At 54.7% G+C, this 107,941-nt stretch overlaps 29 protein-coding genes and 1 non-coding gene across 30 annotated transcripts in view; 12 read left to right on the top strand and 18 right to left on the bottom strand.

Annotated features, from left to right (window-relative positions):
* C8A04DRAFT_24812 (uncharacterized protein) overlaps positions 1 to 2,201 on the bottom strand; it is a gene marked incomplete at both ends in the record, with an annotated part of 2,527 nt that extends 326 nt beyond the window's left edge. Inside the window, 2 exons of the mRNA XM_062779312.1 lie at positions 1 to 1,915; positions 1,977 to 2,201. The exon at positions 1 to 1,915 is cut by the window's left edge and continues 326 nt beyond it. Of these exons, the coding sequence (XP_062640925.1) occupies positions 1 to 1,915; positions 1,977 to 2,201 (2,140 nt within the window). The remainder of the gene's footprint in view (positions 1,916 to 1,976) is intronic.
* Positions 2,202 to 4,064: 1,863 nt separating this feature from the next.
* C8A04DRAFT_8953 (uncharacterized protein) lies at positions 4,065 to 8,167 on the bottom strand (the record flags this gene model as incomplete). Its single annotated transcript, XM_062785299.1, has 6 exons — positions 4,065 to 5,336; positions 5,402 to 6,252; positions 6,358 to 6,437; positions 6,519 to 6,669; positions 7,181 to 8,068; positions 8,146 to 8,167. 6 exons carry the CDS (start codon positions 8,165 to 8,167, stop codon positions 4,065 to 4,067), a joined length of 3,264 nt encoding a protein of 1,087 aa, XP_062640924.1.
* A 2,793-nt stretch (positions 8,168 to 10,960) lies between these two features.
* Positions 10,961 to 13,517, bottom strand: C8A04DRAFT_8901 (uncharacterized protein; the record flags this gene model as incomplete). The annotated part of the gene is made up of 2 exons (XM_062785286.1): positions 10,961 to 11,061; positions 11,120 to 13,517. The coding sequence occupies 2 exons, from the start codon at positions 13,515 to 13,517 to the stop codon at positions 10,961 to 10,963; spliced, it is 2,499 nt and encodes an 832-aa protein (XP_062640923.1).
* A 4,362-nt stretch (positions 13,518 to 17,879) lies between these two features.
* On the top strand, positions 17,880 to 20,117 carry C8A04DRAFT_9109 (terpenoid cyclases/protein prenyltransferase alpha-alpha toroid; the record flags this gene model as incomplete). The annotated part of the gene is made up of 5 exons (XM_062785359.1): positions 17,880 to 18,589; positions 18,667 to 18,797; positions 18,859 to 18,976; positions 19,145 to 19,573; positions 19,784 to 20,117. The coding sequence occupies 5 exons, from the start codon at positions 17,880 to 17,882 to the stop codon at positions 20,115 to 20,117; spliced, it is 1,722 nt and encodes a 573-aa protein (XP_062640922.1).
* A 4,549-nt stretch (positions 20,118 to 24,666) lies between these two features.
* On the top strand, positions 24,667 to 24,870 carry C8A04DRAFT_9132 (uncharacterized protein; the record flags this gene model as incomplete). The annotated part of the gene is made up of 1 exon (XM_062785365.1): positions 24,667 to 24,870. A coding segment is annotated over one exon (204 nt), but the record flags the coding sequence as incomplete, so codon positions are not given.
* Positions 24,871 to 25,320: 450 nt separating this feature from the next.
* On the top strand, positions 25,321 to 26,109 carry C8A04DRAFT_34248 (uncharacterized protein; the record flags this gene model as incomplete). Its single annotated transcript, XM_062782765.1, has 2 exons — positions 25,321 to 25,351; positions 25,754 to 26,109. 2 exons carry the CDS (start codon positions 25,321 to 25,323, stop codon positions 26,107 to 26,109), a joined length of 387 nt encoding a protein of 128 aa, XP_062640920.1.
* A 3,379-nt stretch (positions 26,110 to 29,488) lies between these two features.
* Positions 29,489 to 30,891, top strand: C8A04DRAFT_24806 (nucleotide-diphospho-sugar transferase; the record flags this gene model as incomplete). The annotated part of the gene is made up of 4 exons (XM_062779311.1): positions 29,489 to 29,495; positions 29,581 to 29,624; positions 29,754 to 29,900; positions 29,995 to 30,891. 4 exons carry the CDS (start codon positions 29,489 to 29,491, stop codon positions 30,889 to 30,891), a joined length of 1,095 nt encoding a protein of 364 aa, XP_062640919.1.
* Positions 30,892 to 34,196: 3,305 nt separating this feature from the next.
* C8A04DRAFT_34246 (glycerol kinase) lies at positions 34,197 to 36,080 on the bottom strand (the record flags this gene model as incomplete). The annotated part of the gene is made up of 3 exons (XM_062782764.1): positions 34,197 to 34,609; positions 34,668 to 35,668; positions 35,761 to 36,080. The coding sequence occupies 3 exons, from the start codon at positions 36,078 to 36,080 to the stop codon at positions 34,197 to 34,199; spliced, it is 1,734 nt and encodes a 577-aa protein (XP_062640918.1).
* A 1,862-nt stretch (positions 36,081 to 37,942) lies between these two features.
* Positions 37,943 to 38,035, bottom strand: C8A04DRAFT_t13. Its single transcript has one exon. It is a non-coding gene; the product is annotated as a tRNA-Lys (tRNA).
* Positions 38,036 to 38,935: 900 nt separating this feature from the next.
* C8A04DRAFT_34245 (kinase-like domain-containing protein) lies at positions 38,936 to 40,531 on the bottom strand (the record flags this gene model as incomplete). The annotated part of the gene is made up of 2 exons (XM_062782763.1): positions 38,936 to 39,282; positions 39,397 to 40,531. 2 exons carry the CDS (start codon positions 40,529 to 40,531, stop codon positions 38,936 to 38,938), a joined length of 1,482 nt encoding a protein of 493 aa, XP_062640917.1.
* A 1,655-nt stretch (positions 40,532 to 42,186) lies between these two features.
* Positions 42,187 to 49,376, bottom strand: C8A04DRAFT_9099 (glycosyl hydrolase family 81-domain-containing protein; the record flags this gene model as incomplete). Its single annotated transcript, XM_062785353.1, has 7 exons — positions 42,187 to 42,778; positions 42,868 to 43,255; positions 43,336 to 43,480; positions 43,555 to 45,092; positions 46,861 to 47,634; positions 47,730 to 47,881; positions 48,484 to 49,376. 7 exons carry the CDS (start codon positions 49,374 to 49,376, stop codon positions 42,187 to 42,189), a joined length of 4,482 nt encoding a protein of 1,493 aa, XP_062640916.1.
* A 242-nt stretch (positions 49,377 to 49,618) lies between these two features.
* On the top strand, positions 49,619 to 50,128 carry C8A04DRAFT_34238 (bifunctional protein RIB2; the record flags this gene model as incomplete). Its single annotated transcript, XM_062782760.1, has 1 exon — positions 49,619 to 50,128. The coding sequence occupies one exon, from the start codon at positions 49,619 to 49,621 to the stop codon at positions 50,126 to 50,128; it is 510 nt and encodes a 169-aa protein (XP_062640915.1).
* A 150-nt stretch (positions 50,129 to 50,278) lies between these two features.
* On the bottom strand, positions 50,279 to 51,704 carry C8A04DRAFT_9118 (mandelate racemase; the record flags this gene model as incomplete). The annotated part of the gene is made up of 2 exons (XM_062785362.1): positions 50,279 to 51,472; positions 51,549 to 51,704. The coding sequence occupies 2 exons, from the start codon at positions 51,702 to 51,704 to the stop codon at positions 50,279 to 50,281; spliced, it is 1,350 nt and encodes a 449-aa protein (XP_062640914.1).
* Positions 51,705 to 53,959: 2,255 nt separating this feature from the next.
* Positions 53,960 to 55,357, top strand: C8A04DRAFT_9047 (uncharacterized protein; the record flags this gene model as incomplete). The annotated part of the gene is made up of 4 exons (XM_062785333.1): positions 53,960 to 54,388; positions 54,455 to 54,645; positions 54,895 to 55,003; positions 55,037 to 55,357. The coding sequence occupies 4 exons, from the start codon at positions 53,960 to 53,962 to the stop codon at positions 55,355 to 55,357; spliced, it is 1,050 nt and encodes a 349-aa protein (XP_062640913.1).
* A 746-nt stretch (positions 55,358 to 56,103) lies between these two features.
* Positions 56,104 to 57,561, top strand: C8A04DRAFT_34236 (uncharacterized protein; the record flags this gene model as incomplete). The annotated part of the gene is made up of 5 exons (XM_062782759.1): positions 56,104 to 56,383; positions 56,554 to 56,645; positions 56,697 to 57,014; positions 57,090 to 57,365; positions 57,484 to 57,561. 5 exons carry the CDS (start codon positions 56,104 to 56,106, stop codon positions 57,559 to 57,561), a joined length of 1,044 nt encoding a protein of 347 aa, XP_062640912.1.
* Positions 57,562 to 58,006: 445 nt separating this feature from the next.
* Positions 58,007 to 59,673, bottom strand: C8A04DRAFT_24795 (uncharacterized protein; the record flags this gene model as incomplete). The annotated part of the gene is made up of 2 exons (XM_062779310.1): positions 58,007 to 58,852; positions 58,915 to 59,673. The coding sequence occupies 2 exons, from the start codon at positions 59,671 to 59,673 to the stop codon at positions 58,007 to 58,009; spliced, it is 1,605 nt and encodes a 534-aa protein (XP_062640911.1).
* Positions 59,674 to 60,255: 582 nt separating this feature from the next.
* On the bottom strand, positions 60,256 to 61,288 carry C8A04DRAFT_24794 (kinetochore Sim4 complex subunit FTA2-domain-containing protein; the record flags this gene model as incomplete). Its single annotated transcript, XM_062779309.1, has 2 exons — positions 60,256 to 61,017; positions 61,085 to 61,288. 2 exons carry the CDS (start codon positions 61,286 to 61,288, stop codon positions 60,256 to 60,258), a joined length of 966 nt encoding a protein of 321 aa, XP_062640910.1.
* An 829-nt stretch (positions 61,289 to 62,117) lies between these two features.
* On the top strand, positions 62,118 to 63,377 carry C8A04DRAFT_34233 (restriction endonuclease type II-like protein; the record flags this gene model as incomplete). The annotated part of the gene is made up of 2 exons (XM_062782758.1): positions 62,118 to 62,515; positions 62,585 to 63,377. The coding sequence occupies 2 exons, from the start codon at positions 62,118 to 62,120 to the stop codon at positions 63,375 to 63,377; spliced, it is 1,191 nt and encodes a 396-aa protein (XP_062640909.1).
* Positions 63,378 to 66,053: 2,676 nt separating this feature from the next.
* On the top strand, positions 66,054 to 67,875 carry C8A04DRAFT_34232 (glycoside hydrolase; the record flags this gene model as incomplete). The annotated part of the gene is made up of 4 exons (XM_062782757.1): positions 66,054 to 66,286; positions 66,348 to 66,520; positions 66,602 to 67,689; positions 67,771 to 67,875. The coding sequence occupies 4 exons, from the start codon at positions 66,054 to 66,056 to the stop codon at positions 67,873 to 67,875; spliced, it is 1,599 nt and encodes a 532-aa protein (XP_062640908.1).
* A 454-nt stretch (positions 67,876 to 68,329) lies between these two features.
* C8A04DRAFT_24791 (uncharacterized protein) lies at positions 68,330 to 68,548 on the bottom strand (the record flags this gene model as incomplete). The annotated part of the gene is made up of 1 exon (XM_062779308.1): positions 68,330 to 68,548. One exon carries the CDS (start codon positions 68,546 to 68,548, stop codon positions 68,330 to 68,332), a length of 219 nt encoding a protein of 72 aa, XP_062640907.1.
* A 1,532-nt stretch (positions 68,549 to 70,080) lies between these two features.
* Positions 70,081 to 73,584, bottom strand: C8A04DRAFT_34231 (P-loop containing nucleoside triphosphate hydrolase protein; the record flags this gene model as incomplete). Its single annotated transcript, XM_062782756.1, has 9 exons — positions 70,081 to 70,366; positions 70,429 to 70,516; positions 70,573 to 71,050; positions 71,104 to 71,196; positions 71,256 to 71,861; positions 71,943 to 72,255; positions 72,617 to 73,051; positions 73,141 to 73,462; positions 73,530 to 73,584. The coding sequence occupies 9 exons, from the start codon at positions 73,582 to 73,584 to the stop codon at positions 70,081 to 70,083; spliced, it is 2,676 nt and encodes an 891-aa protein (XP_062640906.1).
* Positions 73,585 to 74,786: 1,202 nt separating this feature from the next.
* On the bottom strand, positions 74,787 to 76,643 carry C8A04DRAFT_8970 (uncharacterized protein; the record flags this gene model as incomplete). The annotated part of the gene is made up of 6 exons (XM_062785307.1): positions 74,787 to 75,215; positions 75,272 to 75,368; positions 75,425 to 75,501; positions 75,993 to 76,183; positions 76,352 to 76,480; positions 76,592 to 76,643. 6 exons carry the CDS (start codon positions 76,641 to 76,643, stop codon positions 74,787 to 74,789), a joined length of 975 nt encoding a protein of 324 aa, XP_062640905.1.
* A 1,281-nt stretch (positions 76,644 to 77,924) lies between these two features.
* Positions 77,925 to 81,967, bottom strand: C8A04DRAFT_24787 (PXA domain-containing protein; the record flags this gene model as incomplete). The annotated part of the gene is made up of 2 exons (XM_062779307.1): positions 77,925 to 77,985; positions 78,051 to 81,967. The coding sequence occupies 2 exons, from the start codon at positions 81,965 to 81,967 to the stop codon at positions 77,925 to 77,927; spliced, it is 3,978 nt and encodes a 1,325-aa protein (XP_062640904.1).
* Positions 81,968 to 82,547: 580 nt separating this feature from the next.
* On the top strand, positions 82,548 to 83,397 carry C8A04DRAFT_34229 (ESCRT-II complex subunit-domain-containing protein; the record flags this gene model as incomplete). Its single annotated transcript, XM_062782755.1, has 2 exons — positions 82,548 to 83,169; positions 83,285 to 83,397. 2 exons carry the CDS (start codon positions 82,548 to 82,550, stop codon positions 83,395 to 83,397), a joined length of 735 nt encoding a protein of 244 aa, XP_062640903.1.
* Positions 83,398 to 83,630: 233 nt separating this feature from the next.
* On the bottom strand, positions 83,631 to 86,361 carry C8A04DRAFT_34228 (uncharacterized protein; the record flags this gene model as incomplete). Its single annotated transcript, XM_062782754.1, has 4 exons — positions 83,631 to 84,248; positions 84,307 to 85,699; positions 85,773 to 86,206; positions 86,269 to 86,361. The coding sequence occupies 4 exons, from the start codon at positions 86,359 to 86,361 to the stop codon at positions 83,631 to 83,633; spliced, it is 2,538 nt and encodes an 845-aa protein (XP_062640902.1).
* Positions 86,362 to 88,029: 1,668 nt separating this feature from the next.
* Positions 88,030 to 89,868, bottom strand: C8A04DRAFT_34227 (hmg-CoA synthase; the record flags this gene model as incomplete). Its single annotated transcript, XM_062782753.1, has 4 exons — positions 88,030 to 88,167; positions 88,238 to 89,325; positions 89,553 to 89,655; positions 89,809 to 89,868. 4 exons carry the CDS (start codon positions 89,866 to 89,868, stop codon positions 88,030 to 88,032), a joined length of 1,389 nt encoding a protein of 462 aa, XP_062640901.1.
* A 2,132-nt stretch (positions 89,869 to 92,000) lies between these two features.
* On the bottom strand, positions 92,001 to 94,643 carry C8A04DRAFT_24783 (putative mitochondrial chaperone BCS1-B; the record flags this gene model as incomplete). Its single annotated transcript, XM_062779306.1, has 5 exons — positions 92,001 to 93,951; positions 94,035 to 94,048; positions 94,124 to 94,238; positions 94,311 to 94,452; positions 94,556 to 94,643. The coding sequence occupies 5 exons, from the start codon at positions 94,641 to 94,643 to the stop codon at positions 92,001 to 92,003; spliced, it is 2,310 nt and encodes a 769-aa protein (XP_062640900.1).
* Positions 94,644 to 98,699: 4,056 nt separating this feature from the next.
* C8A04DRAFT_24782 (uncharacterized protein) lies at positions 98,700 to 99,440 on the bottom strand (the record flags this gene model as incomplete). Its single annotated transcript, XM_062779305.1, has 1 exon — positions 98,700 to 99,440. The coding sequence occupies one exon, from the start codon at positions 99,438 to 99,440 to the stop codon at positions 98,700 to 98,702; it is 741 nt and encodes a 246-aa protein (XP_062640899.1).
* A 3,391-nt stretch (positions 99,441 to 102,831) lies between these two features.
* C8A04DRAFT_9058 (uncharacterized protein) lies at positions 102,832 to 105,478 on the top strand (the record flags this gene model as incomplete). The annotated part of the gene is made up of 3 exons (XM_062785339.1): positions 102,832 to 104,006; positions 104,062 to 105,068; positions 105,141 to 105,478. 3 exons carry the CDS (start codon positions 102,832 to 102,834, stop codon positions 105,476 to 105,478), a joined length of 2,520 nt encoding a protein of 839 aa, XP_062640898.1.
* Positions 105,479 to 106,095: 617 nt separating this feature from the next.
* C8A04DRAFT_34223 (uncharacterized protein) overlaps positions 106,096 to 107,941 on the top strand; it is a gene marked incomplete at both ends in the record, with an annotated part of 2,433 nt that continues 587 nt past the window's right edge. Inside the window, 3 exons of the mRNA XM_062782752.1 lie at positions 106,096 to 106,116; positions 106,406 to 107,033; positions 107,139 to 107,855. Of these exons, the coding sequence (XP_062640897.1) occupies positions 106,096 to 106,116; positions 106,406 to 107,033; positions 107,139 to 107,855 (1,366 nt within the window). The remainder of the gene's footprint in view (positions 106,117 to 106,405; positions 107,034 to 107,138; positions 107,856 to 107,941) is intronic.

Here is a 107,941-nt window from a genome sequence, read left to right as displayed (position 1 = left end):
TGCTGCTCCGGCTACGGTTGCGGCTAGGCGGGCGTGTGGCAAAGATGGGCACTTGGCCGATATTGTTGAACGACTCGTTGCGCGGGATCGCGCGGCTCGACTGTGTGGTGCTGCGTCGCGAGATGGATGGGCTGTGGGGTCCCGGAGATGACGCGCCGCTCTGGCTGCGCGAGTGGGCTGGCGAGCTGGGTCCCGAGCCGCTGCCGCCGTGGCCGCTGCCGCCTGTGTTGTGTAGGAAGGCGTTGGAGATGTCCGTGGAAGCACCGCGGGCGAACGAATCAAAGACGAGCCGGGTGTGTTCGAAATCGGGGAACATCTCCGGGCCAATCTCATTGATGATATTGGTGACCTGGGCGCTGAGCTCCACGCGTCGCTCCCGGAGCTGGCTGATGCTATAGCTGGAAGACGGGTTGATGCACAACGCTAAGGGCCGCAGCGACTTGAGTATGTCCATGCCGACTTCGCCGAATCGTAACGCGGCGAACGTAATCGCTGGGAAGACAATCCAGCCCGCCCAGAACACCGACCACAGGGACACCCACTCCGGCACGCGACCGCCAAGCCGATCCTTGTAAACCAGGTACATGGTGAGGAAGGTGTAGGTGCCGTAGAGGATCGGTGCGAGAGCGAGAGACACCAGCAGTTTCCACGTCGCCATGACATCCTTGCCCTGGATTTTGACCGAAGACCCGGCCAGTGCTGTCTTAGCCTTTTGGTGGCTGATGTACTTGGTGGCGATGAAAATAGGCGCGAAGAGGATGAGGCCAGGTAGAACGCCCGCGGAGAGGACGATAAGCTTGAGGATCCGGTAGATGAAGGTAAACACGACAATGGGCCACGACATCTTGCCATACTCGACCTGGTGATCACGGATATTGAGATACCTCAACGTCCTGTTGTACTCGGTGACCGATTTCCTAAGGCTGACAATGCGTGGGTCTTCCTTGTACTTCTCGTACCCCATCGCCAGCCGACGGTTCAACTCGACAACCACAGGCAAAGGAAGCTTCTTTCCAGTAGGGTTGTACAACCTCCGCGCGGCTTGAATCACCATTAGCGTGTCGTAGTCGGGCGTCGAAACAGTTACGGCGCTCAGAGACGAATGAACCATGTCCAGAAGCTGGCCGATCGCGTCTCGCCTCCTATTGCTCTTGTACATCTCAACTAGCTTCGCAGGAACCTCAAACGGAGGCCCAAATTCGACGACGGCCCGTGAGCGGAACTTGTGGGCGTGGAAGTAGTTCATGCCCACGGGAACAATTCGAAGACCGCAGTCGGGAGACTCGGCAAGGGTTCCTAGCGCCATAATAGCCACACCGGCCTTCAGAGGCAGGAGTTCAGTGCGGTCATGGCTGCCACCCTCTGGGAAGATGCCGACACAGCCGCCCGACTTGAGACGGTCAAACACCGCTTGGTAGACCTTTGACTGGTCAATGTGCGGAGCTACCTTGTATTTGGTCCCTTGGTATCCCGGCTTTGGCCCATCCTGGTCCACGTTTCTGAGGTTTCCGTTCTCATCAATATCGTCTCGAGCGGTAAGCTGGCTGACTCCGAGCTTGCCCTTGACGGCACGCTTGATACGGATCTCTTCGGGCCCGAGGATATCCGCAATATCAACACTCGCACCGCTCTGGCCCTTGGCAGACGGCAAAAAGAGCATGCCGCCCACCTCGGCCTGTTTCTCAAAGTCTGTGCCAATTCCACGGATAAGGGTCGGGTCGTTAATAGGGTCGGGGAGGTAAATGGTTCCTTTTCCGGGCTTGGCCGAGTCTTGTGCGCGGCCGACAGGAACGGAACCGACCTGGCGAGAGGCCCACCCGATAAAACCATGCACCGACTTTTGTGCGATCAGGAGCGAGACGCGGCGTTTGGCTTCCATCTTGAGTGTTCGTTGAAGGATCAAGGCGTCGACGAACTGCAGAATTACAACGCCGTTAGTTAGGAGCTGTAGAAAGAGTAGGGTGACATTGACGTACCTGGTTTGCGTGAGGGGCAGCAACAAAGAGGACAGGTCCATGCCTGGGCACTTTCCATGCTCCACGAGGGTGAACTTCCCGAAAGAAAAAGTCCACCAGCACAGACATGGTCCACAAGAAGCCGTCATATTTCCAGTTGCTCATTGGGTAGAGCTCTTTCGTCTTGTTGGGGGGGGTTGAGGAGGTTGCGCCCTGTTGGGCGGTCCTCGGCGCCTCTGAAGACATGGCGATGATGCGACCGGAAAGCACAGACGCCCTGGGTGTGTGAAAAAGGCGGAGGCCGCTGATATCCCTTCTATCGGGAGCTTAGTCCGGCCCAAGAAATTGTATTAGAAGGGCAACACGCCGGAGAGCTCGGGCTCGTGTGCTACCGGGTTGTCTCGTGATGCTCGTCTAATGCGTCGGTCGTATTAGGTCATCCGGGGGGGGGGGCTCCAGAGAATGTCCCACAAGCGAGTCCTGTTTGTGGTTCTGGTCGAAGGAGAGGCAGGCTCTCTCAATTTTCTCGTCCTCGTCCGTCGAGCTGTTGGCGTGGCTAATCGATCAGTGGCTCGCGCAGCCGAAGTCTCAATTTTGCGGTCGGATGGTTCGTGTCAAGGCAAGTTCGCGCAAGAGCCACAGGTGAAACCTTTCGCGGGGCAGGGGATGGTCGCAATGGCCCGAAAAACAAGTTTGAGTGGTAGTTGAAAGGGACGGCGTGCGATAATGATAAATTAGATCAAAATGGCTGGACCGTCTGGGGTATCAAGCAAAGACATGAGGAAGAAAAACCAAGCGGTTGAAGGCGTTGATGACGGGGTAAGAAAGAGGAAGAGGGAAAAAACGAGCTGAAGTCTCGACAACAATGCGACATTGGAAGACCAGAAACCCGGACCCATCCATTACCGAATGGAGTGTTACAAAAAAAGCAGATGTGGGCCACAACGATGTCATCCCCACCACATGGGGCCCAAGCTCCCCCTAGTTTCTGATAGAGCCGTTGGTCCGGGCTTCCATGAATCTCTCACAGTTGCACAGAAACGGCCGGCACGTTGCGAACCCCAGGAAGCCACAGTGGGCATTTGACACTCGGGAGCCCGCCCAGCGAGTTTCCATTGGCGGATGCCCCCACAGCAGCGCCTGGCTGCGAACCTTTTTTCTCAAAATCCATGGGGTCCAATCCGCTGCTGAGCTGCCCGCCTGCTGCTGCATTGCATTCGATCATTCGCATGCCCTGAGGCAAGGAACGCAGGAAACGTCAGAGGGACAATGAAGAGGCGAATGGTAACCTGACCGTGGTGGCTGCGCCTGGCCAGGAGCGGAAAGGCGCATCTGCAGGTTTTCCCAACAATTCGCCATCGCCCCCAAGACGTTTGAAAAGGAGATCGATTTTTGACACTCGAGAACATCGAAAATTTCGGACACCGAGTTCCCTTGCTTCGAAAGTTCCATGGACCGTTGGCCGCCAACCTCGGAGGCCCCTCTTTGTCAAACTCGGTTGGCCCTCTTGGCCTGCTTTGGTCGGGCCGGAGATGCCCAGTAAATTTAACGGCAGCACCCATCCCCAATTTTTCAACGGCGTGCTCCTATGTATGCACGAATATAGATGGATGTCACACAAGATACCGCCTCCCCAACACTTTCTACACGTGTACTTACCGGAACTCCCATGATACATCTCGCGGCTGTGAAATATCGGAACCAGGCTTTCTTTCCACTAGTATGTGCGCTCTCTGCAACATCGAATCCGTTCTTCCGGACATACCGCCTCTCAACCGCCTCCAAGTCCTCGGTCGGTCGGTCTCGCCGTGAACCACGGCTTCCCGTTGCTGGCCCTGGATGTAGTTGAGCTTTGTCTGGTCGCGTTCATTCCATCGTGGGTCGTGTCACCCTATCATCCCCACCAAGCCTCCAGGGTCTATACCCTGTTTAGCGAGATTGGTAGCGAAACCCCCTGTCTTTTAGCATGTGATAGAGCATCATCCGCTTGTCGAAACCCACGATGTTCTTGTGTTGTCTGTCAACAAACAAAACTCGGCACACAAATTCTGAGTTGTTTGGCCAAGTTGGATATCTCCCTCGGTCTTCCCACCAAATATAACCGGAACCTCACTTCTTTCTTCCCTTTCCCTTCCTCTTTCCCCCACCACTCCCGCTCCCCTCCGGAACAGCCACGGTCCCGTCCTCTAATTCCCCCTGTTGCACCATCCCTTCCTTTTCCATCTCCTTCAACTTCTCCTGCCCACTAATGAACATAGTCAGATCTCGATTCATCTCTTTGAGCTCCTCGTTCTCTGCCCGCAACTGCTCTACCGCACGTCCCGCTCCGGCCGACTCGCCCTGGATATGCTCGATGCGTTTCATGAGACCAGCGCTGACTTCTTTTTCCTCCCGCAACGCTTTGCCCATGTTCCGCGCCAGCTCGCTTGACTTGGTGGCGCGGGCCTTTTCCTTGGCGAGCTCACGCTCTAACGAGGGTATTGTTTGATCACGCAGGATGTGATGCTCTTCGCGGAGCGTTGCAAGCTGTTGTAATGCTTCGCTTGCTTGTACGGAGGCTGACTCGGCGGCTGCGGAGGCCTTAGCCGCCTTGTCTGCAGCCTTGTTGACCATTTCTTCGAAATACACCCGCTGGCTCTCAAGCTGGCTGGTGAGGAGATGTGTGTACTCGAGACCAATGGTGTCAAGTTTGGCCCGGGGTACCACATCTTCCTGAAGAGGGTTACCGCCATTCCCTCTACCGCCGGACCCGGGGGGTTGTCGGTCATTGATATCATTTCGCGGCAGCTCAACCACTTTTCCGTCGCCCTTGTCGCGGATCAACCGGTGCACCCACATATCGCCTGCATAATCCCACACATGCTGCGTCTGGAGCTCCAGGCTGAAGCTATGTGCTGTCCGCTTCCAGTGCTCCTTCGCGTGTCCGCCGTTGTAGCGCCCGCAGCCGACGTTCCCGCAGATGAGGCAGATCCACAAATCGTCGGTGCAGTTGCAGTTGGCGCAGATGTTAGACACACCCGATCCAAAGGGCTGCGAGTATGGGTTGTCACGGTCGTATTCCTCCGCTGGTTTGGGGTTCGTCGCCCGGCAGACGGGACACCCCGAGCCTTTCCATGTTTGGAGACAAGTGCAGTGGAAGACATGTTGGCATATATTCGTCATTAGGCCGGCAGTGTCATCCATGCGTTCGAGGCAAACAGCGCAGGTAGGGAGTTCGGTGAGGTCTGGTGTTGGTGGTGGGAATGGCTTTAGGTGAGTGGCCAGGGGCGATGCTGGCGAGAAGTATTCGTTGTTCGCTTCCGAATGCTTTCTTTGGCCGCCGCTATGGTTCGGGGTGTCAACGATAATCGACTTGATGAAGGTGACATGGCAGATCTCGGTCTATTCGCATAGCTAGTTAGATCCCCGATGCTTCTTGAGAAAATCACAGATTCCGTAAAGCTCACCTCGATACTGTCAAACGGCTTCCCGTCAAACTCTTTCCGCCACACTTTCGCGTTCCTACTATCTCGAAACTTCATCAGAACCATATACCGGCTCATTCGGCTAGTCATCACCATCCGGTAATGGCTGACATATCCCCGCCACCTCTCCCCGACAAACCCCAAGAAGTCACTCGGGGACATGTAGCTAGGTACAGCCGGGATACACAGGATAGTCCCATCTTCGTCGCCCCCAACGCCTGTGTCCACCTCTTTACCGTGTCCCTCGTCAGTTACCCCTTCATGTAACCCTTGCTGATCCGCCTTCATATCAGCCGACTCCTCGCCTTCCCGGTAGAGGTGCACCACCCCCCACCCGGCCTCGGTATTCTTCGTTTCGAGAGGGGCATACCGCGCTTTTGTCGCGAGACCCATACCGCCCAAATTTGGCCCCAAACTCGCGGCTGGTGTGGCCATGGCCGCCCCATGAACATTATTTTCCCCAACCATGTTCGCCGGATTATTATTATTATCGTTCCTATTTTTATTCCCCTCCTCTAGGTCGTAACTTTCCAACCTCACTCTCCCAAACCTCCAATCACGGACCGCCTGATCCGGTCCAATCCCGTCCGTCTCAGAGCCTGGCGGAGGTGATGACGATGATCGACGAAGAGATCGTGGTTGCCCGTTATTCGGCCGAATTGCATATGCTTGCCGGTCCTCCTCCTCCTCCTCCTCGGCAACTACCCTCGTATCTTTGTGCCTCCTGCCGCGTCGAGAACCGCAGTCGATAACCCTCGAGTTCGCGGCCGCAGCAGCGGCAGCTGTGGCAGCGTACGTCTTCGGTCGACCGTCCGTGTCGTGGTATTCGTTGTCTCCGTATTTGTTGTGTGCGCCGTCCCGGTCTGGGCCGTGTTGTCGGCCCTGAGTCTGATCCGCAGACGAAGATCCGTCGAGGTTCTTCCACTGCTTCCACCCACGCGGAATCGGTCGGGCCGCGGCGTGCGGCTTATGCGGGTGGGATGGTAACTCGTCAAAGATGCTCGCGCCGGGGGTAGGCCTCCAAATCTCGCGGTCGTGGTCGCGGTCGCGGTCGGCGTCGGAGTCGAGAGTAGAAGTGGGGGGGGGGTTGAAGCGGGACAAAATGCTCTCTCCCGCGTTCGTTTTCTCGGTTCCGTTCGCAGCCGCCGGGTTGGGCGTTGGGTACAGTTCGAATTTGATGTGGTAGTAGTATGGCGGCATAGCAGCGAGATGGGCTGTTACCGCGTAAGAGTAAGCCGGGCGCGGGTAATCTGGGGTAGATGTCGGACGTGGATGGTTTCAGTCAAGATACTGTAGGGGTTGGGCGGGGGGTCAAAGTTCGCACCGTAGAATATTAGTTAGGAATGGGAAATCAGGGTGGCAATACACGTGTTAATGCTAGAATCTTCCAGGACCTCATCATCAGCCGTATTGTGGACGAAATACTGCGTCGTGCACCTCCCCCAACGTTTCGAAGAATCCCGCGGCTTCAGGTGTTGAAGCTGCTGCAGTGCATTTCTGCAGATGCGGCACGCGCCTGCTTCCGCACGTGGAGCCGAGTGGAACCGCACCATGCATGACGCAGGCAAGCAAGTACGTACTAGAATCACAACACACGCAGGGACAAAACTGAAATTTGACTCCAATCAAGTCAATTCATCATCGGTATCTCAATGGTACCGTGCGATTATGCTATTATAAAACCAGAACCCATATGGCACCCTTTGGTTGGCCATCCCGAAGCTGCTAAAACAGCGCTATTCCCAGCCCCCGCTTACTGACCGCCACGAAGGCGGAGCACCAAGTGGAGGGTGCTCTCCTTCTGGATGTTGTAGTCGGACAAAGTCCGACCATCCTCCAATTGCTTGCCCGCAAAGATCAAACGCTGCTGGTCTGGGGGAATGCCCTCCTTGTCTTGAATCTTCGACTTGACGTTGTCGATCGTATCCGAAGACTCCACCTCCAGAGTAATCGTCTTTCCCGTAAGGGTCTTGACGAAGATCTGCATACCACCGCGAAGACGAAGCACCAAGTGCAAGGTGCTCTCCTTCTGAATGTTGTAATCGGACAAAGTCCGACCATCCTCCAACTGCTTGCCCGCGAAGATCAACCGCTGCTGGTCAGGTGGGATACCTTCCTTGTCTTGAATTTTCGACTTCACGTTGTCGATTGTGTCCGACGATTCGACCTCCAACGTGATGGTTTTGCCCGTGAGAGTCTTGACGAAGATTTGCATACCTCCACGGAGGCGGAGAACCAAGTGCAGAGTGGACTCTTTTTGGATGTTGTAATCCGAAAGAGTACGACCATCCTCGAGCTGCTTGCCAGCGAAAATCAGGCGCTGCTGGTCAGGAGGAATACCCTCCTTGTCTTGGATCTTCGACTTTACGTTGTCGATGGTATCCGACGACTCCACCTCGAGGGTGATCGTCTTGCCAGTCAGGGTCTTGACGAAGATCTGCATACCGCCACGGAGGCGAAGGACAAGGTGGAGCGTCGACTCCTTCTGGATGTTGTAGTCGCTAAGGGTGCGACCATCCTCAAGTTGTTTGCCGGCGAAGATCAAGCGTTGCTGGTCGGGCGGGATGCCTTCCTTGTCCTGAATCTTCGACTTTACATTGTCGATGGTATCGGAGGACTCCACCTCGAGGGTGATGGTCTTGCCAGTCACTAGTAACTCTAGTTAGTATCGCGTTCCTTTGCAGCGAATCCTGCAGCGACTGAATCGGGCGAGCGAGGCTACTCACGAGTCTTGACGAAGATCTGCATCTTGTCGTTGGTATCAAGTGTTGATTTGTGCTGGAAGGGTTCTTGCTTGAATGATGCCTCGGTGATGGCAGTGTTTCAGGAAAACAGTAGGTGTTGGGGAGAAGAAAGTTGGAGGCGGGAGGAGGCAGTTGGGAAAGGTTAAATAGGTGTTGGGCAAGCAAGGAGGCAAGGCGGCGAGCCACAGGCTGCCGCTGCGGGCGGGGCTGTGAGTGAGCCAGGAAGGTGCGACAACCGCTGGGTGGTCAATGCGCGGGCAACAGAAGTGGAGCGAACCGCCCAGAACAAGCCAGTCATGGCGGGGCAAAGGGAACAGCCTCGCTGGGACCTTTCTTGCCACAGCGTGGAAAGTGATGTGAATCAGCAGTGGCGGCTTTTTCGACTACCTCTCAATGGCCAAAAGTCGCTTTTCTCTTTCAGTCTATTCTTTTTGATATCTAATGAGTTCCCTCACATCCTTTGTGCTTCGAAACGCTCACTTTCCATCCCCGAAACCCAACACCACTGGAACCGCGTTGGCCCTTGCGCAAACAACACTCAGCTCCGCCCCCGCATTTTCTTGATAAGCCAGCCCGGCGAGGCCGGTGACGTGGTCAGCAAGCGAAGGTTGCAAATCCGGCCAGGCCATCGTGGAAGGTGCCACCCTTCGGGTGCGGTCGGACGGCCAGAGGGGTGGCCTCGAGGAGTCTCGAGGAAATCCGACTTCTTTTTCATGCGTACGCAGGAGGTACTTGTAGTTGGCATTAAGAGGGCGATTTCGCCGCGTCTCAACCAACCATTTTGGTAGCCACGTCCCAGTCACATGAAATGAAACAAAGCCCAGACGATACACATATGTTTGCCCCTAGTGCCCCTCTTCCCCTCTGTACACAGGGACACTGAGTTCAGCATTGGCGCTTCTCGTCCGTCTTGTTCGCTCATTTCCTCTTATCGCGGCCCCAAGACCGCGACTCTCCTACTCCCACCCCTGACCGCCTCTATCAATTGCCAGCCCCCTTCTTCCGCCCACGACGACCATGCCGAAACTTCCGTTACGACCATGACATTGGAGAAATGCCTTGGAAAAGGCCCCCGTAAGTTTTCTCCGGCCTGATGCATCGAATCCGGAGCGAAGTCGCAGTTTCGTGACAAATCGCGCCGTCTCGCGAAGGGAGGGCGCCAAACAGGAACGGGTCATCTGATCGACGTCATCGTCCGCAGCCCGTTGCATAGCTCCACAGCCATCCGTCCGCCCCTGTCCATCTCAACCGGTCTTGGTTCCTGAACACCCCGTTGGGTCTCGCCAGGACGTTAACCGAGGAGGGAGGATTTCATGGCCTTCGACGCAAATAAATAACATCTAGTTGGCGAAAGGCTTTGGTCTAATTATTTGGCCGGAGGCAAACCCCTTGACTCATGTTGTTTTGAGGACTAGAAAATACCCATACGTTAGTTAACCTTTGTCTTCACCATGCACTGTAAACTGCGCCTTCCAACGTAGCCACATGAAGTTGCCCAAGTACGCGACGTGTTGTCCTGCTATCCAGCCACAATCGACTGAGCCCCGTTGCGTTGAATAATCTCCCATGACACATCTCACACTACCCAAGAATATTTTTCAGCAAATAAATGAATTTGTTAAACACTTGATAAGCATCAAGTTCGTAAATTTACCAAGCTAAATAAATATCTTCACCGCCAGCTCATTTGGGAAAGTGAGAAGTCAGATTATACGAACAGGTGGTGCGGTTGAATTGCCGCAACCCCTGCCACTCACGCATGAGATCTCGGGAAAAGAATCATGCTTCAACCCCAACATTTTGAGATCTGATTTTTATGAGGGTTAGTTAGTTAGCACATTGTCTATCCAGCCAACCTCAAGTCGCTCTCGTCAAAAAGGCATAAGGCGGGATGTCAAGGCCTAAACAACAGGTCATTACATGTCTTGGGCGAGTATCGGACTCTAAAGACGGGAGTACTCAGGCCTTTTACCTAAATATCAACACAATTCAAAACATATACAACAAAACAGGACAAACCGACCTGAACATGAAGTCGGGATGGTCAGCAGATTTGTCCCCCACCATCTGGACTTTTGATTGAAGTTGGTATCGCATTGGAGTCGCATCACGAAGTGAGCAGCAACATGCAAGAGGCCCAGAATCAAGTCAACAACAGTGTAATGTAAGATTCGCTCTGCCATGCCCTAAATAGTCTCATGTTCCTCGACCTTACTTTCACCACCAATGCCTCTCTCCCAAAACCCACAAAAAAACCGATAATTCTCCCCTAAATCCCCTTGATCGCCGCCAAAACTGATGGGGCGTAAACCCTTTAGGTTCTTTCTGTGTCTGCAATGCCAAGTACGGCTGTGCATGTAACTATGTAGTGTGTGCGCGTGTGTGTCTGTCTAACCAAAATCATTCCGGCAGTAAAAATAATCTTGTGCGTGTGCTTTTTTAGTAGTAGTCATAACTCAATGCCCTTTCCGTCATCATCGACGTTCAGTCATTTTCGTAGCAGCGTGGATCCCGTCGTGTGGGTGAGCCAGCCCAAAGTGAGAGTAGCGAAGAACAAAGATAACGAGAGTCGTGTCAAGGGAAAAAAAATAAAAGAATAAGAGGAAATAAGAACGAGAAATAAAAGTAAAAGCAAACAACGCCGTCGCTTAGCAGCAGTTCAAACTGGACATATGAAAGAGGGAAAAAAAGTTAACGGAAAATCATTGCCTCATGGGGTTTCAACAAAATGTTTACACCATCAACGACAACGGGGTATCGTAACGGAGTAGCATGTCGTTAGAAACAGAGGCGGTACCTAGTTGGACCGGATGACGAGCTTTGACAGCAGCTTGTTTGATAATGAGTCAAAGTCGTAGCGGTCGAACTTGGATTCGGAGCGGGTCTTGAGATATGCCTCTGGATATGGAGTCAGTAAGCTAGTACATTAATGGCTTCGACGGACATCACAACTTACCGTGCTTGATAACATGCTGCCGGACCTCCGTCATGGCCTCGCAGACCGCAGGGTTGTTGTTGAGCAGCTGGCCGTGCCTCCGGGTGTCCCATTCGGTGAAGGCGGGCAGCTTCTGCGAGATGGCGTGGAACAGGCCGACGATAACGCCGACTGGCACCGTCTCCATGTCACTGCAGAACTTATCGACAGCAACCGGGTCGGGGACCCGGTAGTGGCAGTCAAACTGGATCTCCTCCCAGACAGCAAGCAGGATGGAAGCCAACATGAAAATGGTGGGCCAGTTCTTCAACCGCTCACCGCTGTACACGCTCGAGTAGAGAGCCGACAGCTCCTCGAGAATGTCCTTCTGCAGCTCGCGCCACATGTCGGCCATGGCGCACTTGATCTGGAAGTTGATCATGACTGGTGCGACAACCTTGCCGTAGTACTTGGAGTCTTCGTCGTCGATCTGTCCTTCCATAGGCTCTTCCGTTTGCGGCTGCTCAACCATGGTAATGTGCAGGGTCAAGTTGTAGGCAACAACGAGCTTCAGGGCCTTGCGAATGACGGGGAGCCTCTCCTTGGTGTAGAACCGGTAGGCGGTCTTGAAAATCTCAGTGATGAAAGGCGTGCCCTCGAAGTGATCATCGATGAACTGCTCGAAGCCCTCGTCGATGTGCTTGTCGAGGTACTCGTGGAGGGTCTCCATCGAGATACCGTCCTGGCCAACATCCAGGCGCTCGGTGCGGATCTCAAAGTCAATGGGGCCCTGGTCCTCCAGCGTCGACTCGACCCAATCAAGCTGGAAGCAGCTCTCGTCCGCCACGTACACCTCACGAACCATGACGGGGAGGCAGAAGCCGTAGCCGTGGGTGATCCACATGAGGGTTTCCTTTTGAGCAAAACCCTTGACGTTGAACACGGACATGCCGCGGCCCAGGTGGCGCTCGTAGTCGGCCTTCCAGTCCTTCATGAAATATCCAATGTCCTTAATATCAATGCGAGTGCAGGGGACTTGCCACAACCGAGCGTGAGAAGGCTGGCAACCAGCACACGGCTCGCCCTTGTCGCACGTCTTCTTGAGGAACTTGCAGCGGAGGCACGCCCTGAGCTTCCGAATCTCACTTGCTTGCTTCCGCTGCTCCGGCAGCAACGGACCGCGTCTCCTGCCGACCTTCTTCTCACCTGTGCCATCCTTCTTCCCGGTAGACGTTCTCCGAATGACCGGCTTCGTGGCTTTTGCAATAGGGCTCTTCCGGGTCCCCGAATTCCGCCTGGCGGGAGGCGAAGTCGACACAGAGCCGGAACCGCTGGAACCCGAGGCAACCACAGGCCGGTTAGCCACAACCGTCTTGACGGGGAGCGGCGCAACAGCGGTGGTGGGGCTGATGAGTTCGGGAGAAGTCGATCCGTGGTGGTGGTGCTCTCCGTGCAAGCAATTGCGGTGGTTGTTGGTGAGGTCAACGAATCCATCGGAGGCGGGAGAGAACGGGGAGTAGGGGAACGGAACCTCCTCGTAGCCAAGCGAATTAGCATCCGAGGAGTCGGAGTGAGTCCGCAAATGCAGGGTCTGGCCGGGGTTGAAGATGGCCGGACTTTGCGAGGGCTGCGGCTGGCTAAAGGTGTCGACGTTGCCATACATGTCCACCGAAGTCCAGCCGTTGTCGCTGCCCGAGCCCAATGACAGCACCTCGAGGTAGGTACCCGTTGGCGAGTGGCTTCCCAGACTCCTTACCCGCGGCAACCCATCGTGCTGCTGAAAGCCGAGCGACTGGTCGAAATCCTGCCAGTTGGGGCCCCAAGACACCACCCGACTCGTCGTGTCAATTGGAGAAATCGTAGTGAAGCCGGGCTCCAGCTGAAGGCCAGCATCAAGGGTGGCCTGGGTGGTTGCCGGCAGGTATTCGATCGGGGGCTGCTGGAAATTTGAAGCATACGCATTGAACCCAATCAATGCTGGATCTTGGATGAACTGAGAGAGATCCGCAGTCGGCTGCTGCTGAGAGTGAAGCGGCATCGACCAGTCCGAAATCAGGCCCGTGGTCTGCGGGAGGGTGGTGGTTTGATACGGGGACGGCTGCTGTTGGAGTGGGCTCGACATAGTGCTGCTCTGGTGGCCGGGCGAGCGGGCGCTCTGATCTTCGGGGGATGACGGCGTCCCGCTGGCGGAGTTGGGCGAGTGAATCGACATGGGCGCGCTGACGGTGCCGGCCAGTTCAAGCGGCAGCCAGCTCGACACCGGGCTCAAGCTTTGGCGGTTGACCTGAGGCATGGTGGTCAAGGCGGTCGAGGTGGTGAGATCCTGAGACGTGGGCGCGGCGGAGGATACGATGGGATATGAGTAGCGATCGCGGTGGTCAAACACAAACTGTTCCAACAGTGCGGCTTCCCCCCCAGCGGCGTTGAAGTCGAAAGTCATGTTGCCAAAAGTCGGAGGGAAAATCAACAAAAGAAGTCGGTCAAAAGGGGATTAGAAAGTGCCCGGGAGGCTTGAAGCGCCGGGTCTGGGATGGCGAGCGGACAGCGGGGGGTTGACGAGGGGGTTCGATGGACACCGCTCTTTGCTCTTCAGCGGGCGCGAGTCGGTCTGGAGGAGAAGGGGGGGTTTCGTTCGATTCGTGATATCGTCGTCGTTTCGTGCTCGTCTTTCCCACAGCAGGGCGCCACAGACGAAGAAAAAGAGTTAAAAAATGGACTCCGGCTCAGACGGGGTCCTGCGCCTTCGTCCGCGTTGCTTGCGGGAGAGGGGAAAAGGAGTCGCGATGTCTGGGGAAAGGTGTGGGAGGAACCCCTTCGGGCGTTGGCGAAAGCGTGGGACACCAATCCTGGGCTGGGTGCAAGCAGAAGATCACTGGACTGCTGGACTGGTGGAGCGCAGATGCCATCTTGCTCTCTCCCCGCCCAAATGGCCGCGCCCTGCAGCTTGCTGGTGCTGGTTGAAGAGGCGGTGAGAGTGCATCTTGACCCTGGTCCGGAGCCCTGCGTTGATTGGCCTCTGAGCAAGAGCGGGTGGGTGCAGGGCTGCCCCGGCCAATCATTGGACGCCAGCATGGTTGCAACCCCAGCGCGGGATCGTCGTGCCGCACTGTGCTCAAAACCTCCCCTTCGCCTGGCGCACCCCACGAGGATGGCGGGGCTGGGAGCAACGGACACTTGATACCATCGTGAAGTCGAGGCGCACAAAGACGGGCATGTCAAAATTGCTGGATGAAGCATCCAACAGGACGCGCTTGGCAAAGGCAGCTTGGCCGATTCAGCGACAAGCCCAAAATAGTGCTGTGTATTCGTATCCGTACGATCTTCGCGATCAAATCTTTTTTGAGGGCCGTCAATGTCGAGGCTACACTACAATCATCCACTGTCCCTCTTCCGCATTCCGAGGTTGCGAGCGATTTCCGAGTTGCTGACTCCAGTCTTGCATTGACGACAACCATTTCAAAACTACAACCAGGTTCAAAATGTGGGGCGTCTCTCGCCGTCAGCTCAACCTCCTGTGTAGATGTTGTGCAGATCCGCCTCCCTCGTGCCGAGTCCCCCACGAAAGTTCCCCCTGATAAACAACACGCTGTGAGCAAACGATCTATCGAACGATGGCTCACCACGCTCGTTCCTGTGTCCGCCATCCGAGCTCATCGGGGCCCAAGAATTGGCTGACAACAAGTACGACGTCTTCTATAACATGGCAGAGCCGTTCCGTTTAACAGCACACTGTCATGGATACGTAGTGGAGAATGACACATCGGCTTCTACCGAATCACCTCGCTCGTACTTGGTCTTGCGCAATGCCTCATTGGCAGTTGTATGCGCTGTCACCGTTGACCATATTTCGGCCATGCGGGCCTCCGCTTCGTTCCACTTTCCAGGGGGGTTCCAATTGGTGTTAGCCCATCAGCTGGAACAACTCCTGTGGTGGTGAAGCATCCAAACAGCACAACTTCACAATTGCAGGGCAGCGGCTCTCGTATCATATCAAGTACTGTAGTAGTATGTATTGGAGAATCACCGTCACCTACTTGGTTTCCTGTTGAGCTATAGTGAGGAGAACCTCCACAATGGCTCTCTGCTTGTCTGGGCAGAGTTTTGAGCGAATCATGACGACAAAGCTGTGACACAAACTACCTCACCGTCAGCTCGAAAATCGCCCCTATGCAGAAAAAATTGTTTGCAACGTTAAAGAAGAAACTTCCTGGACGAGCTGGGTTGCACTCGGCTGGCTGGCTGAGAACAGGCTCTGAGCTCTCGGAGGATTTACAGGGCGCTCGGCCCCTATTCCCACTGTGCGCGCCAGCTTCGATCTGCGTCAGTCTCCACGGGTCCCCACACTTCCCAGATCCCACCCGAAACGGACTTGCTCTTGTCTCTCTTGAACGCGCGAGACACGCTTGTTGAACCTCAAGAAAAAAAGGGAGCTGCGTAACGAACGTGAGTTATTGGCTTGCCCCGTTTGATTTTGCGAGCCCCAGAATGTCGAGCATCAACGCACGTGGATTGACCAATCGATTGGGCTTTTGCTCAACCTCTCGTCATCCTCGCGCAGATACAATTGGCGATGAAGAGAGATCCATCACAACCGTTCCATCGATCATCCGTTTGGTTTTTGCCTCCTTAACGAGCCTCGGCGGACAAGGCAAATAAGCCCCTTGTCCGAGATCCGCCAACCGAGAAGGTACTGAAGGGGAATGGGAAAAAATCCAACCCCGGGGACAATTGCCCCTTTCAAGAAGACAAAAGCCAAATGCCCCCTTTTGCATGGGGGTCTCGAACGACATGCGGAAACTGGCGAGGACTCCACCTTACAACCTGGTACATATCACCGCCACCGTCGTCTGGCGCGCAGGCGGCGAATGCGGGCCTACTTGTTGTGGTTGACCTAGGCAAGCTAGGCCAGCGAGGCCGATGAAAACGTCAAACTGATCGAGTTCGGAAGAGTCCCACCAGCAACACCCTCGCAACTTTCCAGCGCTTCAGCAGCCAGCGACAGGTCAGGAAAAGCTTCAAACAACTCATTGGGCTCGAGTTCTTCCCGCGTAGAAGCCCCGTTCTGCCGCGCAACCACGCGTCTCCCCGTAGGCTACCCGAGTGAGCTGGTCTGGGCATGTGGGTTAGTTATTGTTTCCTTTGGTTAAATACCAAGCAGGCTTGTCGTTGTCCCACGCACGCCATGACCCATGTAGCAGTTCGTGGCCTTGGCTTGACCTACCAGAGGACTTCATAGGATTCCAAGAATCCATGGTATTCTGGGCCGCGGAGAGTCAACCGGAGGGGGGAATCCCGGCGCCCGCGGTTGCCTACTCGGAGCTGGCCCCCAGCCCCGGGCGTCAACCGATCCCGGCCCCTCCGCTTTCCTAGACCTCCTAGTGTACATTTCCGACAGTCTAGAAACATGTCTCCTGCACCTCGGCCCCAACCCGGTACCATCGGACCATACAAATACAAGATCGTCAGAGTTCTCCAGCTGCCAGATGCCAGATGGCACCCGGTCGTAAACCGCAATGCACGCCGCAGAGTCTGGAGACGGACTCGCCACGTTCGTGGGTTTCACGAAAGACGTTTGTTTTGGTGGATTCACTGCCCAAATCCGTCCAGGGACTTGGTTAGCGCCAAAAAAGGTGTCTCAAGTAGTCCCCGCAGCCCAGCCGCCGAGCACAGTCTCCAGATAACAAGCTCGACCGTGCTCGACCCAAGGTTTTCTGTTCGGGTCCGCCGATCTGTCTGATCTGCCGGGAGTATCGGCGGGCGGGCGGGCGGGCGGAGATCGCCTTTTGAGAAAAATCGCCGCACCGCACGGGCGGCTGAGACGCGCCAGACCACGCGGATGCCTCGTCGGCGATAACTCATCGGTTAGCGTGAGGCTTTGGAGCTGGCCAAGCTAGCCAAGAGGACGGCGCAACACGATCGCCTCGTCCGGTGTGTCTCGGAGGCCCGTTTGTCGAGCCTAGGTCCCAGTCAGATCGGACGAGCTTCACGGGAATCAGCTCCCCGAGGACGGGTGGCCGACTGACTGATTCAGCTATCAGAGGGACGAGGCCCCTAACGACACAGTGTGTGGTGAAAAAGGATCATCCGTCGGGGTGGTTGGTCCGCCGGCCCGAGTACATCGCTGTTGCCGAGGGTGGCCCGGGCCGATGCACCTGACGGCCGGCGGTACAGCCGGGGCTCAAAGCACGGTCTCCGGGTCGGAGCGGCTCCGGCCGCCGGGTCGCCTCGACGCCTCGACGGGGCGGGATCGGGGGAAGGGGGAAATCCCAGGGTTTAATCCCTTGGGGGCCGCCCGGCTTCTTTCGGGATTTTGCAGGGATGCCATCGGTATTGAAGAAGAGGGGTCTCGCCTAAGACAAAAGCAAAGGGATAGCGGCGAGAATCCAAAGATCATATCTTCCACTTTTAAACACGTGAATTTTCCAAGGCGAGTGCATGAATGTAAGGGATGAACTTGGAAGGGATGCATGTTGACGAAGGGATGATGTTGAATTGAGAATTGGAGAACTCGGGTTTTTCTCCACTTGTCTAAGCACCCGAAGTCTTGGCACCTGCCCCTCCAATACTCAGAAAGCTACCCCGCGGGGGTCCATCATCCAAAAACTTGCCGTTTGCGGCATGCTTGATAGAATAATGTTAACGCGCAAAGTCATCACAACTATTGTTCTCTACTCGGGAACACTCTCCTTCTCCGGCGTTTGGTGACGGGCAACCCCTCACAAAACACAGAGGGCGCAAAATTATTGGCAAGAACAGAGGCGGGGCAAGTATGCGTCAAAAAGGCGTCGCCTTCCCGTGGAAAATGGCGGCTGCCGGTCCTCGTACTAGTACCCCACAACGGCGTCGTCCAGCCCCGGCCATCTCATCACCGTCCTCAAAAATAAGAGAAATCGAAGAAGACGAAGGCGAAGAAGAAACAGACAAAGTGGTAGACTTCTCCCACGCTAGAACAATGGCCGAACCCGTGATTCCCGACCTCTTCACGCAACTCCCGCCTGTCCGGGAAGGTTACTTGACGGACACTTTGGACGTCCAGCTCGAAACCGCCAGAGAGTGTATGAAGTTTTTAGACGGACTCAACACCCGCGAACCTCTCGTCACTCGAAATGAACACGGCGTGCCCAAGCTCGCCCGCGACCGCCACGTCCGCTTTTTGCACATGGCCCTCGGCAACCTACCTGGCGGTTTCCTCGTTGCCGACGCCAGCCGGCCGTGGTTTTTGTACTGGTCCCTATCTGCACTGGTGATGCTGGGCCAGGACGTGACATCCTACCGCGACGGCCTAATCGTGACGGCGCGCTCGATGCAGAATGATACCGGCGGATTTGGTGGCGGCGGCAGGCAGCTCTCGCACTTGGCTACGACGTATGCCGTGGTGCTGTCGCTTGCGCTGGTTGGGGGTGGAGAGGCATACGATGTGATCGATAGGAAGGCCATGTGGAAGTGGCTCAACAGCCTGAAGCAGCCTGATGGCGGGTTCCAGGTGTGCCTTGGTGGTGAAGAGGACATCAGGTTAGTTTTGGCTGTGTTTTGAAGGGCCAGAAAGGAAAGAGAAACAGCGAACTTTCACAGATCTGACTGCAATCCAGGGGGGCATACTGCGCGTCAGTCATCATCACACTGCTCCGCCTGCCTCTTGATCTTTCGCCCGAGTCTCCGGCATACACGGGAGACAGCAACGCGAATCTCTTCACCGGTGTGGCCGACTACGTGAGCCGATGTAAGTCAGCAGCTCGGAGGCTTGTCGATCGACCTTGTAACCATTACGCTAATGCACCCAGGCCAAACATTCGAGGGCGGCATATCAGGTCAGCCAAATGTCGAGGCCCACGGGGCGTACGCCTTCTGCGCTCTCGGTTGCCTGGCAATTCTTGATCACCCGAGCCGCAGCATCCCAAGGTACGTACATACCTCCTCACCATTGACATTCAAGTATGCAGTGTCCTCGGTGCTTGGTGCTTGGTAACGCTGTATACACCCACCCAATCTTTGCCCACCCACGCGTGGCAAAGCTCGCACGACAGACAAGCTGCTGACGATCAAATTCTGCAAATCCAACCTTCCCAGATATCTGGACGTTCCACGACTGGTCTCTTGGCTGTCGTCACGCCAGTACGCTCCCGAGGGCGGCTTCTCCGGCCGCACCAACAAGCTCGTCGACGGCTGCTACAGCCACTGGGTTGGCGGATGTTTCCCACTCATTGAGGCATGCCTCAACGGCAACCCTCCGAGCGACCGGCATCGGCCCGGCGATGGCGATGGTGGTGTTGGTCGTGTCGGGGGTGGTGGGGCCTTGGCCGCAGATGGCCCGGCCGCCACCGCCACGACCACAACAACGGCCACCGCGACGGCCACGACGGCCAGCAGTAGCGGCAGAGGCGGCCGCCTGCCGCCCGCAGAGGATGGTCTCTTCCATCGGGAGGGCCTAATCCGGTATATCCTCTGCTGCTGCCAAGACACGACTAAAAGGGGCGGACTGCGCGATAAACCAGGAAAGTAAGTCCACGTCGTCGACTTGCCCCCTCTTTCCCCTCCAATCTTCACCGTTTCCCCTCTCCATTCCCGCTCTGCCCGATGGCCACTGTTCCGGCCTCGTTTCCGCCTCCTGTACATCCACATCCCCTAACGTGCCGATCCCCGTGACAAATCATGTGCGCCTCTCTTACTCACATGCTTCTCTCTCCTTCCTCTCCTTTCTTTCTATAGGGGATCAGATGCGTACCACTCTTGTTACGTTCTCTCGGGTCTCAGTTCAGCCCAACACCAGTGGGAGCTTGACGACGAACCGCGGCCTCCTCTGGCGGAGTCTCCGGCAGAGACCAAGGACGCCGAAACAAGCAAGATCCCTAGTGATCAGGACATCGACCCAGAAGCGCACCTCGAAGCGGTGTGGGCAGTCCTCCCTTACTTAGATGGTCCGCGGGTCTTCGACAATGACGACTGCGTCCGCCCAATCCACCCGATCTACGCCATCCCACAGGGTAGTGTGCGGGCTATTAGGGCATATTTTGGGGAGAAGGGACAGGGTGTCGTGTTGTGAGATAAGGAACGGGGCTCTGGGAGCGAGTAAATGGGGTGTGGGTGGTTGACACTGAATACTAAGCCGAATAGTCGAGGCTGCGGGGATGAGATAGCTCCCGTTGACTAACTGGCTGGATATTTCTCTATTTAACTATCCATCTCCTTGGTAAGACGGTTGGGTTTAAGAAATGGATGGCTCAGTATCAGGGGAGTAAACAGTCCAATAAACAAGTTAAGCTATCACGTATATCGTTACTGTTGCTGTTTAGGTTGACATTGATGTGATGGCTCCCCCCAGATCACTTCCGCTTCATTACTCCGAGAGACGCCAAGGCGCAAGGTTACCGCTCCCCTAGGATGAGTTGCAAGAGATACGTTACTCACGTGTTCCCGGATCGTTGCTTAGGGATAGCCTTAAACCGATCATAGAAACACCGAGAGAGGGACCCTTCTCCTGGTATCGGGGGCGCCGATGGTCCCTGATGTTGGATATGAGATGATGGAATGTGAGATCAGGCTCAAATACCCGGGGCCATATACCTCCTTACAGGCTCGACCATTGGGACAGGAACCAGACGTTGAATCAGTCTAGACCTTATCAGTGACCGAGGCATGCCCGGAGAATCTTTCACGAGCTGCATGCTTCGACTTCTCGTTTACTCCAGGGCATGGGAGTACGGCCCTTGTTCGGGCGGTGGCGTCCACCATGTATGGTCTGCACCTTGGGGAGAGAGTGGCTCGAGGGGAGATGGGGGAGAGAAAAAAACACTTCGATGGTAGCCCTGCTGCATTTTTGCCCCTTTGATTCCTCTCAACCTCGGCCTCCTCCGTATGACAAGCGACGCTAATGTGCCGTCAGTGGGACTCACCCACACGGATGATCCACGACCAGAGAAAGGGAGAAGCAGTCTAGTCCCGAGACTAGCAAAACTGGCCCCCTGAGCTGCCCCGAGGCGCGGTCCGCATTTCTGGATCTCGGGCGTGCAATTAAGCCCGAAAGGAGGTCATCTCAGTCCCACGGCTTCACGGAATCACCACTGCGTCCTGGCCTCCTCGCTTGCTGTTTTGCCGATCACTAGTATGTGGAAGAGATCTGGCCTGATGCATGCAGATATTGGCGGCCTGGTACGACGGCATCCAGCAGGAGGACAAGTGCGCCGACATGCAGTTCTGTTGCCCCCAGACCATTCATGCGGCGCACCGGGCAAATCCCAGTCCCAAGATAGTCGATTCCTGCGCTTCTGACGAGGTAATTCCCCGAGATGCGAGGGAAACCCCTTCTTCACCAGCTCTGGCTATAACGCCACGCCCGGGACAAATGAGAACTCTCCTTCAAACTAGAAGAAGAGGGGGTAGGTAGGTAGTGACGGATTCGTTGCAGACAAGAAAGTACCAAAGTACCAGTTGGACTTCATTTACGGGGCATAAGGTCTTGAGTCACAGTTGAGCAAAGACGACCCCAGCCGCCGAACATGGTTTCGTTAGCTAAAAAGAGCCATGTACCGCGGTTGCTTGCCATACGCTTGTTAGCCGATGTAATTGTCAGACCCTATGGCAAGGATTGAGCCCTTCCTCTCTTTTTCTCTGTCTCACCGTTGGACCTCAGCTGGTGCCATGGTTCTGCACACCAGGCCGCGAGAATGGGCCTTGGGATGGACCCCGGTCTTGTCTCCGGAAGACGACCGCTATTATCCTCGAGATCTTCAGTGGGCAAGGATGCAGATTGAGCGGCCGCTTGCATGAGCTTGTGCAGTACGAAGGTAGCACCGCAGCATAGCTTGTTCGAGGAGGGACATTTCAAGGGCAGGAAAACAAATTTGCCGCTAGTTAGTTATCAGGGGAATAAAGAACCGCAGCTTGCGGAAAAGGGCAGGAGGCTACCAAATTGTGGAAGCCCCTATCACCGACACCATTTCCTGTCTCCCGTTCTGCCCGTCTCCGCGGCCATCGCCACCAGTACTTCCAGCGAGGTGTCAGAAAGTTTTGAGGCAAGCCGTACAAGTCCCGTTTAGAGCCCAGGCGGCCGTTCCCAAGAATGACGTTGTGGGGGCGGGAAGCTCTCGGCAATCATGAGGGGTTCAATTTTGCCCCTCATCATTGACATCCCCTGTCGAGCTTTCGAATTGGGGAACCCCTCTCTGCCCTGCCATCCCCACAATACGCAGCCGTTCGTCTTGAGTTTGACACAAACGGCGTACGCGGGCATGGATGGAACATGCGCGTCCCGGAGACCTGTTTCGGACCTCCTCGGTGTTGTATCCTCGATGGCTGCGCGACCACGAATGAGCGATTGCCGCTCGGGGTTGCTGACGGGCATTTGGTGGTGTCATTTTGATGTTCTCGGAGAGACGGGCACGAATAGTAAACCGAGTTCAACGACATCTTCTGTGGGATCTCCGCGTGGCCCCATGTCAGTGGTTGACCAGGACCCCGCTGCTTGCAAGGAGCGCTCCGATCCAACCACCAGGCGTTGCTACCATTGTTTGACGTTTTGTTTGGGAGTTTGAGGTTGAGCGGCCCATCGGATTGGACTATTGAAGATTCCAGAAGTCTTCCTCGTGCTGCTTTGGTGGACCGGCTCCCACCACTCAGGTGGCAGACAGACACCGGAAATTCGCATTGATGGTCAAGGGAAAAAAAGGTTTTGTGCATCCAGATCGCGCTTTCCCTAGCTCTGTGGCTCTCTCACACAGGTCCCCAAAACTTGTTTCGCGTCGTTCAGTTAGACCTTCCGCCCCGGCATTTTCTTCCTCGTGTGCCTTCCTTATCGAGCCCGGGACGTCGTTCAAAGCGAGGTGTTGTGGAGGAGTGCCTTCCGTTCTGATGGTTCAAGTGGGGTTAACCCATGTCGAGGCAATTTCCTGCCCGCACCACACATTCCCCATGAAATCGAACTCACGCACCGCCTGGCAGAACTCAACCTTCCGCCTCATTGCCCTTCATCGCTGAGAGTCTTCGCGCCCTCTACCGGCGGCTCTATTAGCTGTGGCTCCTTCAGCGCAAGTTGATCTTCAGGCGTTCTATTCCTCTTCCCATCCGTCTCTTCCCTTTCCTCGCGTCCTCCTCCCCCGACCTCGCTTCGCCGGATGAGTGTCGTGGGGCACTAGGCCGGTCGTGGGCCACGCTTTCGGTGCAACCATTCGTCGAAGTCGATTCGCCATGTTTTTGCCCCCCTCGGCCCCGATCCAGACCTGGAGTTTTGATTTTAATATCAGGAAGCATTGCCAACTCATCATTGCATGAGCGTTAAGGTTGGCCTGTGCCTAGTTGCCTTGCGAGCGCGTCCGCCATTCACAGCTGCCGCTCGTGGTGAGGGCCAGATGCAGGACATGCAAGGGTTCCCGGCCCCCAGCCACTGTTCATGCATCTCATTCCTCTTCACCGACTTCGTGGTGTGGCCTCAAGCCAGTCATTCTCGCTGCTCCGAACTCACCCCGCGGGCTGTTTGGTGCGCTAGAGAGGGGAACAGAATTCGCCATCCAGACGATCACAGTAGCTAGCACGTCGTACAGGGCCTTCCGTATGTGGGTCTTGAAACGTCTCCTCAAGCGCCGGTCGCTGTTCCCAGCGCGAGAGCTTTTGTCCCAGAAAACCGAATTGCCCGCTTCTGATTCGCCAACTGCACAAGCCCGGTGCCGTTTGGGTGTCGGTGGGAATGTTTCCAGAACCGCTTTCCGGATCCCGGTGCTGTTTTGAGCGTCGCCTGCCGACCGTGACGGAGATGCGAGGGTCTGGCGAATCGCCCAAGGCCCGGTTCTGCATGGTCCGGACCCATGCGTCGCGTTGTAGCTAACTTTCCTCAGCATCGAAGCCTTCTTACCGTTCCGCACTGGTCATTCTGGACGCTGATACTGTACTCGTAGGCCGTAAACCTGCCGCACATATCCTCTTGCAGTCTGCCCGCAGCGGAGGAGACCGCTTGGCAGGGAGGCGAGCATGGCCCGGATGTTCAAAGGATGTACGGAATTTGTACGTTGATGTCCTTGCGACGCTGCGGGCGGCACGGCGGCTGGGCCGGGCTGTACATCAGACGGAGCCCACAAAAGACGATTCGCTGCAGCTGCGTCTTCCTTTGAAGTTGGTCGCTGGGGGAACCCAGGATCCTCGGAGTCCCGTCTGCTCGGCCACACTCTGCCCCGAACCACACGGCGTTACGAACAAGGCCATCCCTTCTTTCGCGCCCACCGGACCTTGAACCAAGAAAGAGGTGGGGAGTCGACGGCTGACCAAGGCCCAGCGCGAATGGCAGAACAACAACCAAGAGCTTTCGAGTTTTTACCCCCTCCCGTCTTTGCTCTTCCGGCCAATCTCCTGTTTGAGAGCTTGTGTCCGAGTCGACGTCAAACGGGGTTCTCGGTAGTCCCGGTTGCCACTGTTGAAAGTACAAAGCCAGCCCCCAAACAAGCCGAAGCTTTATACACCGGCCCAGGTACCGGACCAAAACAAACACGAGAAGTGCATGTGGAGAGAGGTTTGAGGGTCGAGTGGACGTTGCAGCACCTTGCCCAGGCCCTTGTCTTTCCCCAATCCAGACTGGCCCGACTTATCAAACTACGAGATCTTGTTGCCCGGCGGGTGCATCCCTTCCCCCCATGTTGATGGTGTGGAGTTGGCCCGGCCTCTGCGGTTGTATCACTGGCAGCGACAGACGCCAGCACATCAAGATGGGTCACACTTTGAGCCGCATCTCCTTCTTCAGTGGACATGCGTCTGACGACCCCTTTCTCCTCTCCGTTCGAGCTTTCCGTCATTTCCTTGTTGCATTTTTCTGATCTGGGCTTTTTTTTTGCCATCCCCATGCCCCGCACCGGCTCCTCGTCGCCGCAATAAAGCGCACTTCTTCCGCCGGTGGTGACCCATCCATGGCTTCCGTCCCTTCCTGCGTCGGCCTTGGATACGTAGCATATCAGCCTTCACATCTTCCCGGTCTCTCCCAGCTCACACCATCCACCTGACCGTGAGACAAGTTTTCACTTACGACATCGCCCGGTCCTTTACCACTCACCTTGGGTTTATCTGCCGCACACCCCAGAGGTTAGGCTCGACTGCAGCACATCCTCACCATCACACCAATTTCCGGATCCTGGTCGACATTCTTTGTTGACACTTCCGCCCACTTTTCCTTTTTTTTCACCTCGCATTTTCTCAGGCTGCTGGGCATCAGCCGTTGATTGACACGGTCACATCAACTTCAGTTTCATCTACTGCAATCAATTGGCATCATGGGCGGCTTCTACATACAATACCTCGAGAGTAAGTAGTTACCCAAAATTCAATAGGTGTTAGACCGCTCTTATGTTGTCAACACCACCTGGCACGACCACACATCCATCACGGTGTGGTGGGGTGTTTTGTAGAAGGAGGGAATCCCCACGTGGTCAAGCCCCCACACACATCTTGACGATGTCCCTGAACTGAGCCCCTCCCCCCGGGCCTTCACATCAGATCTCAGCCCTGTTTGCCGTCTCTCAAACTTCTGCCCCTGCTAGTCGACCACGTTTATCAGGGCCGAGAGGGGTCAGTGTCGGGCTGGCATGCACGTTGCTTCGTGTCATACACGTTTCGTTTCCCGTGTCCCCTATTTATATCCAGGGGCAGGAAATGCCCAATAGCGGAAGACGAATTGAGTGCCCGGCTAACCAAAGTGACTTGTAGGTCTCTGCCGTCGTCGTGGTTGGCACGATCCCACATACGAGTGTTATCGCGATACCAATGGCTACACCTGCCTCGTCCTGGTCAACGGGCGGGAGTACCAAACGGATTTAGCTTACGAGTCCGGGACCCTAGCCCAGGAGAACGCTGCCATGCGTGCCTTTATGGTCTGCCGGAACTTCTCCGTGAATGGAGGCATGCTTGCCCGCAACGGAATTGTCCAAGGCCTTCCCGCGGATGAGACTGGCCGCAAGACGAGAAAGAGCAGCCGGCACACATCCTCTTCCTCCTCTAGCCACGGGCACAGGAGCCGGTCTGGACACCATTCCAGCAGCAGCTCGACCACCTCACTGGAGTGAAGTTGAAGCAGCCGCACTTTTTCTGGGTATGTCCGTGTGACAAGTACCGACCCCTCGCCAGCATTTAGATTCGCTCGGAAGGGCGAGCAAGATTGGATCCGCCAACCAAACCACCTAACCGGTATTCCTGGAGCAGCCCCAATCGACAAAAGGGAACTCAATGATAGGAGCAGGAGCTTCAAACCACTCAATCCATTTGGAACAGGATCATTTGATTTGATATAAATTTCGGACAAGGCTTCGCAGCGACACGGAAAGAAAGGCGAGTGCAGGAGGCGCCAGGAAGAGCCGTGGATTTATACCCTCCCTTATTGGTGTGGCAACGGCCAATCCTTTCCCGTTTCCTGGGACTGGGAGATTACGCTGGTTCGGTCTAGCATGGGGATATGGCTATGTTGTTTTTGTGTTTTCCGTTTCCCTTGTTGAATTTCTTTTTCCTTTTCCCTTTTTACCCTCAGACAGCGTTCCAATTTCCTGCATTATGACGACGATTTACGACCTGTTACGACACGACGCCACTTAGACAACGGCCGTTTTGGCAGCTTTACGACCCATGACTTTCTTCATTGGAACCTCCCAAACCAACACATTGCCTCTGCCGGGCTTTGGGTGTGTGGCCGGTTCCAAAACTCGTTCAGTTTTCCGGATTTCCTGTTTACGATTTTCTCTGCATACAAAGGGACCCATTCCCGGCCACTTGGGCTTTTTTTCTTTTCTTCACTTCTCTCTCAAAACCAGCTGGGTTTCACAGAACCAGACAGACACGGAGGGCAATCCATATCTGCCAGAGGCAACTCCGGGCGTTGGGACCGCTGGCGAAATAAATCGGACCATGAGCGGACCGGGTTGGGCTGAACGAGCTGGGACTTGAGGAGAAAAGGGAAAAGGCGAGCTGGTGGTTCGAGTTGCGAGGCAACCAACCGTAGAGAGCTGCATTTGCCCACCGGGCTTACTGCTTGTTCTTGAAGCGGACAGAGGGGTAGATATGCACTATCTGCTCGTGGCCTGCTCGTTCCTTGGCCTGCGCTAAACTGTGGAGAGAAAACTCGGGGTTTCTTTATTTTACTTTGCCCGTTGGGGCTTTTACTCATAGCGGGGTGGGTGATTTCGTGGAAAGACGTATGAAAAGATTGGAGTGGGTGCTTTTGTTACTGGGAGGAAAGGTCATCGACAAACCACGGGGTTGTGTTGTTCTTTGACCGGTACATGACGATTATGACCAACGAAGATTATGGATGATGAGATACATTTCAAAAAAGGGTTGCTAGCCGAGGTTTTCAAAATTATACTCATTGTCAACGGGGCTTATCAGCCCCGACCAGTCTTGAAATATTCACGCCTGAATTCGTGTCTAGTAAGTATGAATAACACGCAACGTTGTGGTTTTCAACCTGTAGTGTATGTGCCTAAATGCCTAGCAACAGGATCGCCAGTCCTGATGACGTTGTCCCATCACATGATCGCAGGCCCCATACATATGCTAGGGAGTGAATGAGTGAGCAAGATGGTGTGTAGTCAGTGTAACACACATGTTACCCTGCTCGCCGTCCACACACACACATATTTAACCCAAATCCCTCCCTGGCCATCCACCATTCAAGTCGGTTAGACCGGATCCAGATCGTCGGGTCAGCCCAGACTCTTATTAACCCCCCCTCTTGGTCCTTGGTCCGGGCTGGCTTGGTGGGTCCGGTCAGTGTGTTGAAACGACTGGGGAAGGAGACGTCGTCGGCTAGCTTGATTCTATGACTGTAATGGAGCTGACGGTCTTGCTACTGGGTGACTCTCTACGGCATGTATTGTACTTGCTCTTCCGTTCATTGTGGAGTACCTTTCCACCTTTCCGGCCCCGCCCGGGGCGAGCGCCGGTTTTCCCGCGCCGAAAGCCAAAATGCGGCCTCGTCCGGCAATTGCCGCCTCGAGGGGGCGTTGTTGCCCAGATCCTACGATCAGCAGGTCTTTTGCATTTCCACCACGTCCCTTCCATGGATAAGTCACAAGCGATGCATCTTCAAACGAAACCTCCAAGCCTGGTTTGGGAATATATTTCCCAGTGTCACCGGTATAAAATGAAATTTTGAACGGCTTTACCAAAAATAGCCGTTGTGATTTGATCCTTTCTAAGACTTTTAAAGTTGAGAGCCTACTTGGCTTTGCAGTTTTTAGGTATGTACTTTCATGGGGGTTGAAGCCCCTTGGCCAAAATCAGCCTTTTGGCAATGAATATATGTCGGGGTGACCTGGATAACAACGACCAGTTCAGGTTGCTAGAGTAAAAATTGAAACATGGCGTGGTTCTAGCAATAGTGTATGATAACTTGAACGCTTGTCTCGGCCCTGGGACGGCACTTTTTGTTCATTTCTTGAATGCTCGTTCGTCGACGCCCCCTGGTCAGTCCCTGCAAAGTAGACATTGTTTGAAGCTGGGACTAGAATCGTAGTCTGCCATGCCCTGCACGCCTGGACCGTGAGCTGGTTTGGTAAGATGGTTCTGCGTTATTGAGCGATGGGGTTCACCACCCTGGTGACATAAAAAGTCGCGGTTTGAAACATGCCCTTTGCCGTCTCAGTATCCAAATCGTACCCGAAGTGCTTGAGATGATCACCTTCAGCTCCTCTCGAGTTGGGGCTGGGAGCCAAAAGTGGAAAGCAGCATCGAAACCTTACTGTAGCAGCCCGCATGTGTTTCAACTGCAAGAACGTGCAGAAAGTGAAAGCGAAGATAGGCCAGTTGGTCACAATGGAGGTCCTCGTTCGTCAATAATGCAGTGTCCTTGATCCTCACAAGCTTTTTCCGTCAACCGGTCTCAGCGATGGCAGCGCGCGCCGTTGGCTGTGAAAGTATTCTCGGGGTCAAGCCCCTGACTTTTTTGTTCCTGCCCCCTGTTTTCGGCAGAAAGTAAAGTTAGGGACCCACCGGGGGAGCTGGTTCTCGGTGCGCTGTGGTGCGATCCAATCTCGCAATGAAAGATGACGCCCTCTGATTGGCTGTTCCTCCGGACATGTGGCCCAGGGAAGGGGCTCTCCTCCTTCTGCCCAAGCAGCCCTGTGAAGCCCAAAGGGCATCCACTAACGGCCACTTGCCAGCCGCGATGCGAGGGGTGTTAAGGTTGGGCCCCCAAAGAAAAAGGTGGCCTTCTGCTGCTGTGTTGAAGCTGATTCTATGCACTTCTTGCCACCTCCCTTAACTTCAATATCTCGTGATCGTGCGTGTTTTTCTAATTCCTCAACACACCCGCCATCTGTGACCTCAAAAGCCCACCTGCGGCAGTCACTGCTTTAAAAGCCCCGCCAACCCATCCCCTCGACATCTTTCGTTCTTCATCCACTCGTTGATCCCCGATTGCCCAATTCGCTCGTTCCTCCCCAACAACTAAACATGAAGGGTAAGTGTAATATGTGCACTGCTTGCACTGCTCCCCCCCTGTTTTGCACTGGGGCAGTAGGCTGACACAAGTTTACACTATGCAGCTTTAATTCTTGTCGGCGGCTTCGGCACACGCCTTCGCCCTCTTGTACGTTCGTCAATGGCTTCCGACCCCAAGTTGCGCAACATCCCACCTCGCCCCTATTAGCGCCGCTGTCCCTTGCGAATGCGAACGAGAACACAACAATGGGCTATATGGCTAATCTAAGCACCACAGACCCTCACCCTCCCCAAGCCCCTAGTCGAGTTTGGCAACAAGCGCATGATCCTTCACCAGATTGAGGCACTCGCTGCTGCCGGTGTTACGGACATCGTGCTGGCTGTGAACTACCGACCTGAGATCATGGAGAAATACCTTGCCGAGGTTGGTTCCAATCCACACCCTGGGATGCTAGTTTGGCGCGAGCGAGATTGCCGACGTCTTATAAACACTAACACGCCTACCCCCTGACGAACAGTACGAGAAGCAGTTTGGTATCAACATCACGATCTCCATCGAGAGCGAACCCCTGGGCACCGCTGGCCCTTTGAAGCTTGCGGAGGCCGTATTAAGCAAGGATGACACACCGTTCTTCGTCCTCAACTCGGATATTACCTGCGAATACCCCTTCAAGGACCTCGCCGCTTTCCACAAATCGCACGGTGACGAAGGCACCATTGTTGTCACGAAGGTTGAGGAGCCGTCAAAGTACGGTGTCATCGTGCACAAACCCAGTCACCCATCCCGCATTGACCGGTTCGTCGAGAAGCCAGTCGAGTTCGTCGGCAATCGCATCAATGCCGGTATCTACATCTTCAACACCTCGGTCCTGAACCGCATTGAACTGCGTCCGACCTCGATTGAGCAGGAGACCTTCCCGTCCATGGCTGCCGATGGCCAGCTCCACTCTTTCGACCTCGAGGGCTTTTGGATGGATGTTGGCCAGCCCAAGGATTTCCTAACTGGCACCTGCCTCTACCTCTCTTCCCTCGCGAAGAAGGGCTCCAAGCTGCTCGTACCATCCTCGGAACCGTACGTGCACGGCGGCAACGTCATGGTCGACCCCACCGCCAAGATTGGCCAGAACTGCAGGATAGGGCCGAACGTGACCATCGGCCCCGGCGTCGTGGTTGGGGATGGCGTTCGGCTGCAGCGTTGTGTACTGATGGCCGGATCCAAGGTCAAGGACCATGCTTGGGTCAAGAGCACCATTGTTGGCTGGAACAGCACTGTGGGCAGGTGGGCACGTCTCGAGAACGTGACGGTCTTGGGCGACGATGTTACCATCGGCGACGAGATTTACGTTAACGGCGGCAGCGTCTTGCCACACAAGACTATCAAGGCCAATGTCGACGTCCCTGCCATTATCATGTAAACCGGGCTGGCGTCATTTTTAAGATATCCGGTGTCGGCTTTCTCTCCCAAGGGCGCTGCCTTTTTTTTGACTTTCTTCATAATCCGAGATAACTTACGCCTTTTAAATCACCTTTTGAAAACGCTACTTAATACCGACTCGAAGACGGCGCGGCACTTCAAAACAAACAACTCCCCTCTCCCCCCCACCGAGACAGAGAAAAGAGAAAAATCCATCTTTTTTGCTATTTGCGAGCCAAGTTCTCCAACACAGCGCCGCATCCGCCCGCCCTACGATCGATCTATAAGCATCCTTTTTGATTTCCTGCTTTTTCTCACCTGTTTCCATCATATCACCTTCGAAGCTTCAGAACCATACCGTGGCCAGACTAGGGAAAGGAATACCGATCAAACTGGTGTTCAGAAAGGCAGGCATGGGTGGGTATATCTATACGCATTGTTGGGGTGCATTAAAGGTAGAGCGGGTCATGGGTTATGGGTCAACATTCACGCTACTATGCCATGAGCATGGCCATCATCACGACCATCATTGGGAAGAGGCGAGGTCGGCGACGAAATGTTAGTATGTATGGGCAAAGTGGGAATGCGATGATTTTCTGGGCGGTATTCCGGATTTTTCTCCATCTGCCCTCTTTTCTTGCTCTATGTTCGTCGGTTTAGGCATTTTGTTGGCTGGCGTCGAGTCCGATGGCACGACCATGGAATACCTATGTCTCTCTGGGGCCTTGGTGCGAATGCAAACGTCATTGATGGAACCACGTGCCTCTATTTCCTTCTCGCGTGACTTACGTGACTGTCACATCAAGGGCGGAACACGCGTTATCGTGAAGTAACCGCCCAACCGGGCCATCGTAAGCGAGTTTCGAGAGGAACAGGGGACTGGCAAGTAATAAGTGTGGCAGTGTTTGGGCATGCTCGAGTCAGGAGCACACCCACCTTATGAACCCCCCCCTCCCCTTGGGGAAACTTGGGGAGCTGATCAAGTTTTCGTCGGGGTCTTGAGGTTATGGCTATGCATGTGAGCCACAGAAGCAGCATACTTATGGGTTCAATGCATGGGTTGTTGTTTTTCTCTTTCATGTTGTTTCTCGTGATCATTGAGCAGCAATTTCCTGGCTGAGCTTCTATTGTAAAAAGGAAGGGAAGGCATCATTAATTCGGTAACATTCACGAGGGATTTAGATGATGCACAAAGCTTAACCATATTCTTGGCTATGACATGTTTGTGGTATGTTAGGACACACTGAATACTCACCTCAACAGACCTTGGGGTGAATCTTTCTTCACACCCCTTTGCGAACCTCCGAACCGCGCCAAGGAATTTACGGCCCCTAGGGGAAGCCGACAAGCTCACTCAAGCCCGAAGGGAAGAGCAAGGTGATGGTGAAGTTACGTGAGTGTATACGGGTACGTATTGATACGCACTGACATGTGGCCGGTTTATGATTGACGAGTGCTGGAGGTGTAAACCTCTTGGTAATTACATAGGGAAAAACATATCCTGTATTACCTATGTATCTTCATGCATTCCTAGGCTGAGCTTCAAGGTAGCCTGCCTCTGATGGGCCTTGGGAGATTGCGTGCCGAGGTCACTGATGTCACACTGAACGTACAAACGAAACACAGGGGTCCACACAAGCTGCACCCGATATACCAAAGAAGTGCGGGCAGACTGAGTTCATACCACACTATGAATCTCGAGAAGTGGGATACGGCGTCTTGGGAACCTAGGATTGGAGGGAGGAGGGGGTTCACAGCCGTGTAGTTGAGCTAATTTGTCTGCTCTATTCTACCTATCTTCGTGCTCTTGGGCCGTTTGTCGCATCTCGACCGAGTACAATCAACCCGTGCTACAGGTCGGGGCCGGCTTCGCACTACTAACCGTTTGTGTGTTCCTTCGTGATGCACAACTTGTAGGTCGAACGAAGGCAAAGTTGGAACTGTGCATTGAAGGATTTGGCCAGTGTCTAGTGCTCCGCTCCCATAGATGGAGAGTCTCTATACCACCGAATCCGTGAAAAAAGGCCTCCTCTGTACCACATGGGCTCAACCGCCCACCTAAGATACCACTAGATGGTTGCAGTTGCGGGACACAAAATGGATATTCGAGAAGAAATAAACTGGGCCTCCTAACGCCGCCATGCGTACCGACGTTCAGCCTCCACGAATTGAGGCACTATACAAAAAGGAAGACAACACTACGCAGTAAGTAAAACGGCAAGAAGGATGACGACTTTAAGATGATCGTCAACAAATCTTTCTATATTGATCCGTGGAGATGTGGACTTGCCTGTGGATCCCCAAAGACTCATGTGAATACGTAGACACCCCCCTTTGCCCCCCTCTCCTCACCCATTGCCCTCAACTCATCGGTGACCAGCTTTACTACAGTAGATAAAAATCAGAAACAGAAAAGCCATCATAGGGTGGCGGGCTACAGGGTTGTGGTTTCTCCCTAAGTCGAAAGTTGTTTGCACGAATTCGGGGCGTTGTAAGTCAGTTCAACCTGGTTGTTAGGGATAATCATTCTCGGCATGTCATGCTTGTTAACCTACGTAAACTATGTTAACCAATTCCCCCTTTTAACCTCTGACGGTGTTGGTGTTCAACAGCAAATTGATATCTAGATTGGTGGCGAAAGAGTGTTCGCACCGATAAGGACACTGCATTCTGTAAGCACTGAATTCTTCTAGGTGTCGTTGCAGATTCATTAGTCTACAGATGACGTAGAGTAACAGCCATACAAATTAAAGAGGATTGGAAACTCCCTTGTGATAGGGGTGGAGCAAGGGTCGCTGAAGTTTCGCCCCCGGGTTAAGCCGACAGTTGAAGAGGCAAACGATAAGGAAAACCTAGAGACTTGGAGAATCTTAAGGAACTGATCAATATTCGCCATTATTTATACCTACATGAGTAGTTGAGGACGTTGAAGGTAGGTAGCCAGGTTTGATAGCTTACAAACATGGGCGTTGACAGTCAGACAGTCAAATAGAACACTAATATGTAGAGTAGATTCCCATTATCGTATTAAATCTCAGTCAGGAATGAACTAAACGGCAGCTGCACTGCCCCGCTAGTTCATCCAAATATGCCCGTTGTGTTGTTGGCCTTGACTGAAGAAGTATCGTACCGGCCAATGAACCCCAATAACGCCAGATAATCGTTAAGTTCCCAAGACATCCATTCCAAGCCTCAAATCGCTGAATGCCCTCCCCCCCCCCCACCATGGATCATGCAAAACGCCGCTCAAGACAAAACCACTCGCTTGCCGTCATCAAAAAGCACACATATACTCAGGCATCTTGCCTAATCCTCATGCATCCAACCCCTACTCATCTCAACAGCCTTTTCCCACCTCTTGAACATTTTCTCGGCAATCTCCTTGTCCATCTGGGGCTCGAAGACGGTCCGACCAACTTGGTTGACCTCGTTGAGCTCATCCAGTTTCCGCCACACGCCGGTAGCAAGACCAGCGGCAATGGCGGCTCCTAGAGCAGTGGTCTCCCGCATACCGGGGCGGTTGACCGGGATACCAGTGATGTCTGCCTGGGTTTGCATGGTGAGATCCGAGGCGGACAAGCCACCATCGACGGCGAGAGATTCGAGTTTCTGTCCTGAGTCCTTCTCCATAGCTTGGAGGATGGCGCGAGTTTGGAAGCAGGTGGCTTCGAGGGTGGCGCGAGCAATGTGGCCCTTGTTAGTGTGTTGGGTGACGCCGACTGCACAGGGAATTAGTCGTGTTCCAAAGTAAAAAAAACGCATCAAAATTCAACTCACAGAGTGTGCCCTTGGCGTCGTCAATCCAGTAAGGAGCAAAGAGACCGCTGAAAGCCGTGACGAACACAACACCACCGCTGTCAGAAACTGTTTCAGCGAGCGTGGAAACTTCGCTAGAATCCTTGATGAAGCCAAGGTTATTCTGGAGGAACTTGACTCCCGAGCCAGCGACGGCGATGCTGCCCTCTAGGGCGTACACCGGTTTCTGGCCGCGGCCAAAGTCGTAAGCCACCGTCGAGAGAAGGCCGTGCTTGGAGATGACGGGTTCCTCCCCAACGTTGTATAAGAGGAAACATCCAGTTCCATACGTGTTCTTAGCCTGACCGGGTTTGAAGCCGCATTGGCCGACCAGGGCGCTAGACTGGTCACCCAAACATCCGGTAATGGGCACATCAGCCAACGGCCCGTTAGCGAGCTTGCCGAAAGCCTCCGAGTCCGACGACGGGACAATCTTGGGTAGCTGCACTTTGAACTTGTCGATGCCAAAGAACCCCAAAAGTTTGTCGTCGTATTGCAGGTCGTGTAGGTTCACAAACATAGTCCTACTGGCGTTGGTGCTGTCGGTGACGTGAACGGGCTTCTCGGCTTTAGCACCGCCGTTGAGCTGGTAGATAAGCCACGAATCGACCGTGCCGAACGCGAGGCGGTTCTCCTGGTACGCTTGCTTGACCGACTCGACGTTCTCGAGGAGCCACATAAGTTTGACGCTACTGGGGTAGGTAGAGAGGGGAAGTCCACAAAGATCCGTAATGCTCTCAGCTCCGTCGCGCCCCTTGAGCTCGCGCACAATCGAGTTTGTCCGAGTATCGGGCCATACAATGGCATTGTAGAGTGGCTCGCCGGTTTTGCTGTCCCACACAACTGTGGTTTCGCGCTGGTTGGTGAGGCCAATGCAACGAACATCTGATTTAGAGTGACCCTTTTCGACAAACTGCTTCATCGCCCCCTCGATACATTTCTCGACGGAGTCAACAAGCTCATGGGGATCGTGCTCGTGCCATCTATAATTCGTCGTTGTTAGCACCATTTTACGTGTTCTGACCCTGTCGGGGAAGGGGCGATAATGCGGGGCCCGTTGGAGCGGCAAACATACCCTGACTTGGGGTACAGGTTCTTGAACTCTATTTGATGGCTCGCCACGGGTTCACCATCGCCGTTGAAGATGAGGAAGCGAGACGAAGTGGTGCCCTGGTCAATGCTGCCAACATACCACTGCTCCTTCTGCGAGTCTTCTGTCACGAGTATCCCTTGTGGGAGGCGGGTCTCCTCTAGGAGGGTGGGTGTGCCGTCGGGGAGTGTCCGAGGCGTGTCCACGGCGGGCTTCATTAGAAGGCTCTCGAGGTTTAGGGTAGGGGGCCCGTTAAATGGCGTGTCATCGAAACGAGTTGGGTTACGTTCTGGCACATGTACCATGGTGTGTGTATCAGTTGTAGGTGTGACTTGGACAGGTTGTTGTCCCTGGATTGGTGTCTTCGGCGTGCGATTGAAAAGGGAAGTACAGTGTTGGAAAAACCGGCGGAGTGTTCTTGGTTGGGTTTGAACTTGGGTCTGGATTCTGGCTGGTTTCGATTGCGGACGGCGTAGCATTGATAAAGGGGGCCGGCGTGGGGCGTGGAGCAGGTCGAATCTGGGGATGCTGGGGGGGAGGATGACAGAGGAGGGGGGTACGTCATCCAAGGCGTGGCCCTAGCTATTTGTCGAGAGGAGGTGCGATCCGTCGCAGTTGCTCCAAGAGCGACTCCGCTGTGATGCGTGTTGTGGCGTGGCCCGTTTCCACGGATTGAAATTTCCGGCTTCGACTGCTCGAGGAACCAGTAGCCGCCAAATCGGTCGCGCGCACATTGGGGGCAGCGGTCTCCTTAAAAAGCGTGGGCAGGTGGTTGTTTGGTGCGGTGCTTTACCTGCGCAGCCTGCCTCCGGGCTTAATTTTCTGCGCTGGCTGAGAAGGCGGCGCACCACGGCTGCTTCTTCCTTCCAGGGCAGCTTGAGCCTCGGCCCTAACCATTGGTGGGTTTTCTTTGCGGGGGGCGGCTGTCTTACAGGCAATTGGCCATCGTTACGGGAAGTGAAAGCCACGGGACCCCACCTCTATCTAACCCCGCAGCCAACCCCGCCAACTACTCCGCACCCAAGTCTCGAATTCGTTGACAATCGAGCAATCGAAAAATTGGATACCCTCTTGCTATGGATCGTCGATCACCGGACCGTTTCACGCCACGACAGGAAAGAGAGCTCCGGCGTTGGAATCTCTACATAGTGTAGTAGGTTGACGTCTTACCTCCAACCCTCATTGTGAAGCCCCTAAGTTGTTTCCCCTCAACCCCCCGCCATTCCTCGGTTGCTTGTGGATGTGATTGCCCCGAGACTGTACTACGAGAAGGTTACGTGATAGAGCACGTTCAACTTTCAACTGCCTAGACTCTGCCGATCTTGGGATTGCACCGCCCTCAAACACACATTTAGATGGTCACCAGACCAGAGGAAACTGCAAACAACACTCCTTCCTGACAAACCTCCGGTGCAGAGAAGGCTGTCTAGAACGTTGTATTGTCCAGGTTGACCCACGACAGCGGGGTTCTGGCATCGGCAAAGAGCCGCCCGAGCGGGCTGCACTCAGGGGTAAACCCCTGAGGCGAATGCCAAAAACGGAATGAGTCAGGTCGCAGCTGGTAGTTGCCCCGATTTCTCTCGACCTCGGCCCTGCAGCGCGTTGAATGGTCTCATATCCGCGATTCAGGAGTGGCGGTCTAGATGATTGTTGCAATTCTAGATGCTCTGTCTGATCTGGAGTTGATACGGGCAAGGTTACAGAAACAAACAGACTGACTCCTATGCAAAGAATTGTCAAATAGCAAAAGGGCCGCCGGGAATACGGTAGAAAACAAGCCCTCTCGGAAACATGTCGGAGAAACACATGTGGACGAAGGGTACTACTACGTGAGCTTTCAGATCGAGGACCGCGGTGAGGATCGAACGGGACTCCAAGGGGTGGATTAGAACAACACGACAATAAACACGCACGACAAGCGAAAAGGCGAGCGCGACGGTCAACGGGGAACTGACTCGTCTTCGAGCGAATATCGGAAGAGGACGACCCTCCTAAAAGGAACACCGACGAAGAGAGGAGAAAAGGGCGCCGCTGGGAATTGGAATTGGAGAGCAAAAGAGTTTGTTGGGTGTTGATCAAGACTGTAGAGTTTGACGAAAAACAGGCAAGAAAAAAATTATCAGATGCAAAAATTGCAAAAAAAGAGGCAATCGCTTGCCGGGAATTGAGCCCGACGTGGGGGTCGAACCCACAACCTTGAGATTGGTCTGAATGACCGCGTGATAAGAGTCTCACGCTCTACCGATTGAGCTAGCCGGGCAGGCTAGGTGATTTGTTGAACGGTCCATGCTCGATTTTTGACTTATTACAGGAAAATCTCGCAGGCACCATGGATTTTTTAAGTCTGTGTGGTGTGTGTGGATTCAGGTTCAAGACTGTGTGGGGTGGGGCTTTTTCGGCTGGACCCTCCCGTCGGTACCCCGCCGTCTCGGTACGTCTCTCCACCCTTGATCAAGACGGGAACTAGTTACGGCTCAAGGAGGGCACTTTGGGGGGAATTGAAGCGTCTTTATCAATCATAAATCCTTCATCAAGCTGACGTGAACTCATGAAATACTGGGAGTATTTGTCGAAGATCGCGGCTGGGACCTTTCCAACCGCTTGTTGCTAAACATTTTTCAGATGCCCAGTTGTTCATCTAAGTGGAGTATAGCATCATGTGTAAATGGCACCAGGTTTACAAATTGCGAAAAAGACACCTAAAAGACATTGGGAGCCCACTGTTCATATTGATTTCTTTGTTCAACTATTACGTTGTATCTGCCTTACCACCCTTCCCGTTATTCAACTGATAAATCACGCTGCCCGTCTCATCGTCTATCGTGCGGTCAAGAAGTTATATATTGTACTGTCAAGTGAACTTTGACATTATTTACAATCGGATTATTCGATTATGTAGCCCGGGCATGGCCTTAAGGGCCTACGGCATAATAATTGCGGTGGTACCGGCCCTAGGTAGTGTTGATCGTCATATGATCAACGAGCCATCAGAACGGGCTACCTAGGTATGCAAGTGGATGCTCCTGTCCCCGTCGTTTTAGCACAGGAGGAAATTTGAACATTATCACAACTATCTGCCCCATCATATCGTTGTTTGAGAGTCATCATGTTCCCCGTGTCCGCTGGTCTCGATGACCTTGGCGTACCGTTCGACGACCTCTTATGACAGTGAATTTCTACCGGCCACCATACTCATAGCCGTTGACATGGTTGACGCCGCCGTGCTTCTCCTTGCCAACCCTTGGGATCCATTAGACCCCACCCCGTCGACACCACGGCTCAGGGTTGGGCTGCCATTCCCACTGCGACTCGGTAGCGCGTTCCCCGTGCGACGCTCTTCCTCGCAGTTAAAGCAGGGGCCGGGCTTGTCGTGGATGTCGTATAAATGGCGGAATAAAGGGTACAGCTGGTCAGCATCTGGCCGCCGCGTCTGGACCGGATCCATCATACGGCGGATGTGGGGGAGGACGGCAAGGACGCCTTTAACAGACGCTCCAAGCGCTGGATCTGGGGGTAAAGTAGTAGCAGGAGGTGGCCTCGGTGTCGAGTTAGGGGTCGCAGCAGGTCTAGACGGGGTCAAGGTGAGGGAAGAGGAAGCCGAGGTATCGGTGACGGGGCCACGGGCGAGGAGAGTGAGGATGTCGAGATAGGCGTCGAGATTCCGCAAGACGTCGCAGTATTTGAACTCTGTATTGGTGCCAGTGCCGGAGGAGGAGATGGATCGGGCATCGGCACTGTCCAGGGTGTTGATGGAGAGTTGCTCTTCGGCAAACTCAGTGGGGTGACCCAGTAGCACGGTGGCCATCTCAAGAAAGACACAGCCTAGGGAGAAGATATCAGAGTGGTGGTCCCGAGGCGCTTCATATATAGCCTCTGGTCCGGCATATTTCAGGGTTTTAGGGGTAGGCCCTTCTGACGCTTTGCCTGTTTCAAAATGCCTCGAGAGACCGAAGTCGGTGAGTACAGGCAAGCCGAACTCATCAATGACAATATTATCAGGTTTGATGTCTTTATGGCGGATCTGGATGCTTTGCCGGTGAAGGTACGCGACGGCCTGGGAGAGACAGCCAAAATACGTGTACAAGTGTTGCCGCTCCCAGACGTCCTCGGGAGCCTGGCAAACTTCTTCCATAAACACGCGAAGGTTGCATTGGGCTGGTGGGTACATGGCGATTCCGAGAATATGCTTCTTGATCCGCTGGTTCACACGGAAGGCCACCATATTGTGTGGTCTTTGCCGTGGCCGAGGCGCCCGTTGCCTGATCTCCCGGGGTTGGATGCAGCAATCCTCAAAAGAGGCCACATATGCGACGATATGCGGGTGCCGGAGTTCGGACATGGTTTTGACTTCCTTCAACGCATCGCTGCGAGCTTTGCTGTCGGGCCCCGGAGGCCGGGAGCTTTCCTTGCAGACGATAACCTTGAGGGCAAGGGCCCGGCGGTATGCGGAGGTCTCTGGCGCGGTGACCTTGTACACAATGGTGGAGCCCGAGTCACCGAGTTCCTTGATTTGGACAAAAGGGTCCGGCGGCGTTAGATACGCTTTGCCGCCATGGTTGAAGACTTTGTGCTTCTTAGCGTTGAGCCCAGCCGCGTCGACTGCAGTCAGCCACTCCGGGGATGTCTCCCGGTCTGCGTCGTCCCACACAAAGTGTTGGTCATCGTGGGTACTGAGAAAGTCATGGAGTGGGATAGGGGCCGACTGAGATGACTGGCTCTCGCTTGACTCGAACGACGTCGAGACAGTTGAGGGCATGTTAGGAGGCCGTGAGAGGTGTATTTATTGGCGGTAGGGCGAGGACGGAGCGTGTACGAGGTTGGCCAAGGACCTAATTGAGCGAGCGGTGGGAAAAGACAACGGAGTTGGCGGGGTGGAGCGCATGCGGCTCACAAGCACACCGGGAGGGTTATCGACATTTGAGTCCAGCTGCCGGGATTTTGACAACGGGGAGAAAACTCGCCAACAAAAAATGGTCAAGACTCCAGAGGTGCCTGAGAAGGACGCCAGGAAGCTGTGAGGGTTGGCCCTTCCTGAACTGCAGCAGTGCGCCCCGCTGGAGTGGGCCCTTGTACGGTGGTCTTTAACAGTAACTGTCGGGATAGGTACGCCAGGTAGCTTGAAGATTTTCGATTATATTATCCATTCTGTTGTCAGTCATATTCCTTTTATTACAGTGTATCAGTTCATCAATCACGTTGAGGATCATACACCCGGTCTTACACTAGTTGAGGTAGTCAATTTATATGTTATCGGTAGTACAATATGTTTGTGTCAAGGTCGGATACGTTGTGCCTCTTCACCTGGTAGAAAAGTTTTACTGCCCAGGGACTGTAAATCCCAGGCGTTTGCAGTCATTCGCAGTTAAATGCCACCGTAGGTAGCCTTCCATGTTTGGTTTCACTACCGACCTCTCGGATTGACATACGGTAGATTGGTCAGGGGGGGCATGTGCAGACACGACAGTACAAAGAATGCACAGGCTGGCCGCTAGAGGCCTGACGGTCAAGCCCCGGCTGTGTCACCATCCCCGATAGGCCCGGACGTTGATGTGCGGCACAGCGCTGCGGAGTGGTGGACTGGGGGCGGCCGGCAGTCAACCCGCCTACAGCCCGAATGGGCGATCCAGATTGGGGCTGCATGGCGATGTGGGATATCATGTGCGGCTTCGTGAGGCGCAAGGGAGATTAGCCCCGGAGATGGAATGGAACTTAAAGCCGAATGTTCTTGTCGTTTCGTCAATTGTTTCTTGCCCTCGGTCGAAATTCTCCTGTTCAGGCACCGCTGCCTCTTCACTCACTCAGATCTTAACTTGTTGTGGCGGGACCCTGCAGCGTATCATGTGCCCTAACCCTGACCTGACGACACCTTTCCACAACAAAGGACTTGCCTCGCATGATAGGAAAGCGCGACCAAGAAGTGACCTGTTTTTCGTCACCAAAAATAATCGAACCATTTTCTCCTATGCTGACCAGGGGTGCGTGTGACTCAGGGCTACAATCATATGCTCACATTGTGAACATGGATTGAGTCAAAGGGACTGTCGCGTGAGAGCGCCAGTAACTTTCTCTGGCTGGAATTTGTCACTTTCATTCAAGAAATCCACCATTTGCAAGTACTAATCTTTCAGCGCACCCCGTGTTTCCCGATGCGTACACCTTCAGTATTTTCCCCCTATGGATTACGGTGTCAAGCCTGGTGATAGGGCTAGCAGGCACAGTTTCCTAGGGGATGTGTCTATTGAATATTATGAGAATTGCAATATGTACAGTACCAAAGAATGTGAGTGGCCTCCCATCACACCACGGCGTTACCGTCTCCCTACATTTATCTTCCCACAATTGTAACCTCATAGGTCTGTCGGACCGTTCCTACGGAGACTAGGATCACCAAATAAGAAACTCAACAAAAGCTCAACTTACAGGATATCGAGCAACGAACCCGCTCAGAGCCCGCCCAACGCTACAATACAACTCGTTAGTTGTCAAATCACAAAGGGGGAAATGAAGGGAATACTCACCAGCAGAATAACACAAATACCACGTCAAACTTGCCCCGCCATCCAACCAACCCGGGTCAAACCCAGCCCTTCCCACAGCCTGCTGTTTGTTGGGATGTTCACCCCTTGCACCAGCAGCAGCGCCACCGCCAGAAAAGAAGGTATACGCCCCTTTGGGATCAATCGTCGCATAATTCCCCCACAACACGCCCTTCCACCCACCCTGGATGGCATCCACTCGCCCTTGACTAAAGTAGGTATCCCACTCCTCGCGCACAAAGTCCGGTGTGCGGATGAAAGGTGTGTGCGGCAGCAGGGGAAGCATGTGGATGCCCTGAATGAACTCGATGTTGGTGCCAAAGTAGGTGGTGTGGTCGATCTTGTTTTCGAACAGGATGCCGGCCGCCTTGTTCCCGATAAATTCGTGCGGCTGGACCGTGTTGGCGCTGGTGTAGAGGTAGTAGGAGCGCAGGGAACGGCCTTGGACAGCGAGCATCAGGTTGCCTCTACAAAGGACAGAAGCATTAGTTTGGTGTTTGAGATAAAAGGTATGGGTATCAACCCAGGACAAAAGGAGTCCACTTATTCAACTTACCGAGCCTCCAGGTTCGCATCACCCACGACGGATCCCCACATCTTCAGCGCATATGCATGCATCGTATCCTCCGAGCTCGACTCCTGGTCCTTGCCATCAAGCGTGTCGAACAGCCCATGAGCCCAGCTGTGGCCGTGGAACCAGTCGAAAGATCGCCACAGAGGGAAATAGGAGTCCTGCGTGCTAGGATTGGCAATATCACGCACGAGCAGATTAACATACGCCTTATTGGCGTCGATCCATGACGGGTCCAGGTGCCCGATGGCGGCGGCCGTGTAGATGAAGTAGCCCCAGTGGAAGTGGTGGTCGTTGTACAGCGTATTGCCGAAGTCAGCCCCTGTGTCACCTGTCGAGTACGTCGCAGACGACACTATGCCGCCCCATGCGCCTGTGTTTGTTAGACGCCGAATTCAGGAGACCAGCGGCATGATGTAAGAGGGGAGAAGGGACGCGGGGGTCAACACTCACTTTCGTACACCAACGGATATTGTTGTGTGTTCTGCGCAAACCGCGAGAATGCCTTCTTTAGCTGATCCAGCCCGGCCTGGGCCAGCCCCTGATCATCCAGCATCTCCTTGGTAGCCACGATGAGACTAGCAAATTTGGCCAATGCCTGCCATCGTACACACAACTCGTCAGCTCTCATCCAAGCCAAGGTTTTCCGACCTCTGTTATCACACTCCTTACCTTCCCACTGAAGTACATCGAATTCTGATCCGTTTGATCCAGAATATTCTGCGATACCTCCTGCTGCGCAACCGTATGGATGAACTGTTTGGTAGCGTCCGAAAGGGTGCTGAGACTGCCAGTCTGCGGTGTCCACGGCAGGAACCCAATGTTCGTCGGCAGATTTGACTCAACCAGGGTCCAGCTGTCCGCCATGACCGCGGCTGCTATACCTTTGGTCGTGGTCTGCAGCTTTACGCTGGTCACCTTCCCCTTGGTGGCGCCGTCAAACGAGTCCTGGTGGTGCGGCAACGCAAACATCGCTAGTGCAGTGTCGCTGAGACCGGCTTTCTGGAAGGCGAGAGTGTATGACCCCGATGCACCGGATACTGAACCAGACAGCTGGACCCCGGTTGGGTATGCGCCGCAAGCCTTGTCAAATACCGCCTCACCACCACCGGGATCCTTAGTCACCTGGATGGTACCGGAGAACGGGCCCTTGGCCTGGGCCAACGTGTTGTCGACCACCTCGAGATCTAGGGGATTCCCTTTGCTGTGGTAGGCATATACGAGCCAGGTCGCCCCGTCCTCTAAAACGAGCTTGTACTTGGTGATGCCCTGCTTGGGGTCCGTCGTCGCGCGAGTGACGGTCCTGTAGTAGACGCCCGTCTGGAGCACCGGAACCGCGCCATCGTACAAGGCCGTGATGAAGCCGGAGCCCTGGACTAGAGGGAACCTCACTGCAGGAGTGCCACCGGTGTTGGGGAGCAGGTTAACTTGCGCGGAAAAGTCCGTCAGGGCGTCGGTGTTCAGGACAGTGCCGCTTCCAAGCTCTTTCGCCGAGAGGATCACGGATTGGATCCCAATGGGGTTGATAAAGTACGACACGGCCCCCGTGCCAGGGCTGGCTTGGCCGTAGACCCGCTGCTGGGCATCGATGTGGGAGACGGCGAGGCCCCAGCTCTTTGCGGCTCCCTGGCCCCGAGCCCAGGCGACTGAGTACGGGTGCAGGTAAGCTGGAGTAGTCTGGTTCCCGAGGTGGAAGTTGTTGTAGAATTTGTTGGTCCCGATGGGACCGTTCTTGTTGGTAATGCCTTGTCGGGGCACAGGGTGGTCGTCCTTCCTGGCGAAATTTGCAAGTGGCGCATCCGTGGAAATGGGATCGGCAAAGATGTCTGAACTCGCCGTCGGCACGCTTGATGAGGACCCCATGCTGAAGCTGATGCCCACCGAGATGGGCAATGAGATGGATATGATCACAGTCGGCTCGGGGATCAGGTCTGTTAAGAGCGGACAAGCGGTGACGTGCCCAAGGGTCTCAAGCTCAGAAGGGATGAAGCCGGGAGCCGGAGTGGTTCTGCTGGGAAGGATCTGAACGGTGCCGTCTGGGCCAACGCTCGTGATAACTTTGGCCGGAGTTTTGGCAACGGCTTGAACTGTTTTTGCCGGGAGATGCGCGGATAGGGTTGTCGAAGAAGGGTAACGGTTGATATTATTGCGGTCCTCTTCTGATACCGGAAGAGACGTGACAACCTGCAACGCGGTTAACAACGCGGCCGCTAACCGCCATATCCGCCCCATCGTGAGTTAGCGATGCATGCAGCATCTGGGAATACGCCTGGGAACCCATCTTCACTTGAACCCGGGACTACCGGCTCATCATATAATGTTGACGACCCTTGAGTTTCTGGCCCGATAAAAGCGTCTTGTCTTGGCCAGTGCGGCTAGCCCTATGTTTGTTTCGGCCATGATCAACCTAAACGCGGTCTCTGCAGGTAGGGGATCGTCGTTGTGGCTGACTGGAGTTCTGCACAGGTGGGGCTAAATATTGGTCTGGATTCGGGCATGGGCCGTCTGATTTCATTCAATCCAACAGAGGAACATTTCTCACCTTGATATTGTTTCAGGAAGAGAAACCGGAAGAGGCGCTCGGGATTGAGGATAAAAGGAATACGAGGGGAAACTTGGTTATATACGAACCGGGAATAAGAGAGAGGTACCTATGTACAAGGAAAACAAAGGGGGTTCGGAACGAGGCGAGGAGAAGCTCAATGGGACCGTTGATAAGGGCTGAAGTGTGGTAGGTGTTGAGTATCAAGTTGACGAGGTGGTGTCCCAAGGGGCGGGAGGCATCTTAATAAATATTTCAAAGCTGTAAAGAGCTTTATTCCATGTTTCCATACCTAAAGTCAGGTCCTGCTTCTGACCTGGAAGTTGGTTGCTTCGAAGTGGATCCACAGGTCTTAAGCACTACACCTCTTTGCCAGTCAAAAGGATGGTACACTGGTCCCCAGGTCAACTTCAGAACCATGTGAGGCAAGCACCTCCCCCACCATCCTTGTCTAGTGACATGCTATGGTGCCATTTTAAGATGCGCGAGATCGAAGATCATCCTTCTCGAACCGGCTTTTCGCATGAGAAGGCGATGCAACGCAGCCATGGGAATTTCCAATGGACAAAAGGCCGGTTGAGAAAGTGCCATAAAGACGGCCTGTATGAGGAGAACCGCCTCGAGCAAACAAGTCATCATGCTCCGTAGCGGGCAAATTTCTTCATGAATTTTTGTTGGATTGGGCTGGGCATTGTATTGCTGGTAGAAAGGCGATATAGTCCCTTCGTGTCGGCCTCCTCGGCGCAACAAAAGAGGACGTTCACTGTGTAAGAGCACGATTTCTGACAGCCAACCAAACGGACGTAGAGAGCACGGTGTACGTCAGAGATGCAAGCTCCGCAGGCCAATAACTTGTCATGCTAGGCCACTAGCTCCAGGGCAAACAGGATAGAGCGATATCCCCGCAAGGTGTGAGACAAGGTGTGTACTAATGCGTGCGTGCGCAGTTGGAGAAAATGTGAGCATTCCGATTTAGAGCCCCAGGGCGTCATATTTGCCCGTCACTGGAATCTGTCTTGTGATGGGCTCGACATGCCGCTTTTTCTCAAGCCCCGTCAACCTGACCGGTCGAGGTGGCGGCGGGCATCCTTCTCGATAAGGGTTTTGGGGCCCCATACTTTCGCTGCCTCCGTCTCGGGCTTCCGTTTCCGCTCTACGATATGATCCCATCCTCTCTAACCCCGTCCGTCGCTCCTGGCTAGCGTTCCACCTTGTCTTGTTTCCCAGTCCCATGTTCCTCACCGGGTCCGAATTCCCCCCCAAACCGGTCCTTTTCTCCAGCGCAGTTTTTGTCTCCAGCCCCGTCTTTCGCTGCCAGCCGACTGCTTTCCCAGACTCACTTCTTCTCTCTAGACCACTCTCGCGCTCCAATCCTGTTTTTCGCTCGGGTACGCTCAGCCCCTCTAGCCCGGTCTTCTTCTCAAATTTCGGTCGACTTTCTGGGGCTGCTTTGCTGTTCAGGCCCATATTCCTTTCCAGACCGGTTGACCGCTCAAGGCCCGTTCTCTTTTCCACCCCGTTTCCAGGGACCGTTTTCCCCACTTGAATGTTTTCCTCAATCTCTTCTACCCGCAGCGCAGCCCTCTCTAGCCCCGTTTTCTTCCTGATGGGCAGGGCTGAGCCAGGGGTCGTGTCCCGGCTGCGCTTCCTCGCCCGTCCTTCCTCACGAGACGCTGTCTTCACCGAAGACTTCTCCAATCCTGTCTTCTTTTGCTCCCCAGCTTGCCGGCCGTGTTGACTGCGGAATCGCCCTTCTTCCTCCTTCCTGCACCGTCTCACTACTCGCTCATCCAAGACCCAGGGACTGGACAACACCTCCAACTTGAGCTGCGCCGTTTTCTCCCAGAACACTATCTCTTGATCGGTGGAGTGAAGGTGAACGATCTTTTCGGCGTAAACTTGCTTATTATTGCGAAACGTGCGGACAGACCCTTTAATATCCAGCACGTGGCCGACGTCGATCGGCCGGTCGATGACTACGGAACGGTTCTGTCCTGCAGCTGGCGTTTGCTTTGTTGTCGCCGTCGTGGCATCCACCGTAATTCCAGGCGTTGCTTGGGGGTCGACCTTGACGACACATTCGATGGTTGCCCCGCTGCCGTCATCAATCATGTAAAAGCGAGCCCATTCGCGCTCATCAACCGACACCACGACACCGGAAACGCGCACCCATTTGATCGGGTGATTGAGATAAAAGTAGACATCCTGGCCTGGAGGGACACGCGCGAGTTAGCAACAGACAGTAGCCTCTTGTGGTGGAGGATCCCTGGTTTCCTTTCTCTCTTCTTCCGTTTTGGGGACATACCTTCGAAGCCCGTATGGCCCCTTAGTGTCAAGACATCACAGGCCTGGAAATGACACCAGCGGTTGATGGTGGGCGACAGGTGGAAGCAGTATTGTGGGTAGATGTCGCAAATGGTCGCGTCGGTCATGGTACCTTGCGTTGCAGCGGGTGCGCTAGCATGTAGCCTCGAAAACTAGTAGATCGCAAAACAATGAGGCAAGTCATGTCTGTGGTGGGCTTCCGGTCGGGCGTGCCGGGCGCGTTGGCTGCCTGGCACATGAGCTTGCCATTTGAAGTCTGGGAAGCTTGAAGTAACACCGTGGACTCCCCGCCTAGCTCAGGCGCGAGCAAGATCAGATAAAATGGCCCGTGCGTGTTGGCCAGGTGACGCACCACAATGGCTCAGTGTGTGGGGTCATTCATGGTCTTCACGTTACCTACACAGCCAAGGCAGCGCACGCATCCATCCATCAAGAAAACAACTTAGTTGAAACATATCTAGCTCACCAGATTGGTTACGACCCGGGCGATGATCCGTCGAATCGGCCCGAGGAAGCATGAGACCAACCTCGAGCGTCTAGAGAAGCAAAATGGCAAGTCCAAGGTCAATGAACGCATGTGATTGAGGTGTGGTGAATTTCCAGTTCAATTTCCGAGCAACAACGCCGATACCAAGCTGTTAAGCTATGCGCCATGACCATCCTACCAGATCCCCTACCTAATCAAGCCAATACCCCAGGTTCCCATTGCCCTCAGTCTCGTGCCGTCTCTCTACTTTCGCTTCTTCTTCATACCCGCCTGTATCGCCTGAAACTGCTCCTCCGAAATATCCGGCTCCTCTAGCACCCTCTTTTTTCCCTTCCCAGCCGCCTTGCCCTTTGCCTTGGGCACAGCACCGTACTTCTCGGCTAGCATATCCAGCGCGCTGGCCCTGGATGCCTGGTTCCGTTGGATCAACGCGGCCAGGCCAGCTTCCGCGTCCTTCTTACTCTGCTTCTTCTTCCCGTCCCCGCGCAGCTTCTCGTAGACACCCAGCTCCTTGGCCAGCTCATCTGCTTCTTGTGCTTCCTTGCGAGCCGCCTTTACCCGGGACTGCCGCGTCTTCTTAGTCTCCTTGACGTACGCATTGAAACGCTCGACCTCCTCAGCCTCGATTGCGGCATCAATCAACGCGCGGAAGCGCTCGTCATCTTCCAGCACGTTACTCAGCATGACACTCTCGTACACGCCATCCATGTCACCCTCAAACTCCTCGTACGCGGCCAACACATCGTCCTTTTCCTCCTCTGACCCCTTGTACTCCGCCGCAAACTTCTGGATCGCCTCCTCCGAAATGGCATCCCGGAACTGCTCTCTGTAGAAATCGCTCCAGCTGAAACCATCGGCATCGACAACCGCTTCCGAGGTCGAGCCAGTTTCGTCGTAGCGTTTGCGCCGCGCTGGGTCAGAAAGTACGGCGTACGCAAAGGCGACTTGTTGGAACTTCTCTTTGGCCTCGTCTTTCTTATCGGCGGCGGCCTTGTCTGGGTGAGTTTTGAGAGCTGTTTTGCGATACGCCGATTTGACCTCGCCTGCGCTGGCGCTGCGTTCGAGCCCTAGGACCTCGTACGGGTCGATTGTGGGCGGCCCTCCGTCCATGAGATCGTCGTTGTCTTCGTGGTCTGACATTCTGGTTGTGTTTTGTCTGCTTGTGGTAAGTGGGTGGGAAGGCTGGAAGCTGGCCCTCGAATCGTTTATTGAGAGACGCGTCGCGTTGCCTGCCGCGACAGGGCAGTGCGTATTACAGTGTGGTGCCTAGAAATTGGTCGATATTTACACTGTACCAAGCATTCTGCAGCTTTCCACAAATCACTCGGGGGTTGTCCGTTCTTCTCCCAACTCACAAACAACAGACCCAATAAAGCTGGAAAATGGCCACCATCGCACCCGACGACCACAAAGCTTACATGCGCCTCGCCCTCGAGCAGGCACGCAAATCGCCCCCGAAGCCCACCAATTACCGCGTGGGCGCAGTGGTCATAGACACCGCAACTAACAAGATCCTCGCAACCGGCTTCACACTCGAGCTTCCTGGCAACACGCACGCCGAGCAGACATGTTTTCTTAAGCTGGCCGAAGAGTACCAGGTGGACGAAGAGAATCTCCGCGATGCTCCATCTCTCCCGCGGCAGTTAGCCTTATACACCACCGTTGAACCTTGCTCGAAGCGACTGAGCGGGAATCTGCCTTGCGTTGAGCGAGTCCTACGTTTAGCGGGGCTGATCCGGACCGTGTACGTCGGCGTCATGGAGCCTGAGACGTTTGTCGCCAAGAACACGGGGAAGAAAAGCCTCGAGGACGCAGGAATAACGGTTGTCCATGTGGCGGGGCTGGAGGAGGAGATCTTGGAGGTCGCTACGGCTGGACACGTCAAGGGGTGATCGCGAATCAAAACGAAAAGCTCCAAATTTGGTGCCGTTTCAGAGCCGGACCATACCGCCGTACCAATGAAAACCGATTCCTAGCGGCATATTAAAGGGAGATCTAGGTTCCGGGTAACAACAAAGAAACAACGACAAACCACGATTCGGTTAAATTTTCTCGCCCTCCAATATCGGCTTCGCCTCCTCGCTCCTCCACCAGCTACCCTCCTTACCGGGGTATTCAAACCGGTCCATGCTCTCGGCCTTCATCTCAACGCTATACCCTGGCTCGGTCGGGGTTTGGTAGAATCCGTCCTGAATGACAGACGGATGCAAAAAGTGCTCGTGCAGGTGGTCGACATACTCTAGCACGGACTGCTTCCCGCTTACAACGACATAGTCGATGGTGCTCAAGTGCTGGGTGTACTCGGGCAGGCCGACACCGCCGGAATGGGGGACGATGGGCACGCCGTACTTTTTGGCCATGAGCAACACGGCGAGCACCTCATTGACGCCACCCAAGCGGCAGGCATCGATTTGGCATACGTCAATGGCCCCTGCCATGAGTAATTGCTTGAAGACGACGCGGTTCTGGCACATCTCGCCTGTGGCGACGCCAATGCCGTGGGGGCGCAACGCATCGCGCACCGCCTTGTGGCCAAGAATATCGTCAGGCGACGTCGGCTCTTCGATGAACCACGGCTTAAACTCGGCCAGCTCCTTCATGTACGCGATTGCCTCAGGCACTGACCACACCTGGTTGGCGTCCACCATGAGGACGTTGCCGCGGTCGAAGCCAATTATTTCGCGGGCGATGCCTAGACGCCGCTTGTCGCCCTCGAGACTGCCGCCCACCTTGAGCTTGAAGTGCCGGTACCCCTTGGACAATGTCTCCTGCAGCAGCCCGCGCATCTTGTCCTCACCGTAACCCAACCAGCCTGCGCTGGTCGTGTACGCTGGCACAGCCCGGCTGTTTTCAGCATCCCGGATACGCTCCGCTTTGCCCGTCTCCGACTCGGTCAGCATGGCCAGCGCCTCCTCAGGGGTGATGGCGTCGGTAATATAACGGAAATCGATGCAGTCGACAAACTGCTGCGGCGTCATCTCGGCCACCACCTTCCACACAGGCTTGCCCAGTGTCTTGGCCCACAGGTCCCAGATCGCGTTGACCACGGCACCCAGCGCCAGGTGGATCACGCCCTTCTCCGGGCCAATCCACCGCAGTTGGCTGTCGTTGACCAAGTGGCGCCATGTTTGCCCCCAGTGGGCCACCAGGCTGGAGAGCGTGCGACCCTTGATGCGCTCGGCGACGTGGTTGATGGCGGCACAGACTATGTCGTTTCCGCGGCCGATGGTAAACGTCTGTTTGCCCATCCTATGTTAGGCGGGGTGATAGAAAGGGCCGGGATAACCCTTGGGGGGGTTGGGCACGACTCACCATGCCGTGGCCAGTATACGCAGAGTCAGTCTCAAGTATGCAGTATGCAGATGAGTAGTCGCCAGCAGCATTCATGGCATCTGAGCCAGTTTTGTCCAATGAGGTGGGGAACCGGACATCGCGTGTTGTCCACCCGGTGATGGTGATTTCAGCCATGTTTGTTTTGTCGTGCGATAACGACTATGGGAAGACTGTTTGGATGAGTCCGATGTGTTGTTGTAAAAAATGAGGTAGGTGGCGACAGAATGTCCAGGCACGAAAGATTTCCTCCTCCACAGAAATCTCCAATGCGCTAAGAAATACACACGCAACCTCGCGGTGAACCCTCGGGACTACCTCACGGAAGAAATCCCGTGGCTCCTTTCTAGCGCTAAGAGTCGTGGGCCGGCGCCGCGGACGACGCGGGGCAATGAGGGGCATGGTGGGGTTGAACTTAGTCGCGACCCGGGGGTGGATAGACGTCCCGCGTTGTGATTGATGGAGAAACCATCGCAGTATGGGGAACGGCAGCTCTCTTGGAAGGTTTTTTGGAGTTCCGCCCGGGGGGATCGTGACATCGAGGAGCTGTTGTCACCTTGCTGTCGTCGTCTGTCGGGTTAATCCTGACCAGAGAGCCGAGATGGGGCGTCGAGTGCGCCGGTCACGGCCCAACGTTGGCGGCAGGCAGATGTGCGTCCTCTCATAAGACCTCGAATCCTGGATGTTGACCAAGTTTGACTCGGTGAGGTGAGAGCGACAGGGATGTGTGAGCTCCAAGAGGATGGTACCGCTCGGCTAACTGGGAGCCGCACCTTGACGGGTTGAAGGTTTCGCCACTCTCAGGGTTGAGTGTTTGCTATGTTTACGACTCAAGACGAAGTTGAGCCCAAAATCCGGGGCGGTGGATACACTCTCAGGCCTTCAACGGCTCACTCAGCATTGATAAATGTTTGCTGTCTCAACTTGCGGGGAAACACGACTCGAGCTTTGAAGAGACCGCTGATTCAAGAGAGACAAACTTTCAGTTTGACTAGAACAAACTCTTTTGGCCTCTTCCATCTGCCCGATGATGGAAGAGATGGAAGAAGCCGGTGTTTGTGGGTGGTGGGGATGGAAACATCAGCAACAAGAGTGCCTAACCTGGAGGCTCACCTAGGTCTACCAACCCTGCTATTTACTATCAGTGCACGTTGTCAGTGCACAACAGCCGTGGTGCCTCCTTCCGTTTGAACTTGTCTCCCCTCCTCTTACCCTGAAGTTGAGAAAACAGCGGTACCTTCCCTTAGAAGGTGAGTCGAGCACCAGAACATGTATCTCCAAAGTGGTATAATGGAATTTGGGGTGGCGATCCCATGGATGCACACCAGGCCCTTCCCATCAACAATCCGTTGAGCCTGGAGCATATCAGCTGATTTTTACCTTCGGCCCCAGTTTTGAATCGCCTTCAAAACTTTCCTCGAAGCTAGCTCCGGGTAATGGGTGTCCCTGATGTTGCGCATCGATAGGCAGCGTGATAGCTTCTAGAAGCCTTGGCACCCGCTTCCGATACCTTCGAGCCCTCGATCCATGTTGTCGATCAACGGCTGCTAGTCAAGCAGAGCAAACATTGCGGAACTGCGGGGGAACGGAATGTACTGGGCCTTTCTTGGCCCACCGAGGCCCGCCGGTGAATGAAAGCGTCTCAACTTCAAAGGACAAACACACCAGTCGTGCTCTATCGACAAAACCCCAACTTGTTCCTCGACAACACAGGCAGAACCCCGTTGTGTGGCCTCGCAAGCCGCATGACAAGCTGAGATGCGCTGACTCGAGCGCAGCCGTTGCACCGCGGAGATGGGACAATGGTGGCTAGTAAGAGGAACTATGGCGCGCCAAACCACTCCTTCCTTGCGGCTTGCCGTCGTTCATGATTCAGGTTGAGCAGGTGGTTTACCAGGACATTGCCGGTATACCCTTAGCTTTGACCGCTTCGCTTTCTCGATGTAGAGTATGTTTGGGCACTGGGATGATTACTACCCCAGGATGCTAAAGGAAGTTGCCGGGCGTCATCGCATCGAGGTGTGCGAGGTCATTTTTATGGTTTAGCTATTGGCAAAACGCACAATACCTACAGACATAAGATCACCTTTCCTCCGCCCACCGAACCATTGCTATTGTCTATTGTGCCCCGACCACTCACTATTACTCTATCGCCTAAACAGGCCACATAATCAACAATGGAACAAAAGCGCGAGGCACTCCTCGCCAGGGCTACCGCTCCAGAAAAGCCCTCCAACATGCGAACAAAACTCCAAAAATGTGTTTCGAGAAAACCCAGCTTCAGTCGCCGAGCACTTCCCAAAGACCTTGCAAAAGAAGGATCAGCTCTGTCCACACAACCTCGTGCATCTCAATCACCACCACCACCGGTACCTCCATTACCACCAAGCACCATGGCACGACACGGATCTTTTCGATCAGACACCGGTTCATACCAGGACGAAGCTTTTCGGTCCGTGGAGCGCTTGGAGCCCAAAACTTACACTGTCCCGGAGACCAGAGACCTCTTGCCGCCCAAGCAACAGGACACACCAGACAAACAGCAACAGTCATCATCTTCCGGTTCTGATAACCCCAGCTCCTCAAAACGCGGCTTGAGATTCCGCAAAAAGACGCCGAAAATCTCAACCGGGCTGGCGAGCGCTTTCCCGCGCCCTCCCAATGCCCTTAAGAGGACTTCGAGTGTGGAACTTATCGCTGCTCAGTATCACGCCATGTCCGAGTCACGGCACAGCTCTAGGTACTCGGACGAGTTTCAGCAGTTCAAGCTGTCGCTCACAGAGAGCGACACCAAGGAACAGATCATGACCCAACGGCCTCAAGTACCGCAACGCGGCGGAAGCACCGGCAGCAACTGCACCAACTGCAGCAGCAATGCTAGCAGCCAGCGCAGCGTGTACCACGCCCAAGACTACGACGTCGATGATTCAGCTCATGTGTACGTCGAGACGCCTTCCACTGCCGGACTGCCCGGACCGTCGCCTATCTCAGACGACGGCACGCTAGTATCATTCCAGGATGATACCGTATATTTCAAGCCGTTTTCGTCTGCGCCCAAGTCTGACCCGGTGTCACCACCGTACCAGGAGTACAACCGAGATCAGTTTCAACTTCGTGATGAGTATGACTGGAGTGAATATCGCCGGGACGAACCTCACTACAACGATCAACGCTACAACAATTACCACTACGACGATCACCACTCCGAAGATGGCGAGTATGACGACTACAACCACCTAGATGACCAACACTACGGCCGCCATTATGATGTTGCCGACGATCAACATGATAAGCCCCAGCCCCCCAGCCGTCAACTAAGCAGTGCCAGCACCGCTGCCGAGGCCAATCTTGAGTTAATGGGGGTCGATGATAAAACGGAAGACAATCTCGGCCTTCAAATCTGCCTCGACCTCCTCACGCGGGAGCTCTCATCGGCAGTGACAGCCATCAACCGCCACCACCCATGCCAGACTTCATATCCCTCCTTTACCTCTTCACCGCATTCGCCCGATAGTGGCACATCAACCCTGCAGGTGTGGACCATGATCGAGGCCTACGAGCGGCTGCGTGACAAGATGGCCGGGATGAACGGCACAAATGGACGAGCGCGGTCGATGGAGAAGATGTTTGACTCGTGGCTGGGGGCGTTGTACTCGGTACATGGGTCACTGAAAAAGAACGGTGGGGAATTCGTTGGGGCGAGGGATGGGAGGAGGTCTGGAGACAACGGCATTAAGCAGAGACTAGAGAGGAGTGAGAAGCATAGGGGTATGAGGGGGGGGCAGAAGTGAGACTGGGTTGGGCTTCTAAGGGTCAATGGAAGGAAGGTGGATATTGCCCTTCAGTTCGTCTCCTTTGAGTTTTGTTCTTCGTTTACTCTTCCGCGATACCAAAATTAGGTTTGGGCTAGGCTTAGGTTGGCGTTTGTCCAGGTGTTATGTACAAAATTGACTGTCCTTCCTTATTCTACAAGTCAACTTCCCCAACCAGGTCTCGGCCCTTCGTGAGGTGGCTACTAACTTTCATGAGAAACTGGGGAGAAACAATGTTTTGAAGCCAATTTCGAGGTAAAGTGAAGGCATCTTCAACTATGGACAATGACGCCCAAACAACGATATAATCAATTTATCCAAATACAACTCGAAAGTATACTACTAGACGTCACAATGGAAGCCAATGTTTACAACGGTTTACGGCTCGCTCCTTCCCAACGACCATTAGGTAAAATACAGGAACGACTCACATCAAACAAGACTCTGCACAGACTTTGATTTCAGACCTATTTTACTCCCGTTTTTCGCAAAAAAATGATGTAAACCTTTCAGGCATTGACAATTTACGCTGGTATGTAATTATTGATGAATAATGATGAAGACCTTGGGCCTAAGCCCCTCCCCCACGGTCTGCCGGTATAAGTGCTGGGCCTTTATAAGCCGCTACAATCTCTCCCGCACATCCACACTCTCTCACACGTCCACTCTCTCTCGAACGTCAACTCTCTTCTGGATATGTACATTTTCCTCGACAATACAGCAGCATGGAACAACTAAAAGTACGGCTCGGGCGACTCGACCTAGAGGTGCTTGACAGCATCGTGACGGCTACTGTGGTTGATCCCGATGCGGTGCGTCGCTTTGCCGACGACATCTCGCCCCCGGCAGAACCAGTAAATGACTATATCACGGAGGTGGACACACGCCGCGACCTCTTTGAAAAATATCGAGCGATTTGCCATAGCCAGGAGGACCAGCCAAACGCGGTGGTATTCGCCTTATTCATGGTCGCGCCCGTCACAGAAATTCGCACTTTTCTGGACGGTTACAAACCCAAGGGATGCGAAAAGCAACAGGGTTTTCGGACAGGCTGGACTCTCATGAATTCAGTAAAAGCCATCAGAACCTGTACGTTACTCTCCCCCTGTTCAAATCTCCCTACCATTTCTGGCTTCCCCCCTCCTACGCCTTCAAAACCATACTGACGAGGATAGACCTTGGTAACCCAACTTCTGTCGCGACCCTTGACGAACCAGAGACGCCAGTCCCTCCAGTCTCTGAAACAAGATATGGGTTTGAAAAGAGTGTACGTTGTGTTCATTCATCTTCCTGTGGATGGTTACTAACGGAGATACAGGTAAATAAAAGGGACGGAGGTGTTTGCGTATTTTCTGGAATGCCAGATCCCCAGGCAGCGCATATTGTCCCGTTTGCACTGAGCAGCAACCAGGCGTTCTTCAGCCTTGACAACATGCTCACGACATTTTGGGGTCCCAACCAGGCAAGGACTTGGCGTCGGACGTATGAGTGTATAGAAATGGCCCAGTCTCCCGTGAACGGCATTTCGATGAACCACCAGATACACTTCTGGTTCAACACTGCAAGGGTCGCTCTCAAGCCTCTTCGGCTAGACGAAGAAGGAATTACTGTGCAGTGGCACTGGCTAAAGAAAAGTGTCCTGAGCCCACTCACGCGTATTACGCCGGACATCGACATCCTCCACCAGGCTGGGGTGATGGACCAGAGCTAGGGCGACGACCCCGATACCTTTGCACCCCGGAAGAGCGGTGTAAGAATACAAACGGGCCAGACGTTCCTTTTCCCACGGAGTAGTGCTATGCCCAGCTGGGACCAGCTGGAGCTCCAATGGGACCTCCACCGAGTGGCAGCTCTTTGTGGAGCGGCCGATGTGCCCGAGGACTACTACGACTATGAAGATCCATACGATCGTGAGTATTGCGAAGTCGTGGCTGCCAGGGAACGCGCTGTCTGGGCTAAATACGAAAGCCGCAAGAAGGGCAAGGAAGTCGCAGGGGCTGAGGACAAGCCGGTCAACACGCCCAGAAGCTCCGACGCGGGTAGCGATGACACAGCATTCGAGATGGTGTTATAGAGAGTTTGGGGTAAAGGATGTTGGCCATCAGTTTGGGGGGAGGGGCATCTTGGCCACTGGTTTCAGTAGCATCCGGGAGAAGTGGGGGGGGGGGTGTGTTGTGAGATAGACGAGTAAATATCTGTTTTCTCAAATGATATCTATTATCTTGGACGTGTCTATGCTGCTTTAAAGATCTATTCTCTCTGTTAGTTATCTTGTTTAACTCTCTATTCTCTTTCAAATATCTCTTTTCTCTTTTGAACTACTTTGTTTTAAATACATATTCTCTTTTAAACATCTATTTTTTCTTTTGATCATTTCCTCTCTTTTCTTTTTCCTTCTTAAAATATTTATTCTCTTTCAAATATCTATTTTTTCTTTAATCACCCCTCCTTTCTTTTTCTTTTTTGAAAATATCTATTCTCTTTTAATTATGTGCTCTCCGAAATATTTACACTCTCCTGAACATCTATATATTCTCGAACAATACAGTACCATGGAACAAGCAAAAGTGTGACTCGGTCCAGTCCAACAAACAACGTATTACTCCAACACATATATTTCCAACAAGATCAGGGTATCGGAACGCTCCCCACAACAACCCAGTCCCCTCCACCCCCCGTCCCCATCTTCACTTCCACCACTCTCCCCCCTTTCTGAAGATAACACCGATTCTCCCCCGACACCTCTTCCAATGGCACCGGCAAATCCGCCGCGCTCTTTACCGTCGTCGCCATGGTCAGACACGCGATATCCGAGTCCACATCCGCCCCCTGCAGCGCGTCTGGTTTTGCGGTTTTCCACCAGCCCGTGCCGTTGCTATCGCTTGATGATGATGGGGTGGCGGTGTAAAGGACGTTGATGTTGGCGTCGGCGTCGCGGTAGAGCACGTAGGTGTCTACACGCCCGGCGGTGTCGCTGGCGCGGGCGGTGGAGAAGGCGGTGATGGGAGCCTTTTCGGGGAGGGTGATATTGGGGAGGGTAATTGGGTCCCAGGAGAGAGTGTAATCCGGGTCCAGGTCAGGGGAGTCGAGACCGGGGATGGAGGCGGCCAGTTGGTGTGAGGGTGTTTGGTAGAAGATGGCATAGCCGCCTTTGGTGGCGATCCGGGAGAAGTTGGTGGACATGGGGACTATGGCTAGCCTTGATGTGGCTAGGGCGGTGATGGCGAGTTGGGTGTCGGTCCATGCGGGATAGGGGCCGAAATTGGGGCCGAGGTTATTGCGGACCTGGCGGAGTTCGCCCGCGGTGTCTTGGTAGATAACCCAGGGCCAGTAGGATGCGAAGTCGCTTTCGAACAGGGTGTATATATTCACTTTGTCAACAGACCCTGCCGTAACGGGGACGGCAACCTGCTCGTTGATGCTGACGGCGAGCAGACGTGTCCTATAGCCGGAGTAGACGATTTCGGTTTGAGGCTGGACGGGAATCAGTAAGCAACTGCGTCCCTGGTATTACATACTTGGCACCTGGAACAAACCTGGTTGATATCGTCGTATAAAAGGGTACAACCGGCCAGGCGAGTACCAGCTCTGGCGTTGGCGTCGGAGTAAAATGCGGTGGGAGCTTCCCAGCATGTGGACTCGTTTCCTGGCGAGCGCTGGCTTCCATCGCACCGCGTGTATCGAAGACCATTATCCGGGTCTTGGAAGAAGAGGTAGGTCTCGACGCTATTGTCAGGTTTCCGCCAGCCTGTGATGCTCAATCCCGAGCCTTGTCGTATTGTTTGCGGTTTCGGCTCGTCTGTTGAGCCGCCTGCATCCCCAGAGCCTCCAGAGCCCCTAGAGTCTCCAGAGCCCCCGGAGTTTCCGGAGCCGCCAGAGTTCCCTGATTCACCGGCTCCTCCCGGTTCCCCCTGCGACGCTGGTACTGTCGAATCCCCTGAAGACGAGTTTGCCGCTCTGCTTCCCAAGACACCTCCCAGAACCGCAGCAACAACGACGAGCACGGCAACAACAGCGCCAACGATAAACCACAACTTCTTCTTCCGGCCGTGTTCCCCTGTCGTCGGTAGTTCGCTCGGCAGGCCGGGGGAATGTGAGGACGGGGCAACAGCCGGGAACGGCCCGTAGTGTTCTGGATACTCGGAACCCGCGTACTGGACGTTTTCCTTGCTTCTGTCGCTATGTTCGGCTGGGCTGACTTCGGGCAGTAAATGGCCGTGGCGCAACTGCTGATAGTGTGTCACCTCCAGCCCCGGCTGCTCATCGCCGTAACGCGGGTCATTGTGCGACGTCATGTGGCTGTATGCGCTCACAGCTCAAGGCCGTCATCCAATCGAAACGAAAACAATAGTGGCAACCGGCGGTCGCGGTACCATATTTCTAGCAATATCCGGTCGCCAGGTGACTGTGGTTGGCAAGAACGGGTCAAGATGCCTATAGAAGGGACGGGAAGGGAGGTCGCCGACAAGAATAAAAACATGAATGCGGCGGTGCAACGCGACAGCCGGGGACCTGTTTCCTATATACCTAGCCAGTACGAAGTAACGTTAGAGGTCCATTGGGTTTGGTGCCGGTCTTCCGGCCCCCCTGTCGACCGCCAAACGATCACACTCTGTTTCCTGACGGAAACTGCGTGAAGCCACATGCTCCATGTGCAAGGCTGAATCTGCAGGAGCCAAGCACACCGTGGCGCAGACGGTCAGCAACGATTTTGATGGATTTTGATGGATTTTGATGGTGCCATCAAACGGAACAAATATTGCACGGCAACAGGGACCCACTTTAACCCACATTGGCCGTCAACACACTACCTCGGTACCTTGGTCAATTTACGTTGATAGAAAGGTGTATGGATATTGACCTCGCGAGTCTGCCGCTCAAGCCCTCTTGAATAGGCTTTGTTCCACAAACGCGTGTGCCGCGTCGGCGTCCTTTTCCCACTTGAGCCAGTTATAGGCGCTCGGGAGAATTTTGGAGATGTAGTCGGCAATGTGCCCCACGCCGAACGCGTCGAGGTCTTCAAAGCTGTCGATGTTTTCTGACGGTAAACTGTTGATTACATTATAGCAGTTGTCCTGTAGTTTCTGTAGCTCTTCTAATATCCATTCCTCCCATCGATTGCCGTAGGTCTGGATCAAAGCCGGATGGTACATAGTCCACACGCGGCTGAAGTCGACGAGCTTCCCGCCTAGGTAGTTACCGCCGTACGTATCTCCCACGAAAATGCCCAGCGAGTGGAGGGCTTGTAGGTCCGCCCACATGCCCTGAACTTCGTCGGAAGTAGGCAATTTCGGGGATACGAGTTCCTTGACGATGGCGCGAACGGGCAGTGAGCAGTGCTGCTCATACCGCCCCCAGAAATTATCGCCATCTAACTCGCCGATGTCGGCACTGGGAAGATCACTAGATTCACCCGTCACCTTCCAGGCCAAATGGGCCTCTTGATGTGGGGTAAGAAGAAGATAGCCTAAGGCCTTGACGGCCAACTCCTCGCGCTTCTCCTCCTTAAGACGACCATATACACGGCACTCATAATTGAACGGCTTAAAGTAGTCGATATAGAGCTGTAGGTCGGCGAGCGGCAGGGCAAGATCCCGGGTATAATTCCTAACATAGTAGTCCGAGTAGCGGAAGTAAAACTGATCAGAGAGTAGACTTCGAGTTAGAGAGGCCAAGTAGACACGGGCACACTGCATCGTCACGTACCATCTTGAGTACAAAGAAGCCAGCTCCGTTGATCTTGGCCTTCCACACTTGAGACTCTACATCGTTCCCCCGGCCGAGGAACTGGACGAAATCGATATCGGCGCGGGCAGTTGGGGTTAAAGGTGCCAGTTTAGGGCCCGAGACGCGGGGAAGCGGCAGCGGCGGATTGGGAAGGAAGGCGAGGCGGAAGCCCGACGAAGTCATCTTGGTGCGGCAGACAAGTCGGAGTTATCAGGATTCAGAAATCAGAGTTGATAACTTGAGAACTGGAGTGGAAATCTGAGGATGAACTGTGTCACTGTGTGCACCGAGGAAATGAAGGTTTGGAGACGGCCCTGTATATTGTAGATGCTGGGCTAGAAATGTAGGACGATCTATGTTTGCCCGTTGCTGGAGTGACTGTAACTCTCTGTGAGGAAGGCTACAGGTAAATTGATAATTAGGAGATCCACAGGCAAACGGGGAAGCAATATAGAATGGGAAGGCTACGTATAGGGGTCTCTTAAAAGATCACGTTGCCATTAAAGCTGTTGTCCTAGGTTGTGAATTTGGGGGATGCAAATAAACCGAACAAATAGGTATTGTGGTTGACTGCACCAAAGGGACCTCCATTAGGTAAGGTACGGAGCGCATACCGAGTAATTAGGTGTACGAAGTACCTACCTGAAATGCCCCGAACCCCGAAAACAGCCGCCCCGCCCTGCCAAATTCAGCAGCCAAGGCAGTGTCGCCGTGCTGATTCCATCTTCTGTGTATGTACATAGGTCTCCTCACGAGCCTCGTTCACAGTTTTTTTCCCCCTTCATTTTCTCGCCCGAAATGCTGAGCGAGATCTTGGGCGACAGACCAGCTGCCCCACAATGAGGTCACTTGAAAGATCGACTGCAGGGGTATCCAAAGCTTGTCCGCCAGGGGAGCACAACCATTTCCCAACGCCACAGATCGGGCGCCCGCCACCTGTGACCGAGTCGTGGCAGCCACACAACTGTCCAATTTATCGTACCATCGAGGCCACAGCGACGACTCGCGGAAGATGGACGACGACGAGTACGGCGACGCCGACGATGTATTTGCCGATCTCGTCGCGCAATCAGGACCATCGCGATCGGCTCCCCAGGCAGCAGCAGTACGACCACCGCTAGCACAACCGCGACCGTCACAACCATCACCAGCCCTGAGAATCCAGCAGCCAACACCACAGCGACTCGACCGACCGCCACCATCCAATGCGTCCGGCACGAGCGGGCCGCCCAAGGTCGTCCAGCCCACCCCTCAAGCCTTACCAGCTCGTGGCTCTGGTTCATCGATCCTCGTCTCACCACGGCAAAAAGGAAATCCGGTGCTGGCTTGCTTGAAGTCGGTACAATGGGAGTTTAGCGACATACCCGCCGACTACGGGTTAGGTCTGACGACCTGTGCTTTGTTTTTGAGGTGCGTCCCCCGGGTTGTGTGCGGTGTCTGGTCGTTTCGTTTAACTAAATTGCTTCTTTTTCTGTACAGCCTTAAATACCACCGCCTCCACCCCGAATACATTTACACACGCATCCGCGGCCTCGCCGGCAAGTACAATCTGCGCATACTACTCACCATGGTCGACATCCCGAATCACGAGGACGCACTCCGTGAGCTGTCCAAAACGTCTCTCGTCAGCAACGTCACCGTCATCCTGGCCTGGTCCGCCGCCGAAGCTGCGCGTTATCTAGAGCTGTACAAGTCATACGAGCACGCTGGATTTGACGCGATAAGGGGCCAGCAGGCGTCGGGGTATGCGGAACGGCTAGTGGAGTTTGTGACGGTGCCGAGGAATATCAATAAGGCCGATGCGGTTTCGCTGGTGAGCGCGTTTGGGAGCTTAAGGCACGCGGTGAATGCCGGACCGGACCAGGTGAGCGTGGTCAGCGGGTGGGGGGAGAGAAAGGTGAAGGCGTGGTGTAAGGCGGTGAACGAGCCGTTTCGGGTGGCGAAAGCAGGGAGGAGAGTGGCCGCTTCTTCAGCAGCGGCTGGTGTGAGTGATGGAACTCAGGCACCGACGGATCCGAAGGGGAAAGGCGTCGCTGCAGCTGGGAAAGCCGTAGAGGAACAGTATGACGACTTTGATGACGATGATGCAGATGCTCTAGCGGCCATCGCCGAAATGGAAGCGGAAGCGCAGACCGGGCCATCAAACTGGCCGTTAAACCACCCGGCACCTATGCGATCGGCGCAGTCTACATCGGCGGTGCAACCTAGCACAAACGACGGACTGAGCGATGGCGTTGCTGCCGCATTAGCAAAGCTCCGAGAGAAAGGCTAACCCGGGCCAACGCACGTTGTGGCATAGACCTCATACTTCCGGCCACGTGTTTCCCTCGCGACCTTTGACGTCACATCAACTATATCGGCCCGTAAATCGATATATCTGGCCAGTAGCTAGCCCTGGACGGTCACTGAAAAAAAAGAACGCATCCTCCGCCAGGCGCGCCATATTGATCGGGAATAACCATACTCCCGATGGCCATGCAAGGGCGCTCGTGTCGGCGGTCCGCCCCGCATCGAGCAGCGGTCCGCAATATATCACGGACGAATATGCACGATGCGGAAGGTGCAGGAGAATCATATCTTGTTTCTCTTCCATCAAGTGTCTGTGTCTGTGTGCTCCCTGGCCCGTCGTATTCGGCGTATAATGTTGTGAAACCATTGAAAAGGTCGGGCACACGGCGTCAACCTGTCGAGGGAAATCAACGGGTGCAAAAGCCCGAAGGTCAAGACAGTCAACCGCGGACCAAACCTCGGGGCGGAGGTCATCAGCAACGGGCTACCATGAGCGTCGCTAAGGGTAGATTCAGCATTTCCACAGGTCAAGCAGTATGAACAGTGTACCGGGGCGGGAAGCGCACGAGAGCTAGATGGTTCGCATGGGTCCTAGTTGGGAACCCAGCTGCTGTGGCCGATGGTCGCCTAGGAAAGCCCTGTAGTTCCGTCATGCCTCGACGTTTGCAACATGTTGGTTCCCATGGATGCGGGGGAAGATGTCTTGCACTACGTATGTTACACTCCTCTCCCAAAGACCCTGGTCTCACTTGGTTGGTGTACCCGAATGTCTATTTTCGTCCTTACCCCTTAGGGGGCGCCGCTTGGTGTTGCCGCTGCCCGTCGAAAACGGGCTGCATAGCCAACGATAAATAAAGGGCGGTTCCAAGCTATGTTGGGGTTTAAGGCAGTAAACACCTTCGTTGCCTCGGGCTACCACTCGCAGATAACAATGAGGGCTTTATTGTAAGGAGTATAGCGGTCCGGCCGTTGAAATCAAATGTTTCCAATATGCGACCCCAAAATGCAACCCTGGACCTGTGTATTTTTATTCGGCCCGAGGCCGTTGTCCGAATCTTCTCTTTACCTGTTAACGTCACAGATGACTTCTCGGCCGTCAGCCCGGTTCGGTCCGTGACGGGCAGTTCAATAAACATCAAATGATGATCAACGGGCCGTGTCAGACCGTATCGGACCGCCAGCCGGGCATAGTGTCTGTGACGTTACCACAAGTTCCTTGTCAGTGAAGTGAGATGGAGATTTACCCTATGTGTACATAGTAGACAAACCAGCCGTCCCACGCAGGTATCAAAATCCAACAATTTCGGTACTCCTCAGAAGGATGAATGCAACAGCGCATCAACCAGGCAGTAGTGTAACTTTTCATGCTGGCCATCCCGGGTTTTCTTGACCGCTGAGGTGGCCCGGGGTTTTGGCTTGAGATCGCGGGCAGCGCATCCGAGCGCCTACCACAATAGGCAGGTATCTGTTCCAAAGGACCAATCATATCGCGGCCCACCGCAGTCACCCGGTCTAGTGATCGGCAGCTCTCTCCGGGGAGGGTCAGCTGGGAAACTGGGCGCGCTGGCAAGGACTGGGTTCGAAGGGTCGGGCTTTGTTCTGTCGGCCGCAGCCGCAGCCATCAACATCATGATGGTTGGATGTCTCTAGTGTAACTACTGTGTATGCGCGGTGACGTTAAATAACCAACTTCCACCAAGAGGCCGACTGCGTGATATCACCCTCGGGAGCGGACACAGCATGTTTCCTTGTATGAATAGAACGGCCAATTTTGAGAGGTGTGTTTCGGCCCGGAAATCCTTCCCTTCCCGTCAAATGTTTGTTTGTGCTGCCGTCTCAGGGGCAGGGGTTGTGCGCAGAATTTACAAAGCGTTGATGCCGTCTGATCGCAACGTAGCGCAGCACGTCCCATAGTTAACTAGCTACAACACAACACGGCACAACACAACCCACGCATTTGGTTCTGTGCGCTGGGTGCCTGCTTGTTGTTGCACTTTGTGTTGTCGAAGGAATCAACTCTCCACCCAAGTGCAACGTGACGGGAGAGCGCATGGTTTCTCCAAATTTCAAATCTCCCACAGGCATAACTCATGTTCCTTCAGTTATTACCTGACCTAAAACTCACACGCCTGTATGCCTAGAAGTCGAACCAGTCGAGCTTGAAATCCTTAGTTACAACGCTCTTTGCAGCTGCTCGGAGCTCCTTCAGATGACAGCTCCGGGCCGAGGTGGTGACGGTTGTACGAGGATGGTTGTGGGATGAATTGCAACCTCCTGCGGTAAGCTGAAGTGCAGGAGGTGGGGATGGGATCTTCCATTGAGATGTCTAAGACAAGCCCCCCCTACACCCCGTCCAATCGGCGAGGCCAACACCTCGCTCCCGACATTCTGGCTCTTCTGCTTTTCTCCCCATTCCATAACGTGAGCTGCGTTTGCATTCACGTTTATAGTTGTTGACATTTATACCCCGCCTGTTTCTGTTTTCCCCCACACTCATTCCGAGTTCATACCCCAGGCCTCATCATCACCTCCTGCTATGTCTACGAGCAGGGAAGGGTGTAGTTTTTAATTTTGTTGATATATACATTATCATATATACATTTCCGCTGCTTCGTCTTTTTCGCCCAACATCACACGTTCATCAACGCGCTCTCTTGTGATGCGCTCGCTCAGTCTCGCCAGTGGCGCTGCCGCTACGCTGCTGTCGGGCCTAGTGTCAGCAGCAGCGACAGGAGCGGTTCCTCGCTCCAACAATCCGCCGCACTATATTGCCACAGAATCACGCGCTAATTCGGTCCGGGAAGCGTTTCTGGTGTCCTGGGAAGGATATGAAGAGTATGCGTTGCCGCATGACACTTTGAAGCCAGTGTCGGACGAGTTTGAAGACGACAGGTAGGTTTTTCCTCTTTTATCTTTCGACTTTGTGAGAGACCGTTCGCTAATAATGGCGTAGAAATGGGTGGGGCGCCAGCGCGGTAGACGCCCTCAGCACGGCGTTGGTCATGAGGGAATGGGATGTCGTAGTTTCGATTATAGACCATGTCGAGTCCATCGATTTCAGCACCACCAAGACGGAGGTGTCGTTGTTTGAGACGACAATCCGGTACCTCGGTGGCCTGCTTTCCGGTAAGTCCGCTGTCTCACCCTCGCGACATCCGTTCAGTGGTTCTTTTTTCCCCCATTTTTGCCGTTCTAACGCGTTCCTAGCCTACGACCTCCTGGACGGTCCTCTAGCGGACGAACTGCCCAGCAACTATTCTAGCTCCGTTCCAGACATCCTGAAACAGGCCCAACGCTTGGCCGACAACCTCAAATTCGCCTTCGACACCCCCAGCGGGATCCCCGACAACAGCCTCTTCTTCGATCCTCCCCGCCGAGGCGGATCCGAGACCAACGGGCTGGCCACCATCGGCACGCTCGTGCTCGAGTGGACACGGCTCAGCGACATCACCGGCGACAACACGTACGCCGAGCTAGCCCAAAAGGCCGAGGGCTACCTCCTGGACCCGCAACCCAAGGACATCGCGGAGCCGTTCCCCGGTCTGCTAGGCGGCAACGTACGTATCGACAACGGCACGTTCACGGATGGAAACGGCGGCTGGGGCGGCGGCACGGACAGTTTCTACGAGTACCTCATCAAGATGTACCTGTACGACAAGGACCGGTTCGGCGACTACCGCGACCGCTGGATCGCCGCAGTCGACTCTTCGATCGAGAACCTCGCCTCGCACCCGACTTCCAACCCAGACCTGACCTTCCTAGCCGAATGGAGGGGCAAGACGCTCCAGTTCTCTTCCCAACACCTCGCCTGCTTCCACGGCGGCAACTTCATCCTCGGCGGCTTGACACTCGACGAGCCCAAGTATGTCGAGTTCGGCCTGCGGCTCGTCGACGCCTGCCGTGTCACCTACGCCGAGACGCTCACCGGGATCGGACCGGAGGTGTTTGGTTGGCAGGACAACAAGCTACCGCCCGATGCGGAGAACAACCCGCCCGCGCCGGACGGACAGGCGGCTTTCTACGAGGCTTCGGGATTCTGGATCAAGAGCGCTAATTATGTGCTGCGTCCTGAGGTGATTGAAAGTTATTACTACGCCTACCGCGCCACGGGGGATGTCAAGTACCAGGATTGGGCGTGGGAGGCGTTTGAGAACATCAACAAGACGTGCCGGGCGGGGAGTGGGTATTCGAGTGTGAAGAATGTGAATGAGAAGGATGGTGGTGGGTTTGATGATTTCCAGGAGAGTTTCTGGTTTGCAGAGGTGTTGAAGTACAGTTTCTTGATCCATAATCCGGTAAGTTTCGCTCTTGTAGGGGGATGCTGTGATGAAGGGAGGCAAAAAGGAAGAAGGGAAAGCTAACTGCGATAAAAACAGGATGAACCGTGGCAGGTTAAGGCGGACCATACAAACGAGTTTGTGTTCAACACCGAGGCTCACCCGATACGCATCTTTGGAGGGCAAGAGACGCGGGTGGGTTGAGATAACATGAGAGAGGGTTGGATATCCATGAATTGGGCACATACATTGGTCGTTAAAGAGCCGGACACTATTATTTAGCAAGTACCTTACCTTGGCTTATCTTGGTCGTAATGATTTGCAGCGCGCAAAAGATGTTTCTCAGATTAAAAGTTTCCGTCGCTGTTTGGTTGGTCTCAACACTGTAACCTCGCATCTGTGCATCACTCAATCGCTTGCTACTGAGTAGGTACTGTACGATGTAGGTTACCAGATCAACCTCAATCCATCAATTGTCATTATATTTACACAGAGCAGAGATGATTTAAACCATTATTCCCCTGGCTATCCAACCTCCATTCGACTCGTTACTGCGATGCCCTTTACCACCAACACATCCCAAACCCCCATTGAATCCCCACCATTCCCACCATCCTCTCTCAACATTCCTCTCTCAACAACCCACAACCCCCTCAATCTAAGCCCCACCCTCCCGCTTAGCATACTCCTCCTCCATAGCTTCCTCATAACGCCTATCAGCTTCAATCTCAGCCTCCGTCTTCGGCCGCGTGACCCCAGCGCCTGTATTGGCACCGGCACCGGTTGCGCGGGAGTTAGGGTCTTGTGTTGTTGCGGCGGGCTGTGAGGGAGGTTGGGTCTGGGCTCGAGGTTGGGTTTGAGTGCTTGTGTCGGCCATTATGAGGACGGGCGGAGACTTGTTGATTCTCTTAGTGCGGGTAATAAATAACGATGGTGTTGTTTAATTCTAAAATTAGAGTTGTTTTGGTGATTTGAGTAACAGTTGTCGTTGATTTGAAGACGGTGTTATTGAGTTTATATGTTGCGAGTCGGGGCTTGGCAGTGGCGAGGTTGGGTGGCAAGGCCGCGTACCTGCAGTGGTGACTTGAAGTATGTAAACATCACGTTCTGGGGCACGTTGGAGACGGTGCGAGTGGGGATGAATTCGGGAGTCTCCAGCCCGATTATACCCGATGAATATTCTCCGGGTTACCACGATGGAGCCTTGGGTCGGAGTAAGGAGACTGAATCTGACCATCAACGCCATCGGTTCAAGGATATTATTAGGCGTGTTTAAACGGGGCACTAGGTCGACACAACCTGAGAAATAACAGCAAAAACATCAAGAACCATAAAATAACTCCATAAGTCTCATTGACTTTCTCGCTGATCATCATGCCCTCTTACAACCCTTCCTTATCCTACTGTTGCAGGGCCAAACCAACCCCTTTCTCTGGCGACCATGGGATTCCCAGATCACATTCTCCCCCACGAGTCCCCCGACACCCATATCCTTCAACAGCTCATCTAACTGTCCTCGCTGACACAGCCCTCTCCAGACCCACTTAACGCCCCCCTCGATGTACTTGGTATTCACCAGACAATGCCGACCCTACTGAACCCATGAGTTGATTTAGAAAGCAAACACCCGTTTTTCAAGGGTCAGCTGGTCCAAGCCATGATGGTGGCTGGGAGTTGGAGTAGAGTGGAACCACGTCCAGCTTTGGCGAAGCGTAGGGTCGCAGGGCAAAGCGCAGGTTCATCGTCCAATCAATAGCGAGGGTGTGAATCGAGCAGTGAGCCAGGCAGGGCCGAGCGGCGTAGGGCGGGCTAAAACGACCGTCGGCAACGGCAAGGGACGGGCGATGAGTCCGGAAGTGAGTGTAGAGTTGAGATAGTCGAAACGATCGGCTTTGTAGCGGGATTCTTCGACGCCGATAGTTGTCGGCACGGCGAAGGGTGGATTGTGAAGAAGGTTGAATATGTCCCATTCGAAGGAGTGATGACCTGGGAGAAGTCGAGTGATGGTTTCGTATCCTTTGACAGTTGAATGTGATCTGTACAAAAAGAAGGGCGTGTAATTTCTGCAGTGTAACTTGTGAACTCAGATTGTGACGTGTTGTTTTTGTTGATGAGCTTGTCGAGAAGTGCGAGAGTTCGAGGACAAGGCACGGTTGGGAGGGAAAGGGGCCGGTATTTATGTAAGTTCAAGAAGCAGCTCAATGAGGCTCTCCAAGACTTGCCTTCCCTAAGTGCACTACAACGGGGGCTTCTCACCTGCCGCTCGTTCATCGGGGTCAGGAAATGGGGAGTTGCCCTCCAGTATCCCAGCCGCATGTAAGGTAGGCGCATATGCATTAAATTGGCTAATTTTCCACATGAACGATTCACTCCGTATCGATTCGCCCCTTCCTTTCGCTTCGTTCGACCTTACTTGGCCTTCCGACGCACCTTGAACGTCTTGAGGGGGTCCTTTCTCCCACCGACCTTGAACGACCGGCCCTTGCCCTTCCCCCCTTTCCTGTGTCTCCTGTCCTTGCCGCCTTCCTTCTTGAACGGCACAAACCCGATACGCTCCGACTCAAGTGCCTTCTTGCCGTCTTTGGGGAGTAGGTAGTCGGGCACGTGCTTCAGATGCGGTTGTTGGCGAGTGACCCGGCCAAGTTCACCGTCGTTTCTCAGATGGGAGAGTTCCGTCGGGTTTTCTTCGAAGTATCTGCGACGTATTAGGGCCTCGTCCACTTCCTTTTACCAAAGAGTAGACTTGGGGGTACTCACCGTTTCAACGTCTCGCTCCTCAACAGCTCCTGTCTGAGTTCCTTTGTCCTGGCCTCCCGGATTGCTACCCTCGTTACCGCACGCAGCGCTGTGACAATGTCAGCATAAATAGGCCGCCAAAACAGACCAACGGCCTGAACATACCATCATTCATCCGGTATCTAAACGCCTCCATCTGCGACTTGTTGAAGTTGTATGGCTGGAGTTTCCGGTTCAGCTTCTCCTGCTGCCTCGTAATCTTCGCCAATACCTTTTCATCCTTCTCTGTGCTTTTGACGGAGGTTGGCCGGTGCTTGCCGTACAGTTCCTTGGGGATAACAAATGAGAGCGCAATACCGGCGCGACCTGCTCGCGCCGTCCGGCCTATCCTGTGGGTGTATGACGAAGCAGATGTCGGCATGTCGAAGTTGACCACCGCCGCGACGTTCTTGAAATCGATGCCTCGAGAAACGCCATATTCCTCGTCCTTCTTTTGTCTCCTCTTTTTCTTTTTCGGGTGTTCTGGAACCGCTTCGTCCTCCTTTGGCGCCTGCTTTTTTGGCTTATTGACCTCGCCATCCACAGCCTCGTCTCCGAACAGCTCGCTCTTTTCGTCCGATGCGATGATAATGTCGTAGATTCCCTACTAGCACATTAGCTTATGACCGATGGGCTGCTACAGAGCAAATGGCATACCCGGTTGAACTCCTCAATGATCTTGATTCGAGTGTTGATGGGGAGCTCCGAGTTCAACACACAACTCCTGATGCTGAATTGCTCAAAGAAAAGCTGGAGTTCGTTAGCATACCGCGTCTCTCCCGCTAGCATTGTCCTACTGAACACCGTACCTTTAACCGATACGATCGATCAATATCCGCCACAAAGATCAAACACGGTCCCTTGATCAGCTGCAGTTTAAAGATGAGATACGCAATCAGCCACTTGTCGTCCTCCGCACACTTGGCATAAAACTGCGTCAACTTCTCATCCTCCGCCCCGAATTCCTCCTTCAAATCCAGCACCACCGCCTCTGGCCCGCCGCGCGCCCCAAAGATCTTGCGTAGCGCCTCCAGTTCCGCCGACAACGTCGCGCTCATCATGACCGTCTGCGCCCCCTTGGGCAGCGCCCGCGCGATATTCTCCATGTCCTCGTCATACCCGTACGACAGGACCAGGTCGGCCTCGTCCAGCACGAGACACTGTAGCTTCTCGAGCGAGAGCGCGCCAGAGGACTGTACACTGTGCCAGGCGCGCGCCGGCGTCGCGACGACCACGTCTGGGGCGCTGGCAAGGAGTGACCGCTGCACGGCGTCGGAGACGTTCTCGGTCAGCTTCGCGGCGTGGATGTCTTTGGCGCAGAAGGCGGAGAACTGCTCGATCGCTTTGAACACTTGGTCGGCGAGTTCGCGGGTGGGGACGAGAATGAGGCCGGCGGTGAATGGCGTTGGGTCGGTCTGGGGTATGGTTAGTAAAAGGAAAATGTGTGCTGGGAGCCAATTGAAGGGGAAAAGGACCCTCGGAATGTTGCGACGTACCGTCTTGCGCTTCAGGATGACAGACAGCAGCGGGAGCACGTAGGCGGCCGTCTTGCCGGACCCGGTCTTGGCCTTGCATAGCACATCTTTCCCTTGTAGAGCAAGAGGAATAGCCTTGCGCTGGACAAGTGTCGGTTTCTCGAAGTTTTGTTTCGCAATGGCCTGCACAAGGCGCGGATCGAGGCCTAGCTCGGCGAACGAGGGCTCGGCTTCGGCGGGCTTCGTTTTCGTCTCGACGGGTTTAGATTCCGGTTCTGGGTTCGGTTGGGCCGTGGCGGGCTCGCCGTCCGCATCGTGTTTCCGCTTCATAGTACTGAGGTGTGTGTTTTGGTGGGAAAGTGTTTGTGGTGTTGTTGTTGAAACTTGCATCGGCTTGCGACATCACGAGTCCAGCAGCAGGCAGAGGGGCCTTTGGCTCCAAAAAAATTTGGGAGACCAGCGCTGCGAGCCGCGATAAGCACGATAAGATAGCGAGGCGCCCCACTTGGTGTCCCTGCAGGTCCCGCTCCACCCCATGAGCTTATTTCCTTCAGCGCAACTCATCCTTGCACCCTTTGCATCAACAACATGCATCAGAACAGTTACGATCATGTTCAAAAGTCTCATTTCTAGCATGATGTGCCAACCAATGGTTAAGCGATACACCTAAATTAACTACTCAGGGCGACGAGTACTTGTACCCATACTTCTCCTTGGCATCCGCCACGATCTTCCTCGTCTCCTCCACCCCCTTCTTCTGCTCCTCCAACCCAGCCTCCCCAGCCAGCGCGCGTTCCAAAAACGGATTCGTCGCCTTCGATGGCTCCCCGCTTGGCACCACAAACCCCCTCTGCACAGCGGGCCGCGCCAACAGCCTCTTCAGCCACGCATCGACGTGCGGGAACTGACCCGGCAAGTCGATGCCCACGTTGAGGGTGTAGTTGGTCCACCCGACAATGCTGATGTCGGCAATGCTGTATTGGCCGCGGCCGGGACCCACGATGTAGTCCCGGTCGGCGAGGCGGGTGTTGAGGATGCCGTAGAGCCGCTCGGCTTCGCCGACGTACCGCTGGATGGCCCAGGGGATCTTTTCGGGGGCCGCGCGGAGGAAGTGACCGGCTTGGCCTTGCCTGTGGGGTGGAAAGAAAACACATTAACACCAAGGGAAGGTAGGGGTGCGGTAGGTGAAGAAGGAAACTCGGATGAGAAAGAGACTTACATCGGCCCTAGCCCGCCGTGTTGCCACGCAATCCACTGTTCAGCAACCGAGTAGTCATCCGAGTCGACGGGGAAACTGAACTTGTGCTCCGGGTCGTAGTGGCGGGTGAGGTAGGTGAGGATGGGGAGGCCCTCGAAGACGGCAAAACCGCCGCGGTCGTGGTCAACAATTGTTGGGATGCGCCCGTTGGGGTTGAGGTCCGTGTACCATGGCTGCTTCTGGATGTTCTTGCCGATGTGGATGCTCTGTACCGTGTACTCCTTGCCGTACGCCTCCTTGAGCTCTTCGAGCAGGATGGACGCCTTGACGCCGTTGGGGGTGCCTGAATGAGGTGTTAGTGGACCAATTCCCTTCAAACAGGTTAGAATGAGGTCGGTGGAACAACTCACCAAAAGTTAGGAGTTCAATGCCAGATTTGGCGATGAGACCAGTGGGGTCAGCCATGTCGCTTGTTCTGTCTTGAAAACGGCGAGCGGAAGAAGAGAATGCCCTCGTTAGAGAAGCCACAGTCCGGATATGCGGCGAAGAAGTAGTAGATATACGAATTGGTGTGAGTGTCTTAGTTCTTATATCAATAACAGAGCTGTGAAAACTGCGTTGATAATGAGACCGAACATAGCCAGCGAGGAGGGAGGAATTCCGGGCTTTTATGCCCGACCCCGCAAACGACCCAGCTCTCAATGAAGTCATGTTGAGTGCTGCAGCTGAAGCTATGCCAGCCTAGTGGGCGATGGCGCAATACTAGTTGGGGCGCTCCCTTTTGGAATCTTGGATATCTAAGCAAACTGAACTTTTGTAAGCAGTTTCGGCTGGCTCGCATTCTGCATGTGTCTGAATAATCAGTAGCCTGCATGAGGTGCTCGGGGTTCCACTGTCACACACTGCAGTTCCCCACTTGTTTCTGAGCGTTGTATCACTAACAAGGGGTAGACAGACAAGAGAATTTGAAATACCGTCGTACAATCGTACAATTTGAATTCAAATTGGATAGTGTTCGTAAAGCTTCGTCGTTTGTCAGCGCCATGCTGCCGTCGAATCGGCAATTTTCCTCACACACCACCCCACCCCACATTTACCCCCCCAAATTCCCGGGAAAAGGGACACTAGATAGCTGAGCACACCAAATCACCGAGACAAGACATGAACGTGACGAGGCGGGTATCTTTTAAGAAGTTCATCAAGTACCATTGTCATGAGTAAAACGAGATGAAAACAGACTACGAACGGATTCTGGCTTTACCCTCGCCAGTGCGAGAGTGAGAAAGTCGAGAAATCCGAAGCAGGAGAAGCACTAGCCCTTGTCGTGCGTAACTGGAAATAAGCCATCATGAGGAAGCGAGAAACACGCAAAGACCCTCCAAGACACCAGGGCTCCGGCCGTTGTTCTGTGGACGTACGTTTGACCTAGAAGGGAGCTATGAGACTAGACGATGGAATCCATAAATCCGTACCTCCGTGTCATTTTCCGGAAAGAGAACCGAGAAAGAGAAAAAGAAAACAATAACCGAAGAACATCAAGTACCGGGATGGGGAGCGCTCCGACTTTAAAAACAAACAGGATTTTCGCGTCATACTTCGCGATCATACTCGTGTCAAGGGGTCCGCAGCTCTGGCACAGCCGATCCAGTGCGGGGTTTCCAGCCACCTTAGTACCGACGCTCGTAGTCCCGGGGAGGCGGGTAGGGTTCCCTCGCATATGGGTCGCGCGGGGGGAAGTCCGGCGGAGGCGGGCCCCGGCGGTCGTGGTAGCCGCGCCCGTTCATGTACGGGTCCGGAGGAGGGTAGTCGCGGGGTCCACCGCCCCGGTAGGGGTCGTCGTATCGGCCGCGCGGGTAGTCGTCCATGGGCGGTCCGCGACGCGGGGGCGAACGATAGCCTCCCCTCCTGTCATCATAATAGTCCCTACGAGGGGGAGGGGTGCGCTCACGGTACGCTCCTCCTTCCCGGTACCCATCACGCCGAGGGCTGTACCCACGCGGGGGCCCACGCCGATCGTAGTCATCCACCGGGGGAGGATACGGGCGGCGCGGAGACCGCGAACGCGCCCGGTCCCCTCTAGGGATGTCGGGCTGAGTCTGCGGGAATATTAGTCGGCGATGTGGGCCATTGGTAAGAGGTGGGCTGGACATACATTGGGAACGCAGGTGACACGCGCATTCTTAAAGTCGCGGCCGTCCAGCTTCTCGACGGCGGTCCGGAGGTCGGCAGCCGTCTCGAATTCGACAAACCTACGGTGCAGTATTAGTGTCTCTGTTGTCGCCGCGGGTATGATAAATCCACCTACCCCTCGTTGCTACCGTTGCGGTTCGTCTCGGAGTAGACGACGTCAAGGCCAGATTGGCGAGCGAAGTCTTTCAGGTCCTAAAGCCAGAGTCCATGTAAGTTGAGATCCCGGAGTTGTCGTTGGCGAGTCCATATGTCGGAGCCAGTATGGTCCCACGAAACCAAGGGAGAGCCAGGAAAATGACGAGGAAGGTTTCCGGCTTCGAATCCTTCCAACAACCCAAAATAAACAGCCAACAGTAGTAGTGCCAGGAAAACGGACGACAAGCGAGGCAGGGAACTGGTCGCCGAACGACAATGGAGAGAGACAGAGAGATCATAAGCCCAAACAGATACGTCGCCAAAGGAGGCGGCCATCGCGTCACGATTCCCGGGTGTGGCCAAGGAGTCAAAATCCAGGCCGGCCGACCAAGTCAGGAAGGGAGACGGAACAAAACAAGAGGGGCGTGGGCTCATCCATGGAGGGCGGGCGAACCAGTGGATCTGGCCCGGTTTCCAAAGTCTTTGATGGGGTGGTGTGTGTCCAATCTGTGTCCGTGGAGAAGGAAGTGGGAGAGCATTTAACAGACCTGCCAGCTGGTATCATTAGGGAGTCCAGTAATTTGCATGCGATGCGGTGTACGGCGCGGCCGGGGGGCGCTGGTGCGATCGTGGGCGTATCCGCCGCCGCCGCCACCACCACCACCACCGGGCTGTTCTCGATGGCGGGAGCCGCGCGCGAACTGGACGGTAAGGCGTTCACCCATAAAGTCAGATCCATCTTGAGTGAGAATTTGTCGTTAGCCAGAGGAGCGGGTATTCATCAGGGTGTGTCGCAATTTCCAAACGGGAGCGGAGCTGGGACCTCAAGACGTACGGAAGGCTGAATGCGTGAGCGCATGGTTAGCGACTGATTGTTCATGTTGCGACAAAGGAACAAGAGACTTACCGGGAACCACATCACGGGCATCCATCGCATCCTTATACTCGATGAAACCAAACCCGTTCATGAGCTTGATCTCGGTAATTTCACCGGTGCCATGGGTGGCAAAGTGCGCCTCGACATCGGCCTTGGTGGCTGGAGGAACAGAAGCAGCCTGGTCAGTTTCTCGTCGTCTTGTCGACCGCACAGGTTGCGATTGGGGTCCACGGGTGCGCTAAGAGGATTTCCGTGTCGCGAACGACTCACCATTACGGGGCAGGTTGCCCAGATAGAGGCGGGTCGACGAAACCTCGGTCATTGTGGAAGTGGTCGGCCGCGAGGTTGTTGATAAGGAAAGGAGAGAGAGCGCGTGGGGGATGGAAAGGAAGGCTCCGTTGTGTGGGGTTAAAAGTCGAGGAGAGTCGAAGCTCGGGCCAGGGAGCCTCGCGGCGGGTTCTGCGCTGCAGGTTCTGTCGCAGCGGCTGCGGGTTTCGAGGACCTGACGCAGTCGGCTGCGAACAGTCCGGTGTGCTGCGGCGTCGCTAAAAAGGTAACGTTATCAAGAAACAGGGCGGGATGGCACCTTCGGCCTGTGAGAAGAAGGCGGGCGCACACTGTTGAGATGGAACTTGCGAAGGTCGGTCTGTTGTGGATGATGGGGATGGAAAAGGAAAATTGGCTTGCGCGCGCCTGCTCAAGCGAAGAAGGTCCACTGACCGGGATAAGCCGGCGAAGGGAAGTGGAGGCTGGCTGCGAACCACCAAGCAGGGATCAAGTTTCCAGCCTCAACACCTCCTTCCTTCGCAGACTTCCAGGTTCCAGTCGCTTGCACATGGTCGTCCTCTGTCCTGTTTCTTTTGTTCCTCCCGTTTTCTGTTTCTAGCTTCCTCTCCCGGTTCAACCCTGTTCTTTTTGTATCACATAACTATTTGAATCAAGGGTGCATGTTAGAAGAGAAAAAGAAGAAACGGCTTGTACCTCACCTCACACTTCGTAACTAATTCACTTAATTAACTTGAGCTTCATCGATAACTTGGTGGTAACTAAACCGATCACCTCCATGGCATTTACCTTGAGTTTGAGCGTTTCCGACGTCACAATGCTTCAATGCAGAGAAACCTGGGGATGTGCCAAGGACCCCTGTTTTTCCCAGTGATGGCAGCAATTGACGACTCGGAACAGATTCCAGACAGGAACAAACTGCCCGCTCTTGCCGCTCTAGTTATGCAGGTGCGTGACGACCCGCAATTGGGAAAGCTTCCAGTACCAACCCCTGACCCTGACAACGGACCTCCGGGCTGCAAGCTTAACATTGAGACAATCACGATTATGGAACCCGTATCCTCGCCTCTGGAAAATGGAAGATAATTATTACAAGAGAAGAAAAGCTGCAAAAGTGACGCCCACCCCTCCCTTCAACGCCCTGCAATAAACAACCGTCGACAACGGACAGCAGCAGGAGACGTATTTGCCCCTAATAGAACATAAGGAACGCCATCCAGCAAAAACACCAACGCCGCGGTAATGCGGGCCTAGATCTTCATCATGAACCTTTCGGTTGTTCAAATAGACATTATGTTTCCTCCCCCATCTTGTCGGTCTACGACTCATCGAACAGGATATCAACCACTTCATCCAGCAACGTAAAAGCAAGGTGCGCACTGGTTATGTTAAAAAGGAGGGTCAGTCTTGCCATGGCAAAAGTGTGCTAGAAAGGAGAACTTACTTCAACCGCGCGTTATTAAACGCCGCAAACACCCGCCGACTCGCCCCCTGCGCATTCACCCTGCCTACCACACTCCCCACCAAATCCGGCACAAGCGTTGCCAGCATCAGTCCGGCCTCCGTCCGTGTCCTCGCCTTCTCCGCGTTGGTTCTGGGCACCCTATCCTTTGGCGGGAATTGCCTCCCACCCGGCCACATCGCTTGCTTCAGCAGCCCGATATATTTGACAAGCGCATCTTCCTGCACGAGCGCTCGCACGTTCTCGCGCAGCTTGCGCTCGATAGTGCCGCCTAAAAGCTGGTGCAAGACGACGACCACAGCGCGTCCGCGCAACCAATTGTTGCCGCGGTTGAGCTCGAAGACCTCAAGGAAGATGTCGCAGATGGGCTTCACAAAGGGTTCGGGTTCTTCCAAGGCGAGGGGTGAGTCTTTGGCGGCGGTGGCGCTTCCAGGTCCATTTCCGTTAGCGTTCTCGAACGCATTGAGCTCGGCTTCGGCCTCGGCAGTGTTCATGCCGCCGGTACTAGCAACACCATTTGCAGCCGAGGCGTCGCCTTCGGTGAGTGCAGCTAGTGGCACGTTGCCAAGCTGGCTGGTTGCGGCAGCGATCAGGTTCTGTCCGGCGAGCGAGAGTTGATCGAGTACGGGGATGTTCCCCAGAATGTCCTCCATGCCGTCGGCGACCGAATCATACAGTCGCGTGATCATGTCCTTCTTGATGCTCGCCTCATCATGTTCTGGCCCTCCAGGACCCAGGTGAGCTGAGGTTATGACACTTTGTGACAAAAAGGCGCGTAGATCCCGGCTTCGGCAGACGTCGGGTAGCAAAAGCAGCTCGCTGAGGTACTTTTCCAGGGCCACGCGACGTTTTTGGAGGAACTCGCTCTGCAGCTTCAATACGACGCGGCGGCGAGGGAAGTCCAAGTTACGCACGGAGGGGTAGCGCGAGCGGAGGTTTTGGTGCAGTTCGAGAAACTCGCTGTATCGGCGCGTGACGACCCATGTGGCGGCAGGCATGCGTTCGCCGGCATTGCGGGAAACTTCAATGGCATAGAAGGCGACCTCTTTCCCATCCTCCTCGCGGTCAAGCCGAATTGATTTGATCTGGACAGTCGAGCGCCCGTACAGGCTGTTGTCGCTCTCTTGGATGACGTATTGCTGCCGCTGCAACTCTTTACGTCGAATCTCGCGTTGTAGGCTGGCTTTGGACTTGCGCAGGATGCGCAGCTCAGCGGTGTTATTGGTTAACTCTGCCTTTTTCAGGAGTGAATCAACCACGGCTTCTTGTGCGACCAGCTTGTCGATGTCGTACGTCAGTACTGTAATTGCTTCCGCCAGGCCGAGATCGCCTGGGGCGGCCTGATGGACGGCATCCGCGTCATCATCCTTTCCGTCGTCGTCTAGATCTGAGGGCTCGTCGGAGAGGAATCTGTTTTCGTCCCCAAAGAGGTCGTCGTCCACAAAAACCCCGATGCGCGAAGCCGCGCTCACCAAACCTAAAGAAGCTAGGCTGGGTTTCTCTTGCCCCTTGCCCGGTCGGTCGACATCTAACGAACTCCTCAGCCGCGGGAGTTCACCGGAGCGACGGGTATCGAACGACCCCCGGCTTGAACGTGGCTGTTCTGTAGGCCGAAGGAGGTCCAGAGAACCCCCGCTAGACCTGGTGAGATCAACTGAGCCTCTAGCAGACCTGGGCGCAGGCAACGGTGTTGGTGTTGGCGACGCTCTCTGCTTGTTTGCGCTTTCAGCAGTAGAGAAGAGACTGCTTGTCGACTCCACTGGTTCATCGTCAAACAATGATGCCCGCAAATCCTCCGCCGTGGGCGGTCGGCTCTCCTCCATGATGTTATTCAGTGCTTGTTCCATAGCCTGCACGACTTTGGTGTCCGGCAACGGAGGGGCGCCGTTCGCGTCTTGGTCGAGGCTAGCCACAGAATCGAGGAGTGCGGAATCGCCAAGGGTATCATCGGCCCCTTCATCGTCATCAAACAGTGGAGGCGGGGAATGCGGCTCGCCCGTAACGGTCCGCGGGTCAAATTCGGTAGGGCCATTAGTGTTTACGATGGCGAGGTCCGAACTTGACAAGGCGCGCCTGTTAACGGGGGGGCGTAGTCTTGGGGCGATACGGGTAACCGGAGTCGGCTTAGAGGATGGGTTGTGGTATGAGGTGCTCCTGGCGATAGGCGACACGGGACTGGGCGCCACTGCAGTCGACATGGCGGTACGCTTGGACGCTTCTTCGGCGGCTAGGGCCTTGAAGAACAAGTCGGATTGTTTGAAGCCATGGAGGTGTTTCACACGCATTTCCTCCAACACTGCACTCTGTGCGCGGAGGATTTCTCTCCGTGCTCTGTAGTACTGCTCGGGCGTGGCGCGTTTGCCGCTTTTGAGGAATTCCTGGATGATACGTTTTGAAGAATCAGGCACCTTAAGTTCGGGTCGACTGAGGTAAGCAGCATCGATCTGAGCAAGATCGAGCCTGTCCGATTCTGTCCAGGGGGGTAACTGTAGCGGGAGTTGTTCCCCTCCCGGTCCGTCGTCCTCGAGTGGATTCCGAAAACCATCTACCACGAGCCAGAACTGGACCATAGGCATGAGTCGCTGTCGATCCATGTACTCCATAAAGTAAGATAATGTCGACGGGTCCCGGAGTAGGTCGGCGAGCGAGGCATGTTCGAGCCTAGACTGGGTCGGGACGGTGATTTCGGGTTGTTGTGGAATCGGCCTTCGACCACCCCCTGCAGCCAAGTGTTGAACTCGTTGATCTAGTATCCTTTTCCCCATTTCCAAACGCCTCAAATAGACCTGATCCGCATTCTCTTGCTGTGAGTCCCTCTTGAGCTGGCTGGCCACCTCGCTTCGAAAGCGTCTTGCGTCCGAAAGGTTATTAACCTTCCTAATAGCCCTGATGAACTTTTCGAATCTCCTCTCGCTATCAGCCGGGGTCAGTCGGGGAAAGGCAACAGGCTTGCTAGTTTTCGGCGCCGGTGAGGCATGCTGATCGAGAGCAGCTCGGAGCCTTCGAACGGTAGACCGGTCCTGAAGCATAGCCCGCCCGTAATTTTCCATCAGCTGGTTCCAGGTGTCCGGGTCAGACAGCATCTGCATCACGGGAAACATGACTGCACACGAGGTGATCTCGCGAACCAGCGTCGAGACGGCCCTTGAAGCGAGCAGCTTCTCGGGTAGAATGATGGGCACGATCCTAGACATGGTTTTCCGCAGGTAATCCTGTTGTGCCGTCTTGGTATCTGAAAACGCCAGGCTCGCGGCTGGATGCAGCTTCCCATCTTTGTACTTCGAAGCAATCGCCAAGTCCAGCTCCTCCGTCTCGGTAACCGACCGGTTCAACTTACGACCACGCACGGAACGTTCGGCGTTTGAAAAGTTGCGGAAATGTGCCGTCATGATCGGAACCAGGCGTGTGGTTAGTACCTCGGCGAGGTCCAGCCTCTGTAGGCGGTCGCAGATCCGGAGTACGGCATAACGGATCGCGCGGTCCACCTCGTCGGTGAACACCGGGTTTGCGCTGATATGTGCATACCACACACTGATGAAGTCGCGGATGATGTACTCGAGGATCTCGTCGAGAGCAGCCGCGAGCTGCGGGGCATCGGGGCATAGCGAGGGTCGTGTGTACGTTTGGCGCTGTCGGAGAGCGGCGATTTCGGTCGGCCACAGGTCCGGGGAGAGGAAAGCAGCAGCTCGGGGACGGCGGGAGGAGGTATTGCGTTGAAGCGGATCGCGACCGCGGGAGCTGAGCAACACGAGGGCGAGCAGCGCAGCCAGCGTCAGCAGCACGCCGGCCACAAAGGCGTGGGCGACCCAGCGCAGGGCGGGGAACCAATTGACTGCATACCCCCAGGCAATGAAGCACGCGACGCCCGCGAGTGCTATGTCTCTCCCTGAGAGTGCCATAATCTGGGGCAAGCGGCGGCCGGCCGTCGTTGCCGCATGTTTCGGCACGGCAGCGTGGTGGTGGTGTTGTTTGGCTGTTGAAGCAAGATGTTTTAGATGACGACCCTCCCAACAGGTTACTATGTCGAGCGAGCAAGGACCTTGCTGGTGTGTACATACCCTAACCCTGAGTAGTGCTTGAACATCTCCTGATAATAGAGCGTACCTTGCGATTCCAGAGCCAGCTCAAGATAAGAGAAAGCATCCCATTGCTCCTTTTAAAGTTTAAATGAAGCTAGTTGTTTTCAATATTATTCTTTATTTCTTTTATCATTCTCGGAGCAAGTAATGATGTGGTGTGTCTTATACTGCGTTGCTTCTAGGTAAGGGGCCAGGGTTAGGGTCAATTGCCTGAACCCAGAAACCGGCCGTCCTCTGCCGTCTTCGAGCTTCCATTTTCATCACATGCAGTTCAAGAGGGTGATCTTACACCTCGCCCTCACATAGTTTCAAGCCCATATGTTCCATATCTAACTCTCTCATATCCTTCAACACCACAGCCTCATACCTCTGAATCTTAGATTACAATAACTTCGTAACCATGACAACCCCTCCCCCACTTCACCCCTCTTCCTCAACATCCACACCCTCCTCTTCATCTTTCGTCTTCCCACTCGACTACGCCTTCCCCCCCTTCTTCACCCGTCAAACAAACCTCACCACTCGCCACGCCCAGCTCACCAAATGGGCCGCTCTCGTTCTCTCTTATTGCCACCACTACCGGCTCTTCAAGATTTCTCTCTCAGGCAATCCCATCACAGCCACATCCAATCCCGGAACCACCACCAACACCACCAACCAAACAACCTCAGCCTCAGCCAGCGGCGGCGAACGCGACACAACAGAACTCTTCTACAACCGCACCCTCAATCGCCGGCTCAGTCCCGCCGACATCCGCGACGTCATCGCCTTCCTGCGCAAAGACGGACGGGCCGAGTACCTGTTATCCCCCACGGGCGGTAGCGGGGTTGACGGTGATGTCGGCGGCTGGGGCGGCGGCGGCGAAGGTGCGGGGCCAGAAGGGGGGGACATTGTCTGGGTGTATTGGCGGACACCGGAGGAGTGGGCGTCGTTGGTGGAGGGGTGGGTGGACTCGACGGGGCAGAAGGGGGGTGTGTTGACGGTGTATGAGTTGGTTGAGGGGGATGGGACGAGAGGGACTGGTGAGTTTGGATTTCGCATTTTCTTGCCTAGCTTTGTGTGACCCCTTCGGTGTCTTGCTGGTTATATTTCACCCTAGACCCAGGACGAGGTGAATGGCTGACGGCATCCGAACAGAGTTCCACGGGATGGACCAGGACCTCCTACTCAAAGCCCTCAATGTGTTGGTTAAGCGGGGGAAGGCACAAATTTTTGGACAGGAAGACTCGTTAGGTGTTAAGTTCTTCTAAGAGGACCAGAACGATACCGTTTATTCATTCAGCTTGTCTGGCGAGAATGGCCACCAACTACCCGACTAGCCACCTAGACAGCTATCTTTCGGGCCAACAGGGATGTAAAGAACTAGCCACACACAATTTCACCACCAACGGTATAAAAGCAAAACCGCAACGCCAGGCTACCCCTCGCTACTACCTCCCACCGATCAACAACTTACACCCACCAATCCCGGCCTAGAAGGCCTCTACTCCACCCCCTTCAGCGCATATCTCGGATCAAACGACAACTCCTGCCGCATGGCAACATCCAACAGCCAGTCTGCCATCACGATCCGCGGTTCCATATGCCCCTTGCGCGCCATGTCTTGAAAGCGCGGCCATAGCTGCCGCTCCGCCGGCGATGATCCGCTCAAGAGATACACTGGTTCTGGTTCTGCGCCGCCATCCTCTTCCTCCGTCGTGGGCTTAATGGTAGTGCCGCTGCGGGCGCGGTACACCTTGAAAATACCCCCGTTCGCCTCAGCGATAGTCTTGAAGGCGTCGGCACCGTTGGGGATTTCGGCTGTGCAGTAAATAGGCACGCCCCAGAGCAATCGGCCGCGGTTGGCGCGTGCCCGGCTGATGGCTGTGTCGAGAGTGACGCCAAATCGAGCTTCGCTGTCCTTATCAACCAACTTGTGGTCTTTAACGGGTGGTCGTTTGCCGGTCTCGATACAGGCTGTGATGAAAGATGAGTCGATCACATCCGGGCCCTTGGCTAGGCATCGGAGGAACTTCATTGTGCGGACCATCTTGTGGGCAGCAAGGTAGTCGCATGGCGCGTTCTCTTGCACAAGCTGGATACCAAGGGCGCGCAGCTTTCTCTGTAGATAGTTAGTTAGCGGTGGAATTCAAGGCATTCGGGTCTTGGAAGAAACATACCCGGTCAGCTTCCTCGTTAACGCTGCTTTTCACCCACCGCGTGTAGCCCGTCAGGCAGATGCGCATATCGATGTCAGGAAGCCCGACCTTGGCTCTCTTAGCCGGTCGTTTATTTTCTGCCTCATCCTCGAGATCCTCCTCCGGTGCACCCTTCGGGCTGGAGCTTTGGTGAACCCGTTCCTTGTCGAGCTGATCCAAAGCACGCTTGCCGCCCCAGACACCGTGGCCATCTTTCGCTGTCCGCTTCTTTTCTTTTTCATAAAGCGCGATATCCGGCGCCAGGTCTTGCAACTTATTGAGCGCCTGCGCTTTCGCGCTGCGGCTAGCGCTAGACATGATAGACGGGGTGTCATTCTCCTTGCCCGACCGGACATGGCGCGACTTGGCGGGAGTCGCAAAGTTGCCCAAGGCCGGGCCAGCTCGCGCTTTCTTGACGGACCTCGATGGCGTGGGGTTGCTGGAATCCTGCATCACACTAAAATCACGATCCAGGCCCACGCTGAGCGCATTCTGCTGGGCGCGTTCGTTGATCTTTCTCTTCTTTCTAGCGGCTGTTGTCATGTGTTCCTCCCCACCCGGATAGTACCGCTCCCGCAAGGTCGGTTCATCAAACGAGGTCTGGCCAATAACCTCGCCCAGGTTCGTCCGTGGCGGGAAGTGACGGTATTTTTGATTGTTGAGAGGCAGAACCTGGCAGGCAGCATAACACTCCTCAACCCACAAGTGGTTGACAATCTCGATGTTCCAGTCCTTGGCGGCCTCGCATTTTTCGCTGTGCATCCGTGCTGTCACAAGATGTGTGTTTTCGGACTTCATCGTACGGGTGTAGGTCGCGCCCAATGCTGTAATCAGGTTCTCCAGGTATATCCGTGCCTCGCCGCCGTAGTTGGAGAGCGTGATCCGCATGTCCTCGAATCCAGGAATGCCGCCCCTGGGTACTGGGTAGTGGAGCAATCGCCGAAAGGGTGACGTCCACTCATTGTACACCATCATGTGGTACAGCCACGCCAGGTTGCCCACGTCCTTCCCTTGCTGCGATGCGCGGATGTACTGGTCGCCGTCTCGGTACTGGCAGACGAACATGTCACAGTCATCAATCGCATCCACAACCTCCCCATCACCCTTGGAAATCTTGTCCGTAATCGTCTTGCGTAGCATAGCATTGATAGGCAAGTCCTGCGCGAGCATGACCTTTTTCTGCGCAAAAACAACCAGCTTCTCGCTGCCCTCGGTCTCGTATGGCCCGGATGGTATGGTCGACACGGCGCCCTCCAGTCGTTGGCTCGCGGGGATTTTGACGGCATCTTCTGGCGCTTTGGCGAGGATCTCTGGGTCGGGGAGAAGATAAGGGCCTTCATCGATCCTCTTACCAAGGCGAAAGCAATCGTCGAACCTAGCACAAGTTAGACACATTTTACCAGTCACACAAAACCATCACAGCCGAGGCGGAGCAAGAGATCCCTCACCAATGCGGAAGAACAATCTTGCACTTGGCAAATTTCGCCTTCGCCACAATACACTTGGGATGGTCGAGGGACAAGGCACAGATGTGCGTCGTCTGCCGCGTCAAGTCCTTCGACTCCATGCCACCCAACGCCATAATCGCACCGCTGATTGCCTCCTTATCCGTGTCGGGAATATCGGCACATGTGAGCATGACATTCGAAAAGATCATACGCGGGTCCGGCGAATACGGGCGGACCTGGGCGACTTTGCTGCGGTTGATGGTCGCCTTGAGCCAGTCGGACCGCACGACGGGGATCATCATGGCTTGCGCCTCGGCGTACTGGTCGAAATCGACCGTGTTGGACACGATGTGCGTGGCTTGTGGGATGCGGATCTTGCCCTGCCGGTCAGGTTCCAGTACCTCGGCGCCATGTTTACGAACAACCTCGGAAAACTTCGTCGCAGGACTGTTAGCAAAATCTAATGAGGGGGGCCAGGAGAAGTTGGGCCTTGTACCTGGGAAATGACCGTACTCGACAGCGATTTGCTCTGGACAAAAGCGATCAGGCAAGACTCGAGCAAGCCCGGCTTCCCAGTGTCCTCCGCCATTGTGGAATTGTCCTAGACGAAGCTGCTGCAACAAACGCGACCGAGACGCGGTTTACATCAAGAGATGTATCGAAATCTCAATAATTTGTATGCCAATCGCGGGCACAAGCTGCAAAAATGAAGAGACCGAACTGGCGCTTCTTCTCCTCCAAAATCCGTGTCGTAAACCCAATTTTCCCACCGCCAGACAGCTTCGTCGTCGTCAGGCAGGGTGCAGGCAGCTGGCTGTGTTTTAATTGAAAACGACGCGCTGCTCAAAAAGTACCTAGTGGGGAACTCGGTGGTGGCCAAACGCGAGGCAACCGCGTCTCACATGACCGGCCCACGCCAAGCCCATTAAACAAACGCGAGCGTGGGGCCAGCCTCCGAGTCCTGAGTGGCTCAAGATTGCATGTCAGGGATCTTGGGAATCTTGCTCACACCCTTGCTCAACTCAGGAGCTTCTCGTTGAAACACTCAATTCAACCTTCAGAAAAAGGCAAAGCTAAGGAAGAGAAGAGTCATCTGCCATTGACGAATCAGAATTATCAATCCAGCTAGAGCTCAACCTCCTTGATGACGTCGTCCGCTGCAACTGACTCCAACGTCACATATTACCCTCTTCCCGTGCGCCCAACAGCTCCAGTGCATCGCAGCTTTGACTCATCAACCCCGCGTGCCCGCCATCTTCCCGTATATCTCGGGCAAGAAGGAAAGTTTGGGGCTGGTTGGGGGGTAACAATGAGTCAGATATGCGGAAGTGAATGAGCACTCTCCGTCACCGACGAGATATACCCTTATGCAAAGTGCCGACATTAGGGTCGGGGGCGGTTTTCCGTGCTTGCATTGCCCGCGGCGCGCATGATCTGGGTGATGAGGCGACGGTGCTATTCCGGAATGATGTGGAATCAACTGTACCCGAGCTAAAGATGGGACCGAGATTTGAAATGTCTCTGACTGTTCATCAATCAGGCATGAAGTCAGTGAAGGCTCATTCATCCGAGCCCCCTCGGCAGAGGCGCCGTGACCTCACATCCAGCACGAAGGTGGACAAGATCAACGAATAGCTGCCGTTCTTCCTCTCTATTGTCTAGCTAACTCAGGCCACCTCTGATTCGAAAGAGCAGTAAGGGTGGTCGCCGTGGAAGGCGCCGAGGCATGTCCATCCCCGTCACCGTCATGGACATGACGTGACACATAAAAACGCCCGAAACAACAGCCCAGTGCTAGATGAATAGCCGGGTGCTGACCACGAAGGCCATTTCTAAAGGGCTCAAGCAACAATTGGAAAAAAAGAGGAAAACGAAACCTGATTATGGGTACGGATCGTCCCATCGATCGTATCCTCTCTTCTATAGCGGAAAAAGCCCCGTTTAGGAGACGTCCCATCCCAATCCTATCCCGCCATTCCTAAAAAGCATCCACCCAGCATACCATCTAAAATAACCATAGCAGCAGGAAAAAAACAAACAAAGATGCCATGCCAACTCCGCCGCATGTAGATATCTACCATTGCTTCAAGCGCCGTCGCCGTTTTGCAGTGCTTGAAAAGACACAGAATGCATCCCGGATCTATTAAACCCTTTAAAGGCCGAAAAGGGAAGGTGTCGCGACCGGGCCCCCGCTTGTCTGTCGTCGACCGCGGGCCAGCCCTGTTTTATGGTTCAGCACGATGCTGCAGCTCTCCAATTACTGCTGGACCTCGTAGGTGCGCTTGAACATGTCGTCGACCTTGGTGAGGTAGTAAGCACCGGGAGCGATGGTCGAGACCTCACCCTTGGGAGTGAAGTCCTTCTGGAGGTGGGCCTGCTTGCGGAGGTCGCACAGCTGAAAAGACAGATAGTTAGCAAATGCTCTCCAACCAATCTTGAATAAGGAGAGATAGCGGTTCACTTACAGCATCGTATGTCGCGGGAGGCACCTGGCGGCGGGCGGCCAGCCTGCCGGGGATGTCAAGGACCTGAGAAATTTTCTCGGTGCTCCCGTTGACGCGAATGGAGAAAAAGCTAGCAGCCAGGCCAGAACCGTAGCTGAAGAGGCCTATCCTCTTGCCCTGCAGAGCGTCGGAGCTGATGTACGAGACCAGGCCGGCGAGACCACCCCAGACGCTGGCACAGTACATGTTGCCGACGTTGGTGGCGACCTGGAGACTGGGGTTGACGCGCTCCTGGAAACGCTTCTTGGTGAGGCCCAGGAAGGTTTTCTCAACGACCTTGTCGGTCAAAGACTTCTCGTAATCCATGTCGCGGATATCGGGCGAAACCTCGGCAAAGGCCTTGTGCTCGGGTTCAGCGAGGAAGTCGTGGTACAGGAGCCGAGCGTACGACTTGGACACCAGCTTGCAGGTGGGGGCATGGAAAGCCAGGTAATCGAACCGGTCCAGGGGAGACTTGGGAAGCGCAGACTCAGTGGCGCCGTTGGTGTGGCCGTTGGTACCGTTGCTGCTGGGGGCCAGCTGGGCCTCGCGCTTGCTGTAGGCGCGATACGCGGCGTCGAGGGCTCGGGTGTAGCAGGTCAGGGAGAAGTGGCCGTCAACGTAAGGGTACTCGCTAGTCAGGTCGGGCTTGTAGAAGTCATACGCGTGCTGCATGAAGCTGCCGCGGAGACCGGGCTCAAAAACGAGAGGGGCATCAGGGCCGATCAGAAGGGCCACAGCACCAGCACCACCAGTGGGGCGAGCATTGCCCTTAGCGTACAGGGCAATGTCGCCAGCGACGACAATACCGTCACGGCCATCCCAGGCAGAGGACTCGATCCAGTTAATGGTGTTGAAAACGGCATTAGTGCCGCCGTAGCAAGCGTTGACGGTGTCGACGCCCTCAATGTTGGTGTTCTCGCCGAAAAGCTGCATCAACACCGACTTAACCGACTTCGACTTGTCGAGGATGGTCTCAGTGCCGACTTCAAGACGGCCAATCGAGTTGGTGTCGACATTGTAGCTCTTGAGCAGTTTGGACACAACGGTCAAGCTCATTGAGTAGATGTCTAGAGATGGCGGGGTAGATTAGCCCCCTGAACTTTTGGAGCGAAAGCACGCGCCCGATTGCCGTAAGTCCCAATCAGCCAACCACCCACCCGGTTCAGGGACCAGGGGATGATCGGTGCGACGGGCAAGTGCAGCTCCGAAAACGCCCCTCCATTCAAAAAAAAAAAATATATGGCGACAGGTTGAACGAGGCGGAAAGTGTTATTTTATTGCTAGGAGTACTCACCCTCACGGTCATCACAGAAGCTCATCTTTGTCTGCCCAAGGCCGATTGTGTACTTGCCGGCACTCACGCCATCGAACGCCTCCAGTTCAGATTGCTCGACATACTGCACGGGTAGATTGTTAGCAATGCCATCGCGCTCAAGGTTGGGAAGTTTGGCGAGGGGCTGATGTGCCGTGCGATTCCCAACTTCCAATGGCGGGGGACCTCATGGAGGGGGGGCTGAGGAAGGGGGGTACCCAGGATCACATGCACGTACCTGACTGGGGAAGTAGATCTCAATGGCCTTGATGCCAATGTTCTGGGGACGGGAAGCCATGATAGGCAGGAAATTGGCGGGTTTGTGTTGATGAGGAGAGGAAGATAATCAACGGCAGAGTGTGGGGATGTTGAAGGAAGAATCCAGCCTGGAAGAAATAGAGAAGGAGGAGATTCTCTCGGGCCTTTTGGAGGGGCAGATAAGTTAGCGCACGGTGCGATGGTATTTCAACAGCCATTCACCGCCTGTTTCCTCGTTGTTGTGGGTTTGGGCCCAGTTTTCTAACATGCACCTTGTTGGGCTATCTCGGTGATGGAGTTAAGAGGTGGCAGCTGGCGAATATGCGTACCTGATGTTGAATATGGAGGTTGACAGGGGTCTGAGTGTTGTTCACGGGAAGGGGCCCGGTGATGATGGAAATTATCTGTGAGAAAAAAGATCAAAGCGAGGAAAAGTAGAGAAACAGGAGAGAGCAAGCAGAGGAGAAGATCAGACGGGGAGAGCACAGGTTCAAATATTCCCCAGATCGGGGAGGGGAGAAACGACCCTTGAAGCGGGACAGACAATACACTGTAGTTGTGATCCCGGGAGTTTACTAACTTACGTGGGCTGCCCGGAGACGAGACCAGGGAGGGAAAACGGGCAGTGGACGATGTCGGAGGCAAAGCGGAAACTCAAAAATACTGCCGTGACAACGAGGACCGTCTCTCTTGCGTGCCCGGGGGATTCCGCCCACGTCGCTCTCCTCGAGTGGTCCCGATTCCGCCGTGGGCGCTCTCACAGTGCAATACTTTCATCCGATCTACTAATCTAGTGGTGGAGGTTGTCTACAAAATTGATAAAACTCATTCCCACATATGTGTGCAGACAGGATCTACGTGTTGCCTTTTGAGAATCGAGTGTTCAAATTGTGAGGTCAAGGGCAAAACTTTGAAGCTCGTGATTCTGATTCGAAGCAGCCGTTGGAGGTTGCAGATGCACGCGATTCCTGTGGCTTCAGTGTGTACTCCCCTCATTCGCCGCCACCACGCTGATCTAGCTTTAGGGCCAAACAGCTAGCCAAGACCCGATCAATACGTTGAAGCGGTCTACAGACGTGTTACCAGGTATCTCTCTCCTCCCCTCGGGCCGAAGACTCGAGATTGACTCCTAAATCCAGGCTAGGGAAAGGGGGATGAGGAAATATACACGGTGGAATGGAAAGAAGAAACCTTTTCGAACCAGGACCGCCCGTGCAACCCAAGATCCCCAACATCCAGGGGAAGGGGACCCCCACTTACGCTCTGCCACCCTATTCGTCAGCGGGCCTCAGCGCTGCAGGAACCAGCCGGAAGGAAACCAGGAGCGCCCCTTCCATCGGTGGCTCTCCCCCCGCCACCAAAGCACACTTGCCGTGGACTTCTTTGTAGCGTTGATCGCTAGGCCAGGTCTTGTGGTCAGACAGAGGACGTCAGCAGCTCTGTGGCCGAGCACCAATGAGGTGACAGTGACATCGCGATAGAGACCGATTGACAGGTCTGCCGGGCCGGCTCCTGAATGTTGTGAGATCCGGCGATCCAATCCCGCTTCGTCAGCGGCCGCCAACTACTATGTAACCGCATCGAAGTCGGGCCCGTTATCAACAAATACTGTCGAGGTGGAGGGGTTGAGTATGATGACAGGAAGGAACGGCTATACTTGAAAATTCGGTCCGTACCATTCATTGCCTTGCTAATTGTGAGCGATAGGGGAGCAAAAGCGGCATCACTGAAGTCGATATCGGCTTTTTCCACGAACCATTCGGTGTTTTCAGACCACAAATTATGCGGTCAGCAAGCGGTTCATACCCAAATTCCGGCTTCGTCTGCTCCCTGAGCCTCGCTGCAAACACGCACCGTTATCGGTTGACGTTATCACGTTTCTATTGGAGAAGATGAATTGCGGTCATAAGGAAATCTTTATGCAGTGATTTCTGCGACTCTATAATATCGTATCTCATGGTTATCATTCTTTCCCAACGAAGCCAGCACGGGTGCAACCTTCCACGCAAGACAAATTTCCCAGATATCCCAAGACTGGCGCAAGCCCGTCATCTCAAAAACCCCAAACCGTTGACGCCATCCCGAATTACGTACCACCATAACCCGATTTCCAGGGGGCTCGAAAGGCTCAGCCACAGCCCAAGTCGTTCAACACCCCCGGTCGGTACCCACTCACGACGGCGTCCCATACCCAGAATCAGCTCCGGGTGTCCGATCTGTCCCCTCGGACACCTCCTTGGCCTTGGCGGTGGTGTCGACGGTGATGGTGCTTGGTGGGGTGACGACGACAACGGCGGGGGTCGATGCAGACGCGTCCTCCTCGTCCTTTGTTTCCGTCTCGTCCTTCTTGGGCTCCACAGGGGCTGCGGGAGTCTCAGTAGTTATAGCAGTGGTGTCAGTGGCAGTGGCAGTGGTGTCGGTGGTAGTCGTGGTATCAGGAGCGGCTGCTGTAGCAGCATCGGGGGCGGTAGAGACCACAACGGCCGGGACAGTAGCCGCAGCAGCCGCCGCCTTACGCTGCTTCTTCTTAACTTTCTCCTTTTCACGCTCCGACTCAGACGCATCGCTCTCGGAAGACGACGACGATCCTGAAGCCGACTCCTCACTCTCCTCCTTCTTGCTCTTCTTCGACGACTTCTTCCCCTTCTTCGCCTTCTTGGCCTTCTTCTTCTTCTCTTTCTTTTCCTTTGCTTCCTTCTCTTCCTTCTCCTTCTTCTCCGCCTCCCTCTTCTCCTCCGCATCCCGCAACTCCTTCTCCTTCTTCTCTTTGCGTGTCGTCAGCACCCACTGCTCCGCCCCTTCCACCGCCTTTTCTGGCTCCCGCTTGTTCTTGAGAAGGAACCCTTGGATCTCGGCGGGCGAGAACTCGTGCGCGGGAATCCGGGCCGCGAACTGCACGGCCAAGGCGTCTACTTTGGCGACCGTCTCTTCACGCTTGCGGGCTGCTTCGGCAGCGGCCTCGGCGGCCTCGGCTTGCTTCTTATCGTCCTCTACCGTGGGCTGAAGTGGGGTGGACTTGAATAACTTGCTCGACAGGAACTCCGTGGTTGTCACTCCCGTAGTTGTGGCATCAGTCATACCGTTAGCTTTGCCAGTTAGGCCATCGGTTTCATCGCCCTCGAGGGGAGCGTAAATCGCCTTGAAGATCTGCGCAGTCATGGTCTCGTCCGCGCGGTCAAACTTGACGATCATATCGACACGCCCGGGGCGGATGAGAGCCTTGTCGAGCTTCTCTACATGGTTAGTCGTCATGATGAGCACCCGCCCTTCCTGCGAGGCCACACCATCCAAAATGTTGAGCAGACCAGAAAGCGACAGCCGGCCGGCGACGGCGACCACAGGCCCGGGCTTCCCTCCGTTGTTGGGTGTCTCTGTGCCCCCCGCGGGCGCCGCAGCCCCCTCGGTTGTTGCTCCGTCCTCGCGCGTGTGGGTCAACCCGGCAGTGTCGATATCCTCGAGCAGTACAACGCAACGACGCGGCAGCTCAGCGAACAGCGAAGCCAGATTCTCCTCGTTCGCCGTCACCGAGCTCAGACTGACCATGTAGATGCGCATCCGGAAGAAGCCCGCTAGGGCCAAGCTCAGTGAAGACTTGCCAGTTCCTGGTGGACCGTAAAGCAAGTACCCCCTGCGGTAGGGGATCCCGCGGTTCGCATACCACCGCCGGGTCGACGGATCAAGGTAGTCCGTCACGTCGTCGATCAATTCCTGCTTGACCTTCTCGTTCAGAATAACCGTCGAGAATGGCCGCGCGGTCCTCGACATGCAGCGCTGCCACTCCGGCTCGGCACTCCCCGCCTTGGTAGTGCCGCGATAGATCGCCGTTTTAGTCTCGTCCCTCTTCAGATAGTCATCGCGGGCCTCATAGAGGAGCTCCTTGAGGATCCACGGGTTGCGGCCGTAGCACGAGATGGAGATCTCCTCCCGCATGCTGGCGGAGCCGTAGGCGCCCTGCTGGGTGTTCTCGGTGCGGCGGAAGATGAGAAGGTGGTTGCGGTACCAGAATTGGTGGCTCCCAAACGTGGGCGTGTATGCGAGAGCCTTCTTCTTGCGGTTGGCGGGGTCTCGGCTGTAGTTGTTCTCGTCGTCCTCGTCATCGTCGTCTTCATGGAAGCTTCGCCATCTGTTGTTGTTAGCGTGATTTGTAATTACTTACTCATTACTGACGCCAGTAATAGAAACTAGGGGTTTATAGTAGTTACGTACAGATGCCAAGACCGCTGTCGACAATGTCAGTTTAATATCACTTATGGGTGGATTCTTTTTCCTCAGTTGGAAAATAAGAGCGGACTTACACTATTGGTATTGGTGTTAACGACAAAGCGCCTCGACTTCAATGCAAACCGCTGCTTCGACACCCAGGCCATCACATAATTAAACGTTTCATCGTCAACCCTGACATCACACCGTCTGAAAAAAAAGAAGGTCAGATACCACTTTGTAAGGGCATGGATTTTCGTAGGTATCGCGGGCTCAACTTACGACATCAGGTATTTGTCGATTAGATGTTCAGCAAAGTCGCTAAAGTAGCGCCATGTAAAGAGAAGGCCTGTGAGAAGAAGGGCAAGTGGAATGTAGAGGTTGAGGTCGACGTGAAGGTATGTTTGAATGAGGTTCGAGAAAACTGGACGATTTGGTTAGTAAAGTTTTGCCCTTTTTCTTCCAGCGAGTGCCAGAAGTGAATTATTTTTCTTGGTGGTCACCCGAGAACCTAGAGAGCGACATACCTGAGAAGCCCGGGATAAAAAAGTCCAAGGCTTGAAATGGTGGCGTGCCTTGCGGGGGAAGTCCCTCCGCCGCTGTAGGCTCGGCCATGGTGATAGTTCCCAAACGCCGAATCTCAAAAGTCGTGATAATACCGTGTAGGGGGTACGGTCAATAGGTATTTAAAGGAGGGGAAGGAATGTCCTAAAGTAGGACGAAAAAGTGAACGGAGGTCCTGCAAGGTATTTAAGCAAAATACCTATCAGGCCTACCTAGGATTCTTGAAAAGAAGTGGACGACTTTTCTCCAGTAGGATTCTGACTGCGTCACGGCTAGCAAGGTCTTTCTTAGCATAGGGCTGGGGGTGTGCAAGTAACAAAGTGGTTCTACCAACAAGAGGCGAAATGGTTCGCTCAAAATTCATCGTCAGTCGGTCACTCGGATCACTGGCCCCTTATGTATCCCCACACTCTGAAGGCAGCAGCACCATCCATTGCCTTTCATCGTAATCGTTTTGTTCCCTTCTTTGCCTTTTGGGGGCCGGAGGCATCCCGTGTCGTCGGTTGGGCTGATGCGTCATGTCGGTCAACACAACACAACCCAGGCCCAACATGCAATGCTTGCGAACACATGCAAGCAGCCAACACCGGCATTGCATGGCTCCATGGATTGCTTGCTTCCCATGAATGGAACCCCGGGTGCCGCAGCGGGAACTCTTCACCGGGATCGCTGCTCCTGTCCCTCACTTCCGCACCCCCTGCATCCGGGGGGGGCAACTTTTTTTTTCATCTTGTGTGCTCCGAAGGTGGCGGCCTCTTCTGGCTCCCCCGCGGAAGGACCCCTCCTGCCCTCTCATGGGCACGCCCGCGCTAGGCCGGCTAGACCACGGGCGGCCGTCCCGGGGTTACGGATCCCTGGGCGCGGCCTATAGTGTGGGGTTGTTGAGGACGGCCGGCGGTCGCGCTTGCCACGGACACTGTTGAAAACGCCGCCTTGGCCCGGCCGGTATTACGAGAAAGATGATTCATCGGCGGGTGATGATTAAGGCCGCTTGGAATGAGGACAATGATTTTTGTAGATCTTAATCCGAGCCTCACTAGGTACACTAGGTATCTTAAAAGTCCTCAGTCCCTCCGACCCTATCAAATCGCTCCATTGTCAATTCTTTTCGGCAATTACTTGGACGGCACGCTACAGTCGATCACCACCAATGCCAAGCAACATGTTAGAATGTCCCGTCATCCATCCTCCCGCCACTGAGGCTATGGTCAAAAAATATCCCACCCGGAAAACCTACCCGAGAGAGTGCGACAAAACAGGAACACAGCAGGCGGATGAAACGCTTTGTCCTCACACGCCGGCCGAACCTGTGCATGGAATGATTTCTGTCCACACGGCCTAGTTGCGTCTGATGGACGACTCGCGGCCGCTGTGCTGCGCATGTCCGCGTGTTGTGTGTCGTGTGAGTACCTAGGCTTTGAGAAAGTGGTCAATCGGGCCGTCGCGATAGGACGGCCGGCTGCCCGCTGGGCTGAGCAACAGGTCGAGTTATTCATCGAAGCACCGTGCATGAATTCTTTTTTCTCAATTCGAGACGGCTGCGTACTTGGGGCCAATGGGTGGCAAGTAACGAGGTTGACATTAGAAAGCTCACAGTTGACTTGCTTCCTGAAGAGGTCTTAAGATTTGAGAAGTTGCATGTGAGGCGGTGTGGTTCTGACGGGACGGGATGGCGGGGTGAAACTGAGTGGCTGAGCTCGTGTAATCGCCCCTCTGGGGCTGCTGCAGTCAGCGATTGCGGGGTGATTTCAGGGCCTTGGCTCCCTCCCCCGGCTGTGATGCCCCTCTTGAGATGGAGCTCTAGGCTGGGTGGCTGGCTGCTTCGATAATTGGCTCCCTTTTGCCGATTGATGGAAAGTTCAAGGCAGCATTTCGACACGACAGCTGAGTTTACCTGGAGCTGAGGAAGCGTAACCTGAAGGGCGGGGGCCGAAAACGCCGGAAAGGGAAGGACAGAGGATCCAAGAACTTGTCTGCTCCTGTCGTCAGCGTACCTACGTATGTGCACGCATGTACGAAAGTAGGTGGAAGTTTCAATCGCCGGTAGATACCAAGTGATTAATAAATTCAACTGCGTGGTTTTAAACTCTATCTACTTCTCTTTCGGTTACCGATCCTTAAACCTTCATGACACAGCTTTAACGGCTTTCCAAAATTGTCTCATGTGTGCCTTATCTTCTTGTTTCGTTCACTTACACAACATGAAGAGGCAAGAGAGTAGATACACAAGAGAATTTACCTTGCAATGTAACTGTTCCTCAACTCTTGCCCCCAAACCTGGGAAGCCAGTTCCACAATTCCCTCGAACACAACACGGCGATGTGGGAAATTATGCCTTTATTATCAGAAAGTCAAGACCGCACGGCTACTTCTCTGAACTCATTCTCGAATTCTCAAATTCAGACGAACCAACAAAACACGGGACGAACAACATGAATGACGTGAGACAAAGAAAATGGCATGGGGCCAACTCGAAAACGTTCCATTCGACAACCCAGCCTCGCTGTGGCCACAAAAAGCGGCAGACAAAAACAGATACCTTAAGTCCAATACATTGGCATTCGATCAAATCTTAACAGATAATTATTGATTGATTGACTCTTTTTTGTCATTTTTGACTTTTTTGATTTATTCTTTTTGGTCTTTTTTCACTTTTGCAGAAAAGCAAGTTATCCAGGGTCTTGGTCTTATAGCGTCCAGGGCCCCCAAACCCTCCCAAACCCCGCTGGTCCTGACCAACCACAATGGTTTTCACCACACCTTCTCAACACCAGATCTCTCCCTTCCCAGTTGGGTTTCAAGCTAGGTCCCGTCCCAAGACTCCAGGCAGCCAGGCCAGGCATGCTATCGATCAAAACCGATGTGTGTTTCCGGGGTTTGCCCACACCCGCCCGATTGGCTAAAAAGCCAACCGATGCATCAGCCCGAATGAGACGCCTTGTTAAGTTGTTGGTGCGCAAGTGCGCGCGCACGAGAAACGGTTCGCCAGGACAGGCGAGGACCGCTGAGGACCGCTGCTCTGGCCGAGCCTCAACTCCGGTGCTCGGCTCCGTGGGACAGCTGGTTGATTGGGCGTGTTGAGTCCTGCTGTGGAGGGTGTGTGTTAAACATCACAGATCACAGGCATCTTGAGTAACTAACACGAGGAAGGCACTCAGCAGCAAGTATTCGTATGCTCCTAACTTCGTTATCCAAACCCCCTCCCTCATCGATCGACCGATGTGTGAAACACGACTTGCTGTATGGGCGTTGGAGGGGTTGGTTCGAGACTCTTTTGGTGCTACGGAGAAGCCAGGGCTAGAAATAGGAGCACTCAAAACGAACACCCTCTCTAACCACCTTCCCGTTCTTCTCGCGTTGTTTCGTCTCGTGTAATTTTTGGTTCGCTCGATCCCGTTCGATTCGGCCCCTTTCGGTGATACACCGTTACAGTGTTACACCTGGCACGGGGTGATGTGGTTGGAACAAGTGTGCGGTTGGTGGTCCATGTGGAACGGTGCGGCGATCAAGGAGCCGTCTTGGGCCGGCAGATGGATGGATGCTTGATACGGGTGGGTGGCTGAGAATTGTTGTTGTCAAATGTTGCTGGACGTGTCGTGATTTGGGTTGGAAATTTATAAGCTTAAAACTCTTCCCTTCCTGGGCGGGTTAAGTGTCAAGAGTGGCTGCTAACGATTAGGGACAGGTTGACGTTTCTAGCTTCCAGTACGAGCCATTCTGCGAGACGAGAACACATTCCAAATTCTTTGAGGTGTTAGTCATGCTAAGGCTCTCCCAAGAAGAAAGCTTATGTCTCATTACATATGCAAAATCGCTGTACATGTGGAACGCAACCCTCGGAACATGAGACAAAGGAGATAGCAATGAGTGTCTGGCTCCCCGCCGCCCCAAAGAAACAAGTCAGCCTGTCCCGTTGGATTAGAGATCGAGTTCGCCCCGGCCTATGATGTTACACGACTCCGCATTCCACGGAGACGATCGAAAAAAAAGGGAGACAAGAGCAAAGCGCCGTCCTGAACAAAACTCCCAAAGAATCAGACGAATCAGGTTAACATGATATGGTATGACATTAAGATCCCTCGATCTTGAGCCCAGAGTTTCGAAAACCTAGGCAAACACCTGTATCCCACCCCGACCGGGAATAAACTGCCCTCCCGGTGGCCGCGGCGGTGGTGACATGCCTGTCGCTCCCGGGACCGGAGGGGGTGGTCCGGGCATATGGAATCCTGCGGGAGGCATATGGTGTGAGGCGGCACCTTGCGGCTGCTGCTGCGGCGGTGGCGGCGGTGGATAACCGTACATGGTCTGAAACCCAGCCGGAGGGCCGCCGGGCATCATGCCCGGATGTGGCTGCGAGTGCGGCATTGGACCCGGCATTGGGCCTCCGTGGTAGCTGCTTTCGTCACTGGTAGTACTGTAATCATCGTCGTCATCCTCATCGTCGTCGTAATCGTCTACTGTGGCATGTCGCTTTTCCCATAGGCCCGGGGCGGCGGGGTTGCGTTGTGAGGAGGTACGAGGGGCTCGGGGCTTCCTCGAGGATTTGTGCTTGCGGGAGGAAGAGGAGGAAACCGTACGCGACTCGTCCCCGTCTACGAGCCAGTAGGGGGAGGTGGTCTCGACGAGGTAGACCTGGCCGGATCCGCTGGACCACGAGAAGATGGAGCCGCTGGAGCGGGTGCTCCGGGCATCCAAGTCGTCGTCATAGTAGCGGCGAACGCTCCTCGCCTTTCGAAAATCGCGGCCACAGAAGTATATTAAGGAGTTGACGGCAAAACTATTTGGGAGGCGGACCTCTTTATAGTCGCCTGAAGACCGCGAGGCCGAGCTACCTGGGCGGATCGACATGATAAACAGACTGGCGTGGGAGTGAGGCGTGGGTGGATATGAGCTTGTGCGTGGATGTCACGCGGCCTACGGCCTTTTTGCCCGTTGATGAGAACGGATATTGGTTCCTCACCGAGGAAAGGTGGCCTATGAGTGCCCGATGAAGAAGTCGGGGTTCAAGACAATCGGGCGGGCTTCCAACAGGATGGTTGTAAAGAAAAGAAAGTCGACCGAGACAGTAAAGACGGGCACTTGCTGACTGAAATACATGAGGATTGCAAACGGAGTGCAGCACCGGAGGCCTGCCAATGCATCATGCTGGCTCCTGGCAAAGCAAGCGCCGCCCCTCACCTCCAACCTGAGCTGGGCAAAGCAGGCGCTTCGAAGCTGTTGCGGTGTTGTCCAGGTTGCACAACGCGGAGGTGGGCGGCGGAGATGGCCCGGTTCAAATTGCACAAGGCTTAAGCATCGCAAAATCACGGCCGACCTGCGAAGCGTTGATCAAGCTTGAGGTGAGCAATACTGATTCGTCAAAGGGCGCCAGAGCTGAGTGCTTTTGGGTTGAAGGGTGTTTGGCACACTAGCCGGGCAAGCCGGGCAATGCTCCATTGGTGTTCCATCTCACGAGGCCCCTCTTGCCCGCATCAGCCACACGCCCTGTTCCAGAGGGAAATACCCGGTCACTGTGAGAGCCTGCAGTGAGTGGTTCTTTGCCACCTCGTCCATGTTTTCTTGACGGTCAAGACGCACGCAGCCGCACCCCGGCCAGGACCTGTCTTCTTCTCCCCGAAAAGAGGGGTGAGGGAGACACAGAGGGATTTCAGGAGTGTCCGTGGACCTCGCAAGAGTGCTCGGCCACTCTCTCATTTGAAAATATCCTTGGGATCATTGACAGTCTGAATTGGAAGTAGCAACATGTTGAATACCCCTCTATCTACGAGAAACGCCCGTCATGACAAAGCGGAGGTTAAAAGCTTCCGGGTGTTCCAACAGAAAGCAGCAGGCTGTCTCAAAGAAGCGGGGCGAAGAAAAGGCCCAGCAACCTTCATGCAGTGATGACCTCGCAGGAAAAAAGTCGACTGAAAGAGACGTCGGGTTCCCTTTAACGTTGGGGTTCCTTCGGATTGGGGCCACGAAAGGCCAGCTTCGCTACCGAGAAGGTGCAAAATCGAAGCGAGGCTAGGTGTCAAAAGACGAATTGCCAAATGGGAAACCAGGATGCCACACCTTCATCGTCAGGAGGTGGGCAGCGAAGCGGCTCACCGAGAGAACGAGAAGCAGTTCCTGCCCAATCATTTAAGCGCTCGATCGACGGTGCGCAAGTGCGGCAAGTTCAGGGACGGCGAGTTGGTCCGACCAGCGGCTTAACATGGTGGCCATTTTGAGGATTGTGGATGTCGGGAGACTCTTGTTCGATGGGAGCTCCGATTAACTACACTACCTAGTTATGGGAAGAAAAGTTAAAAAGTTGCTGATCCTGGCCCGGGGTTAGTTATGCTGCTTGGGCAAACGTTAGTCACTTGCCCATGCATTGGTAAAGTGTCGTCGCAGGCCGCTTGTCTTGTCGTCGGTATGAATGTCACTGAATTTACCGTGCAATTGATACATCTTGGTGCCCATTGGGAAGGGAAAATGTGTATCGCGTATTTGCACCGCTTTCTTCACATCTGGTGAGTAATAGATTATTCCATATGTCTAGAGTCGGGATGGATCGAGAGTCCTAGTGTGGAAAGGGTAACTCCGGGAGGTCTAGACCCGAAATGGCAGGTGGCAATGGCCTCATGCAAGTGCCGAGCAGTGGGGCTCACCATACCTCCGTACATCCCCGCGTCCGGGCTTCCTCATCAAATTGCCTTTGCGCATGTAAACTCAATCTATGTCCACGACGAAGTATAAAGCGGTCGACCATTGCACCAACTCGTAAATTTGCTACTTGTTCTTTGGCCCCCTCACGGGCATGTATTATGCTAGATTGAATTGGGCACAGAGTTGTGGTCTAGGCCACGTCTTGGTCTTCCCACTGCCCGGCAATCGGCTACCTCCGGCGAGCTCGAGACTCCGCTGGTCCAAGGTGATGAACTGATTCACTTCCTAGAACGAGAGCAAGTGCTAGTCAATTACCTACCGACCTTGCGAGTCTGCCTCCTTGCGCTGTCGTCAGGGTGCAGAGTCGTAGTTGGACGCGGCGGATTGTCCTGGGTCCACCCTCCATCTTTTTCCCTTTGTCACCTCGTTAGGCTCAAATCACCGGCAAATTTGAAGCACCGGGAGATATTGGCCGGTTGTGGGCGCCAATATGAAGAAACTGTAAAATCAAGGTACAGATCCACATAGAAGGGAGAGCTGTATTATTTTCGGCATGCTGAGCCGAATAACATGTGCTCTTAAACAAGAATGAGCTCCTGGCACCATTGGCGCATCGGATGATGGAAGAGGGAGCCAAGACGGAGGAGAGGAGGGCTCCATACTGTAGGATGATTTGAGAAAACTATGTCCACATAACGTTAAAAATATTCCACCATTAGAGTAGAAACGATAATCCGGCAACAAGCATGCAATGCACCATCCCTTGTGTTGATCTGCCCACGTCTTCCCTCAAGCTTCGGTTCTATGTCGGGAAGTAATGCCCGCGGGGGCGCTATTTCGGCCCTCCCACACATTCTTTGAAAAACACCCGATCTTCTGAGGTCGAGCGCGCAGCTTCTGCTGCATTTAATGTTAGGTAGCATCTTGCAGCAAGCACCCCCTGGGGAGTCCGGGCGCCAGACACTGGTTCTCTCCCGCCCGCCAATCGCAGTGCCCACTTTTAGAGTTTCGAGATCTCGCCGAGACTCCATCCGGTCGAGTCTGTTCCTGGATTCTTCGAGGCACCTCCTGCAATCCATCTCGCGTCCGCAGCGGCATCTCCCCCCCCTTTTCACCGGCTATCACCCGCTTGTGACGCCACTTGTTGAAGTTACCATTCCCTCCAAACTTCCTGCGTCTTAGCGCGGGGGACCGAAGGTGCTAAATGTGAAAGGCTCCACAGCGGAGATTTGAGGGCGCATTCCTGTTCTGGCAATTGACCAGCAATTCCAGGTTGGAGACCAGCGACTTGACTGGGCGGTCTTCCCAACTCCCTGATCATCACAACACGCCCAACATCACTTCACCAGAATCAAACATACCCTCGACGACACCAACCGCGCCACCCCGAAAGACCTACAGTGACATTAACAAGAGGATCAGCGACTGGGCAAAAGTACCCGGCAAAAGTACCCGGTGCGTTCAAGATTAGGCGAGAAGAAGAATCGAGGATACCGATGAGTTTGAGGAGCGGCGGCGCCCGTCACTAAAGGGTCGGTCGGCTGCCGGCAGCCGTCTCTCTGGGCACGAACAGGTGCTCTTCCCATTTGTCTCACGAGTCTCGGCCATGGAACCGACCGGCGATAAGTCCGGCGATTTGGAGCGCAGGCGGTCGACTCGGGCATCAGTGAGGGTATCAGTCGACCACAGAGACGAGGACTACGACTACGACCTTGCGCTGGAAGGAGGCACAGTTGCCGACGGGTTTCGACCGCCACAGGCTGGCGTGCCATCATCACCACCACCACCACCGTCGGCACCATCCCTCACTTCGACTTCGTCCACGACACTCGTCTCCCCGGGGACTGCAAACTCAACATCGAGCAGTATCCGGTCTTCGAGCACCGCCAAGCCTCACGGTCCTCGGTTCTCGCTCCTCGTCAGAAGTGAATCCAACGCATTATCCCGTCAAACGACGGGTTCAACCGGCTCGACCGTGTATTTTCCCGAAGATGGCCCATACCAAGGTCCGTCGAGTGCATCGCACCCATATCACATGTATACGCAGAATGTGCGGCCAGAAAGGACGCTCAGCATGACCACATCATCGACGAACCCCATGTCGGAATCGTCGTATCGAGGGCCCAGGGGGCCAAGTCACCCCTACGGACTCTACCCGCAAAGCGATAACATCGAGCCCGGATTGGGTCGAACGGATGCAATCCCTCTGGGATTTCGAGGACTGCAGCCCGATCCGTACCAACGACGGGTCGGACCTGAAGGGGAAGAAGTTGGCGACATGATCGGGCCAGACGGGCATACAGAGCAACTTCCACCGTACACGCGATACCCGGATGCCACATACGCGCGCAAGGTGGCGGCGGCCGATGGTGCCTTTGAAGCGGCCACCGGTGCCACAATCCTCCCGGCGGATGTCACACCGACTTCATCGCCGGCCCCGACTATCCGCGGTGCAGGTGGCCTTGGATTAGCTACGAGAAACCCGGAGTTCGAGCCGGTAGATGAGCTCGACTCGCCAAGATCGCGTTTATCTACGCGCAGCTTTCGATCGGACGAGAGCATGCGAGGGATCCGGTTGGACGATGAGGCCGTGTCGGAAAAGAACCGGCCGCCCAAGGGGTGGCAGCTCTGGATGAGAAAGAAGGCCTGTGGCGCCATCCCGTACTGGGCCATGTGCTTAACAGGCATTGTCCTCCTGGTCTTATTCGTCGTACTCGGTGCCGTGATTGGGACCTTTCTATCGAACAAATCAGACCCACCGCCACATAGGAACCCGGTCTGGTAAGTTAGCAATGGCTCTTGGGGGTACATTCTGAGACTAATCTTGTTGCTGTAGGGGCCCACCGGATGATACGATACCCATTTTCCCCCCTCCAGACCTACCGCCCCTGGCCACAGGCACTTTTGCTCTCCCCCTCATGACGAGCCGGGTGTCCAACACGTGCTTTGAGGACCCGACTCTGTCGCAAGCCTGGAGCTGCCAGCTCGTCGTGTCTGGGATGCAAATGAGTGTTTCCCGGCACGGCGATGATTACCACGCTTGGCTGGACTCTAATCGCTCGTACACCTTGTCAGAAAAAGTCTATGCGTACGGGGAGCAGCCTCCATCAATCCAGAAACCGCTCACTCTTGAGGTGGTCCAGGACCGGTTCGAGTCGGCACGTGGGCCCGCCTGGTTTCAAAAAACGCTGTACAACAAGACGGTGGTCCTTCCAGAAGACTGGCTCAATTTGGGGGATGACGACAACAGCAACAGTGGCGCCCAGCAGAGAAGGGCTCGTCACGTTACCATTGTTGATGGGGATATACCCAGCTTAGCGCGCAAGGGGGTCGCACAGCCAGGCGAGAAGCCGTGGATTTGCAGCTGGCCGAATACTTACCTTGAGCTCTTCATCTACCCCCTGCAGAACTCGAGTTTTTCCAACTGGCCTGGGTCCGAATCAGCATCTGCTTCGTCGACAGCCCCAGATTCAACCACCACCCCACCACCGCCAGAACACTCAACCACTGGGACCGAAGATGAAGCAAACAGCTCGCCCTCCGGACCACCGCCTGGTGTCTACACACCGCACGACAACACCGATCTCAACGACCCGGATCTTAAACACAAACAGTTCCATACCCCACAGAACTATGCCCGCCGGCCCAATCCCACGCCTGCTCCCCACGACGACTACGACGATAAAACCAAGACTTCCTCCACCACGGCTTCTAACACCCACACAACAACCTCGACTGGCACCCCCGCCAACCCGCTCGGTCCCATCGACACGGGCATTCCCTCTGCTGCTCTATCGCCCCCGTACCCCCGTGTCATAAAACTCGCTGAGCGCCGGCTGCCAGGTGCGGCTCCAGCCCCAACGACAACAAAAAGAGATGCCGAGGACGAAGAGGATAAAGACGAAGCTGATGGAGCTCCACCACCGCCACCGCCGCCTCCACCACCACGATGCACACAAGTAGAGATCGGTGCACACGGGGAGAAGGCAAAGCCGGTACTCGGCCCAGATGGGATGCCGCTGGTGGTGGAGATCGTGGAGTCAGCGCCGTTGGGGCCGCCCCCTCCGCCTGCGGGTCCTACTACCTATGGGGAGGGTGCTGCGATTGACGTGAAGAAACGGGGATTGGGGCATGTTGATGCCGGGGATATTTATGGGAGGGATGAGGGACCGAATCCGGGACCAACCCCGGACCCAAATCATGGTCCGGGTCCGGATGTTAGTCCGTGTGGGTGCGTGTGGTTTTTGACATGATGATGTCGGTAAGGGGGCTGGGTACTACCTACATGGTATTTTCTATTTTTATTAGGCATTTATTACCCCGGCGTTTGGGGGTCTTGTTACTGGTTTGTCACGAAAAGGTATACCTGGTTTGTTGGGTTTGGGGTGTGTTTTCCGGAATGTTAAAGGAGTGTTCTGTGCTGCGGTGTATCGGGATCTAGGGCCATGAGATGTGCGTCTGATGGATGGTTTCTGGCGTTGACAATTCTGTCGACTGTATCGGTGATTAGGTAGTGGACCGGAACGGCAAAGAAACAAGTGCTTGGAGTCGGAAACGACAGCGAGATATATCATACTCAGTATACTTATCAGCGTTGAGTGATAGTTGTGTTTGCTGAGGAGTAGTAACACAGGCGAACCCTCCCGGGCGGGTTTTATTCATCATCTAAGCTTCCTGATCCCATCTGATGTCTTTGGTATCGTCTCATCCGGTAATTCTGGCTGACAGTGGGGCGTTGGCCTAGACTCCGTTAATCCTCGCTAAAATGTTCCTTTTCAGCCCCTATCTAGGCACCTTGTCTGTACCTTGCAGCAATGCGTCACACTAACTAACTTTCACGCTCAGCCATGCAACATTTTTTTTTCGTTCAATGGATGACCTCGGACATGGGGTCGAATTCGGAGCACGATGCTGGGTTTCTCAGCCGCCTCGCCTCGCCCTCTTCGTTTACTTTTTTCATTCCCACAACCACAAACCTGAGTGCATACGGTAGCCCTGTCAAAGCGACGGAAATAGAGGGCCGTCACGATGTCGGACAATGGGCGTTCGCCGACGGATGTTATCACGTATATCGGCGTGCCGCTTGTAAGTTACAAAATTGGTGTTTTCGTCGCCCTATTCCGCCCCCCCACGGTTTTCACGATCTTTGAAGCAGAACAAAGTATTGACTTACGTCCCAGGCCGTCCTCGGGGTCCTCCCGATCCTCTACAACACCGTCGCGACGCTCGTCGCGCTCTCACGCATCAAGCGCATGCTGCGACACAGCAAACTAACCGCGCTCACCCGCAGCGACGTAGTCAACCGCGTAATCGAGGTCGAACTGCCCCGGTACGCCGTCCGGCCCATGGACCGCCTAGCCGACCGCGACGCCTACTGGACCCTCTCGCGCCACCCCTCCAGCATCCCCGGCGGCAGCTGGACCACCTTCAACTGGCGCATGAACGTCATCGGGCTCAACACGCAGCGCGTCGAGTACGCTGACCAGCTGCGCCAGCCGCAGGTGGATGTAGCGTTTGATGAGTTGGTGTGTTATTTGTTGGATCTGGGCGCGCATCCGGATCCGCATGGGTTTCGGTTGTTGAGGTCGTCGGGGCTGTGGACGCCGGTGGGGTGTACGTTGATGAGAGCGCCGGATGGGGTGAATAATGCGTTGACGATTGCGCCGCTGGATGGGTCGGATGGTCATTTGAGTTTGGCGGTGACGTGGACAGGGCCGTGGACGACGAGGGATCATTCGCATTTGCCGCCGTATTGGGTGCGTTTGTATCCGGCTCCGGCAGCACCGACGGCGGAAGAGGAGAAGGGGGGTGAGGAAAACAAGGGGGGTGAGGAAAACAAGGGGGGTGAGGAAAACAAGGGGGGTGAGGAGGAGAAGGAAAAGGGGGAAGGAGACGCTGAGACTGGGGCAAAAGCACTGGGCCAGAATGAGGAAGCCGGTGGTGATTCCGCGTCGGCAACAGAACAAAGGACCTCCGACGAACAACCCCAAAAGAAGAAGACACCCTCCTCCAGCAGCAGCATCCGCAAAACCTCCCTCGACTCGACCCGCGCCCAAGCCGCGTCCAACGCGCGCAACCCCATCACCTGCCAAATATCCGCCGACGGCATCCTCACCGCGCTCTCCCAGTCCCAACCCGACAGCTCACTCTCCCTGCCTCTTCCATCCGCCGACCAACCCTCCCTCAACTCCCCCGAAACCCTCTACATCGACCACCTCCGCATCCGCTCCTCCTACGCCTCCTCCTCCTCCTCCACCACCACCACCAACCCCTCCATCGGCACCTGGTTCGCCAGCGCAGCCACAGCCTACGGCACCTCCAGCCAAACCATCCTCTGGAACTACAAGATCCTAGACTCGCTTCTGGCGTTCGCGCGGCGCGAGACAGTGCCCTGCGGCGTGTTGGTGTTGTTGGGGATGGCGGATGAGGATGCGACGCCGGAGTGGGACGCCACGGGGGGGAGTCGGGCGCTGGCTAGAGCTGACCAGGCGAGACAGATGGACGAGTTTATGCGGCGGACGAGGGAGCAGAGGGATGCGATGGCTGCTGAGGCACGGATGTCGCCGGTGCAGAGGGCGGAGGCTGCACGGGCGAGGTCGATTAGGGAGTCGGAGGCTATGTTGTTTGATAGTAGGTTTCTTGTTTTTTCTTTCTTTTTTTTTTTTTTTTTTTTCTTTTTTCTTTTTTTTTTTTTTTTTTTTTTTTTTTTTTTTTTT

The sequence above is a fragment of the Dichotomopilus funicola genome (genome assembly GCF_033296635.1).
Source record: "Dichotomopilus funicola strain CBS 141.50 unplaced genomic scaffold C8A04scaffold_3, whole genome shotgun sequence".
Taxonomy (NCBI): Eukaryota; Fungi; Ascomycota; class Sordariomycetes; order Sordariales; family Chaetomiaceae; genus Dichotomopilus; species Dichotomopilus funicola.
Note: the sequence above shows the minus strand (reverse complement) of the source record. Positions and strands in the feature narration are given on the sequence as shown.